General features: G+C 42.9%; 5 protein-coding genes across 12 annotated transcripts; 3 read left to right on the plus strand and 2 right to left on the minus strand.

Moving 5' to 3' along the window:
• The first annotated feature begins 9,772 nt into the window (after nt 1–9,772).
• LOC113421183 (ly6/PLAUR domain-containing protein 3-like) lies at nt 9,773–21,304 on the plus strand. The gene is made up of 5 exons (XM_087971052.1): nt 9,773–10,141; nt 16,691–16,822; nt 18,240–18,410; nt 19,677–19,817; nt 20,509–21,304. The coding sequence occupies exons 1-5, from the start codon at nt 10,069–10,071 to the stop codon at nt 21,027–21,029; spliced, it is 1,038 nt and encodes a 345-aa protein (XP_087827178.1). The 5' UTR covers nt 9,773–10,068; the 3' UTR covers nt 21,030–21,304.
• A 5,863-nt stretch (nt 21,305–27,167) lies between these two features.
• LOC113421173 (chemerin-like receptor 1) lies at nt 27,168–32,876 on the plus strand. Of its 2 annotated transcripts, XM_087971060.1 has the most exons (3): nt 27,168–27,778; nt 29,853–30,013; nt 31,109–32,876. In XM_087971060.1, exon 3 carries the CDS (start codon nt 31,176–31,178, stop codon nt 32,244–32,246), a length of 1,071 nt encoding a protein of 356 aa, XP_087827186.1. In that variant the 5' UTR covers nt 27,168–27,778; nt 29,853–30,013; nt 31,109–31,175; the 3' UTR covers nt 32,247–32,876. The 2 variants fall into 2 exon arrangements, with proteins under 2 accessions (XP_087827186.1, XP_026537215.2); XM_026681430.2 differs by lacking the exon at nt 29,853–30,013.
• A 6,927-nt stretch (nt 32,877–39,803) lies between these two features.
• Nucleotides 39,804–46,329, plus strand: LOC113421175 (formyl peptide receptor 2-like). 2 transcript variants are annotated; one of them, XM_087971067.1, is made up of 2 exons: nt 39,804–40,021; nt 43,640–46,329. In XM_087971067.1, the coding sequence occupies exon 2, from the start codon at nt 43,690–43,692 to the stop codon at nt 44,761–44,763; it is 1,074 nt and encodes a 357-aa protein (XP_087827193.1). In that variant the 5' UTR covers nt 39,804–40,021; nt 43,640–43,689; the 3' UTR covers nt 44,764–46,329. The 2 variants fall into 2 exon arrangements, with proteins under 2 accessions (XP_087827193.1, XP_087827195.1); XM_087971069.1 differs by having other exon boundaries at nt 43,678–46,329.
• Nucleotides 46,330–48,168: 1,839 nt separating this feature from the next.
• Nucleotides 48,169–97,306, minus strand: PHLDB3 (pleckstrin homology like domain family B member 3). 6 transcript variants are annotated; one of them, XM_087971061.1, is made up of 16 exons: nt 97,156–97,303; nt 77,921–78,193; nt 75,608–75,730; nt 75,073–75,210; nt 69,900–70,028; nt 68,221–68,376; nt 65,969–66,079; nt 63,290–63,373; nt 61,419–61,517; nt 58,757–58,850; nt 57,678–57,846; nt 56,734–56,821; nt 54,925–54,981; nt 53,550–53,769; nt 52,668–52,753; nt 48,169–49,003 (listed from the first exon to the last, which is right to left on the minus strand). In XM_087971061.1, exons 2-16 carry the CDS (start codon nt 78,149–78,151, stop codon nt 48,869–48,871), a joined length of 1,920 nt encoding a protein of 639 aa, XP_087827187.1. In that variant the 5' UTR covers nt 78,152–78,193; nt 97,156–97,303; the 3' UTR covers nt 48,169–48,868. The 6 variants fall into 6 exon arrangements, with proteins under 6 accessions (XP_087827187.1, XP_087827188.1, XP_087827190.1 ...); XM_087971062.1 differs by having other exon boundaries at nt 77,921–78,220; nt 97,156–97,293; XM_087971064.1 differs by lacking the exon at nt 65,969–66,079 and having other exon boundaries at nt 77,921–78,220; nt 97,156–97,306.
• A 13,123-nt stretch (nt 97,307–110,429) lies between these two features.
• ETHE1 (ETHE1 persulfide dioxygenase) lies at nt 110,430–119,645 on the minus strand. The gene is made up of 7 exons (XM_026681432.2): nt 119,096–119,645; nt 116,940–117,084; nt 115,677–115,825; nt 114,102–114,231; nt 113,045–113,134; nt 112,169–112,285; nt 110,430–110,879 (listed from the first exon to the last, which is right to left on the minus strand). Exons 1-7 carry the CDS (start codon nt 119,228–119,230, stop codon nt 110,827–110,829), a joined length of 819 nt encoding a protein of 272 aa, XP_026537217.2. The 5' UTR covers nt 119,231–119,645; the 3' UTR covers nt 110,430–110,826.
• Nucleotides 119,646–121,124: the final 1,479 nt, after the last annotated feature.

Raw genomic sequence — 121,124 nt, forward strand, 5'->3', positions numbered from 1 at the left:
GGACCTTGGAGGTCTTCTAGTCCAACCTCCTACTCAAGCAGCAGACCTTATTTCCATTTCCATTTATACCAGTCAAATGGCTGTGCAATCTCTTCTTCAAAACCTCCACTGATGGAGCACCCACAACTTTTGAAGGTAAACCATTCCAGCAATTAATTGTAATCCCTCTTAGGAAACTAGTTTTATTTCTAGGTGTTTTTTATTTATTTCTCCTTGATTTGTTCCCATCCATTGCTTCTTGTTTTCCATCTATTGCTTTCTGGTCTTGCCTTCAGGTGCTTGGAGAATACATCGATTTTTATGTCATTCATGTGGCTTTTATTGTTGTATTTGGAGACTTGGCCTGACCGTACATGACTCTGAGTCAGCATTGCTTCTTTTATATTGTGCATTTTATTTTATTTTTTAACCTTGGGAGTTCTTGCTGTTCTCTATGCTTGACTGAGCTCCTCTCGCTTTCTTGCTCTCTCCCTCCCCCTCTTTCTCTATTTTTCTCCCTCTGTCCCTTATCTCTCCCCCCCCCCCTTCCATTCTTGGATCTCTGTGCTATTGCATAAGGTCCCATAGTAGCTGGTGTGGGAATAATATGCAAATGAGCATAATTAAAGATAAGTGTTTCACACCTACCTTGGTTAGGACTCCACTTCCTACCTGTAATGTATGCAAAAGGAAAACAAAAAACGATATTGTTTTTACCGAGCTGTGAATCAACTTGCCACTTAGCATTTTAAACCGTCATACCTTCTCGATTGCTGACGTGGGCTCAGGGCTGAATCAAACCATCCAAGGTTTCTTTTACAGGCTTCTGCAATTCACAATACATGTTGCACAATTTCCTGGGCTCTTGGAGTTAATCTGGGACAGGAAACAATAAAAACAGGCAAGAGGCAAGGAAGCCACCCAAATTTCCTCTTTTTAAAAAAAAAAAAAAAAAAAGGTAGCATGAAATATATTATTCCTTTCCTGGTTGGTATAACAAGCTGAGCTCAACCAACAGGCCAGGGTTGGGATTATTAACAGGCATGCAAAAATCATAAGAATCCTGCTATTTCAGAAAGAGTGGCAGAGCAAGCAGAATTTCAGTTTTGCAGTGTGAATCACACCAAACCTGACCTATTTTATTTTATTTTATTTTATTTATTTTGTCAAGCGATTATAAGATAACAGGTAAAAGTATAAGCATGTTTATGACTACATGAAATGGATACATATAAGAAAAAAAAACAGTAGGACAGGGATGGGAGGCACGTTGGTGCGCTTATGCATGCCCCCTACAGACCTCTTAGGAAAGGGGTGAGGTCAATAGTAGACAGTCTAAAGTTAAAGTTTTTGGGGTTTGGGGAAGAAACCACAAAGTCAGGTAGAGTATTCCAGACATTGACCACTCTGTTGCTGAAGTCATATTTCCTGCAATCAAGTTTGGTGCGGTTTACCTTGAGTTTGTATCTATTGTTTGCTCATATTGTTATGGTTGAAGCTGAAGTACTCATTGACAGGTAGGACATTGCAATATATAATTTTATATACTATACTTAGATCGGACCGAAGGCGGCGTAGTTCTAGGTTGTCTAGGTCTAGAATTTCAAATCTGGTGGCATAAGGTATTCTGCAACGAGTAGAGGAGTGGAGAACTCTTCTTGTGAAATATTTCTGGACTTTCTCAACTGTGTTAATATCAGATACGTAATGTGGGTTCCAGACTGATGAGCTGTATTCGAGTATTGGTCTAGCAAATGTTTTGTATGCCCTAGTTAGTAGTGTGATATTACCAGAGAAAAAGCTACGTATCATTAGGTTAACAACTCTTAATGCCTTTTTGGCTATGTAGTTACAGTGGGCTCTAGCACTTAGGTCATTAGAGATGAGTACTCCAAGATCCTTGACAGAGTTTGGATCATCAACAAAGTCTTGACTATTCAGCTTGTATTTTATTTTCTGATTTTTTTTGCCAATATGTAAGACAGAGCATTTATTTGTTGAGATTTGAAGTTGCCATTTGTTTGACCATTCTGATACATAGTCGAGTAGTCGAGGTCTTTTTGAAGGGTAGCAGTATTGTCTGTGGTGTTGAATAGCTTTACATCATCAGCGAAAAGAATGCAGTTGCTCTTAATATGATCACAGAGATCATTTATGTAGAGTATGAAAAGAGTTGGCCCTAGAACATTGCCTTGTGATTCAATCCAATTTATAGCCTGATGCATTACAGCTGGTCCTCATTTAGCAACTGCAACAAACCTGGCAACTCGGTCATTAAGAGAAGCAATTGCTAAGTGTAACCGCAACCGTGCTTACAATCTTCCTTCAGCTTTCCATATGAAAAAGCAAAGATATCAACACGAAGGTTGGTCTGCAAAGGTCATAAACGCGAGGATTGGTTGCAATGTTACTTTTTCATCACCATCATAACTATGAACAGTCGCTTAAAAAGGCAGTCAAAGCCAGTCACTAAATGAGACTTCCTGTAATTTCTGTTGCTATTCCTCAGTTCATATTTATTGTGTCATCTAGCATGGATTCTCAAAGAGGATTCTCAAAAAAGACAGAAACATATACTAAAAATAAAATGAAAACATAATTACAAGAAAGGCGTGGAAGTGACAAAATCACCTTGCTTTTTTTTTAGTTATTCAGCTTTTTTATTTGAATATGTTTTGCACAAAAATACAATGAAACAGAACCAAAAAAAATGTTTATGTTTCATACAAATGTGTTTTTTTAAAGCATCCAAAAATGATAAGAATCCCCCTTTAAAAAACCTACAAAAAACAAAAACAGAAAGCAATAACAAATTAAATAAGAGGAGAGAAAACAATAACAAAAAAGGCTAACAAACTATTTAAGTAGTTCATACACCTATTAATTCAATATCAGTTCAAAACAATGTCACATCTTTAAAATGTTAAAATATCACATCTTTAAAACTGTGCAAAACAACAAATGTGTACTTGCGTGTGTGTGTGTGTGTGTATGTGTATGTGTGTGTGTGTATCCCTTCCAACTCTATTACTCTGTATTTTCTATGTTTATAGCCACCTATCTGGCCCACAGCTCAGGACCACTCTTAAGTGTTTCATATTGCCATATCTGAGTCAGCTCAGCTGCCATTTGTAGTCATACATTCCAAATAATGTGCCAGATCAACCAAACAAGTTATTTACATTTACAGAATTCTTCTTATCAGACTTTTAATTATGGTGGTTACATTTCTTTTGGGAAGGAGGCCTGGATCAGGGCATGTGGAAGAACCAGCCCAGAGCAAGCAGCTGCCACACATAATCCATGCCCATTCGCACTCCCTAATTTCCTGGGCGCCACAGAAGTCATCCAACCAGTTTCAAACCTGCTAGCTTTAATCCTCAATCTTTGACACCAGGGAAGATTGTAGCTGCTTCAGACAGAGTCAATATCAATAAGTCATTGATGTCTGGGATTGTCCTGAGGGATTTAATATTCTTGTCCAAACTGACATGTTCAAGGTAAAACCCAACACAAGAAAAACACTATAATACATCAAAACACCCTTATTAAAAACCAGAGATTAATTTTGTACAATGTGCATTACCATTTTAAAAAACTAGTCACTCCACGTGTGAAGTGGTTGACATGCAGGTAGTCCTTGACTTAACTGAGCCCAAAACTTCCGTTCTTAAGTTGTTAAGTGAGTTTTGCCCTATTTTACGACCTTTCTTGACACAGCTATTAAGTGAATCACTGCATTTGTTAAGTTAGTAACATGGCTGTTTATCAAATCTGGCTTCCCCATTTGCTTGCCAGGGGATCACAAAAGGTGATCCCACGACTCCAAAACACTGCAACCGTCATAAGTACATGCCAGTTGCCAACCATCCAAATGTTGATCACGTGACCATGGGGATACTGAAGCTGTCATTAAGTGTGAAAAACAGCCTAAAGTCACTTTTCCCCCCAGTGCTACTGTAACTTTGCACAGTCACTAAACGAATGGTTGTAAGTCAAGGCCTACCTGTATGGTTAGGCTTGTGTTTGTGTGCTCCTGTGTTAAGTGTGGCTCTGTATGAACTCAGTCCGGTAGGTCGGTTCATTGTGGAGTGTTTTGGACGAGCCCCAAAATGGTTGACTCACTAATCGAGTTAAATATGCAGTCAGGCAGTTTAGACAAGAAGATAATTTCAAAGAATTTCTTCGAAACAGCTACATATTTTGACCAGCACGGCAGGGGCAAAATCAGCTAATTTTGGAACCCCACTGGGACTAACCACGAATAATCCACGCCAACTCATAGGCCTGTCTGTTCCCTCCGTCTAAAAAGAAAGAAATGGAAAATACAATCTTCATTGTTTAAGTCAGATCAAACTCTTAGTTCCAAAATTCGTCCATTTGAAGGCCACTTCTATCCACCCTTCTAGATTTGATGAGATGGGCAGACTCTCGGTCCCATCTCTGGGGGCCAGAACTGGGTTGCAGCACCCAGGAACACAAGCCCTCCCCTAGATTTTCTTGCCTCCCCCCAACCCAAAAAGCATTTTGTGAGCCCCTGAAGAGCTGGTTTTCCCTCAGTCTTGCATGAAATCTGGATGTTCCCTCACAAATAAGAGCCCCTCAAGCATGGAGCTATATATATGATTGTTCGTTGCTTAGTTGGAGTCCCTGAAGCAGTCGGCGTGAGCTAAAATGGACTCCGTGAGATGGTAGAGGACAGGAGGAACATTGTCCATGGGGTTGCAATGGGTCAGACATGACTTCGCAACTAACAACAATAATGTGATCTTTATTATTATTATTTGTGGTTTTTCTTTTGTTACAATGGGTTTTTTAATCCCATGTTCACCTAGAGTGATAATTAGTTACAGAGGCAACTATAGATATTTAATTATATATTTAACATGTTAGATCAGAGTGGTTTATATTATGATAGATTTAATTAGCTTGGCTAATCATAGTTTTTTTAAATGTTTACTTAATGCTTTTTATCCCTTTTTGTTTGCTTGTTTTTTTAGATTTGCGCGCATGTGTATATGTTAATTTTTTTAAACTTTTGCACATTTTATATTTTTAGCATTTCAAATTGTTTGCATTTTACCCTTCTCATGCTGGTCTGTGACCATAATAAAGATTTGATTTGATGATATGTCTAATTCGTTATTAATTAATTAACCCTCCCACATGCTTTCTAAATGTTGTGTAAAAAAAAAAGTAAGAAGAAGAAAAACTAGTACCAAACTACACAACTGGAATTTTGAAAGAATATTCTCTCTATATATTCACAGGAAGTAAGCTCTAATGAGTTTAGTCAACGCTACTCTCAGGAAAATGTACCTCACTTTTATGAGTTTTCCTCCACATTTATCCATCGCACCTACACACAATTCATTCTAGAAGAACACAGTGACAAATGCCAGAAAAACCCGTTTCTCTCAAAAGGCAGGATAACAATCTAACAATGAAACAGGTAAATGTCCACCCAACTAACTAGAGAACAATATGGGACAATATGGAATAACATCACGCTATTTTTTTCTTAAAAGTATATAAGCTACATTGAGGCTTATAACCGCACCCATCCTTTCTTTCCAGGGTAAATTTCTCGTTGAACTCATCTCAGTTTTTCCCCCAAAATAGGGCCGTGTAATTGTTGGAACATGTTACCTTCTATTTTTAACTTGCTGCCCAAACTCTTAACAGTCATAGAACTGGCTGAAATTCTTCTGGAGAAAGAAGAAAGAAAGAAAAACAAAACCAAGGACTGAAAAAAAAATGCTTCCCCTTGTGGAACTGGGAATTATTTGTCACGCAACTCTTTAAATCTAAGATTTTGATCCAGATGTGGTCACCTAAAGCAAGAGTCTTCAAACTTGGCAAGTTTAAGACTTGTGGACTTCAACTCCCTGAATTCCTGAGCTAACGCAACTGGAGAAGGAATTCTGGGAATTGAAGCCCACAAGTCTTAAAGTTGTCAAGTTTGAAGGCCCCTGACCTAAAGCCACAGAGTGTAGCCACCCTTAGAAAGAGTTCCAGGTATTCTGACTTACACCGTTGTCTTCTCTTCCCCACTTTCTTCCATGACCTCATTTTAAGTTTCGATTATTGTGCCTCACACATATTTATTTAACTGTACTCATTCTATGAAGTTTCAGCCTGCATGATGAAGCATGTTCTTGTTCTGGCATGTCCAATGCAGGAGTAGTTGGAGGCCCAGTTGTTGACTCAAGCTGGGCTGCTGAGTAATAGAGATGACACCGTGTCTTCTCTAATACAACAATTAAGGTGGGAAAGAGGCCATATGTGAGTCATTCCTTTACAGGACAGAGTTGCCAACTTATCCATTGACCTGGGCAGAAGGATTTTACACACGAAACTTCATGAGATCACCCAACCCAGGCTTCAGTACAATCTCGCTCAGAGATCTCTTGCCACTGTCCTTGAAGGCAGAAGATCTAACTGGGTTTTCTATATTTTTGGTGGGAGCTGTGATCAGATGCCAAACCCAAAACAGGCTTCCGTAGGATTTTCCTTGTACCGGTACAGGTAGTCCTCGACTTACGACCACAATTGAACCCAAAATGTCTGTTGCTAAGCGAGACCTTTGTTAAGTGGATTTTGTCCATTTTATATGTGGGCTTCAAAAGTTTTAGCTGCAGGTTCTCTGCCCGGTTGCTGGGTGGGCATGGCCAGGGTGAGCATGGCCTTAGTCGGCCTCCTGCACCATGGTGTGGGGGCATTTTTGCCCTCCCCGGGCTCCGGAGGTTTTCCTCGAGCCTCCAGGAAGGCGAAAACAGCCTCCCCAGGCACTGGAGGCTCTCTGGAAGCCGGAAAAAGGTCCATTTCCGGCCTTCCCAAACTTCCGAGAGGCCCATTTTTGGCCCTCCCCGAGCCTCCGCATGTGCCCTGCACTTAACTGCATCCAAAACGGGCCACGTGGGGTCTCCTGGGAGGGGCAAGGTGGAGTGGGCAGGGCCAGCCAGGAGTGGGATTTGGGGGTTCTCTGAACTGCGCAGAAACTTAACTAGAGGTTCTCCGAAACCACTGCGAACCCCCAGCAACCCACTCCTGAACACAATCCCGATGCAGCTCTCAATAAAATCAAGTTTGACACCCCTGATCTAAAGTAAAAATTTCAGAGATTGTTTTTTTTTTCTTTTAATGATGATTTTGGTGTTATTGTTATTGTGCTGAGGTTGCCAGTCCTGCCATTGGTTAGGCTTGTGTGACTATATTAGAATTGCCAGCCGGTTTTTTAAATTTTGTTGTGTTCTGTTTGCAACGCGTTTTTCAGGTTGAACCACTATCTGGAGTTAGATACCAGTTGAATTCAGCTGGTGCAGAAGAAAAAGGATTTATTTATTTATTTGTTTGTTTGTTTGTTTATTTATCACATCTATATAGCCACCCCTCACGCGCAAAGTGAGGGAAAGAGAGAGAAGAAGAGAGAGCAATTTGTTGGGAGTCTCTACGTTTCTTTGTGAAACGTGAAGGAAAGAACTTGAGATGTAAGAAATTCAAAGGGGCAAAAAATACGACACTAACAGATTGGTCTGCCTCCCAGATTTCCCGTTGCTATTACATAACCTTGGGCAGAAATGAGGAACAGAACCTGAGCAAAAACCGATAAAAATAAAACAAAATAGCCTTCTAAAGTGGGAAGGAAGGAGAAGATAACAATAGTTACGACCAGTCTTTCCACAATTCTTACTTACCAAGTAATGGAAGGTGAGGTTGATTATGTCCAAACTCAAGAGAGGAGTTAACTACAGGTTTAACTGTATATAGATCATCCTTTATTCCCTCAAGGATCACTTAATTATCAACGCCATTCCTCTCCCACCAAGCCTATTATTTAAAACCTGACTTTATTTCTCCATCTCTTCTGCTGCTGCTTCGCTTTAGCCTTTCTGTTAAAATCATTCCAAAGTTCTTTTTAATATATCCCTATAAATTGCATATTCTTTTCCCTGGACACATGCCATACAACCACAGCCTCCTCTTTTAGAGAACTGGGAATAGTTTTCAAAGTCTGGAAGCATCTCAGGCTGCTTTACAAAGTTTAGCATCTACATGCTGGTGGGCAGAAGTGTCTGTAGGCTTTGGTCAAAGAAGATGTGCATTAAACTAAAAACAGACAGTGCTTGGATCACACTTTCATGACCAACCACCTGAGTTCTTGGATCACACGGTGTGGATACAGATAACAGATAATCAGAGTTGGAAGGGACCTTGTAGGTCATCTAGTCCAACCCCCCCCACCCACCCAAGTGGGAGATCCTACACCATTTCTGACAAATAGCAGTCCAATCTCTTCTTGAAAGTCTCCAGTGATGACGCTCCCACAACTTCTGAAGGCAACTTCTGTTCCATTGGTTGATTGTTCTCACTGTCAGAAAGTTTCTCCTTATTTCCAGGTTAAATCTCTCCTTGTTCAGTTTCCATCCATTGTTCCTTGTCTAGCCTACAGGTGCTTTAGAAAATAGCTTGACGCCCTTCCTCCCTGTGGCAGCCCCTCAAATATTCGAAGACCTCTATCCTGTCTCCCCTGGTCCTTCTCTTCACTAGACTAGCCAAACCCAATTCCTGCAACTGTTCTTCGTATGCCTTAGCCTCCAGTCCCCTAATCATCCTGGTTGCTTTTCTCTGTACTTTTTCTAGAGTCTCAACACCTTTTTTATAATGTGGTGACCAAAACTGGATGCAGTACTCTAGGTGTGGTCTTACTAAGGCTTTATAGAGTGGTATTAGTACCTCCCTTGGATACACTTAACTGTTGGGCAAACTAAGTTTCCATAAATCCCTTTTTCACCAGAAGGGCTGGTTCAGTAAGAGAAGCAGGACTAAATAGGTAATCCTTGAGGTATGACCACAATTGAACGCAAAATTTCTGTTGGTAAGTGAGGCACTTCTTAAAAGAGCTTTTACAATTTTTCTTGCCACAGTTGTTAAACCAATCACCACAATTCTTAAGTGAGGAACAAGATTGCTGAGTGGGTTCTCCATAGACTTTGCTCGTCAGAAGTTCTCACAGGGGGATGACATGGCCCTGGGATACTGCCACTGTCATAAATAGGAACCAGTAGCGGTATGCTACCCGTTCGGCTGAATGGGTAGTTTAAAAAAGCCTCCAATGATCAACTGAGTGGAGGGGTAAAGGCCTCCAATCAGCTGACAGGAGAAAGGAGACAAAAGTGCAGGATTGGCCCTCCCACCTTTGCGCTTTTCTCTTCTTCATCCTCTCAAACTCATTGGCACTGCAGGCCTCAGCTGGTGTGGGCAAAGCTGCACGTGCACTTTAAGTGCGCACGCGCGATCACTGAACCGGTAATGAAACAGGTAGGAACCCACTGCTGATAGGAACCATTTGCCAAGCATTCAAACGTTGATCACATCAACTCTGGGGATGCTGCCATGGCCGTAAGTATGAAAAAAACGGTCATGTCCCTTTTTTCCCGTACCTTCAAATGTTCTCTAAACAAATGGTTGTAATACAGGGGAAGACCTGTATTCCTTTCTGAAAAGATAGAAAAGCCTTAGGAACTCCGTATTTGGATATACATGAGGTTTACCCCCTGGCAACCAAAGCAGAGCCCTGCCATGACCTCCCAAATGGTTTCACTTGATGGAGAAAAGAAGAATTCCTTTTCCATGTCTTCCGTCGTCTTTGCCATCTCTTGCTTCTCCAAGTTCAGACTTGCCTCTAAATTGCTGATCTCTCCTGCCTCAAAGTCCTGGATGAAGAATGTAAAAAGAAACAAAACACACACACACACACACACAAACCCCTGTCAACTGGCTGTTCTAGTTCCCGGTAGGGGTGTCACCCCAGTAAGTGGCCTCCAAGTGCTGGGAAAGGGAAGTGATGGGTTAGAGAGTGGGATGGGAGGTATGGAAGAAAGCCCTCCAGGCAAGCAAGAAGCTGCTGAACAGCCAAGTCTAAGGAGGTGTGGCTGAGAAATGAGAAAGAACGCCCTGCCCGAGCCATCGACTTATATTTAATGTTTAAGCTGGATCTTTTAAGGACTTGACAGAAGCAGAACGTCCTCAAAACCGGCAAAGGGAAAGAAAAAAGAACCAAGGCAAGGTTGGGACTTGGACGACGTAATGATGGGTGCCTACCTTCAACTCGAGATGAGCCCATCTGTCCTTCTGGTGGCCTTGACGCTTTTCATGAAAGGTAGGAGATGGAAGATTGTATGGCAACTGCTACAGCTTCAGGATAAGCCATGTTGGAACCAGGAATGCTTGGGAAGGCAAGGGGTGGCATCTGGAAAAGGCTTGGATGAGGAGATGAAAACCTCTGTCTTGGTTCAGTTCTCAGGAATGGTACTTTGTGTATCTACCTGAAATCCTGTCATAAGGAAGGGATTGGGGATATAACATGAGAGGCCCCTCCTTAGACATTTCAGCTCATTGCTAAGCCTATTTATAATAAATCTAAATTCTAGCACAGAAGCTAAACAAATCCTTAAATGAAAGATTTTTCCAGGGCATTAACCATACCAGGTTCAAATAAAGAAGTTTGCTTGGCATAAATACATGGAGGTGCCAAAACGGTTTCTCTAACGATCAACGCAATATTTTTTAGGCCGTGCTGTTGCAAATTTATGTCCGCTGCAGTATATATTTACTTTATTGTACCGGCTTTTTAATTGGTTTTAATTAATGTTCTGATTGTTCACCACTACCCAGAGTTATTTGTTTGAATGGGTAGCCATACAAGTTGAATAAATAAATAAATTATCTTAGATTGCTGTATGTCATTTCTCTAAGATAGTTCTTGTGGCAAATGTTTGTCTGTCTGTCTGTCTCTATCATTTGTCTATCTATCATCTATCTATAACGTCTACTTATTATTTATCTATGTTTCTATCTCAGTCTCTATCTCTATATCTGTTGTATCTATCTATCTATCTATCTATCTATCTATCTATCTATCTATCTATCTATCATCTATCTATCTATCTATCTATCTATCTATCTATCTATCTATCTATCTATCTATCTATCATCTATCTACCATGCTTACCATCTAGGCATATCATCTGCATTCCTATCAATTGATTGAAGGATAAAAGGCATTCTTTCAGTTTTTCAAAGGGTTAGATATTAGTTTCCCAAATAATTGATTCAGGCCCTCTTAATCACAACTTTCCTTCAAAAGGAAGTCTCCTTTCTTTTTTTTCTGTCTTGTTTTCTATCATGAAATAATAGAGGCCATTGTCTACTTGTGAGCTGAGATGTGCAACTGAAAAAGCCAGGCTGATGAATTGCAAGGACAGTTATATTATTCAACTCAGCGATGTATTTTGTTTTCATGGCATATGGCATGGTTTCATTTACTCCCTTCATGTACTTTTCAGCATTCTTTGGACAATATGGCAGTTCCATGGTATAATTGTTTAAATTGTTTAAAGGGAGGATGAAAAACAACAGCTGTAACTCTATTTCAGAGTTTCTTCACCTCAGCAGTTTTAAGAAGTGTGGACTTCAACTCCCAGTATTCCCCAGCCAGCCAGTCTGCCTGGGGGATACTAGAAGTTGAAGTCCACACAACTTAAAGCTGTTGAGGGTGGGAAACTCCTACTCTATTTGACTGAGTGCACAAAATGGCAACCCGGTTTTGGTCTCTTCCCCATACAAGTTGGGAAAACCAGAAAGGCATCTGGGTTCCTCATTATCCCCAGCAATTGGAAGACTGAGAGATATGGCAACCATGAATCTCATTGAGCAAGTGATCACTTCTGTAGGTAGACCCATCAGGAAAAGGTCATCCATTGAGCCTATGAAGCTGAAGAGGATTTTACCACAGCTCTCTGAACCACACTGAAGATCTGAGGAAACAGGATCTTGGCCTCCATTCTCTTCACCTCATAAAGAGTTGATAGAACCAACCATTTCCTCAAAGGCAAGAGCGGGATGACATCACAAATGTCATGAGGTCATTGTACAAATGACAAGAATTTTGGAATGGACATAATTTGTAGAATTGACCTACATGATGTCATTGTGGCTTCTAATGCATGCCAAGGCTGGCAGTCTCAGATCAACAGGCAATGTCTTACCATCTGAGGAAAAAATGTGGCTTTTTTTATTTAGTCAAGCCCTTATTCTGTTCCAAAATTAACCCCAAAGGCCAAAAGGAAAGAAAACCATAATAAATAACAAAACAAACCATGGTTTAGGTTTTTTCCTCTTCTCCAGTAAGCCTCCAGTATGGCCAATTACAGCTAGCTATTTCACATAAGCCTGCTGTATACGTGTCTATGCAATATTTTACAAAATGGGGAGAAAGGCTAGAAGAAATATTGTTTTAGGACATTTAACCTTTGTTTCTGAAAAACTAGAAAGAGTGCTTAGAAATAAAATTAAGATAGCTTCAAAACAAGAAAATATGAGTGCTGAATAGAAGGGGATTCCAAACATATTCTAACTCATACCTGCCTCAAACAGGATACCTCTTCCATAGGAGGTTTGACCCTACCGGAATCAATGAGTCCTTTCAAATCTAAGGCCTCCTTCTCAAGACTTTTTTTTTTCTGAGGATAGATAGTTCTTTTAGGGTTACGCAACACAGAGTTCACCGGTAGCTTTGTCAGCAAAGAATCATCATTATGCCAACAACAGAAATTCCAGAGTGAACAAAGTTACACAATCATCTAACTTAGCTTCCGAGATCAGACGAGATCAGGCGTTTTCAGGGTAGAAAGCTCAACTGGGAAAATCATTTCAATAACCCACTTTAGAGTTATCTAATTCGGCTTCCTGTCCAGAACTTACTTCTAGTGTGATGTATCCGTATCCAGACCTCCAAAAGGATGATCTTTGCACTGTTATAGAATGAGCTTTCCACCTGGGTGATCTCACCACACTGTTTTGGTTTGATTCTTTCTGGCTATGTTTGTGGCTTATTGAAAACCACAGAAAACCTGGTCTTTCTTTGAACTGCTGCAGCTATGGGAAGCTTGTGGGTGACCTGCTTCCTCATTTGTAAGAGCTCTAGCTGCTCCCTGCCCCTCAGCCCCCAGATATCCTAACAGGTCTTTCAAGGAGAGAGGCAGCCGCCTGATGGATCGCTTCTTCCCAATGATGGGATTTCTTCCTCTTATTTACTCATTTGTTTATTTGCGTTTGGGCAGACAAATATAACATGAGTAAAGACATGGACGAAGGGGGCAAGCAGAATAACAGAATAACAGAGTTGAAAGGGACTTTGGAGGTCTTCTAGTTCAACCTCCTGTTCAAGTAGGACACCTTCTACAATTCCGGACAAATGGTTGTTCAATCTCATCTTGAAAACCTCCAGTGATCGAGCTCCCACAACTTCGGAAGGCAAGCCACTGGTTGATTGTTCTCACTGTCAGAAAGTTTCTTAGTGCTAGGTTGGTTCTCTCTTTGATCAATTTCCATCCATTGCTTCTTGTCCTGTCTTCAGGTGTTTTGGAAGCAGATGTTTCAGGTTGACCTTCTTTGTGGCAGCTCCTTAGACCACTGTTATCATGTCACCTCTAGTCCTTCTTTTCATTAAACTAGACATACTCAATTCCTGCAATTGTTCTTCAAAAGTTTTAGCCTCAGATCCCCTAATCATTGTTCTTCTCTGCACTCTTTCTAGAGCCTCAACAACTTTTTTACATTGTGGCGACCAAAACTGGATGTAGTATTCCAAGTGTGGTCTTACCAAGGGATGATAAAGTGGTATTACCACTTCACATGATCTTGATTCTATCCTTCTGTTTATACAGCCTAGGACTGTGTTAGCTTTTTTGGCAGCTACAGCACATGGCTGGCTCATATTCAAGTGATCGTCCACTAGGACTCCAAGATCCCTCTCTCAGTTACACCTATTGAGCCAAGTGCTGCCTCTTCTATACCTGCACATTTGGTTTTTCTTGCCTAAATATAGAACATTTTCCCCTTTGTGTGAAGGGTTAGGGTTAGGGTAGAGTGAGGAGCTTTTTTGAACTTCCAGCACTGAGGTAGGAGAGCAACATTTGTGCCTGGTTTTAGCATGTTAAGATCTGTGGATTGTCATTCAATGCGTCTTTCAAAGAATGAGGGAGTGGGAAAAAATGGGGTGCACAGAAGTGTCCTGCTAAATTAGCTTTAATTTGGATGACATGAATCAATCCATTATTCTATTAATGAAAGCTACTTCATGCTGTTTAAAAAGATTCTGAAGAAGCAGCTGTAGAAAGTTAGCACCCTCTCCTAGAAGAATGAATATTCTTTAATATTTTGAGAAATATTAAAAAGGCGATATATTATATTTCCCTGGCTGAGAAATGGAGGAACATGCCCTCAAAATGGAGGAACATGCCCTCAAAATCCAACAAAGGTAGGATTAGTCCTCAGCTACACTAGGAATTGCCCAAAGCCCCTTCATTGCATCCTCTCAATTGCACCACCCCCAGCAGTTCAAACTTCAACCAAACTTAGCTCAGACAAACGCCTAGGATTTGTACATGGCCCCATAGGAGTCTGACAACAGCCAATAGGATACATGTTCTTGCCCAGGAACAGGAAGTTCAAGTGCAAAGCCCAAGAGAAGGTATAAATACCTCCTCACACTCTCAATTCCATGTGGTCAGCTGCACCAGAGCTACAAACATGTGGTTCTCTGTTCATCAATAAATGGACCCTCTTTCCAATCAGCCTCCAGCCTCCATTTTGTCTCCAGTGCCTTTCTCCTGGCTTGGAACTGAACCAGATGGCTATCTCTTCCAACACAACAAGCAAACTGAGAATGCAGTTGGACACGCACAGTGCCGTGTTCCTCAGGTGCTCACACAGGTGGAAACATTCGTATGAGACTCCGTTTGGGCGGGGTCACCAGGATTAGTGAAATCGCCCACCCTGGATGAACAGGAGTGGAGAATGAAAGAGCTGAGAAGTGTTAGGGTTTGGGGATTAACCCCTAGCAGAGTATTGCAGCAGTAGTCAAGCCAGGCAGCCAAAGGAGAGCGGAAGGGCCCCAGAGTATGCACACACTGAACACAAACACTGTTTGTATTTTAAATAGTTTTTAATCCAGTTAGAGTTTAAGCATTGTCATTCAGTCCATTAAGTCATTCACAGTATTTCCATCCAGTAAGACTCACTAGTATAGTCCAAGTTAAGAGTCCTTGCAATATCTTTATCAGCCGATAAAGATATCTTCTCCTCCTCCGGTTTCACTCTCCAGAGAAACAAACGCTGGATATTCAGCAAACAGTAGCAAACAATAACAGTTCAGTCACAGGCACTCACAGTCAGTAATCACAGTTAGTCGCAGCAGCACACAGTTACAGTAACAGACAGTTACAGCCAGACAGTAATCTTTCCAGCTTCTAATGCTTCCTTATATTGTAACTTCTAACCGCACCCTTAATCGCTAATTGCCTGCTGCATTGTGCTTAAAGTGATAAGCACTTAAACCATGATATCTAAGTTTTATATATTTATTCACCCAAACCATATTTGGTATCAATGTTATACCTAACAAGAAGGATATGCAGGAGAAAAACAGGGCAGGAGAGGCTATAATGAAAAAGCAGAGACCTGCAGATTAAGGCAAAGAAGTAGGAGCAGGTGGAGATGCCTGGGAAGAAGAGCCAAAAGCATTCAAAACAAGATGAGCCATCAAGTGGAGGGGAGAAATAGATTATTATTTTCCAGGTTGGATTGGGGAGATGCCCAGGAGGAGGAGGGGGGGGAAACGCAGGGAGAGTCCTTTGTGGGTTAAGCATCTACTGTCAAATTACTAATATGCGAAATGTAGGTTTAGATGCTAACATCAGGGCCTGGCAGCTTGCAAATTCATTGTGCAAATTAGTCCACGAAAGAAACGGAGCCCTGAGTTTCCTTTAGGAGTAATTTCACTTGTGCAGTGTGATTAGCCTACAACCAAATCAATCAGTCATCGAAAGCATTTCTCTGCTTCCATTAGAGGCTACATTTGGATGTGATCTTGCGATCCTTATAATTTCAATCTCGGAGCTATTCAGGAGTCCTAGTGAAAACAGAATAACAGAATTGGAAGGGATCTTGGAAGTCTTCTGTTGTTGTTGTCAGTTGTGAAGTCATGTCCGACCCATCGTGACCCCATGGACAACGTTCCTCCAGGCCTTCCTGTCCTTTACCATCTTGTGGAGTCCCTTTAAGCTCACGTTGACTGCTTCAGTGACTCCATCCAGCCACCTCATTCTCTGCCGTCCCTTCCTTCTTCTATTGTCCTCAATCTTTCCCAGCGTTAGGCTCTTCTCCAGTGAGTCCTTCCTTCTCATGAGGTGGCCAAAGTTTTTGAGAAAGTCTTCTAGTCCTGCTTAAACAAGAAAGCCCATCCCATTTCAGACAAATGGTTATCTAATCTCTTCTTTAAAATCTCCAATGTTGGAGACCCACAACTTCTGAAGTCAAATATCCCTCATTTAATAAAGTTGTGATGAGCGGAGAAAGAGAATGGCCGCCCGAACGAAAGGCAATTTGGCTGTGGTCCTTACCCCACAGTTCATCTTGGCTTCATTGATGTTTCCCATGAAAGTCTACACCAGGGGTGTCCAACCTTGGCAACTTTAAGGCCTGTGGACTTCAACTCCCAGAATTCCACAGCCAGTTGGCTGTGGAATTCTGGGAGTTGAAGTCCACAGGCCTTAAAGTTGCTAAGGTTGGACACCTCTGGTCTACATCAGTATAATTTCACTCTTTTAATTGGGTTTTTCTCATTTTGGACATCTGCCCTATACAGGTGCCTTGGCTCTGGAATGCCACAGCTGTGTGGACTTGGGAGATGGTGGTTGCAGTCAGCAGCAGATGAAAAAGTTGACCTGCCCAAGCAATACCCATGTTTGTGTGGAAACCGTGGCTGCTGTGGAATGGAGTGAGTAGCCACAAATGCTTTTTCTGGCCCAAAGGGGGATGTTTTGGATTCCTTCTTTAGTTCTGCAAGTGCAAAACTTTGATTTTTTTTGGTTTCTCTGATGCTTTTCTCCCATGGCCAGGGTTGAGTCAGCAGAATAGTCTCACCAATAGTGAGAATGGGTGGCATATAAATTCAGTAAAAATAAATACTGGTAGTCCTCGATTTACTACCACAATTGAGCCCCAAATTTCTGTTGCTAAGCGAGACAGCTGTTAACTGGGTTGTGCCCCATTTTTCTACCTTTATTGCCACAGTTGTTAAGTGAATCGCTGCAACTGTTAAGTTGGTAACACGGTTGTTAAGTGGATCTGGATTCCACATTGACTTAGCTGGCCAGAAGGTCCTATGACCTAGAGGGTCCTGCAACTGTCATAAATATGAGTCAATTGCCAAGCATCCAAAATGTTGGTCAGGTGACCATGGGGATGCTGCAGCGGTCATAAGTGTGGAAAACAGTCATTAGTCACTTATTTCAGCGCTGCGGTAACTTTTGTTACTAAACGAACTGTTGTAAGTTGAGGGCTACCTATATTTTCACGTTCATTTTGAGGGTCCCTTTCCACATCCCTGATTGCCAATAAGCTGGTGATGGATATTGGAGACTCTTTGCAGCCTCCCCGGCTTGCTGAATTTCCCAACGCCTGTACGTGTCAGGGTTCCATCGATTGCCCTAATTGAATCATGAGCCTCGAGCCAAGCTTCAAAAGAATTCAAAAGATTTATTAGGAGCAACATGTCCGGCACTAACCCGTAGGAAGCCAACTCTGAGACACATAATTTACTATCACCAATGACCCTTTTTCCCACCCCACCCCCACCCCCCTGGGTGTGTCATATATCAGATTCTCCAATGAAACACTGGGCTGGGTGTCATCAATCATGCTCTCCAATGAAAGATTTTCATGGGCAGAAGATCCAGTATCCTAGGCTACAAATCTCCACAAGATAAGCGTGGAATGTGCTTCTGGCCTTCATCTGCAACACTGCTCCTTCAGGCCTCTCCCCCTCCTTCTTATGGCACCTCGGAAACAGGCATAGGAATGATTTACGAGTTGACAGTACGTTCATGGCTCTTAGCTAAGTCCAACAAATTAACTTGGGTTAGGACAGAAGGGCGGGAGGCTACAAATTCTGGAGAGAAGGTGCCACACGTGGAGAGAAGAAGCAACATTTGCACACATTCCATGACCAACTTGTAACAGCTGGTACCCAGACTTCCTTCCCCACACACACACACACCTGCCCCACATCAGACAGCAAATGCTTTTTGTGGCTGGCTGGGGAATTCTGGGAGTTGAAGTCCACAAGGCCTTAAAGGCGCCATCTTTGGTTCTAAGCCATCTTATCTTCCTCTGTAACCTCTTTGCTCTTTCAGGTCACGGGAAGTTCTCTGTTAGCGAAAAGGGTTGCGGACTGGGCATGCCAGGAACCAACGACAAGGCGGTGGAAGTGCACGGCATCCTGGCCTTCTCTCAGCTGCATCAGTGCAACACAAGCCACTGCAACATTAAACTGGACATGAAAGAACTGCAGCTACAACCCATGGGTAAACCCCAGCCCACATAAGAATGATGTTTTTTCTTTTCTTTAAAGAAGATTGTTAGTTTTATCCACTGCTATGTCTCTGGGGAATAGTGGAATATTTTCACAGCATCCTTAATAAGCTGGGAGGATTGGTGCAGTGGCCTAGAGGTGAAGCTCTCGCCTCACAATCAGAAGGCTGTGAGTTCAATCTTAGGTAGAGACAGATATCTCTCTCTGGGCACATGAGCATCTCTTTGCTTGGGGGGAAAAACTCCGCATTGATGACAGGAAAGGCATCTGGCCAGTAAACAATTCAGCTCCATTCAGTTGCCCCGATTCTATCCCGCAAGGGATTGTGGCATCATTAAAAGAGGATAGTCCTTAATAAACTGGGACTTTCCAAATATGGATTATCCCCAGCTTGTAAATTAAGTAAATTGTAAATAAAATACATTCTAAGTCTCCCATAGGCATGAAAACCGGCTGGGTGATTTTGGGCCAGTCTATCTCAGTTCAACTCTGTGAGCTGCTGTGGGGAAATAGAAGGCAGAAGTCTTAGATATGTTCACTGTCTTAAGTTATATATAAAAGGGTAGAATAAAAATATAATCATGATAATAATAACAACAACACAACAATAATAGCAATAATGGGGAATACTGTGAGGGGAAAAAATACAGGAATGGAAAAAAAAAAATACAGGCTGGCTGGAGAATTCTGGGAGTTGAAGTCCATGCATCTTAAAGTTGTCAAAGTTGAGAAACACTCATCTAGATAGCCACAGAAAATTACATTGATGTGTTGCCATAGAAATGAGCTCACCTTCAGGGAATATTTGTCTTTTGTCATCCTGAGGCCTGCAAACAATGGTTACAATGCTTTGTGTAAAACTTACAATAACCACAAAGCCAGTTAACCTAGAACAAAAGGGCCAAGATGTTTCTTCAGCCATGCCTTTGTGTTCTCAGGCTAAGAGCTTTTTTTGCCTAGTGTGCAATGCTTGTAATGGTTTTGTTTACTTAGGTCTCTTTCTGGGGAAGGAAAGGTGGGGTACAGCTGAATCAATAACTAACAGAGGCAGTCTATTTAAATTTAGGACTGGTTTCAAAAGCCTCTTTTGGCTAATCTTGGTGCTAGGTTTAAGAAAAAAATATAAATACGCCTGGCCCAACGCAGTTCAAGTGCTTCTTCTGGAATTCATCCAATGTAAAGTTCGTATCTTTTCCATCCTTGATAATGCTATTTCCCCCACACATACACACCTTTTTTTTAATGGCTCTATCTCCAGATAACGTGAGTGCGCAGATTCCCAACGGAGTGGAATGCTACAGCTGTGATGGAGACAACTGCACAACAGAAAATTCTGCCATTGTCAAGTGTTATGATAATTTCCGGGGTTGTTTCCATGGCAATGTCACCATGAAAGCAGGTGAGACCTCTGAAGGTCATTAAAAAAAATGTGACTAATTTGGCTGTCTTGGGATTCCGGAGACCGACTGTAGGCCCTTAAATATGTTGGATTTCTTCCTGTCCTAGGAAAGGAGTGGGGAGATGGATTAATGGAGCTAAGAGGATGAATCAGTGCCTCTGAGTGAAGGCCATCATAGCCCAGCTGAAATAAAAATTGTTTTCTAATTGTGTAGGAAATCACGTTCTCCAATATATAGTAAAAAGGGATAGAAGCAGAAGTTAAAAGAGGGCATTCAGTCATGCTCGGAAAATGGCAAACTTTTAAGAACTATAATTATGCCATTTTTTAAAAAAAACTTTCTACTTATTTGTTTTTTTAAAAACAACAACACAGCATTTATATTTCTCTGCCAGAGATACATCCCTCCTTTGAATTTTCTTGTTTTTCAAAAAGTTACAAAATTGCTCCAGAGCTGTTGGGAAGAGAGATTTGACCAACTATTTGCATTCTTGACTTTTTAACAAAGATTAAACACAATGCATTGTTTTGTTGACCTCGACCTCAAAAAAAGCCCTTGGGTCTGGACACAAAGCGTACTTGATTTGGAATGGGGCTGGAGGGGAGGGAGGAGAAATAACCCTTTGGACCAAAACTGTAATCCTTGAAGGAGGACATCTGCCTCAAAGTTGCTTCTTCTCCTCTTTTCCAGGGAATTTTTCACTGACCAAACCCATCAAAGGATGTGTTCAAGATGGCGACTGTACCAAGGTCAGGAAAGGGAGTCCTGCCATCACCCTCTCGGGCTCCTGTTGCTCGGGGAATCTCTGCAACACGAACCTCTCCAACAAAACACACTTCTCCACCTCCATCCCAAGGCTGGCCTTCCTGCCTGCTCAAGAGACCAAGAACGCAACCGTCACTACCCCTTCAACGTACGTCCGGATCAACGCAGCCACAGCGGCGGCTTCCACTTCCGGCAAGCTCACCCGTTCTCTTGGTGTGAGCCCATCGGTGGGTGGCCCTCAGAAGGACCACAGCCACGACCACGGCCACGACCACAGCCACGACCACAGTCATGAAGAGGATGAGAACAACACCGTTGTTCAAAATAGGAAGGTGGTCCCTTCCGTGAACGTTGAAGAAAGACATGTTGGTGGGCCGAAGGGAGGTGTGGCAGGCTTGCAGGGCTCAGCCCTGGTGACTTTTCTGCTCCTTGGCTTGTGTCTGTGAAGGTGAACCAAGGAGTGAGTTGACATTCAACCCTCTCCCCCTCTCCTTTTTTTTTTTCTTCACTAGATCAAAGCCTATCGCGTACAGCTTTGCCTCATTTGGTACGATCTCTCACGCTCCAAACCGGAGGTTGGACTCTATCGTCCTGTTATTCTGTTTTACCTGCCTGTCCTAGGCCTCTTCTCGAGAAGCTGGCATTTTGGACGTAATAATGTCCTATTTATGACGTTTGAGTAATCGGAAATAAATTTTCCTTTGGTGCGCCTTCTCTATAACAGGTAGTCCTTGACTTACAGCCCTTCTTTGGGTGATCGTTCAAAGTTAACCTTCAAGTGTCCTTCAACTATTCCTTGCACTTATGACCGTCACAGCATCCAAAAAGTCATGTGGTCCAAATTCAGGTGCTTGGCAACGGGCAAATATTTGCAATAGTTGCAGCATTCCAGGGTGAGGTGGATCATCATTTGTGACACTCCCAGATGGTTCCTGACAAGCATAAGTCCAGGAGAGAAGCCAGATTCACTTAATGACTAGACAGCTCATTTAACATTTGCAATGATTTAACATGTGCACTTAACAACCATGGCCAAAAGAGTAAAATTGGGCATAAGGCACTTAACAAGCCCTTACTTAACAGTTAAAAAAAAAATCGGGTCTCAATTGTGATCTTAAATCCAGAACTACCTGTAACTTTATTTTTCACTGCTCTGATATATGATTCATCTCATGTTTATGAGCAGGGAAACCTGGTTTTGCTCTCCCCCAAAACAAACTCAAATTTCTTTTGCATGGGGTTATTTTCCTGCCCTCCTCTTCTAATGTGATTTTGTGCTGATCAGACTTCCAGGGTTTTGGTGGTTGGCATAAATTTTGATTTGACAGAGGTCAGAAAGAAGGTGCATGCAGTTGGACTTAAGCTGTTACTTAACGATGTGGAACCGACAACAGTGAATAAATCAGCTTTTTGCGTGGGCCCTAATGACTTAACCCTATCAAAGTGTTCTAGAAATCATGAATGCCAAAATGTGCCTGAGACCCAGGAGGTTTAGTTTAGTTTAGTTTAGTTTATTGTCATTGCACCTCGTACAACGAAATCAAACACCATCTCCAATGCACATCATGACCATGACCATGAAAATAAACGCAAACACACGTCCTTCACTCTCCACACATCGAACCGAAAACCCCTGACACCAGACCAACACTGCACTATACAGCAGAATTCAAAAGAGATACTGCCCTGGGATAGAAGCTGTTTTTCAGCCTATTTGTCCTTGTTTTTATTATCCTGTACCGTCTGCCAGATGGTAATAGTTCAAAAAAAGGGTTCCCAGGATGAGATGGATCTTTGAGAATGTTTTGAACTTTCTTAAGGCAGCGGGAGCTATAAGGCTCTTCCAAAGAGGGGAGAGGGCAACCAATGATCCTCTGGGTAATGACGTTAGCCTCTGGAGCACTGTCCTATCTGCCCTGGTGCAATTGGCAAACTCTACACAGGTGCAATAAGTTAAGATACTCTCTATGGTGCAGCAGTAGAAGGTCACCAGCAGTTTTTCATTCAGTTGTTGTTCCCTGAGAAGTCTCAGGTAGTATAATCTCTGCTCGGCCCTTTTGACCAGGGCTGCAATAGGTCAGGTCCTCTTTTATGGTAACATCCAGAAACTTAAAACTGGCCACTTGCTCCACTTGGTCTCCATTGATAAGCAAGGGCTGGATGTCTGATCTGTTCCTTCTATAGTCCACTATAAGCTCCTTGGTTTTATTGGTGTTAAGGACCAAGTTATTGTCTCCAAACCACGAAAGCAACTGGTCCACCTCATTTTGGTAGGTGATGGAAGTGTTTTGGTTGAGACCTTACACAAGGAAGAGAGTGTAGAGTTAGGTGGACTGTTGCCACTTGAATTTTAACTTGCATTTAACTTGGATTTTAAAATTTAACATTTGGATTTTAATCCTGAAATGCTGGAGTACAGCTATGAACGTCGAAAATCAATATATGTAGCTCTTTACTTTTTCAAGAGGATCTAACCTGACTTCAGTGAGTGAATAAAATGAATCAAACTATAACCCTCACAAGACAAATTATGCAAAATAGGAAACCAAACCTTTTAAGACGGCAATTTTAAGTACATACCATAATTTGCACACACAAGACATGTTTGTTTTCAACATTTGCAGGGGAGATGGATTTCGGGTTTTACCTTCTCTTACTGAATTGAACCTGGAGCCAAACAGCAAACATCTGCTCCATAAACTGAGATCAAAGCAATAGAACACCAAATCAAGGGATAAGACAAAGGTTGAAGTTTTGGCTAAGTTCACACAACACCCTAGACTAAACTCAAATGAGGGTTGTTTGTGAGTTTCTTTCCATCCATTGTCTTAGAATGTTATAATGAACCAGGTCATTGTATTAAGCCATAATACAGTTTATTCATTTGGTTATAGCATGTTACATGAACCTAGAAATTGTATTTAGTTCACTTGGGTGAAGGATGTGTTGTATGAACCCAACTACTGAATCTCAGCGGAAATCCCACCGATCCACCCCCCTCCCTTGTTGTTTCGAAGCAGGAACAAATCAAATCCCAAAAGTTTAAACACATCTGGTGCTGTTATTATTCATTCAGTTTATTTTGTTCCTGTTTGTAAAGAGTTGTAATTGTGACTCTTGCCAAAGTAATAATTTTCAAGGAAAACTGGACTTGGAAAGATATTAACAAATAAAGAGATTGCAACATGGCTGAACAAAGTGCCTTGCTTAGGAGATTTGCAGGGGTGTGTGTGTGTGTGTGTGTGTATGTGTTTGTGTTGCTTCTTGTTGCTCACCACTGTTATTATTTGCCATTTTCATGCTACGAAACAAAACAAGGAGAGAGATCTATATAATACCGTAGTATTTTTTCTTGTTTTGCACAACAAGAAAACAAGGAAGGAAGGAGGGTAAACCTGAGATTGAAATACCGTATGTGAGGTTTGAAAGAAGAGTTCAGGGTTCCTGTCCAGCAGTGTTCTAGAAGGAACCCTAGTGGAGATCAAAGGGAATGAGGTGCTACCTTCTAAAACCATCAATCTTTGATGAGCTAGGACAGTTTTTCTCAACCATGGCCACTTGAAGAGGTGTGGACTTCAATTCTCAGAATTTCACAGCTAGTATGGCTGGCTGGGGAATTCTGGGAGTTGAAGTCCACACCTCTTCAAGTGGTCAAGGCTGAGGAACACTGAGCCAGAAGACAAAGACCTGGTAGCTTAATGAAGGAATTTCTGGCTTTGTTCATTGCAGCATCACCAAGTCTAGGACTGTCCTACAAGTTTCTTTCAAGTGTAAATTCACCTTGTTCCTCCACAGTTAGATGGTGGGAGGTCCTTCTGAAATATTGCTCAAAGAAAGAGAATTTCAAGGGATTTCTGGACATGTCAGATTTTACCACATACAGAGCAGTCATTAGGTGGCAAAAACCTAGCTTTCTTAAAGCTTGCTTTGGCTTAGTGAGCCAAGATTAGCAAATACAAATAAAAATCTGGTTCCAAATTTCTTAATGGCCACTCAACTACTGACTACAATTTGGAGCCCAATTCAGTGAAATGATTAAACTGAGGGAAAAATAACAGAGGTAGGGGTTGTTTTTTTAAGGAGAAAATGTCTTTCAATAACTACAGATTTTCTTACATAACATAAGACCATGTTTTGTCTGAGGTTGACCAAGACCTACAGTGTAGAAAAGGGAATTGGAGAAGAGGAAGGAAAGAAGAATGGAGGCGTGGGATAGAGGATACAGGCTACTCTTGCACAAAAGAAACACTACACAACCTTGTTAAGCCCGTGTGGGAGGTTACTGTTAGTCATTCTCAGATTGTGCATGACTATCATATGCGGTTCTTCAGTTGTGTGTCTTTCTTCTATCTTCCTTGCTTAGTTGAAGAACGTATCATAGTTATTTTCTTGAAAGAAAGAGTTAAAATCTTTCATTTTTTCCATCCACTTGACCTGCACCCAGCAGACAGAGCTGGGTTGGCTGCCTGTAGTATAAAAATAAATAATAAGATATATTGGGCATAAATTAGATCAAGTTAACAACGTGGGTGGTTTGGTCTTGGTGTCAAGGGAATAAAGCTAAACTTTAAATGTTATCTTTCCCCAGATGAGTAGATCAGAAATTGTCTAGTAATTTCTTAGTAGACATTTCCCTAAGTTTTCCTAAGGGAAAACTCTTGACTACCAAAATTACTTAAGAACAAACTTTTTTAACACATAGACAAGCATCCACTTTCATTAACACAAAAATCCTAAACAACATAGGGAATGGCTCTTTCTGAGATTTGTCAAGATTAGTATTTTTCCACTTTGGCAGCTTGAAGATGTATGGACTTCAACTCCCAGAATTCCTCAGATAGCAAGGCTGATATAAGAGAACATTTGTATATTAAACAGTCCCATTCAAGTCAAAAATTGATTTCCCCCACAACTGAAAAACCAGTAGGCCAGGGATGGTGAACTTTTTATGGCTCACTCAGGAATTCTGGGAGTTGAAGTCCATAAGTGATAAAAGAGCCAAGTTCCTCCCCCCTCTAGATAAAAGCAATACACATTACTCTTAGGACTTGAAGAGGGCTGTTGTCACTTATCCGATCCATTTTCATGGAACGAAGCAGCAAATACATTTTATTTCATTTGGACAATTTGTACAATAAATGTTTGCTTTTCTGCATTCTGCTTCTTTTTGGTCAACAGCTGTACCAAGTAAATGTCAGGGTTCCAAATAATAAATCCACCGCATTGGTGAAAAAATTTATAGCATGTCATATATGAGCATTTACACGTAAGACTCTAAAACCATGTCTCACTCTTTGAGATTATGTTTACTTTTTACTTTTCAAGATAGCTTACCCATGGAAATCAAATAAAATCTGTCCAAGAACAGTTTCTCTATGGAAGTGTAGTAGATGTATTCTGAGAAAAATTAGGAGCCCTGAGGAGGAAGGAAGGAAGGAAGAAAAAGAAAGAATGAAAGAGACAGAAGGAAGGAAGGAAGGAAAAGAATGAATGAAAGAGAAGGAAGGAAGGAAAGGAAGGAAGGAAGGAAGGAAGGAAGGAAGGAAGGAAGGAAGGAAGGAAGGAAGGAAGGAAAAGAATAAATGAAAGAGACAGAAGGAAGGAAGGAAGGAAGGAAGGAAGGAAGGAAGGAAGGAAGGAACGAAGGAAGGAAGGAAGGAAGGAAGGAAAAGAAAGTATGAAAGAGACAGAAGGAAGGAAGGAAGGAAAAGAATGAATGAAAGAGATAGAAGGAAAGAGACAGAAGGAAGGAAAGAAGGAAGGAAGGAAAAGAAAGTATGAAAGAGACAGAAGGAAGGAAGGAAGGAAGAAAAAGAATGAATGAAAGAGACGGAAGGAAGGAAGGAAGGAAGGAAGGAAGGAAGGAAGGAAGGAAGGAAGGAAGGAAGGAAGGAAATTTCTTGCATGGAACACTGCTGAGGTGGGATCTGGGTGATTAGAAAGCTAGAGGAGGGGCTGATATACAGGTAGTCCTCAACTTATGACTTTTCACTTAATGACAGTGGAAAAAATGACTTAAAACCCATTCTTGAAGTTACGACTACCCCACCCTCCCATGGTCACCCAATTCAGGCACTTGGCAATTGAAGATGGCGTCAAGATGCAGAGAGACTGGTCTAAATTCATTCTTGTGGCTGAGGGCGAGCTAGAACCAGGAACATTTGGATCTAAAGCACCTCCCTTCAACCCAAACAGTCAAATTAATGGAGGCACTCCTGTACGTGTGAACCCCGCCAATAAGTTGCTTTGAGTTGAGAGATCAGGAGAACTTGTTCGCCCAACCCTTGACTCTCCAGCAACAAGATGCAACTCGTTTAGATGGCTGAAGAGCAGCCTGAGGAGCATCAACCAGTCATTCCCAATTCCAAGCCACATCAGCAGATTGCAAGGACTTCCCCGGTGGTTCTTTTTCAGAGGAGGTGACAGAGTCTGAAGACTCAGCAAGTCTTGAAGCGTTTGGGCAGGTGAGACCATCTCCAACCATTCCTGAAGCTTCCAAGATAAGGGCAACGGGTCCTATATGCTCTGCATGGCTTGCCAGAGGTTGTGAGTGACACACTTGTTTTGGAAAGTGTAGCCCGGAATATGTGAAAGGGCTCTCTTGAATCACGGGCGTTCGGTAAATCATGTTGTTCTTCAGAAATAAATCAGAAGGAACCCAACAAAGACACTTGAGCAGAGGCTTCACTTTTTTGTGGTGGCTGCAGGGTGGCTTTTCACACCCCAACCACCCTGCTCGATCCATGCACATGACGTATGTCGAGTGAATTCCATTTAAGCCACCACAAGAGCAGCCCTCCCTTATTAAAAGGCACTCCTCTCAAAGACTTCCATCCGACAACATTTTTCGACTCTTCGTCCCCTTGGTTCTGGGGGAATTATTTCAGGAGCATTCTTGGTTCTGCAGAATTGGCAGTTGCGATGAGGCTGCCCATCATTTTTCCCAGCCTGGCATAGACGCAATTGTTCCAGTCAGGGGACGAAACTTCAACAGTGAAGAGATTCTGCATGATCGCATCCAGCAGGAAGAGGTTTTCTTCAAGTTCCTCTTTTCGGCAGGAGTTAATCTTGACTTTGGATGAGGTCCAAAATCACAGCCAGGCGGAGAAACTAAGCGGCAGCCAAGAAATCTGCATTTTCTTGAAAAGGGAGCCCAGAGAAATACAAAAGACGTAATTCCTGCAGCCTAAAACAGGTAATTTCAGGGTTTAATCCAGGACACCCCACCTTTTCGGGGGAACCGTGAGAATTCCAGAACAACAACAGTTTTGTCCTTGTCTACATTGTTTCTAGACTGTCAAAATTTGGGGTGGGTGTGTTTTGATTTGCTTTGTCTCAAGAGATGGGTTCTGCTCTTGTCATGTTTCACCAGTTTTATAGCCACCCAAGAATGAAGTTTGTCGTCTTGTGGTTGTGCATTACAAAGTACGTGATTGTGATAACCAGACAAGTTGTAGTCCAGTGTGATTTGCTGACTTGACTTTAGCAGCTGGACTGGATTGGAAAACAGTTTGATTAGAGCTAGGTGTACACTTTCTAATATCAGCGTACTTGTGGGAATGCTGGAGCTTGGTGGCACCGCCCCCATTGTGCAATGTACACAAAAATATGGGACATTTCTCTTCACAAGGTGTTCAAGTAGTTTAATTGGAAGAGATTTTACCAAAGAACTAGAAATTCCAAAGTCAATTAAAGTTAATTAACTTAACTTTCCCTACCTGACCCAAAGGTGCCTTTTTCCAGGAAGCAATTGGACTTTCTTGTTTTTACTTTTGAAGACGTTTCGCTTCTCATCCAAAAAGCATCTTCAGCTCTGATAGGATAGTGGGGAATGGAAGGATTGTAATTCCTTTCAGACGGCTGGTCATTTGCATCCTTTTAGAGGGTCGTTGAAGCACTTGGAGGTTTATCTGTGCCCTCACCCAAGTGGTGGTCCTGGTTCCCGTAGCCTGCAATTTTTCCTCTGGAAATCCATTTCTCCTCCCATACCATTCAAAGGGGTGTTCATCCCAAATTGTATAGCTAAAAGTCAGTCAAAGACTTGACCTGGATGACTGAAAAATTCTACAGATTTTTCTCTACCTGAGTTCACTTCCCACCCTTAAAAAAAAAAGAATGGAAGATCTTTGATCATTAAAAGTACTCAAGTATAGGAGCAGACCCTGGATCTATGAAGACACTTGTCTAACATTATGTTTAACACCTGACATTGGCCTAACGTATGTCCAGTGGTGGGATTCAAATAATTTAACAACTGGTTCTCTGCCCTGATTATTTCTTTCAACAACCAGTTCACCAAACTGCTCAGAAAGTTAACAACCGGTTCTCTCAAAGTGGTGTGAACTGGCTGAATGAATCCCACCACTGCATATGTCTGTCCATTAGATCTGAGGTGCAGGTCCTTTTTGTTAGGAAATTATATCTGGGGGTCCCAGGGGATGGTCCTTTTTTGCCATGGCGCCTGCCTTATGAGACATTCTCTTCCTTAAAGTGAAGTGAGCTCCATCCCTGTTAATATACCAGAAGACCTTCAAGATCTGGCTAAATCTGAGAATTTCAGAGAACTGGTATGATCTTGAGGTAGCTCCAGTGCCAAAGTTCACATTCTTCTCTCTTGGGCTTTCTAGTTTTTAAATATATTTTTTTTTAATAATGAGTGTTTTAATATATTTATTGTTTTAATTTATTATTGTACGTAGCCCTGAAACACTTTGTGAGATGGGCAGCCATATTAAAATGGTAGATAAATATTATAGAAGTGTTTAGAAGCATTAGGTGCTACAGCTGGACATTCAACAATGTAAGTCATCTGCTCCCCAAGAATTCCTAATGACCCTCTGACCTTTGAATTGAAATTTCTGACTTTGGAGAAGCTGCCACTATCCGAAACCATCTGCTCGCACCGTCAGCAGTTTCATTCTTTGAACCCCTGGGAAATGCAGAAGTACCCTATATTTCTATAGGGTAGATACAGAGGAGGATAGCACCCCCTTCTTCCTTCCTCTTTTTGACCATGTCTGGTGATTCCCCTGAGCTTGGCAAAAGTTCCTTTGTCACTAGTTCACCCAGTTGTTGGATTAGAGATGCTGAAATCCTACCATCTAGTGATGAATTTGGGGAGCACCACATGCATGGCCTATATATATCTTGGCTTGCTGTTGTCGAAATTGTAAATCAAATAACATTGATTCTCATTTGTGTCAATATGATTATCATAAAATTCTATTGCCTTATCTATCGAGTCCAGTCTGTATCTTTTATCATTCCAGTCAACTAAAATTCCCTCTGGGATAGCCACAGTGACACAACTGAGGGAAAAGAAACAAGAGGAGAATTGGAATATAAAGGACAGGAGGAATCAACAGTAGAAGAGAGAAATATACGACCAGAAGAAGGAGAAACAGAAAAGGCAGATCAAGAAGGAGCAAAGGTAAAAGAACAGAGACAGACAAGAACAACTAGGAGAATAAAACCTATACATAAATAAAGGAGAAGGAGGGATAAAATGAAATATTGTCAATAAATATAAATGGACTGAATTTCCCCATAAAAGGGGATTTTTTTTTACACAATTACAAAAGTTAAAAAGAGATATAATTCACCTGCAAGAAACTCATATAAAAAAAAAGACAGCACTGTAAATTAATGGAATGTCCCAAAATTGGGAAATTATATTTTTCATCAGCATAGCAAAAGAAAAGAGGGGTATCTCTATATATTAAGGAAACAATAAACTCCAAACAAATATATGCAGATGAAGAAGGAAGGATTTTAATGGTGGAAATAGCAATAATGTCAGCGTTTCCAATTCAACTCTCCATTCGATACAGGGCTGCCACAGCTGGGTAGCCCTGAATCTGAATCAAGATTGATCAAGGCTTTGGCTGACAGATGAATCAAAAACAGATACTTTTGATAGCAATATGTCAGGATTCCAGCAGTTACCCCAATTAAATCATGAGTCTCGAGCCAAACTTCCAAAACTTCAAAAGGATTTATTGGGAGTTAACATGTCCGGCATTGCCTGGGTGTAGCCAACTCTGAGACACATAATTCATTGTCACCCTTGATCCTGGTTTTCCCCCGCACACCCTTGATCCTCCAATGAGACACATCCATAGCCAAGAGTCATCAATCATGTTCTCCAGTTAGAATTTTGCATGGCAGAAACTTCAGTCACCTAGTTACTATCTTTGAAAACTATTTATGAAATGCACTTTCGCTTTCCAAGCTGCCGCACTGATCTTTCAAAAACCCCTTTCCCCCTCTCTTTCTGTTGGCAACTCTAAAAAGACCATAGAAATAGTTTATGAGTTGACATAATATATGCACTGAATAATAAGCAAGAATAATTTTTTTACCAAAAGTTACATAAGTAGATATTAGAAACGGAATATCAAAATATTTGTGTTGTAGGAGACTTTAATGTATTGGAAGACGCAAAACTAGACTATAAGAGTAGTAAGACAGGAAAAAAAGATTTTAAAAAAGGACACTTCCTAAAACATTGATTCTCCTTTTCCAGGTTTTGTTGACCGGAGAAGGACCACCTGATTTCTTAATCCTCCCATTCTGTAAAGTCCTGTTGCATCATGAATGTTAATTTCACCGCTCTGTACATTTCCAATGCATCCTTGCCATCATCTTCGGATGCCAAGTTGGATGTGAGCCGGCTCATGGACATGCTTCAGATCTTCTTCTACGCCGTTCTTTTTCTGCTTGGTTCCCTGGGCAATGGAGCTGTGCTTTGGATCACAGCCCATCAGACCTCACGGACCATCAGCTGTGTCTGGTTCTTCAACCTAGCCCTGGCTGACTTTCTCTTCTCAATCACCCGAATTGTGCCCCTCTTGAAGAATGCTTTTGATAATGGGTGGCCCTTTGGAAGCTTCCTATGCAAAGCCAACAGCTTCATCAAGTATCTCAACATGTTTGGCAGCGTCTTCCTCTTATCTGCCATCAGCATAGACCGGGCAACTTGCGTAGCCTACCCAATATGGACCAAAAGACACCGGGACAGCCGCTTGGCATGGGTCGCTGCCATCGGAGCTTGGTTCTTGGCCATTGCCACAAGTAGTCCTTTCTACCACTACCGTGGCGTAAAAACTGACAAGTCTAACAAGACCAAGTGCTCCTTTGCCCTGGAGGGAAATGAAACTGCCAAGCTGGCTATCTATATGTTGAGACTGATTTGTGGGTTCTTGGCCCCTTTTGCCATCATTGTGGTCTGCTACGGCATCATCGTCGTGGTGCTGAGGAGACGGCGGGCTTCCATCCGTTCCAAGAAACCCTTCCGGGTCATCCTGGTTCTTGTGGTCACGTTCTTCCTCTGCTGGGCACCATACCACATCTTCCTCCTCCTCAAGTTGGCCGACGTGAAAGGCCTAGGACTTTCTATCGGCCTCCCACTCTCTTCCTTCCTGGCCTACCTCAACAGCTGTGCGAACCCTATCCTTTACTTTTTCATGGGCATCGACTTCCACCGAAAGCTGACTCTTTACAACATAAGGGCTGCATTCAGGAGAACCCTATTTGACGACAGCGGCACCTCATTTAGGAGCAAATACAGAAAGGAGATGGCTTCTTCCACGGAGGAGCTACCTCAGTCTTCGGTAGTCCCTCAGATGCATTTCAAAACTTTAACACTTCCAAGTTCAGTTTAGAAAACTCATGTGGATTAGGAATTCATAGGTGACAGGTGAGGAACACAGAACATGGATTCATAGGGCTGGAAGGCGCCTTGGAAGTCTACTAGACTAGTCCAACCTTCTGCTCAAGGCAGGATCCCAGTCAAATGGTTGTCCAATCTACTTCTGAAAACCTCCTGTGTTGGAGCACCCACAACTTCTGAAGGGGAGTTATTCCACTGATTAATTGTTCTCACTATCAGAAAATGTCTCCTTACTTCTAGTTTGGACCTCTCTTTAACAAGATTCCTCCCCACCCACCACCCACCCACCCCACCCCCAGTTGCTTCTTCTCCTGCCCTGTGGTGCTTTGGAGAATAAGAGGCATCGTAGTCCAATACATGAGGAAGACAGCAGACTGATGGATCCATCACACCCATTACTAGAGAAATACAAGATTTTTTTCTGCTTTTATTCCACTCACCCGTCTTCACTGTTGATATTTTCTGGACATTATAAAACTACAAATACTTCTGTGTGAAAAGGGCCCTTTTTCTTCCATTATGGACTGCAAACGATGGGTTGTTTTGCTTTATATATTCCTCGTGCATGTTATTTTTCTTTGACGTTGATGTACACAGTATGTATAAACTCTTAGCTATATTTGCACATTTGTGTCTTTGGAAAGCTTATTCGATCAACTCTGCTATTAGCAGCCCCCTCTGGGGGGCTTCTAATTTTAACCAAAATATAAGCCATCAACATTGATTCTAAAATCAATGTTAAGAAAGCATAAAAATTTTAAAAAAATATATAAAGGGAATGTATCCTTTCGGCCAGCATGTTGTGACTTGCTTGGCTGGCTGGGGAATTCTGGGAATTGAAGTCTACGTGTTTTAAAAGGGCCAAGGTTGAGAAACACAGATCCAGATTTTCCGCCTTGATGAAAGTGCTTGGAAATGCTGAATACATCTGGAAGAAGCCACCAGCTTCAGAAAACCTTTCAACTCCTATTTATACTGCCATTATTGCTTTCTCTGTGTGTTTGCTTTTAGTTAAATTGGATATTCTTGTGACATCATGATGTCATTATGTTTATTGATTCATGCTCTGGGCCTCCGCAAGGGATAGCTTTAAATAAATATATTTCCATTATTTATAGCAAGCCAACAATTATAATCATGTGGCATAAAGGAGGAAACTCCCCCTCCATGTCTCTCTCTAGTTTAGCCAGGCGGTGGAATTTTATATCACCCAGGCTGTCCTTCCTTCCATGATCACAACTTGACACATATGAATTGATAACCGATTTTATCTTTGGAACAACCTTGCAAAGGAGATGAAGGGGAAAAGGTTATAAGTGCCACAGATCAACTCTTGAATTTCATGCAATTAACGTACAGGTAGTCGGTTTAGTGACCATATGAAGTTACAATGGCACTGAAAAAAGTGACTTATGACCATTTTTTGAGAGCCATGGTGGCACAGTGGTTAGAGGGCAATATTGCTCTTAACATCTTTTCTGTGAAGTGGTGACCAACAACCAGATAAGGTTCCAAGGAACTTAGCAGGATTCAGGCTTATGCCTCTTGTGCACTACAGAAAAATGCAAGGCTGGTTCCCTGCTTAATCTGTCCTTCCTGCCTGGCAGGGATTTTCCCAACAGTTGAGGAGGCTATGTGCATATGAGCCTGGGAAGAGTGCATGGTCAAGTCTCAGTCTGCATGCAGGTAACATGAGGGTACATGAAGGCACATAGAGGAGGTGGCCTGAAATTATTGTATTATGTGTGGTTGAAGTTTGTAATTCCAATTGGTTCCGCCACTGTCTTGTGGGAACACTGTCTCCTATCTGGTCACTGGGTCTTCTCCAGAGGTGGTATTCAGCAGGTTCTGACCAGTTCTGGTAGTGGAAATTTTGAGTAGTTTGGAGAACTTGCAAATACCACCTCTGACTAGCCCTGCCCCCATCTATTCTCCACCTCCCGAGTCCCAGCTGATTGGCTGGCTCTTCTTTGGTTGCCCTGCACAGGAGAACAGAGCTGGAAAGCAGGTTAGTGGGGTGGGGAGGGAATTGGGTTTTGCAGTAACCTTCCCCCAGGAATGGGGAGGGAATGGAGGTTTTACACTATCCTTCCCCTGCCACGCCCACAAAGCCATGCCATACCTACCAAGCCACGCCCACAAAGCCATGCCCACAGAACCAGTAGTAACATTTTTTTGAATCCCACCACTGGTCTTCTCCCACCCCTTAGCCCTCCTTTGGTTGTGATCCCTATTTTTCTTTTTCTATTAATGAACAGAAAAGCTGACACAGCGACTAGTCTACTTAAAGATGCTGAATAGCTTAGACTTATACGAGAAACTATAAATAAAAGAAAATAGAAGTGCATTGCAAGAACTCAGCTCATGCGCTTCCTCTATCAGTCTCTCTCTCTCTCTCTCTCTCTCTCTCTCTCTCACTCTCTCACTCACTCACTTTATCTTCCTCTCCCTGTTATTATTATTTTTTAAATGTTCTTGTAAACCTTTTCTTCTCATGCCACTGATCTAAGAAGCAGTGGACACACCAGCCCCTGGATTGGGCTGGACCATTACTGGTGGTCTTACTCTTATCCCTAAGCTCAATTTTTTTTTCTTCATTTGAGGGATTGCATTTATCTTCGGTTTTTGGAGGGTTTCAGGAACAAATGTCAGGGATGGAAGAATCAAGTCCACACATTAAGTACCAGTTAAGATGATTTATTGATCCTGCCTATACAGAGCAATCTAGTCAACCAACAGTCAGCACTACATTGGCACCAGACAAGAGTCAACAGGATTCAAAAGGGCCTGGATTTAGATCCTTTGTGGGAATGTTAAGGAGCCCAGACTGGTTCCTTTCTTGACTCTGTCCCAGGCTGAACCTCTTCTTGGGGGGACGGTGCAACCAATGGTGGGATTCAGCCAGTTTGTACCACTTCGGGAGAACCAGTTGTTAACTTTCTGAGCAGTTTGGTGAATTGGTTGTTGGAAGAAACCATTAGGGCAGAGAACCAGTTGTTAAATTATTTGACTCCCACCACTGAGAGCCACCCACTATTTTCAGTTATGTTTTAGCTACTTCGTGGCTGAGTCACCCCTTTCAATAGTGTGTTCAGGACCATCACAAATGGTCAGACATTTGATGTTGCTATTTCTCCTTGTTGTTTTGGAGGACCACCAAGCAGTTACAGAGGTCCAGTGGTCTATAGTAATAGGGAGGAAAAAAAGAACCACATGACCTGCAGCAATGATATTGGGGGTTTGGGGTAGAAACCAGCAGCTAGTCACGGATCTTGGATTTGTAACAAGATAAGACTAAGTAGCACATAGCAGGTCCATTCTGAAATCAAGGCTTCCCAACCGCAACAGAATGGGACAAAGGCAGAGTTACACCCCATTTTTCATTTTTATTTTTTTAAAAAAAAAATTAAAGAAGAGATTGGACAACGATTCATTTAAAATGCTATAGGGTTTCCTGCTGGTGGGGGGTTAGACTGAAAGACCTCCAAGGTCCCTTCCAATTCTGTTATTAAGTTATTTTGTTAGGTGTATTACTTCAGCCTTTCTCACGTGTATTCAACTGGCTGTTTTTGCTGCTAAAACTCACTACCCCCCCCCCCCCCCGTGTTGTGCTTTAAAAAAAAAAATACACAGGACATAATCTCCATGGAAGGAAAAGTTAAAAACTCTCCTTTTCTTGACGTTTATCCATCCTGCAGAGCTGGGAGGGCTGCCTTAAGTTTAAAAGAAGTCAGTAAAAATCAATTGGCATGATCTTCTACATGCAATTAACACCCTAGGTATGTGATGGCGAAGAGCCATTTCTGGCAAAGAGCCATTTCTGCTGGCATGCAAGCCACAGGCAAACTTATCTCACTGCGCATGCATGTGCCTCACAGCTGATTTTTGGCTGGCTTGAGGCCTTTTTGGGCCTCCCAGAGGTTTGAAAAAAAAGGCTCTGCAGGCTTTGGAAGTGACAAAATGGGCCTATTATTCATCCTGCAAAGCCCGCAGAGGCTTTTTTCAAGCCTCTGGGAGGCCAAAAAAGGCCTCAAACCAGCCGACATATCAGCTGTGAGGCACAGTACAGGTAAGGGGAGGGATTGCGCGTGCATGCACAGGGGGTATGGGGGGACACGTGCATTGCCTTCTGGGTGCTGGCACGTGAGCGTGCGCACAATTTTTGGTACAGGAGCTCAGAAAGGTTAGCCACCACTGCCCTAGGTAGTCTGGACTCAGAGGGTCTGGAGGAATTGCTGTATTTTCAAAATATTTTGCCAGAGAAGCCCTTTGGAAGTAATTCTTCGGAAGACTTCCTGGTGACCAGTGGAGCTATTACAGGAACTTTCTCATCTGATTTTGTCCATCCACTTAGAAACTGCTGGCACCTTTGTAAAAAAAATATTATTATTAATGGGAAGAGCTTAAACAACATTGCTATTTTCAGAACTGGCATGTGCCAAAGATTTTGTCTAAAGGGACAAAAAAAAACAACCATTATTCCTGGGAACCGAAAAGAGGAAGTGGTCGCCTTCTAGCCTGCCTCACATGAGGAAATGCAGGTCAAGATGAGGCAACCAAGAATTTTTTACAGAACAGGCAGAAAACCTCAATTCTTTGAAATGATAGAGGGTTTCCTGCTTGAGTAGGTGGTTGGGCCAGGAGACCTGCAAGGTCCCTTCCAACTCTGTTATTAGGTGAATTGCTCAGAAGGGGCAGCAGCTTCTTCCTAAGAGTTGTGCCAAAGCAATGCCTGATTGGTCAGCATGATATTCAGGTAATTCTTCCTGTCAATCATCTCCTCAGTTATTCTTTTAAGCATTAGTTAAAATGGAAATGTGGAAATGTCTGAATTATAAAAAATATATAGACATAACAATAGGAATATAGAAATTATAGAAACAGCCGTACCATGGCCTAGAGGTGGAGTTCTTGCCTCACAATCAGGAGGCTGTGAGTTCGATCCTAGGTACAGGCAGATATTTCTCCTGGGGCGGGAAGCAAATATTATTACTACCGGTTCTGTGGGCGTGGCTAGGTGAGAGTAACTAGGTAGGTGTGGGTGTTTTTTTTTTTGCAGCACCCACCCACCTCTGCGCTCCTCAGGAAAGCCCCCTGGGAATCCATTTTTGCTCCCGGGAGGCTTCCCTGTGGCCCAGGAGGCAAAAAACAGAGTGCAGGGCGGGGAGGCGCAGCACCACCACCCTCCGTGCACCCCTTTTTGCCTTCTAGGCCTCAGGGAAGCCTCCTGGGCGAAGCAGTAAGACAGTGAGGGGGATCCCAGCACAGCTGATCATCAGAACAGCTGATCGTTGGGAGGAAAATAAATAAATACTGGTTCAGCCGAACTGGTAGCTGTTCTTTTACTACAGGTTCAGCCGAACGGTAGCATTTTTACTACCAGTTCACCCGAACCAGGAGAATACCACCAGTTTCTCTCTCTGCATACAATGAGAGTATATCTGCTGAACAAAACTCTGCATTGGCGACAGGGAATCTTATCTCCAGGGGGGATGAGCCTGCCTACTGAGATGAGGTGGACCGGTTGCTTTCGTGGTGTGGAGACAATAACTTAGTCCTCAACACCAATAAGACCAAGGAGTTTATAGTGGACTATAGAAGGAACAGATCAGACATCCAGCCCTTGCTTATCATTGGACAGTGGAGCAAGTTGCTAGTTTTAAGTTTCTGGGTGTTACCATAAAAGAGGACCTGACCTGGGGTGCCCACATTGCAGCCCTGGTCAAAAGGGCCGAGCAGAGATTATACCACCTGAGACTTCTCAGGAAACAATAGCTGAATGAAAAACTGCTGGTGACCTTCTACTGCTGCACCATAGAGAGCATTTTAACTTACTGCACCTCTGTAAGGTTTGCCAATTGCACAGTGACAGATAGGAAAGCACTCCAGAGGGTTAATTTCATTGCCTAGAAGATCATTGGTTGCCCTCTCCCCTCTTTGGAAGAGCTTTAAAGCTCCCGCTGCCTTAAGAAAATTCAAAATAGTCTCAAAGATCCATCTCATCCTGGACCCCCCCCCTTTTTTTTTTTTGAACTATTACCATCTGGCAGACGGTACAGAATAATAAAAACAAGGACAAATAGGCTGAAAATCAGCTTCTATTCCAGGGCAATAGCTCTTCTGAATTCTGCTGTATAGTGCAGTGTTGGTGTGGTGTCGAGGGTTTCCGGATCAATGTGTGGAGGGTGAAGGATGTATGTGTTTATTTTCATGGTCATGATGTGCACTGAAGATGGTGTTTGATTTCATTGTACGAGGTGCAATGACAATAAACTAAACTAAACTAAACTAAACTAAACTAAACTAAACTAAACTAAACTAAACTAAACTAAACTAAACTAAACTAAACTAAAGGGAGGGCATCCGGCCAATAAACACTCCACCCCGCAAGGGATTGTGGAGTCGTTAAAAAAAGATGAATAGTAATATAGAAATTATGTGCGTAAATGAAATTGAAGACAGGTGAATAAGGTGGATAATAGGAGGAGTTTTCTGGAAAAAAAATCTATCACTTGATGACCAATGTTGGGGAAAAAAATAATTCAGTTGACAAAAAAGGTGCCTCTTGCCTTAAGGTAAAAGTAAATTTCCCCTGTCCAGTTGTGTGCCACTCTAAGGGGCTCACCTTAATCCCAGAAGAACATGAATCTGAGAAACTTCCACACATGGATTTGGATCTGACCTGAAAGCAACTTGAGACTTCTGTGATTCCATGCCATTGGCTGCAATGAACAAGTTAATTTATTTCTGGCTCAGTTGCACATAACTGAAACCATAGTAAAGCTATTTTCTCTTTAAGCGTGTGATGCTGGCTCTGAGGGATCTATGATCAATCCAGGTTCTGGATTTGCAGTAACTTCTTTGGCTCTGGCCAATGAGTTTCTCCGGCGTTCTCTGCAAAATGAGTGCGTGTGTGTTTCGGTGTGGGTGCAAATATTTCCCCCCACACACACACACACACTTCTCTTTCATTCCTAACCGAGCATAAAGAACCCAATTTAACACTTAACGGAGAAAAATCTGAGTTCAAATTCAACACCACCCAAAAATCCAATACATCCAGATTCAGTCCTGCTAATTGATGTGACTTATTTTCATAAAATACCATAAAATGGAGGCAGTTGACATTTGACTTTAAAAGACACCCCTTGCCCCAATTATTCAGATAGTCTTCCACTTGCAACAGTTCATTCAGGGACCGTTTGAAGTTACGATGACACTGAAAAAAGGGGACATGACCATTTTTCACACTTATGACCATTGCAACTTCCCCACGGTGGTGGGATCGAAATGCAGGCGCTTGGCCACAGATTCATACTTATGATGGCTACAGTGTCTCTTTTGCTACCTTCTGACAAAGAAAGTCAATGGGGAAGCCAGATTCACTTAACAACCATGTTACTAACTAAACAGTTATGAAATCTCCTGCTGGTTTATGCAACTAGACAGTTGGCTGTGACACAATTACCACGGACAACGTGCTGCGGTGTTCGCTAAATCAAGTCGATCTTTGGAAATATATCACAAGAAGATAAGCAGAGTTTCTGAAAGCCAGCAAATTTCGGTGGCTTTTGCAGAATGTCAGCAACTTCTCAGAAAAAAACCAACCACATGGACTGTCCTTTATTTATGTTCCTTATAAAGCCACTTTGTTGATTCAAGGGAGAGTAGCACAGAGAAGACGAACTGCAACTGAATAATTCCTAGTCCCCCGTAAGAAGAAGCTCAACGAAAGAAAAGAGACGTGATTCCTGAGGCTTCAAACAGGTATTTCTGGAGTCCGACCTAGGATGCTGCATCTTCTTGTGGGGTTGGGTTTACCGTATTTCCTCAAAAATAAGACCCTGACTTATATATATTTTTTGCCACTAAAAAAGGCACCAGGTCTTATTTTCAGGGGATGTCATCCACTGACTAACCTCACTTGTGCGTGTGCCCCCCCTCCTTTTCACTGTCAGAGGCCTTCAGGAATTTCTTCTGTGACCTGCAAGGCTTTCCTGAAGGCCTCTGCAGCCGATAACAGAGCTCTGGATCGATCCGGAGCTTTCTTATCAGCCATAGAGGCCTTCAGAAAAGCCTTGCCAGCCTTGGTGGCTGCAGAAGAAATGGGCCGGCAAGGCAGGTATCGGGGTGTGTGAGGCCTGGCTACACCTGTCCAAAAAGGTTAGTAGTAGGGCTGCTCCATCCTCCCATCCTCACCCTAGCTTAATTTTTAGCTGTGCACTCTGGAGTGGGAGGGATCTTAATTAGGGCTTATTTTGGGGGTAGGGTTTATATTGGGTGCATGTAAAAAAATCAACCTAGGACTTACTTTCAGGGTAGGCCATATTTTTGGGAAAACAGATTATTATAACACCAAAATAGCCATGTCATGTCTGGATATCCATTTCTGGATACTTTAGAGCAGGGGTTTCCAACCGGGGTGGCGAGACGATATTCCAGGGGGTGCAAAAACTTGCATATAATTATTTACTTTTGTAAGGGGTGCGACAATATATCAGAAGCGTTCTAGGGGTGCAGGGTATAGAAAAGGTTGGGAACCCCTGCTTTAGACGGTCAAACAGTCTTTAAGAGATGGATTCTCCCTAGAAACCTCATTCTAGTTTTATCTCTGGTGGTTTCTAGGATTCTTGCATCCAGCTTAGACATGTTTTGTCTTGGATTTGAGCATAGCTTGATTATTCCTAGGATACTTATTCCTAAGAACCTGGACAGTCACTTGTCTGAAATGGTATAACTTCGATCTCCTACTTGAGCAGGTGGCTGGACTAGAAGACCTCCAAGGTCCCTTCCAGCTCTATTCTGATTCTGCTGCATTTTGTGAAAAGGAGCTTGATGGTACCACATCAGCACCATTAGCAAAATCCCTGTGATTTCTTGTGGGCCATTTCCATTCAAGAAGGACTTGAAGCAGCAGAATTGGTTAACAGAGAAATTGGAGAAACTGCAGAAGTTGGGGAACTTAGATAAATCAAAATATTTTTCCATCCCTCCATATCTTGGGCCAGACTATTTTTTAAAAGAAAGTTTTGATGGGTCAAAGCATCAGAGCAAAGGCTGGATGATTGGCCAATGGTGGGAAAGTATAGGAACAAATGTCCAAAATCATATACATCAGTGGTGGGATTCAAAATTTTCACTACCGGTTCTGTGAGCGTGGCTTGGTGGGCGTGGCAGGGGAAGGATACTGCAAAATCCCCATTCCCTCCTCACCCCACTAACCTGCTTTCCAGCTCCGTTCTCCTGTGCAAGGCAACTAAAGAAGACCCAGCCAATCAGCAGAGAATAGATGGGGGCGGGGCCAGTCAGAGGTGGTATTTGCCGGTTCTCTGAACTACTCAAAATTTCCGCTACCGGTTCTCCAGAACTGGTCAGAACCTGCTGAATCCCACCTCTGATGTATATCACTGGATGTTTTAGTTGGGCTCAATGATCATTTAATCCAACCATATACAGGAAATTTCCTATTCCAGAATTCCTAATGACCACCCAATCTCGGATTTGAAAGCTTTGATTTAGAAGAACTGGTGGTTATTCCAAGCAGCCAGTTCCGCCATCAGCAAAAATATTGCCGTCTCCTTTTGTGCCCCCTGTGTAAAATGCAAAAGTATTTTGAGTGATTTAAAGAGGAGTGACACCACATTCTTCATTTCTACTTTTAGCAAAGTTTGGTTATTTGCCCCCCAGTTAATATGGGGAGAGGAGGAGGGGTGATTTGTGGTAGAGAAGACCAAGACAACTTGGACGCTTCTAAGAATGAGAAATGATCTTCCATTTAAAACTGTTTCCGTTCATAAACAAACTGAGATGTTTCTAAATGTATTAAAGTAGATTGGTTTGTTTCCAAGTAAATGCAACACGAATTGGTTGAAGTTGACTCGTCATAGAAGGGGTAGAAATGAGTTGGAATTCCACCCTCTAGTGATGGACCATGGGAATTGAAATCCAGCCAGTTTGGGAACATCACATCAGGAAATCTTGGAGAAAAGAGCATGCATGCATGTTTATATTACAGATAGTCCTCGACTTACGATGACAATTGAGTCCAACATTTCTGTTGCTAAGTGAAACATTTGCTAGGCGAATTTTGCCCCATTGTATGTCCTTTCTTGCCACAGCTGTTAAGTGAATCACTCCAGTTGTTAAGTTAATATCCTGGTTGTTAAGTGAATCTAGTTACCCCGTTGACTTTGCTTATCAGAAGGTCGCAAAAGGGGATCATGTGACCCTGGGACCCTGCGACCGTCGTAAATATGAATCAGTTGCCAAGCATCCAAATTTTGATCACGTGATCCTGGGGAATGCTGCAATGGTTGTAAGTGTGAAAAATGGCCATAAGATATGTTTTCCCCAGTGCCGTTGTAACTTTAAACAGTCACTAAACGAACTGTTGTAAATCAATGACTCACAAGCTTTTTAGGGTCTATCAAAGTTGGTGGCAGGAAAGCAGATAATCCTAAGGCATCCAAGGGCAGATAAAAAGAGGATAATTTAGCTAGAGAATTTGGAAAATTTTGGAACAAACCCAGGGCTGTAAAGGTAAAACATTTCCAATTTGCCTAGACTAATGTCAAACTTTTAGCAATGTTGATAAAGAAAAGGTATTGGATTACAGAAGTTTCACCTACTCAATACAATTACTGTATTTTTTGGAGTATAAGATGCACTTTTTCCAGCCCTAAAAGTGGGTGGAAATGTCTGTGCGTCTTATACAGTGAATATTGCCAAAGCCCCACCCACCCACCCACCCACCAGGCCCCCACCCTTCGGCCTCTTGCAAACAGCAAACTGCCTTGTCCGCTTCAGCACAGCCTGATTTAGTACAAGCAGCTGATTGTCGGTTGGATTGGCCTCCTGATGATCAGCTGTTTCAGGCTGCAGGGATCGCCATCGCCTATTGCCGCCTCCTCACGCCCCATTTTCGGCCTCCACGTCCCATTTTTTTTGCCTCCGTGCGCCCCATTTTCACCCTCCGCACACCCCATTTTCCACCTGTTTTGATCCCCACTGCCCAGAACAGGCTGAAAATGGGGCACGCGGAGGCGGCAATAGACGATGGCAATCCCTGCAGCCTGAAACAGCTGATCATCAGGAGGCCAATCCAACCGACAATCAGCTGCTTGTACTAAATCAGGCTGTGCTGAAGCTGACCAGGCGGTTTGCTGTTTGCTGCAAGGAGGCAAATGGCTGGGAGGCAGAGGCAGATTTTTTTTTCTCTCTCTTGTTTTCCTCCATGAACACTAGGCACATCTTATACTTCAGAGCGTCTTATACTCCAAAAAATATGGTATTTTAGCACCTTTAACATGTTATTCTTCCTAGTTTTGAAGATTTCCAGAGCAGGTGGATCAAATAACATGAATTCTTTGATTCTCTCTTTTCCAGATTGTTTTCATTAGAGAAGATCATCTTAATTTTTTTAGGTGCTAGTCATCATGAATGCTAGTTCCACTGCTTTGTGGCTTCCCAATGTACCCTTGCCACCCCCCTTGGAAACTGACTCTGACCTAAACAGGTTCAGAGACATCCTTAAGATCGTCTTCTACACGGTTATTTTTCTCCTGGGTTCCCTCGGCAATGGAGTTGTGATCTGGATCACCGCCCGCCAGGTTTCACAGACCATCAGCTGCGTCTGGTTCTTCAACCTAGCTGTGGCTGACTTTCTTTTCTCTGTGAGCCGTATAGCACCTCTTGTTGCGGTGAAGGAAGGTTGGATCTTCGGGAGTTTTGCATGCAAAGCCAACGGCTTCATCAAGTACCTCAACATGTTCTGCAGCGAATTTCTCTTAGCCGCAATCAGCATGGACCGGGCTGCTTGTATCGCTTACCCATTATGGGCCAGAAAACACCGGAACATCCGCTTGGCATGGCTCGCCGCCATCGGAGCTTGGGTCATGGCCATCATCACAAGCATTCCTTTCTACCTTTACCGGAAGCTGGACACGAAGAACAACCGAACCAAATGCTTGGTGATGCTAAAGGGAGAAGAACTGGGAGTAGAAGTGTCTATCTCCATGTTGAGACTGATATGTGGGTTCTTGGTCCCCTTCACCATCATCGTGCTATGCTACGGCATCATCATCGTGGTCCTCAGGAGACGTCAGACCTCCCACCCCTCAAAGAAGTCCTTCAAGGTCATATTGGCCCTGGTGGTGACCTTCTTCCTCTGTTGGTTGCCCTATCACATCACCCAGCTCCTTAAATGGCCAGGATTGAGTGGCCCAACCTTCTCGTTTGTTACTCTTTTTACGGCCTTCTTGGCCTACCTCAACAGTTGTGCAAATCCATTCCTTTACTTCTTCATGGGCATGGACTACCACAAAAAGTTGACCCTCTATAATATCATCAGGGCACTCAAGAGAACCTTGCTGGAAGAGGGCAGCTCTCGAAGTACAAAATCCACTAGTAGCCACAAAGGATCAATTTCTATGAATGAACAGGCAATATCCTCAGAAATCTCTCAGTTGCACTGTGAAAACTCAACCGGGGATAGGATTCAAATTTCTTAACTACCAGTTCTGTGGACATGGCCTAATTTGTGGGTGTGGCTTGGTGGTCATATGACTGGGTGGGCATGGCTTACTGACTAGGCATGGCTTGGTGGTCGTGTGACTGGCTGGGTGTGGCTTGTAAATATTGACCTTTTTTATAAAAAAAAAGAGCAACTTTTACCCAAAATCAGGCAAAGCAGGCAGGCAGATTGAGTTGCTTGCAGAATCACAGATTCACTCCTAGATCTATGATTCTGCAATCTGCTACCTGAGTCTGTACTGAAAAATAGAAGCTTCAATCCTAAGGAAGGTTCAGCTCTGCTTTTAGATTAGCTAGAAAGCAAGAAATCCAATGATTTCCTGCTTTCTAGCTAATCTAAATCTCCTGGCACAGCAGAACAGTTGATGGTCGAGGGGGGAAAAAGGAAAAATAGAAACATACCAAACGCAGGCAAGTTTGATGGCATGCATGCCAGGTAAAGAGTGAGTGGGGGGGGAGAGGAAAGGAGGGGCGGGCCAGCCAGTGGCGTGATTTGCCGGTTCTCTGAACTGCAAAGAATTGTAACAACCGGTTCTATAGAACTGGTCCGACCAGGTAGAATCCCACCCCTGAACTCAACCACTCAAATGTGAAGCATCCCCAGGAGCAGTGAAAATTTTAATTTGTGTACTTCCATTGTTGTCCCATCCTCAAGCCATACTTTTGGACATGCTGAATTTTTAAATATTTGTAGGTGGAAAGGGCTGACAGAAAGCAGCCTTTTCCCTCGTAAGAGCCAAGGTGGCGCAGTGGTTAGAGTGCAGTACTGCAGGCTACTTCTGCTAACTGCCGGCTGCCTGCAATTTGGCAGTTCAAATCTCATCAGGCTCAAGGTTGATTTGGCGTTCCATCCTTCTGAGGTGGGTCAAATGAGGACCCAGACTGTTGGGGGGGGCAAGAGGCTGACTCTGTACACCTCTTAGAGAGGGCTGTATAAAGCACTGTGAAGCGGTATATAAGTCTAAATGTTATTGCTATGGTATAACGAGCTGTGAAATTGCTTTAATTGTTTTGCATTGGTTACATAACATCTGTGCATCCATGTCAGTCATATCTGAATGTTGATTTCTTTCAGGCCCTTATTCATCAGGAACCTTATCATGGTTTATCTCTAATTTTAGTCAAATCATAAGCCATCATGGAACCATCTTAAAATGATAGCTAAGATAGCCTCTGGTTCTGCTTTTCTTGTTTTGAAAAGAACACGGGCACCGAACTTTGGCGACTTTAAGACTTGCGGACTTCAACTCCCAGAATTCCCCATTCCCAGCATGGCTGGGAATGGGGAATTCTGGGAGTTGAAGTCCGCTAGTCTTAAAGATGACACGGCTGGACACCCCTGCTTTTGGCCTGCAATTTTATGGATGCAAGATTATACTCAACTGTGCTATTTATTGTTTATACTTGTTAGAAAATAGGAAATTGCTCCTGCAAGAACCTGGTGAGAAGCTTGGGCGTGCAGAAGCGATTTCTGATGTTATGTGTGCTGGAATTATTGGGATGGGTAGAAGCTTCCTTGTTCTGCAATAAATCTGTCGTTTTTTCCCCCCCCTTTCTGGTGACTCTTAAGTGCATGTTGCAAAAGAGAGAGTTAACCAACTGTTGTCAAATCTGGTGGTTAGGTAACTCAATTTCTGTCTCGGATTACTATCAGAGTTCCTCTGAAGCTGTCTGAAAGGATTCTGCAATGAACTTCCTCAACTTTCCTCTGTTCAAAAGAAGGCTCTTCAACGTTGATCCAACTTTTCCAAGAACGGTCACACTAGGTATTAACTGTTTCACTTAGCAACAAAAATGTTGGGCTCACTTGTGGTCATACGATGAGGACTGTATGTATCTGGAGGGAGCCGTCAGCTTTAGAAGGACAATACAACACCCCCCCCCAATTCTACCAGCCTTTGCTCTGTGTTTGCTTTCGTTTTAATGTGAATGTTTTCAACTGTTACGTTGTGGTTTACATTTTTAGTACTACTTCTTTGTGTTACTAAAGTACTACTAATTAAAGTACTTTAGTGCTACTTTGGGCTCTGGGAAGGTTTACAGGCTTGTTACTATTACAACTAGACAACGTGTGATCAGTTGCTTCATCATTTCAAAGGTATTTCCTTACCTAAAGAGAGAAATAGAATGATCACATTACAGGCAAAAAAAGCAGGGAGAACAGGAGTGACTTTTGGCTTCCTGCTGGTTTCCCCAGTGACTTTCCTTGCAGGAAGCTGACAGGGAGCATTGGAAATTATGGGATGGGCTCAGGGATGGGATTCTACAGGTTCGCACCTATTTGCTAGAACCGGTTGTTAACATTCTAAGCAGTTCGGAGAACCAGTTGTTAGAAGAAATTACTGGCCTAATCCTGTAAAGAAGGCAGGAAGGAAACATTCTGATGTTGCTTACAGAAACTGCCTCTCCATTAACCCTTATTACTTTGTTGGCAGGACTAGACTTCCTGTCTCAGGAACTTCTCTGGAGTTTTTTTTCCTCTTTTGATGGTACTTTGCTTTTATGGAGTGAGCATTCAAAGTTACAATGGCACTGAAAAAAGTGACTTATGACCATTTTTCACACTTACGACTGTTGCAGCATCCTCACAGTCACGAGAGGCCCTGGCGAGGAGATGCGTGCCTCGATGTGAGTGATGTTGAGTTGGCCACGCCCAGCCAGTCACATGACCACCAAGCCATGCCCACCAACTAAGCCACGCCCACAGAACCAATTGTTTAAAAAATGGAATCCCACCCCTGGATGGGCTGCTGGGGGTTTGCAGGGGTTTGGGAGAGCCCCTAGCTAAGATTCTGTGCAGTTTGGAGATCCCCCAAATCCCACCCCTGGCTGGCCTCGCCCACCCTCCCCACCCTATCCCAGGAGTCCGTTTTGGATGCAGATAAGTGCAGGGTGTGCACGGAGATACGGGAATGGTGAAAAACGGGCCTCCTGGAATTTTGGGAATGCCAGAACTGGGGCCATTTCCAGCTTCCAGATCCCGGCGAAGCTGTTTTCGCCCTTCTGGAGGCTCGAGAGCCCAGGGATGGCAAAAATGCCTCCAGAGCCCAGGGATGGCAAAAATGCCTCCCCCCAGTGCAGGAGGCTGACTAGGCCACGCCCACCATGGCCCCACCCACCCACCCAGCAACCAGGCAGAGAACCCCTGGCTACAATGTTTGAAGGCCACCCCTGGTTACGGCTCTGCAACCATTTTTATCCTTGTATAAATGAGCACTCAAGAACAATGCACGCTCCTTAAAATCTTGTCTTCTAGACCAGAGATCTTCAACCTTGGCCACTTTAAGCCTGGAGGACTTCAACTCCCAGGTTTGCTGGGTGGGGAATTCTGGGAGTTGAAGTCCGCCAGACCCCTCTTCTAGGCAGGTATAAACCGAGTTCTGTTTTCACTGGAAGGATTTTATACAATAAATATTCCATACATGATTTTGTACACGGCTTCCCCTTTCAACAGTGTTCCCAGGTTTTTAAAGAAAAGAACCCCAAACACATAATAAATATAGAGATCTATACAGCATTGGGGAGGAGGGGGAGAAGTTCTCCCTTCTGATCAAGGAAAAAGGCACTTCCGCTCAAAGTGTCCTACAGAAATCTCAAGAACGTTTTCCATCTGCCAACTGACTTATGCCCTTGCAAAAACATCTCCTCTGATTTCCAGAGAAGCGTCATTTTTTTTTTTTTTTTTGGAGTTAAGGGCATCTTCCAGAGAAATTGTTCTGAATTCTCTGGAATAAGTTTGCTATCTTTTATGCCACGGGCTGAAATCCATACCAACAGCCTGGTCTTCCAAAAGGCCTTTTCAAAGTTTTCTCCAGCAGACTTTGTGTGATCGGAAATGTCTTCTGAGCTAGTCCATGAAACATCCAACCTATCCATCATCTTCAAGCATCAACAGCTGCAACTCTGGGTACCGAACAAGCCCTATATGGTAGTTAAGACTCCAACCAACATTAAAGCATCCAAGTTCAGCCACTGGATGTCTTGTTGATCGGTTTTCCCTTAGAAGGAGATACCCCAGTAAAACCTTGGGAAGAAGTGCTAAACCGAAGAGTTTTAAGAGTCCATTTCCTAGGAAAAACCTAGTCAGTATCGAGTGTTCTCCTCTGCTGCTGTGACAATGGCATCCATCCAGATCCTCATAGCCTCTGGACTTGGGGCCACCATGCAAAAGAGACGGTCGTAGGTTTTGACACAGAAAGTCAGTTTCGGGTTGGGACTCTGCCAAAAACAAAAAGAGGAATGAATGGATGAATGAAAATAATGGGCTGTATTCACACAGAACCTCTTAACCCTCGTACTGAATTGACCCATACACCTGAATTAGAGTCATCTTTTTTTTTTCCTTTCTAGTGTTTTTGCAAAGGGAAGGCTCCACTTTTTCTCCTACATCAATCAAGTGTTGGTCCATTAGTTTCCATAGAAATTGACCAATTGATTTGTTACCCGAGCCTGACGTAGTGGACTGAGAGAGAGAGTGACTGGTCCAAAATTCCCCAGTTGGCTTTCATAACTAAGGCAAGACTAAAACTCACTGACTCCTGGTGAGTGTCCCAAACTCACCCAGCCGGCTTTCATGCTTAAGGCAGGACTAGAACTCACCATCTCCTAGTGATTGGCCCAAACTCACCCAGCCTGCTTTCATACCTAAGGTGAGACTAGAACTCACTGTCACCTAGTTTCTAGCCTGGTGCCTTCACCATTGTACCAAAATAATGTCAGGGTTCATATGCTGAAGCCCAAGTTAACTCAATGTGCTGACTCATTGCTATAAGCAATGCACATAAGCAACAACAGAAAACCTAATTAAGATTTGGATAGCTAATTGAATATGGTGTATCGATGCAATTGTAAGATTTATAACTGATGTTTATAACACATGTTGAGTGAAGATCATTGTGCAAAAACATAAATACTGTATTATTTTAAAGACTGGTTTGTTCGTTTCTTTTGTATGTTTGCATACAGCTGCCTCAAGGCAGTTCGCAGCAAGCCCATGAAAAACTCTTAGAAATAAATAAAAAAAATAAACTAAACTAGAAAAAGACCGCAAAGCATTACAGCATTAAAATGTCAAGATAAAGGCCCATCACAGAAGGCAGAAGCAAACGCAGCACTGTTAGCAATTGAAAACTGGCAGTAATTAAAACGGGGCTGTAAAAGGCAAAAAGCTAAATGTATAAAAACACTTCACAGGAAGGGTTAATACCACTTTATAATGCCTTGGTAAGGCCACACTTAGAATACTGCATCAAGTTTTGGTTGCCACGATGTAAAAAAGAAGTTGAGACTCTAGAAAGAGTGCAGAGAAGAGCAACAAAGATGATTAGGGGACTGGAGGCTAAAACAGATGAAGAACAGTTGCAGGAACTGGGTATGTCTAGTCTAATGAAAAGAAGGACTAGGGGAGACATGAGAGCAGTCTTCCAATATCTCAGGGGCTGCCCCAAAGAAGAGGGAGTCAAGCTATTCTCCAAAACACCTGAAGGCAGGACAAGAAGCAATGGATGGAAACTCATCAAGGAGAGAAGCAACTTAGAACTAAGGAGACATTTCCTGACAGTTAGAACAATTAATCAGTGGAACAACTTGCCTCCAGAAGTTGTGAATGATCCAACACTGGGAGTTTTTAAAAAGATGTTGGATAACCATTTGTGTCATGCCCCTGGTGGAGACTGACTCTGAGGGAGAGGAGGAACAGCCAACAGGGAGTGGGAGTGTGGCTCCAGAGGTAGTAGAGGAGGCTGGGGAAGGACAGAGGCTGGCTGAGCAGTCAGAGGAGGATCCAGGCCCATCCCCTATCCATCCTAGGTCACGCAGGGAGGAGAGGATCAGGGAAAAGCGAGGTCTACTCAAGAGGAGATTACCATGATCCTCCTCATGGCTTGCAGGTGGGAGCTATGTATATAAGTTTGCAACTGCGCAGTTAGAATTTGCAGGAGTCAATTTAGTGTTCACCTTGAAAGAGGTTTATCTTTGCTAGCGTTCTTCCCATGGACTTTTCTCGGTTATTTTCCTGGGGTTTATGATTAGTTATCTTGGTTTGCTTCGGAACTCTCATCAATGCGGTTTGTTTTGGTTTTCTGTTTGCCTCATTATTTACTTTTGTGACTTTAAACTATGCCCAATAAAACAGTGAAGTTAAGTTGAAGGCCTTACCGGACTTCAATATATGTTTTGGGTTTGGGGTTATTTTGAGAGACTACGGGTCATCACAATTTGTCTGAAGTGGTGTGGGGCTTCCTGCCTAGGCAGGGGGTTGGACTAGAAGATCTCCAAGGTCCCTTCCAATTCTGCTATTCTATTGTATTCCATTCCATTCCTATTTCTATTTCTATTCTAAAATATGTCTCAGGGGTTTTCTCAAGTGATGGCTGTGAAAAAGCCAAGATAATTGGTTTTGGGAAGGGAAAGAAGTATGCAAAACGTGACAACTTTTCTAAGGAATTCAGGGCAATTTGATCTTGAACCAGTTTCATTATTCAGTCACTTGAATTATGATGAGAGTATTTGGAGGTGGTGAGAAACTTTGCAGAGAGGGCAATTTGCTTATGGAAAGTACGACACATGGTTCCTGCCTTCTGCAATTAAAATTCCCAGGTCAAATTTAAGGGGCAAAAAGCTTCTGTTGAATAAATAGTTCTGGATAAAATTTATTACGTGTCAGATGATTCTCAAAAACAGCAAAGGACACTGTTTTGACTAAGTCAGTTCAAACTTCACGTCTCTATTCCCGGACATTATTCGGTTTATAGTTATACTCATAAACTATATCAGATGTTGTTTGCTTAGGATTATGACTTTGTGGGGGAAGTGGGGGAGTTGAAATATTTGAAAGGAAGGGACTTGCACACACAAAGTTGGATTGTTGTTCCAACTCAGCCTGGAGAAGCCTGCATTAAATAAAGATGGTGTGAACTTCTGGCTAGAAAGAACAAGCAGCAAAGCAAAATGAATGTGGGATGGAAATTAAAATGTCTCGGACTTTAGGAATTATGCAAAATAGAGCAAACTGACCTTTCCCATTCCAAAAAAAAGAGAGATTCAATTGGATGGTTTTATTGTTTATTTCTAGTGAAGAAATTTATTTGGTAAAGTTGCAAGGTTTACCTGACACAGAATTGGTTAAAATGTGAGTATTTAAGGGCAGTGGTATGCCCATTCTTGCTCAAGTCCAGTGAAATGATCAATGGCGAGAGAACAGTGTCAAATATAGCTAAGTTATCATTTTAGAGTGATAAGTAATATAGAAAGCTTAAGAACTCCTGCAATATTTAATTGATTGGCAAATGATATTGATAACATCCTTCTTTCTTATAAAACCAGCCTAGAATAGCTACTAATAAAAATCTAACATCATAGATAAAGCCATTAGTTCATGAAAATACACTAATTTCTCAAACTGGACAACTTTTAAGACATATGGACTTCAACTCCCAGAATTTCCCAGCCCACTGGGGGAATTCTGGAGATCGAAGTCCACATGACCTAAAGTCCCCAAGTTTGAGAAACAATGCACTAAAACTTCATACTATAATATATAATCCCATTCATCAACCGAGAGAGACAGAATTGAAATTCACAGCCTAAGCAAGCAGTTGTTAAAATCAGACGAGAGCAGAATTTTTAAATTTGAAGCATGCAGCCCAAGGTTGTGGGAATTTATTGCAAGATTTCTGGGGGGAAATCATTTTGGATGCTTCCACAGAATAATAAAACAAAAGCAAATTTTGTGGAGCAATTCTGGGAAAGGAAGCTTGGTCACTCACTCACTCACTCAGCCCAAAATGCTAACGGCCTGAATCAGTTTGGATCCCACACAGCCCCTCCCCCAGGTCTGCGTGGATTAAAAATGAGACTTTCAGCAAATCTCTACTCTTGGTACCTTGAAAGCACTGCGGAGATGATCACAATAAACCTCTTCAATGGCCTGGAAATAGATCACACCCTTAAGTTTGGTCTCTTCTTTGTCTGGAGGGGGATTTAAAAATAAAATCACAGGTCCATGTTAGCAAGTTGGAAAAGACAGAAAATGAAGGCCCAATGGATTCAATGAGAAATGGCTGAATTCATTGCTCTAATCTTGCCTTCAATTCAGGGGCTATATTCACCCAATAAGTTTAAACAGGTCAACTGAAGACCTACCAGCCACATTCGCACGATCTTTAGGTGTTTTATAGCATGTTTGCCTTTCTGCGGCTTAGCATCTGGTATAAATCCAAAGTATATCTTTTACTTTATGATTCGGTACATTATGCAAAACTAGAAAATGGAATGGAATAGAACAGAACAGAATATAATAGAAGCTGGAAGGGACCTTGGAGGTCTTCTAGTCAACCTCCCCGCCTAGGCAGGAAACCCTACACCACTTCAGACAAATGGATACCCAACCTCTTCTTAAAAACTGCCAGTGTTGGAGCATTTACAACCTCTGGAGGCAAGATGTTCCACTGATTAATTATTCTCACTGTCAGGAAATTTCTCCTTAGAGAAAGGAGTACCTTTCTAAACTGTAGGGTTTCCTGCCTGAGCAGGTGGTTGGACTAGAGGACCTCCAAGATCCTTTCCAACTCTTTTGTTATTCTAAATGTTAATGCATCCTTTCTCCTGATCCCTTAGATAAGCAGTGCATGCCAATGGAATGCACTGATGCTAAAACCGAATCTTCTTCTATCAGCAGCAGAGAGCACAACCTGGTGAAGAAGTAGCTACCTGTCTCGATTCCCTCCTCCCTCCCTCCCTGCCTCCCCCTCTCTCTCTCTCTCACCTGTGTAATACGCCAAGACGCGCTTCTGGCGATCAAAAGTGAACCAACGCTTCTTCCAAGTCTTGATCCTCCCGCCCATTTTGACTAGGTAACCTTTGCAAGATTTGCCAGTCACCCTCACGTGCTGGCAAGTCTCGATGCTATGCCCCGACGCCTCCAGATGTTTCCGCAGGTCAAAGGCAGCCGGCTTAGGTTCCCGGATCTCCATGGGGTTGTGGATCTGTAGGGCAACGAGAAGGCAAGGCTTAAAACCAGACCAATGTCGGTCCCAAGGAAGCCCTGCCTGAGCTGTGGTTTGTTTTTCCTCATTTGGAGGAAAGAGATTTTGTGCAATCTCAGCATTCTTCCTACAGGCCCAGGGAAGACAGGATAGCGGTGTTCCAATATTTGAGGGGCTGCCCCAGAGAGGAGGGGTGGGTGAGGGTGAGCCAAGCTATTTTTCAAAGCACCTGAAGGCCAGAGAAGAAATTATGGATGGGAACTGATGAAGGAGAGATTCAAACTAGAAATAAAGAGAAATTTCTGACGGTGAGAACAATCAACCCATGAAACAGAAGTTGCCTTTGGAAGTTGTGGGAGCTTCATCATCACTGGAGGCCTGCCCTTTGTCAGAAATGGGGTAGGGTCTCCTGTTTGGACGGGAGGGGTTGGACTAGATGACCTACCAGGTCCCTTCCAACCGTGTTAATCTAATCAGTGCCACATCGGAACAGATAGTTCCCTTCCTGTAACCTAAGCAAGTGTTCTAAAGATGAGTCTTCCATGGTCCTCACAGTATATCTTAGCAGGAGACCAGAGAATAAGCTTCTAAGCTTTCTAACTTCTTCTAACCTGTATCTTCACAATTTTAGATCAGGGGTCTCTAACCTTGGCAACTTTAAGACCTGTGGACCTCAACTCCCAGAATCCCCCAGCCAGCCATGGCTGGCTGGGGAATTCTGGGAGTTGAGGTCCACAGGTCTTAAAGTTGGCCGCCCCTGTTTTAGATCATTAAATCAACGTCCTTCAGATGCAAGGTGGGAATATGAGGATGAACAATCACCTCTAATGAAAACACTGAGATGAAAATGAAATCTGGAGGACACGCTCACCAGCATGCTAGGCCTGAACAAATAACGACATTACAGCCCAACCTGATTCACCCAGCACGCCAAGACAATGTCTGGGATTCCTCTCTAACCAGACAAACTTCCCAACCTCATTTTAACCTAGCCTAGCCTGCTAAGGAAATCCTCCCAGTGCAAAACCTGGGCATTTCCTAAAGGTTTCCCTTTCCAAATCAGCTCAAACTCCGATCTCCCGAAGGCTGACCAAATGATCGGCAAAGCCTATTGTACTCTTGGGTTCTTCTAGAGAAAGACGCCGATCTCCTTACCATGTTCGACGAGGACAACTCAATGCGCTTCACTTCTTCCGCTACTTTCTTCGCTTCCTGAAAGGAAAGACGGTTGAAGGCGGTTTGCGTGTGGTAAGAACAGGGGACAGGCAGTACCATCCCAGCTACTGCAGACATATCACCCCTCACCCCTCAAAAAAAAAACAAAAAACCAAGCATACACAAGAAAGACCACAAGGACTTTCTCTTCCTCCTAGACCAACTCTGGGATATTTTTACCCAGCATGCAGGAAGAGCCTTCAAAAAAGCCGACAGGGTGAAATTTGCAACTTCCTCATTCTCAAAAACATGTGAGAAGCAGATGAGAAGCCGGGTTACTCCGGTTTAGAGCAAAAGTTACAGGAGTGAGTCAGGAAGGCTTTGATGTGTTTATTCCCCATTTGAAACTTTGGGGCGATTAGAATGATCCTAACCCCGTTAGCCTCTCCTAAGGCCCTAAAAAACTGGCTACGTTCTCATGCTTGGGGTGCTAAATGTGTTTATAGCAATAGCAATAGCACTTAGACTTATACACCACTTTATAGTGCTTTACAGCCCTCTCTAAGCGGTTTACAGAGTCAGCCTATTGCCCTCCAAAATTTGGGTCCGCATTTGACCCACCTCAGAAGGATGGAAGGCTGAGTCAACCTTGAGCCAGGTGGGATTTGAACTGCCAAATTGCAGGCAGCCAGCAGTCAGCAGAAGTACCTTGCAGTACTGCACTCTAACCACTGCACCACCGAGGCTCAGTTAAGAGCCCCGTTTCTTGCCTGTATTGCTAACCGGTCAAGTATCTTGATCCTATGTATATTTATTTAATCCGGATGTTTTTAGTGTTTTTAATTGTAATGCATTGTCTGGATTGTAAATTGCCTGGAGTCATGGATTGAGATGGACAGCTATAGAAATTGATTGATTGAGTGATTGATTAATTGAATGAATGAATGAATGAATGAATGAATGAATTGAATTGAATGTCTGAAAGGTGCTTTTCAAAGGCAATTAGACTTTCTTGGTTTTGACCTGGATGATTGAGAATCTTCATGGATGGATGGATGGATGGATGGATGGATGGATGGATGGATGGATGAATGAATGAATGAATGAATGAATGAATGAATGTCTAAAAGATGCTTTTCAAAGGCAATTAGACTTTCTTGGTTTTGACCTGGATGATTGAGAATCTTCATGGATGGATGGATGGATGGGTGGCCGAAAGGTGCTTTTCAAAGGCAATTAGACTTTCTTGGTTTTGACCTGAATGATTGAGAATCTCCATAGATCGGTAATGGCGAACCTATGGCACATGTGCCACAGGTGGCACGCAGAGCCATTTGTGCCGGCATGCGAGCCACAGGCAAACTTACCTCACTGCACATGCATGCACCTCACAGCTGATTTTCGGCTGGTTTGAGGCCTTTTTCAGCCTCCCAGAGGCTGTAATACCGGAAGTAACGAAACGGGCCTATTATTCATCCTGCAAAGCCTGCAGAGGCTTTTTTCAAGCCTCTGGGAGGCCGAAAAAGGCATCAAACCGGCCGAAAATCAGCTGTGAGGCACAGTGCAGGTCAGGGGGCAGTGGGGGGAGCAGCAGGGGGGGGTATTGCACATGTATGCGCAGGGGGCATGGGGGTCACATGCATTGCCTTCTGGGTGCTGGCATGTGAGTGCGCACATGCAAGCTTGCACACAATTTTGGGCACAGGAGCCTAAAAAGTTTAGCCACCACTGCCATAGATAGATGGATGAATGTATGACAAAAACTCGACTATGGTCCAGGAGCTGAGTCTGCTCCTTTCAACCTCTTACCCTTTCTTGCAGCAATCGTTCTCGTTCAGCCATGGCTTCCCGCACCCGGCGTTCCATCTCTGCCAGTTTGGTGACACAGTTTTCAAGGCTGTTGGGAGAAATACCCAGTGAATGCCAATCAATCCACATGTACGTCTATGCCATATGGAAAGGAAACAGGCCCACTTATAGTCTTTGATTCATCAAACCATATCATTTTAAGATAGGAAGTGATCTTGGGAATTTAATCCATCAGGTCACTCGGTGGAAGAATTATGCACCTGCAGCATCCCTGAGAACTGTCTGAAAGTTGAGTCACGACAACTGGACTTACCTTCTTGTTGGTTTGAGATGCTTTGCTGGCCATCCAAGCAGCTTCTTCAGACTGAACAAGTTGGTTAGAGGAATCTGAGTAGGCAGAGAGTCATTGGAATGTGCCAAATCCTAAAATTCTAGGGTTTCCTGTACCAGCTGCTTGGATGGCCAGCAAAACATCTCAAACCAGCAAGAAAAATAAGTCGAGCTGTCGTGGCTCAACTTCCAGCCATTTCAGCCTGGATGATGGAGAATCTTCATTGACATCCCTACAGAGTTGATGATCTGGATTCTGCCTAAATACCTCTAGTCCTAGACTAGAACTAAAGCGAGCTAGTTAAAAGTTGAACAAATAGCATTTGGGGTGAGGGGTGAGAGGAAAGGCAATGTTTCTTTTTTCCAATAGGGCTTGCTGCTCTAGTCTTATCAGTCTGACATCCTGAGCTTATCTCAACATACACAGCCGCATGGATTCCTTCCAAGGAACATGGATTCCTTGGAAGCTGTGGATAGATTGACCTTTGGGGAGAGCCAGTTTAGTTTGACTGGAGAAGGCTGCAAAGGACGAACTGAACCAGGTCTTTGGTGTAAGTAGGCTGAAATTAAAGAAGGAAGACATCCATGGGATGAGAATGGGATCATGTGCTCACCTGTAAGCTCCTTGAGGGGTTGTTCCCACCTGCCTGGTAGTTGCCTGGCCACCCAGCAGCTGGTAAAGGGGTTTGTTGTAACGTGAGAATTGAAGGTTTGGACTTCCCAGATAATGGCCCTTGCTTCCACTGGAGAGTTGAGCCACCAGAAGACTGGGATCCAGAGCACCTGGAAGACATAAGTCAAGAGAGCATCAGCACCCTCAGAAGGCATCTTAAAATCAACTTCATTTTGGTCCAGTTGCTACTTTAAGCTTATGATTTCATGACTGTCCTCCTGACCTTGTTAGGTTTGTATTTGAGTAGTCAAACACATTTGCCTGCCAAAACTCTCATTCAATATTGACAATCAGTGAAGGAAGAATATTCAACACTACAAAGAATTTTGTGGCATCTCTCTTAACATCCGATGCTTGTATGGAACCAATAACATAACGCATCCTTCTTTTCCTAGTCTTTTTCTTTCTTCTTTCTTTCTTTCTTTCTTTCTTTCTTTCTTTCTTTCTTTCTTTCTTTCTTTCTTTCTTTCTTTCTTTCTTTCTTTCTTTCTTTCTTTCTTTCTTTCTTTCTCTTTCCTTTCTTTCTCTTTCTCTCTTTCCTTTCTTTCTTTCTCTTTCTTTTCTTTTATATACACTGAGAACATTTGAACCAAGACAAATTCCTTGGGTGCCCAATCACGCTTGGCTAATAAAGAATTCTATTCTATTCTATTTCTTTCTTTTTCTTTCCTTTCTTTCTTTTTCTTTCCTTTCTTTCTTTTTTCATTTCTTTTTATTTATTTTCTTTCTTTCTTTCTCTCTCTCCCCTTCCCTTCCTCCTTCCCTCCCCCTTGGAATTCCTGACTTTAAAAAAAAATCAAATTTAACAACTGAAAAAATCCTTGCGTTAAAAACTAAAGACATCTTGAGAAACTTGGCTACTCTGTGAGTTTTCAACCACCCTTCTTTGTAAAAAAAAAATTGTCGTATTTTTCATTTTGGTGGTCATCAGTGGTCAGCATAGAGGAAGTGTTCCAGGAATGGTAGTGGCAGTAGCTCCCACATGGTCCACCCACCCCAGTCCACGTGCTGAACCCATACCATGCATTGAAATGGGACGTTGAGGAGGGCGGGGTGGGACGCGATCCCTGCTCCTGCGAGGTAGACTGGCGGTCCGTTGCAGTCCAATCGAACCCTGAGAAGGGGAAGCACAGAATATAAAGGGAGTCTCCTTTAGCAGCAGTTTGGATGAGTAACCAGGCCTTCCCAGGATGCAATTTGTTTCTCCATCTTTTGTGGGTCTTTGATCTTGTCTTAATCTGTTCCTGAACTCGCTGATTAATTGAATTCTGGATGCCTCTCATGGAAACAGAATCCTGATCTGCTTCAAAATGCTAGCTTGGATCACACATCTACTTCACCCAGATCAGCTAATTATGAACAGTTGCAATGCTATACTGGGTTGCTGGCTGGGGAATTCTGGGAGTTGAAGTCCATATATCTTAAAGTGGCCAAGGTTAAGAAACACTATTCTATAGAAACTATTACTCTGTTCCTTTAAGACCCCTTTTTCCTTATGCAGAGTTAAGCAATGCAACTTTAGTATTAAGTCATGCTAAAACTTTTGGGGATTTCTCTGTTAAGCCTATTCTTCCTGTTTAGCATCTTTGGTCTGGGAGCAGTAATCATTTTTAAGATCATTAATCATTTTTAAGATCGTTGCGCTAAGTTTACATGTTATTTTTTCAGCTGTTTACAGTAATTGTTTTTAAACATTTGGGGAGGACAGAGGCAGAAAGTTCATGGAAGAACATTCACATCCCTTAAACATTATTTTTAATGGTAACCCAAATCAATGTAAGGATGGTTTCCATTGTTTTTGGTAGCAGAAGCCAGCAGCTGGAATGGAAACCTCAAAATTCAAAATTCTTCTTTATATTCTATTATTAGATATTGCAAATATTCCCTTTTGAAATATTCCCAGCAAATGTTGGTAATCTAGGGTCAATTCAAGCTTTTCCAAAAGCTTAAGTATTGTTCAAATATTGCCATAATATATATGTTTCTTTTTATTTTATCTTTTTTTAAATTTCCTGAATAGCAAACATCCATTAAAAGTTACCAGGGATAACAACAAATCTATTTTAACCTTGGTCAAATAAGCCAACCTTATATTCTTTTACCTTTAACAAAGATCAAGATTGTTAAAAAGTAAAAGGAAAGAATACTGTTGTCGTATGTTTACTGTATTTCCTTGGGTACAGGATAATTGGTCCAGGGGTGGGACCCTACCAGCATAACAACTGGTTCAGGGAGAGCACGCATGCACGCTACCAGCTCCGGCAAGCATTCATCAGCTGACGAGCGGCACTCAGCAGTGCCACGCAAAGCAGCCGAGGAGGTAAAAGCATAGGATAAAAGACAGCCTAAAGCTCAAGTGGGCAGGTGGGCCAAACAGACGACCAAATGGTCATTGCAGCGAACCGATTTGGTGCCAGCTGCTCTTCGGAGCTATCAGTTCTATAGAACCGGGCCAAACCAGTAGCATCCCACCCCTGAATTGGTCCCATTACTCACAGGCACCAAAAAGACTCTGTCTGTCAGGGCTCCGGCAGTTACTCCAATTAAATCATGAGCCTCGAGCCACGCTCCCAAAACTAAAGAGGATTTATTCGAAGGTACCATTCTACGTCCGGCACTAACCTGGCTGTAGCCAACTCTGAGATATATAATTCACTGTCACCCTTGATCCTGCTTTACCCCCCACCCCTTTGGGTGTATCATCCAATGAAAAACGTCCATAGCCACGAGTCATCAATCATGCTCTCCAGTTAGATTTTTTTCGTGGCAGAAGCTTCAGCCATCTAATCAGTCTTTGAAGAAAATTTGAATGGAATGTACTTTCGATTCCACACTGTTGCCTGCTCTTTGAAACTCCCCCCCCTTCTTTCTGTTGTCAACTATAAAAAGTGTATACAAAACGTTTTATGAGTTGACACTGACACAGCTACTTTTGATATAAATTCTTTAACCATAAGTTTTGTAATACAGGTAGTCCTTGGCTTACAATAGTTCATTTAGTGACTGTTTGAAGTTACAACGGCACTGAAAAAAAGCGACTTACGGGCGCTTTTCACACTTTCAAACCGTTGCAGCATCCCCATGGTCATGTGAACAAAATTCAGCCATTTGGCAACTGACTCATATTTATGACGGTTGCAGTGTCCAGGGTCACGTGATCAACTTTTGCAACTTTCTGACAATAGGGAAGCCAAACTCACTTAACAACCATGTTGCTAACTTAACAACTACGGTGATTCACTTAACAACTGTGGCAAGAAAGGTCGTAAAAGGGGGCAAAACAAGTGTCTCATTCATTTGGGATTCAATTGTGGTTGTAAGTTGAGGACTAGCTGTATTGCAGCTTATGGAAGCTTTTTTGAGAGGAAAAGCCAACATATGTCTATGCAGATTCTCAGTCTTCCAGATCATGGTTGTTCCAAAGGTGCTTTTTCAAGAGGCAACTGGACTTTTTGGTCCAATTGTCTCTTGAAAAAAACACCTTTGGGAAAAACCAACATAGAAATCCGCAATAAAACGGATCAATAAATGTTGATTAGGCACTTTCTCTCAAAAGCAACAGATATAATGGGAGAAAAAAAAATACCACACACAATACAAATCTTAATTTTCTGGAAAAATTTCAGCACATGTGAAAGGACAGCACTGAAAATTAACCCAAGCCAAAGAGGCAAGGACATACCTTGACAGAACTGCAGACGGAAAAGACACAGGAGGACGAATCCGACTGGTCGGAGCCCAAGACAATGACCTTCCGATCCGTTTTTTGGGTAAAAGTCAGCTGCAAGGAAACAGACACTTATCAATGTGAGCATCACTGCTTGGAAGAAGGGTGGGTATAGAACAGGGGGCCCCAAACTTGGCAACTTTAAGACTTGTGGACTTCAACTAGCTGGCTGGAGAATTCTGGAGAATTCTGGGAGTTGAAGTCCACAAGTCTTAAAGTTGCCAAGTTTGGAGACCTCGGGTTTTCCAAGTATGAAATGCCAAATCCAAGAAAGCCCTTCAGATGTTGCTGAACTTCAACCCTGGGACATCTGGAAGTCCCCGCCATCCCCATTCTCGGGTCTAGAGCCAAACGAGCATGAGAAGGGACTTAAAGACTGAATTTGCTTAACTGTGTTAATCGAGGCTAAAAAGGCGGCTGGATTCCTCCTATTGTGGGATTCCAGTTCTTGTATTGGCACCGGGTCATAAACTTAGAAAGTGTATGCTATGAGAACATTGGGTTTTTACTAGTCCAGGTATAAAAATTCAGGCCTATCCTAGCAGGGTTTTCCCCTTTCATAGGACCTGACTGCCTCTTCTACATCTTCACATGCTCTTCCCACAACCTGTGAAGCAGCTCAGCTAAAACCCCTCGCGAGCTTCGTGGCTTTTTGACATCCATGCAAACCAATTCTACTACTTTCCTAGTAGTAAGGTTGGGAGAAAAGGATCAAAGGGGGAAGAAATGTCGATAGCCAGGAATGTTGCTGCTTTAACCCACTTCTCAACATTGCAAAATCCCACCCCCTTTTTTTCTTCCAATTACAATACCAGAACAGACTATTCTGTCGTATATTTCTGTGTTTTTCAGCTCAGCTAATTCGGCAGCACAGCAGATTGCCGCCCCTCCGCTGTCAGGGATCTGACAAATCCACCCCCGTTCAAATCATAAGTTTCTAGCCGCATCTCTCAGAGTAAACAAAAAAGATTTATTAGGAGTGAACAATGCCGGCATTGCCTGGGTGCAGCCGACACTAAGGCACATCATTCATTTCCCCCTTGACCCTAGTCTTTCCCCCAACCTCCTGGATGTATATTCTCCAATGGGACACATCCATAGCCAAGAGTCATCAATCACGCTCTCCAGTAATAATCTTGCGCGCCAACAGCTTCGGGATGCCTAGCAATTATCTGAAGCATTTCAGGAATGCACTCCTTTCCCCCACTCCCTGTTATTATTATTATTAAAAAATAAAACTCATCTACAGTGAAGTCACTTGACTGAGCTTTCTCCAACTTCAGTGTTTCAATGCCCCCCACAAAAGTTGTGCCTGTTAAAATTTCTACTTGCTTTGATTCATTAAAACCATGAAAAAAGGGAACGGGGTATTATTTTTTTTCATCCAGACATGCCCTAATGGGCAGAGTCTACAATGTCCTTCTGAATCTGGAATGCAACCTTGGATGCCCTCAAGAACAGGGAGATAGTATGTATATATAACATACACGTATTAACTGCAGCTAGAATTGTATTTGCACAAAATGTGGAAAGCGGTGAGATTACCATACTTAATATAATATTATATATTTTCATTAGAAGGTATGTTAAGAGGGAGAAATGAATAGAGTTATAATGCTGATTATTAATATTGTAAGATTAGAGAATTATTATCAATATAATGAATATTGTAAATTCTGATTGTAATAGCACAGAAACATTTGTACCCAGATGATGCACTGTTTAATGGAAGATGATATGTTCAAGTTAAAAAAAAGCTACAAACTTAAAAAAAAAAAAAGGAACAGGGAGATAGAAAAGCATTGCCAAGTCCTAGAGAGGCTTACCTGGGTCACACCCTCCTTATTTTCTGACAGGTCCTCCCCATTCGCTGAATACTCCTGGCTCCTATCCATGAGGCGGCTTTTCTCCTAAATGCAGACAAGCAAGGAGTCAGTCATTCTTCGAGAGAGGGAAGTTATTTCACAATGTTTGGAGAAGTTTCTGTTGAAGCACATCTCAGCCTGCTCTATCAGCTACGCTGTGCTGCCTCCTAATGTCAGGACTTGGACCAGTTTTTTTCAAACTTGGCAACTTGAAAGTAGGGAGATGTGTGGACTTCAACTCCCAGAATTCCAGTGGGTGTGTGGACTTTCAACTCCCAGTTCTCAGCTGGCTGGGGAATTCTGGGAGTTGAAGTCCACACACCTCCAGGTTGCCAAGTTTGAAAAACACCAACTTAGACTACGGAGGATAAAATTCCATCCCAAAACTCAAATTCTCCTACACTCTAGGTACAAAAAATTAAAATAAAGCAAGGGTGGATTTGATTTAAATCACGTCGATTTAAATCACGATTTAAATCACTAGTAAAAAAGGCTTGATTTAAATTCACTTGATTTAAATCATAATTTTTAAAGAGCAACTGTCACCTCTGTCCCACAGCAGCTACTCCTCTGACTCACTGTTGACTCACCGACAGTCCCAATATTGCAGAATATAGAGCCTCATATGCTACAGAATTAAGCTCCCTTTCATGCGGAATAAACTAAAGGATTAATGTATCTTAAATAGAAAATTATAGATTTTTACTCCAAAAGCATTTTATTAAAATAAATTTGATCAACATTTTTAAAAAATCTGATTTAAATTTTTTTTAAAAATCTGATTTAAATTTTAAAAAATCCAATTTTCTTTATTATTTTTTAAAAAATATCCACGCTGGCTTCAATACATTAGAACAGGGGTGTCCAACCTTGGCAACTTTAAGACTTGTGGACTTCAACTCCCAGAATTCCTCAGCCAGCAAAGCTTAAAGTTGCCAAGGTTGGACACCCCTGCATTAGAAGTTTCCAGCTTCTGCAGAGTCCTCTGAATGGGCAGAGGGAAACTCGGTGAACTAAAATTCTAGGATTTCACAAAGTGAAATAGACAGTCTTTGGAGAGATCGGAAGTTCCAGGTTGGGTGTCTTAATAGTAATTTTATTTCTTATGTTGAAAACACCTGAGACTTACAGTAGTAAGGAATATCTGCATAGCCAGAGCGTGCTGCAACCAAAGAGTTTCAGACATAATCCTGCACCTGCAGATTCTGTTCATGTAGGATTCATTTTCATTAACTTCAGCTGAAAATATCCCACTGTCTCCATGCTTGTTCCCTTCGTTCATGGAATGTATAAGTGCTCGACTTAAAACCACAACTGGGGCCAGAATTTCTGGTTGCCAAACACCCACATTTTGTTCACATTTTGTCAGTGTGGATGCTGTGACTGTTGTAAGCGCAATAGGTAGTCCTTGACTTACAACACTTCATTTAGTGTCTGTTCAGAGTTACAATGGCACTGAAAAAAGTGACTGATGAGGGTTTTACGCTTATGACCATTGCACTATGTCGATGGTCATGGGATCAAAATTCAGATGCTTGGCAACTGGTTCGTATTTATACGGTTGCTGTGTCCTAGGGTCAAGAGATCCCCTTTTGCGATCTTCTGACAAGCAAAGATTCACTTAACAACAAGGTCACTAACTTATCAATGTCAAGCTTTGAATCAACTGCAGTGATTCACTTAATAACTGGGGCAAGAAAGGGCAAAACTCACTTAACAAATGTCTCACTTAACTACAGAAATTTTGGGCTCAATTGTGATTGTAAATCAGAGGTGGCATTCAGCAGGTTCTGGCCAGTTCTGGAGAACCGGTAGTGGAAATTTTGGGTGGTTCGGAGAACTGGCAAATATCACCTCTGACTGGCCCCACCCCCATCTCTTCTCTGCCTCCCATTGAGTCCCAGCTGATCGGCTGGATCTTCTTTGGTTGCCCTGCATAGGAGAACGGAGCTGGAAAGCAGGTTAGTGGGTTGGGGAGGGAATGGGGATTTTGCAGTAACCTTCCCCAGCCACCCCTACCAAGCCACGCCCACAGAACTAGTAGTAATTTTTTTTGAATCCCACCATTGTTGTAAATCAAGGACTACTTATAGTTGTAGTTGTGTTTTCCCAGTGCTACTGTGACTTTGAACAGTGGCTACATGAGAATGGCTGTAAGTCAAGGACTATCTGTATTTCAGATGTCCAGTTGGGGAAAAACCAAGAGTGGTCCATTCCTTCAGCTCTTGGATCCATGACTAGACCAGCCAACATTTGGAAGAATCAAAACGTTCTTCTAAAACATTTGTCCTGCTCAAAGCCAGGAAAGCTGAGCTGGCAGCTTCTAAAGTCACTAGCGCTGTCTGATCTCGAATTCTAATTTGATCTTCCAAGAAGCCTACAAAGCGTACAAATCTAATCCACAGCTCAAGAGGGACATTTCTCCCCAAACAAACCACATCCAGGAACCCAGGGAAACATCCCCCTTGCGATCTCCCCACAGATTAGAAGGAGAAGAAAGTACTTGGTTGAGGGTTTCAAGAACTGGCAAATGTTGAAAGCGTGGGAAAGTGGGGTAGGCAAAAAACAAAGCAAAAAAAAAACTGAGCATGGAAACGGGGATACTCAAAGCTTCTTGGCAGAGGAAAAGGGATTCCGTACCGCATTGAGATGGCTGACAGCCTCTCCCTCTTCTTGTGCAAATCTCTGGCACACACCCATCATTTGTTCTTGTGTTAAAAGGGCTTGGCCTTCCAACTTCTGGACTCTCTTCTGCATGGGTGGAGAGAAACTTGGTGAATTAAAAAATCTAGGATTTCAAGAGAGATAGTAATTCTCCCTGCAGACAGCGCCTGTTCAAAAGTGACAGGTGCCGTTAAAAAAGAAAGAAAGAAGAAGAAGAAAAGAAATACAACTGTGGAATCGCCAACCCATTGCAAAATGTTTTGCGGGTGATTCGTCTACTTTTTACAGGGTCTTTGTGGTTAAGTGTGTATTGTCTAAAAAAACACAGTTACAGTACACTACAAAAACCAAAGGATCTCAAGGCAAAAGCAATTTCGCCAACAGCTTAAGATTCTTATAAGATAAAAGAAAATCCATTGTTTTCAAATGTCTTTCTTTTTGAATACTACAAAATTCCAGAATCTCTTTCAAAGCAAACTGGCAAGAATTTAAGACTTGAACCCACTAATTATCTTGTTGCTTAGTTTAGAGCCAGGTTTCTCTAATGACCAAGTTACCGTTCAACCAGATCTAAGTTTGAAGTTAAAATAAAACATTTCCGGAATTATTTGCTATTATTTTGGTGCACAATCTGGGATGTTCGTTTATCAATAACGTCTATCACAAATGAAGCTGAATATACGTGTCCCAGGATAATGTTTCAGGATCCAATCTGGGTTGGTCACCAGGACCAAAGGTTTTGTCTTCTGAGCTTTTGGACTCATGCTAGAGCCCATCTTCAGGGAACTTCTCCCTAGTTAGAACTTCTTTCTTTTGGACTCTTGGTGGAGTCCATCTTCAGGGAATTCTCCCTAGCTAGAACTTCTCTCTTTTAGGACTCTTGGTGGAGTCCATCTTCAGGAACTTCTCTCTAGCTAGAACTTCTCTCTTTGGACTCTTCATGGAGTCCATCTTCAGGAACTTCTCTCTAGCTAGAACTTCTCTCTTTTGGACTCTTGGTGGAGTCCATCTTCAGGGAACTTCTCCCTAGCTAGAACTTCTCTCTTTTGGACTCTTCATGGAGTCCATCTTCAGGGAACTTCTCTCTAGCTAGAACTTCTCTCTTTTGGACTCTTGGTGGAGTCCATCTTCAGGGAACTTCTCTCTAGCTAGAACTTCTCTCTTTCGGACTCTTGGTGGAGTCCATCTTCAGGGAACTTCTCCTTAGCTAGAACTTCTCTCTTTTGGACTCTTCATAGAGTCCATCTTCAGGGAACTTCTCCCTAGCTAGAACTTCTCTCTTTTGGACTCTTCATAGAGTCCATCTTCAGGGAACTTCTCCCTAGCTAGAACTTCTCTCTTTCGGACTCTTGGTGGAGTCCATCTTCAGGGAACTTCTCTCTGGTTTGGGCTGTTCTATGTGTGGTATTGTGCCCATTGTGTGTGGCTTTTTAGATGCTGATTGGAGTGTTGAAGGCTGGCTATTAAGTCGTTGATGTTGGTAACGACCCAGATTGGATCCAACAACATCTATATTTCTGCCCTTCCGATCATTTGGGCCTTATCTACTCGGTTCCCTCCAAATATATTCAACCAATTTCCATAAATACTAAACGGCGTTTCCTTTGACGATGCTGGCTCAGCATCATTGGTACTGAGGCAGTGGTGGGATTCAAACATTTTTACTACTGGTCCTGTGGGTGTGGCTTGGTGGGCGGGGCAGGGGAAGGATACTGTAAAATCTCCAGGCAGAGGCGGTATTTGCTACTCAATGTTTCCACTATCGGTTCTCCAGAACTGGTCAGAACCTGCTGAATTCCACTTCTGTACTGAGGTCCAACCAGAGGTGGTATTCAGCAGGTTCTGAATAGTTCTGGAGAACCGGTAGAGGAAATTTTGAGTAGTTTGGAGAACTGGCCAATGCGACCTCTGACTGGCCCCGCCCCCATCTATTCTCTGCCTCCTGAGTCCCAGCTGATTGGCTGGGTCTTCTTTGGTTGCTCTGCACAGGAGAATGGAGCTGGAAAGCAGGTTAGTGGGGTGGGGAGGGAATGGGGATTTGGCAGTATTCTTCCCCTGCCATGTCCACCAAGCCATGCCCACAGAACCGGTAGTAAAAAAATTTGAATCCCACCACTGGGTCCAACCAGATGGAGGAGGATTTTATGGGACAATCGTGGACTGGAAACCGAGGGGAGAAAATTGAGACTAGAACTGGATCACAGGGGATTAAGCTGACCACTTCTCACCTTCCTTTGGTTAATGCTATTCTGCAACTGGGTGATCTCTTCAGTCAGAGCACGACAAACAGCTTCTTTCTCCTCTTCTAGGTGGCTTTCGCGCTCTAGTTGCTGGAACTCCAGGTCTTCATAACATCTCAGGGCTCCTTCTAGCATCTCAGAGGTCTAGGAAAGAATTCATGGAATAGAATTCTTTATTGGCCAAGTGTGATTGGGCACACAAGGAATTTGTCTTCCTTGTGCATAAGCTCTCATAAAAAATACATTCATCCCAGAATCATAAGATACAAGACTTAGTGATAGTCATAGGATACTAAATAAGCAGTCAAAATCATGCTAGAAAACTAAATAAAACAATATAATCGTAAAGATACAAGCAACAAGGTTATACTCATAAGTAGAAGAGCAGTTACCATCCCTGGATTTCATCTTCTCAAAGAGCATCTTCCAATACGTTAAAAAAAAAGGGTGCATCTGATTCAAAACTCTGAAAAATCCAAGCAGGCAGTGCCATCTCCACTCCGATGATGGAGACCCTAACCACATCTGAAGTCCTTCCACCAAAAATCAGACCTCTCTATATATTCCAAAACCGAGCACATCGCTCAATCTAGGTGGGATCATTTTTGTCAATTTCGACGGATCTCAACAAGCTAAGTCAGGTCAGGCCTGTTTGAACTCACCGCGAAATTCCAAGATCAGAGACCAGACTAGGAAGTCAAAGCAACAGGCCAGAAGAAGGCAAGCGCCAACCACCTTCTGAATCAAGGAAAGCGTTCCCGTGTTCTGTCTTACTTATTGGCAAAAAAAAATCAGAAAATAAATACAGGCTGAATAGTCAAGACCTTGTTGATGATCCAAACTCTGTCAAGGATCTTGGAATACTCATCTCTAATGATCTAAGTGCTAGAGCCCACTGTAACTACATAGCCAAAAAGGCATTAAGAGTTGTTAACTTAATCTTATGTAGCTTTTTCTCTGGCAATATTACACTAATAACTAGAGCATACAAAACATTTGCTAGACCAATACTGGAATACAGCTCATCACTCTGGAACCCACATTACGTATCTGATATTAACACTGTTGAGAAAGTCCAGACATATTTCACAAGAAGAGTTCTCCACTCCTCTACTCGTTGCAGAATATCTTACGCCACCAGACTTGAAATTCTAGACCTAGACAACCTAGAACTACGCCGCCTTCGGTCCGATCTAAGTATAGTATATAAAAATATATATTGCAATGTCCTATCTATCAATGAGTACTTCAGCTTCAACCATAACAATATGAGCAAACAATAGATACAAACTCAAGGTTAATCGCACCAAACTTGATTGCAGGAAATACGACTTCAGCAACAGAGTGGTCAATGTCTGGAATACTCTACCTGACTCTGTGGTTTCTTCCCCAAACCCCCAAAACTTTAACCTTAGACTTTCTACTATTCACCTCACCCCTTCCCTAGGAGGTCAGTAGGGGGCGTGCATAAGCGCACCAATGTGCCTACCGTCCTTGTCCTATTGTTTCTTTTATTTTTCTTATATGTATCCATGTATTCATAACTATGTTTTTACTTATACCTATTATCTCGTAAGCAATTGACAAACCAAATAAAATAAAAAATGTGATTTAGTGGACATGGACTATCTCCTGCCGAACACTGAATTGAACTGACACGCACTTACCTCCTGTAGTTGTTTTTGCATTCGTTCACGCATCAATTCCGGCTGGTTGTTTAGGTGGCTCTGAGACTCAGCATGCTGCCTCTGGAGTTCCTCTACCCTCTGACGTTCTCGTTGTAGACGTGCCTTCTCCTGCCAAAAAGAGAAGCAGGGCGGGGCAGCGTCACTACCTGTCCATGGGCGATGTAAATATATCCAGCCGCTCCTGCTGGTAGGGATAGATACACCTTCCTCACCCAGAAATGATCAGGGCACTGATAAGACTGCCTGGGAGGCCTTCTTCTCACCGATGGGGTAACCTTGGAGTTGCATGGAACAACTCCCTTACTTGCTACAGGCAATCAGGAATTCCAGCAGGTAAATGAGCAGACTGGAATAGGAGGCATGGATTACGAGGTTCACGGAGTGTGGGGAATCCTGGACTAATGACCATAATTGGAAACTGTGTTGTAAGACAAAACGGCCGTAAGTCGATTTCTGCCCTTTCTCATGGCAGTCATTAAGCGAACACTGTAGACATTTAAGCAAACTCATGTATTTGAATGTGTCAGAATATTCATGAACTGGAAGAGGCATGGTAACAAGGTCAGCCAATGAATTGGCATAGCCACTAAGTCAGCCAATGAGGGCTTTTTGGAAACTGAAACTGGAAGGAGCCTGGGCGTGGCTCTGTATTAAGCTCTGAGTCTTGTCTGCCACTGCTGAATTGAAACTGAAACTGTTCTCTGCTGTTCTCTCATCTGTTTGTGTTTTTGCCTGTAACTCTCTGCCACATTGGAAGAACCTACATTGGTATTGGCTTGAAATTTTGGGCTTGGACAACCTTGAACTATGCCACCTACAGTAAGACTTAAACGTAGTACACAAAATTATCTGCTACAATGTCCTATGACTACTTCAGCTTCAACCGCAACAATACAAGAGCACACAACAGATACAAACTCAATGTAAAACTATCAATGTAAAACAATTAAACTATCCACTATTGACTTCACCCCGTTCCTAAGAGGTCTGTAGGGGGCGTGCATAAGTGCACCATCGTTCCTACTGTCTCTGTCCCACTGTTCCCATTTATTTGTACCTATTTCCTGTATTCTTACTCATGTTTATACTTATACCTATTATCTTGTAAGCGATTGACAAATCTAATAAATAAATTAAAAATTAAAAAAAATAAAAGTATTGTACATTTACTTATGTGTTATATGTATATAAAGAAGTGAATGAATCCTGCTGAATCAGTCATCTGTGTGTACTTTCTGGATTTGAATCTCTGCAACAAACTCTAACTGAATGGACATTTTGGCCAGAAACCAGCAAAAAGGTCAGAAACAAGCATCAAACTTCATGAATGGCAGGTAGTCCTTGACTTACAACAATTTGTTTCGCGACTGATCAACAGCACTGAAAAAAGTGTGTTGGAAGTTAAAACCCACCCCTCTCCTAGAAAATTCTAGGAAATATTAAAAAAGGCCGAATAATTTCCCAAAGCCCTTTTCATTACATCATCATCCAGCAAGGCTCAACCAAGCCTGGGACTCAGGACAGCCTACAGAGTTGCCCTTGCCTGGCCCCATGGGAGTGTGACAACCAATCAGAATACAAGCTCAAATTCAAATCCCAACAGAGGGTATAAAACCCAGGCACTTTCAGCATCTCAGCCCTTCCTTCTTTGGAGCTCCAAGCCAGGTCGTCCTGTCCACCATTAAACCATCTTTCCAAACAGCCTCCATATTTCCAGTGTCTTTTTCCCCACTTGGAACTGGACCCAGAAGGATAATAAGCATAGATTTTCAGGAGGGCAGGCAAATGTTTTTTATATCCTCTAATCTATTCCTTCCTTCCTTCTTTCTTTCTTTCCCTCCCTCCCTTTCTCTCTCTCTCTCTTCTTCCTTCCTTCCTTCCCTCCATCCTCCCTCCCTCCCTTTTCTCTCTTTCTTTCTCTTCTCTTCCCTTTCCTTTTCTTTCTTCCCCCTGTGGAGGTGGCCATAGGGCAAACGCATAGTTTTCCATGACTCATGAGATCAGGGATGCTATGGAAAATAACACTAGCAACTGATAAATATGTAGTAGAAGAAAGCAGCAGAATAGAATTGGTTTCTTCCTTGTATGGATAGTATCATTCCATGGTTTGGTCACTAGGTGGCACTGGACTTGATAGACTCTTGGTGTAGTCTGGCATTGTCAGGCCTAAGCCCAAAGACAACACAATGAGGGCAGTTCAAGTGCAGTACCTTATCTGCTTACACCTAATAGACAGATTCTTGCCGGACTAAAGTTGTAACCCACTAACCTAATAGATATACCCTGGGAGATTCTATGGTGTGCTACCTTGATTCTTTTCTTCCCACCCCCATAAATTTCAGGACTGTACAGTCTCTTGTTGTTGAACTCTCTCTGGTCGGTAAAATGCGCTGGCTCCCTCTGCGAAGCCGCAGTGCTATTGCTGACATTTCTCCCCAACCACCACTCCCTCCCACTCCTTCTCCAGGTGCACATACCATCGCACTTGTTCTTGCTGGAGAAGGACATTAGAATTTCTAACTAACTTCACGGCATTCATGCCCTCTCATTTTATTCACCTCTCTACTTCACCAAGCTAGTTTGCATATTTATAACATGCAAAATGACAGAAAGGAAACGTAAACAGGGGAGGTGGATGAATAACTGGATGGGTGAGTTGGGAGGCCTTAAGAAGCCAGAATCCTCAACTGTGTTTTATATTTCCTCTTTAAAAAGCTTAGACTGTGATGGACGCTATTGCAGAGCGTAACAAAGATGGCCTTGGCAGATGTACCAAAGCAACAAAGGGAAAGACATACATTAAATTAAAAACAAACAGAAATATGCGGAAGAGGCTCCAATGGACACCTCCCTAATTTGCGTGACTATTAGAGGAAGAGATAGAGCGCAATCAGTCTTGCATGGTTGTTATTATAGCCACTCTCAATAAACGTAACCTTAGCCTTCCTAAGGAATTGAATTCTGGTCTGATCTATCTGGTGGGATTCACCACTTTCGGAGCCCTGGTGGTGCAATGGTTAGAATGGAGCACTGCAGGCAAACTCTGCCCACAGCCTGGTGTTTGATGCTGATGGGGTTCAAGGTTGACTCAGCCCTCCATCCTTCTAAGGTCAGTAAAATGAGGACCCAGATTGTTAGGGGCAATATGTAAATAACGCCTGCATTGTAAATCAGGGGTGTCAAACTCAAGGCTCACAGCATATGGGGTGCTGAAATCTGTCCTGAGGGGTGGGGGGCTGGAAATACCAAAGAACCGGACTGCGGTGCCTCTGGCAGCCAAAACAGGGCCCCGCCTCCCCCCGTGGCCCATTTTTAACCTGGGCAGCCTCCTGCACCACTCTGCTATCCAAAATGGGGCATTCAACCTCCCCCGAATTTGGCTGGCAAAGTGCTGCAGGAGGCGTCCATCCTGTCTCTTCCCCCCTTGAAGAAATCCAGTTTGACACCCCTGTTGTAAATCACCCAGAGAGTGTTGTAGAGCAAGGGTCCCCAGCCTGGGTCGCGGCCCAGCACCGGCCTGCAGCCCAATCAGAAGCGGAACGCACAAGCGGTAGGGAAGCATGTGTGCACAGCTCCACTTGTGTGAGTGGTGAGCTCCATTTGTGAGAACGGCGGGGGTGAGTGCCTGCCACTCACACAGAATCATCCACTCTGCCCTGACCCCCCCCCAGTCCCACAAAGCTGGAAAGGATGGGGACCACTATTGTAAATGTAAAGCATAAAGCATTGGGGAGTCAAACTCTAGGCCCATGGGCTGGATCCGGCGCTAAGGTCTGGCCCACGGGGGCCACCCTGGAAACAGCAAAGAACCCGGCCCCGGTGCCTCTGCCAGTGAAAATGGAGCTTGCAAGGGCCACATCCTGAGCTCCATTTTCGCTGGCGGAGGGTTGCAGGAGGCCGTCCCAGCCGAAAACAGAGCTCAAGAGCCCATTTTCACTGGCAGAGTGCTCGGGCTAGCACAGGTGCCCCCAACACGAGTGATGTCACGCTGGCCACACCCACTCCTGACCCCCCCTTGGTCAAACACAACCCTGATGTGGCCCTCAGTGAAATCAAGTTTGACTCCCCTGCTATATACTCCTTGGCGCATATATATATATATATATATATATATATATATATATATATATATATATATATATATATATATATATATATATATACACACACACACACACACACACACACACACACACACTACTCCCGTTGCTATAGAGCTGTGATGAAAAACACACTAGCATGGCATGCAACCAAGACAGTGATTTTTACAAGATCATTAAATTACAAAATTGACAGGTTTGAAAGGCTCTTGAAGGTCTTCTACTTCACTTCCTGCCCACGCAAGCATCCTCCTACCATTCCAGATGAGCAGTAGTTCAAAACTGGACATTTTCCAGCAAACTTGTGAGTAGCCCTTTGTCCAAGAAGTTATGAGGACAGAGATAAAATATCAACAGACTTTCTGATAAGAGGAAATGAAGGAAGCCAAAGGGTAGAATTGAAGAAGGGAAGAAAAACAAGCAGGCCTGGGGAAGAGATCAACGGGGATGTTAGAGCATAAAAGTCCAGCTGGACAATGACCTTCGAAAGAGGTACAGAAATCACAAAACAAACTCTTTCGCTTCCAGCAGTTTGAAGTCCTCCCGAAGAGTGGAGGCCCATTCTCCCCAGACAGCATGGGAATGTAGTAGAAATAACTTTGCTAATTTTCCAACCACCAGTCTCTTTGTTTTTAATTTACACGTCCTGAGCCTCAGAGGGAAGGCGGGATAGGAATTGTGAGACGACTTATTGTATTTCATCCACTGGTAGCTGGAGAGCTAGGAGGGACATACTACTGAAATCCAACACAAAGGACTAAATACCAGCAAGTGTAAGTTGAAGAAAGGGGAGGCAGCTGTTTTAAACAGGCCACGCTCAGGGATGGTGCTAGAGGATTGAGCTGTGGGCATTTTGCCTCCTCTTTGGGAGGCAACTCGTGCTGCAGCAAGATCCAACCACCAACTCAACTGGCCTCTGCTTAAAGAATTGGAAGAGGACAAGCTACGGTCTACTTCAGATGTCCTGATCCAGTCCAGAACTGAAGCTGCAAACTAGAGAATTTTGGAAGGAAGAACCGAAGGAAGAAAACTGCCAAAGAACAGCTGCTCACCTTCTCACGTTCTTCACCGCACCTGAGCTCTGTCTCAACGAGACGTTCTTTCAGTTCCACCAGCCGTTCCTCCTCCCGACGTAGCTCCTGCCTCTCCTCCTGCAGTTCCCCTTCTAACAAGGCACCTTCCAGGTCCATCTGCCAAGAAGAGGAGGAGACAGGTCAGGGGAATGTTGCCAAACCATCTTGACGTGCCCCGATGTGTGCTGACTGATGCAATGTCAACACAGCCACGGGGAGGTGCAGAGACACAAAGCGAAACGGGAACTGGGAACAAGCCGAGCATGCAAATGTCCACACTTCTGGCCTAGAAAATGGCTCCCTCCCGTGAGGTGAGCACCTTCGGCGTTGGGTGATGGAGATTTCCTGTCCAAGGGAGCGAACAAATCCTTCTCTCTGTCCTCCTTCTAAGGTGCCTCTGCTCTTCCTCAACTGCTTGGGTGTGGGCCGTTCAACACTGGTTTTACAGGTGCTGATTGTTGTCCAATCCACAACCTCATGATGCAGGGAGGGGACTGAATAAGCTCAGGTGTACCTCTATATTCAGCTCGTTCTTCCGATGATGCAGCTCCTTGAGCCGGTTTTCAAGAGCTGAGATTTTGCTCAGAGCCGCACGTTGGTCGCCTTTAGGATCACTTCCACTACAAAGACCCTCATGCTGGGAAGAGAGGGAGGGCAGAGTCATAAGTTAGTTGCAAGGCTTAATACTGCAGTGATACGAGGCTTCCTGAATTAGAAAAGACTTTTAGCAGCAGGGATACAGCTTACCGTAGTTTACATTTCCATGCGATAATGTAGAGGTAAAGGTAAAGATAAAGGTTTACCCTTGCATATACGTGCTTGTCGTTTCCAGCTCTAGGGGGCGATGCTCATCTCCGTTACAAAGCCGAAGAGCCAGCGCTATCCGAAGATGTCTCCGTGGTCATGTGGCCGGCATGACTGAACGCCAAAGGCGCACAGAACGCTCTTCCCTTCCTGCCACAGTGATCCCTATTTTTCTACTGGCATTTTTTTTACGTGCTTTCGAACTGCTAGGTTGGCAGAAGCTGGGACGAGTAACGGGACCTCACTCCATTATGCGGCGCTAGGGATTCGAACTGCCAAACTGCCAACCTTTCTGATCCACAAGCTCAGCGTCTTAGCCACTGAGCCACCACGCCTCAGCAGGGTTACTGACCTTTATATTCTGTTCAGAGATGAACAATGATGGTCAGTTTTTTAAAAAGATATACAGGTAATCCTCCACTTACAACCGCAATGGGGACCAGCAAGAGTGTTGTAAAGGGAATTGTGCCCAATTTTATGACCTTTTTGGCATGGTTGTTAAGCGAATCACTGCAGTGGTTAAGTGAAGTACATGGTCGTTAAATGAATCCAGCTTCCCCCATGGACTTTTCTTATTGGAAGCCAGCTGGGAAAGTTGCAAATAATGGTCACATGATCTGCGACACTACAACCATTGTAAATACATGGGGCTTTCCAAGTGTCCAAATTTTGATCATGTGAGGACACTGCAACACTGTGAAATGCGAGGAGTGGTAGTGAGTCACTCCTTTTGGTGCATTGCAATTTCAAATGGTCACTAAATGAATGATTGTAAGTCAAGGACCACCTGTAATAGAGTTATTTACAATTAACGAACGATTTACTGAAAACCTATTAATTCCAATGTTCGTAAATCTTGATATTTTTTTCATTCGTATTTAAATCTTCTATCGTCTTTTTGTGTTGTTCCTCTTCTTCCTTCTCCACTTGCATTTTTTTTTCTAAAGTATTCAGTAAAAATGCATTTTTTTAAAAAAAATCAGGGGTTACACCTACCACCAGAAAGAAAGCTTGTGTTGCATAGTGGGCCTGGTTTTCACGAAGAAAGCTGATACTATAATCTTACTACATGTCTTTGAAAGAGCACAAAGATTGCAAACTCAATTAAAAGTGCATCACAATTGCGAGTTCCAAGGCAATCTTAAACCAGAAAGGATATGTTTTTGATAAAAGAGAAAATCTGTAGCTCGGGGTTGAACTGTGGGATCCTTGGTGCTCTCAAAGCTTGGTGGCTTTTCTGCAAACATTTCATTACTCAACTAGGTAATATCATCAATGCTAAAAGGGAGTGGGGTTTGTTCTTGACAGCTTCTTGGTGCAGCCATTGGTCTGGATTTGCTTGAAAGCAAACTCCATTCCCTTCTAGTACTGATGTTACTGAGATGTCATGAAACATCTGCAAGAAATCTACCAAGCTCAAAGACCACCAAGGATCCCACAGGGTGTTTTTATTCGTTATTTAAACCACAACAAGAAGAGGAGTATTATACATTTTATAGAATTCTTTATAGGCCAAGCGTGATTGGACACACAAGGAATTTGTCTTCGGTGCATATGCTCTCAGTGTACATAAAAAATAAATTCATCAAGAATCATAAGACACATAAAAAAATACATTCATCAAGAATCATAAGATACAACACTTAGTGATAGTCATGGGATATAAATAAGCAATCAAATCATACTAGGAAACTAAATGAAACAATATAAATTGTAAAGATACAAGCAACAAGGCTATAGCCACAAGTAGAAAAGGAAATAGGTAATAGGAAGGATGAGAAGAAGAATAGTAATACAGTCTTAGTAAATAGTTTGACAGTGTTGTGGGAATTAGTTGTTTAATGATGGCATTTGGGAAAAAACTGTCCTTGTGTCTAGTTGTGCTGGTATGCAATGCTCTATAACATCATTTTGAAGGCAGAAGTTAAAATTTTAGAAATGTTATAAGTTGGGTGTTAAGAAAAAGAAGAATTCTGGACCACCAACATGTAACGCTTCTTAGCACTAGGGTGCTAATACTCACCCCATTTTGGGCACTCTCTGTGCTACTGGCCTCGTCATCTTCCGCACAGCCACTGGAATGGCTTCCTGTCGGAGAGTCATTTTCCGAAAAAACGGAGTCCCCTTCGGCACTGCTCGGAGCTGGGAAACCCTCGCAATCCGGTGACCGGCTGCATTTCTGCTCATCCAGAAGTTGTCCCTTTTCCAAGGCTGCCGGATAAGGACACAGCTCTGCTTGGTTGAACAGTCCCATAGCTTTGGGGTTGACTGTTCAACAGCACATGGTCTCTGGGCCCTGCAGTTATGAAGCATAGAGGCAGTTCTGTCATAAATACAAGAAGATTTTTACCAAATGGCAGTTAAAAAAAGAAAAATGACAAAGGCTACACCATACTATATACCGTGTTTCCCCGAAAATAAGTTCCTGTCTTATATTTTTTGCCACCAAAAAAAGGCACCGGGTCTTATTTTCGGGGGATGTCATCCACTGACTAACCTCACTTGCGTGCGTCGCCTCCAACCTCCTTTTCGCTGTCAGAGGCCTTCAGGAACTTCTTCTGCAACTGATAACAGCTCTGGATCGATCCAGAGCTTTGTTATCAGCTACAGAGGCCTTCAGGAAAGCCTTGCCAGCATTGCCGGCTGCAGAAGAAATGGGCCAGCAAAGCAGGTGTCGGGATGTGCGAGGCCCGGTAAGTAGTAGGGCAGTTCCAACCCCCATACCCACCCTAGCTTAATTTTTACCTGTGCACTCAAGTAGGCGGGATCTTGATTAGGGCTTATTTTGGGGGTAGGGCTTATATTGAGCGCACATGTAAAAATCAATCTAGGACTTACTTTCAGGGTAGGTCGTATTTTCAGGGAAACAGGGTAGGTAGTCCTTGACTGAGTCCAAAATCTCTTGTACTAAGCGACAATTAAGTGAATTTTGCCCTGTTTTACGACCTTTTGCCACAAATCGTTAAGTGAATTGTTGCATTTGTTAAGTTAGTAATTTGGTTGTTAAGTGAATCTGGATTTCCCAATGACTTTGCTGGTCAGAAGGTCCCAAAAAGACATCACATGAGACACCCCCCAGGACACTGCAACCGTCATAAATACGAGGTGGTTGGCAAGCATCTGAATTTTGGTCCTGTGACTGTGGGAATGCTAAAATGGTCATCAATGTGAAAAAGAGTCAAAAGCCACATTTTTCGGTGCCATTATAACCTCAAACATTCACTACATGTTTGTAAGTTGAGGACTGTCTGTATACTGTAGATATTATGATCATGGGTAGAAAAAAATGATGTTGCTGGAATACGTTTAATTCTAGCCATTTCTTATTTAATTATGGCGTCTCTGTGACAAGCCTTCTTGCAAAAGAAAATGCCTTCAGGCTAAGAACAAGCAGCTGGTATGTTGGTTGACTAGAATTCCCATATTGTGGGCCAGGCCAGCTGGGTTCTTGGAAATCGTACTTCAACAATATCTGGAATATAATAGATTTCCCACTATGGTCTAGTCCAGAGGTCTCCATCCGTGGCAACTTTAAGACTTGTGGACTTCAATTCCCAGAATTCCTCAGCCAGCAATTCTGGGGGTTGAAGTCCACAAGTCTTAAAGTTGCCAAGGTTGGAGACCCCTGGTCTAGTTCAATCTTTTCCACAAATCAGCTACTAGCCAATAATGCAGATAAGACCCTGGCTTACGACCACAATTGAGCCCAAGATTTCCATTACTAAGCAAGATAGTTGTTAAGTGAGTTTTGTCCCATTTTACAACCTTTCTTGCTACAGTTGTTAAGTGAGTTACGGCAGTTGTTAAGTTAGTAACACCGTTTGTTGTGGTTCACCGGCAGCCTGTGCAGACAGCAATGGAATTAGACAGTGAGGAACAACGGGGACCAGGCAGGGAGTCTGGGGAGGACTCAGACGAGGGTCCTGCGTCCAATGCAGAGGTGGGGCCAGGGCCATCTGGGAGTGGGGTGCTGACTCCAGAGCCTCCGGAGTCTGGCAGCAGCGAGGCAGAGGAATAAGGGGAGCCTGTTCCCAGTGCACACGTGTGCAAAGCTGCTAGAAGGCAAGAGCAGCTGAGACAAAAGGGGCGACTCGGGAATAATCTTGGAGGTGATTGCCCCTCCCCTAAGGTATAAAGGACAGGCAAAGGTAGAGAAACCTTTGTAGGAAGCAAAGTCGTCCATCTGTTCGGATTAAACCTTGAAGCTCTGTGTGAACTTTGTAATTCGGTTGGTTATTTACAGTTAATTTGGCACTTTAGTTGTTGGCAGCAATTCAAAGGAGATAAAGGTGGGTGCTTATCTCAGGGAATTGTTTGGGACTCATTACGGGCTGGCAATGCACATAATTCCCAGCGTTGAAATAAAACAAGAGTTGTTTTATTAAGCTTATGCTTAATTATGGTCTCAGGAAGCCTTGCTCAGAACATTGTTGTTAAATGACTCTGGCTTCTCCATGGACTCTGCACATTAGAAGGTTGCAAAAGGAAATCAAATGACCCTGGTATATGGCTACCATCATAAATAGGAGTCAAGTGTCCAAATTTTGATCACGTGACCATGGGGATGCTGCAATGGTCGTAAGTGTGAAAAATGGCCATAAGTCACTTTTTCAGCGCCCTTGTAACTTTGAACGGTCACTAAATGAAGTATTGTAAGTCAAGGTCTACTTGTGAATGTTCCCACCTAAATAGTATTCCTGATCAGCTATGCCAACGTTGTGCTAATTGCAACATTCTGGGCAGCCTACAAAATTGTGTGTAGGTTCGTGTACGTGTTTGTATGTCCTACAAGTTGAATCACGTATGTTATTCTTTTATTCCTCTTGCTTTTTGTGTTATTTTTCTTTTTAAAAAATATATTTTTATATCATTAAATTGTTATCTGTCCTGCAGCTATTTCAGCCGCGGTCCCTAAGGTGGAGTTGAAATATTCCAATTTGCAAAACAGAAAAACGAACATGTGAAAAAAAAAATGGAAACGATTGAAAGACTTCATGTGAACGGAAAGAAGGTTTGATCTGTTGAAAACTAGCTTTTATCAAGTCGGCCCCAAACCTTCAGGGGGTTTATATGTTAAAATCAGCATGCTGATATTGTGTTAATCTGTCACACTCCTGCTCTGCCAACACTTTTTTTTAAAACTCTTACATAAATAAACAGGCAAGAAACTGGTTTTGACATTCTCAGAAGTCTGGTCTCCTGAGCAAGAAACGCCCTTTGAACACAAAAACATCTCATAAAGGAAAAAAAAAACAGAACCATTAATTAGATTAATACAAATTCCAAGATAATCCTTCCAGCTGTAGGATGCAAGCTGGAGCCGGCAGCTACAAAGGAGAAGACCTCTCTTAAAACCGTGAGGTATCTGCCAAAATTGCTCCTCTGGCTTTGAACAATCACTTTTATTTCCTCCTGATGGGACAATATCTCCTAGGAGATGTTGTAGGTCCCAAACATAATCCTTTCATCATACCAAAGCCAGTTATACTTCTTCCTGTCTTTATGACTGGAGATGCTGAGACTCTAGAAAGAGTGCAGAGAAGAGCAACCAGGATGATTAGGGGACTGGAGGCTAAAACATACAACGAACGGTTGCAGGAACTGGGCCTGGCTAGTCTAGTGAAGAGAAGGACCAGGGGAGACATGATAGTCTTCCAATATTTGAGGGGCTGCCACAGAGAGGAGGGGGTCAGCTTATTCTCCAAAACACCTGAAGGTCAGACAAGGAATAACTAAACAAGGAGAGATTCAACCTGGAAATAAGGAGAAATTTTCTGACAGTGAGAACAATCAACCAATGGAACAGAGGTTGTGGGAACTTCATCACAGGAAGCTTTCAAGAAGAGACTGGACTGCCATCTGTCAGAAATGGTGTAGGGTGTCCTGCTTGGATGGGGGATTGGACTAGATAACCTACAAGGTCCCTTCCAACTCTGTTAATCTGTTAATCTGTTATGTCTATGGAGATTCTTAGTCATCCAGGTCATGGTTGTCCCAAAGGTGCTTTTTCAAAAAGGCGAATGGATTTTCTTGATTTTTCCTTGAAGACGATTCGCTTCTCATCCAGGAAGCTTCTTCAGTTCTGAACGGAAGCTTCAGAACAGAAGAATCTTCTTGGATGAGAAGCGAAACATCTTCAAAGAAAAACAAAGGAAGTCCAGTTGCCTTTTGAAAAAGCACCTACGGCCCTTTTACAACTTGGGAGCTTCAAACTCCCAGAAGTCTTGAGCCAGCAGGATTCTGGGAGTTGAAGTCCATAGATAGTAAAGGGGCCATAGTTGCCCACCCATACCTTATGACAGAGTTCCCCAAACTTTTCAGCTTTGTGGACTGGCGGGGGGGAGGAGGGGGGGAGAGGATAGTTCTTTGAGTTAGGTTCTGTAGCCCAGTTCCAAAAGGTTCAAGGCCTGGTAGTGGGCTGCAGCCCAGGGGTTGGGGACCCCTCCCTTATAATATTATTTGGTCATCTTACTTCAAGCAGCTACCCATGAGGGCAATAGTGATCCTTGATTTTTGATTTCAGGAGGAGAAAAAAAATCGCATCTTGCCCAAAACTTTCAGCAGGCTAACAATGGTAGTTATTGGCACACGGCTCAAGGCAATATGGATTTCGTCAGTCTCACCTGCTTAAGCCAGACAGCACAGTGGATGTCACGTTGGGGAGACAATTGCAGAAAAATACATTGGATGCTGCCCAGAGAATTGCAGTTACTAAGTGGTGTACATGCAGATTAAATAAATAAGAATAGTATATGCTGGTATCTAACACACAATAAAAATAAATAAAATTCTGAACCGTAGTCCACTAGAAAATTTACTTGCAGAAAGCTTATTGAAATAAAGGTTAATTTAATTTTAGGTAAACCCATCAATTATTGTCTATTTCTTCTTCTTATTGGTATATACTTTGAAACAATGATCCCAGGTTTAATCAAACGGGTTTATTTCCTGTTGCTTTTAATTGCACACACTTTTAAATCCTAAATCTGTTTGGTTCGGTTTTTGCATCACAATGTGACACATGGCTCACTTATACATCTTCAGTCAACAGGTACCTTCTCCCCCAAAATTATACAAGTCTTGGACAAAACCAAAAGGGCAACATTGGGAAATTTGAAAAAACAACAACACTTTTTCCCTCCTGGGATTCTACCGGTTTGGACTGGTTCGAGCGAACCGGATGTTAAATTTGCATCTGGTTCGCCTAGCCAATATTTGAACTGACTGGCTGGCCCTGCTCACTCCGCTCCTCCCCTCCCAGGAGTCTCCACACAGCCCATTTTCAATGCAGGTAAAGTGCAGGGTCCGCGTGGAGGCTCTGGGAGGGGGAAAAACGGGCCTTCCGGAAGTTCAGAAACAGGCCTGTTTCCGGCTTCCGATGGGCCTCCAAAGCCTGGGGGAGGCCATTTTCGCCCTCCCAGAGGCCTGAGGGAAGCCTCCGGACTCTGGGGAAGGCAAAAAATGCCCCTCCCGGAAGTTCTGGTAGGCCATGACCACCATGACCATGCCCACCCAGCAACTGGGCAGCGAACCGGTTGCTGGGATTTTTGAATCCTACCCCTGATGTTACTATCATATCGGCTTTTTCCTATGTGGGCAAAAGATTCACACCTTACAAGTGGTCCTAGATTTATGACGACAATTGGCACCAGAATTTTCACTGCCAAGCGAGAATGGTCGTTAAACAAATTGCAGCTGATTTTACAAGCTTTATGGCCATGGTTGTTAAGCAGTTGCTCAGTGAATCATGCGGTCGTTAAGCGAATCTGGCTTCCCCGTTGGCTTTGCTTGTCAGAAGCCAGCCGGGAAGGCCACGAACTGTGATCCCTTGACCCTGGGACGTTGCAACTGTCATAAATACATGCTGGTTTGCAAGCAACCAAATTTGGATCACACGACCTTGGAGATAGTCGCAAGAATCACGAACACAGGAAATCATCATAACTCACCTTTTCAGTGTTGTAACTTCCCTTGCAAAATGAATGGTTATAAATCTAGTATCACTTTACAAAACCCTAGGAAGACCACACCTGGGATACTGCAACCAATTTTAGTCACTGCAAAAAAAGATGTTCAGAGTCCAGAGAAGAGCAGCTAAGATGATCAAAGGCCTGGAGACTAAAACATAGGAAGAACGGCTGCGGGATGTGGGTTTGGCTAGTCTAAAGAAAAGAAGAATTAAGGGGTGACATGATAGGAGTATTCCAGTATTTGAGGGGCTGCCCCAAAGAAGAGGGGGTCAAATTATTCTCCAAAGCACCAGAGGGCAGGACAAGAAACAATGGTTGGAAACTAACCAAGGAAAGAAGCAACCTGGAATTAAGAAGAAACTTCCTAACAGTGAAGACTATTAACCAGTGGAACAGCTTGCCTCCAGAAATTATGGGCGCTCCATCACTGGAGGTTTCTAAGAAGAAACTAGAGTTAGGATATTTCTTTCTGCCACTTATCCAAAATAGTATAGGTTCTCCTGCTTGAGCAGGGGGCTGGACTACAAGACCTCCAAGGTCCCATCCCATTCTATTTTCTATTTTCTATTTTTTTTCTTTTCTCTATTCTCTATTCTCCCTTCCCTTCCCTTCCCTTCTCTTCTCTTCTATGTCGAGGATATCTGTACTAGGAAGTAGATGATCAGTAAAGACATTTCTCAGAGGAACTCATTTTATGTCATTAACAGGCCCCGACTCGTCTTCCTCTTCAATTTCCCCACACCTTGCTGACTCCACCTTTCTACCTGCCAAGGCAAAGTGGCCTGATCCTAGACCAGAGCCGTTGGTAGAAAGATTCAAAAAAGGGGCACAGCTTTGATCACATAGTTTTTGCCAGTCCCAAGACCCTCTGAGCCTTGAATGTGGCCCCAGAAATCTGCAGAACCAGGGAACCTGTTGTTATGATAAAAGCAGGAATTGATTGCAGGGCTATCCTATTGAACGAGGGTCTCCAAACTTGGCAACTTTAAGACTTGTGGACTTCAACTCCCAGAATTCTCCAGCCAGCTATGCTGGCTGGAGAATTCTGGGAGTTGAAGTCCACAAGTCTTAAAGTTGCCAAGTTTGGAGACCTCTGCTGTTGAATTTTGTTGAGTTTTGATTTTCATCTGGTGCTGTACAAGATTTGAAGGAATGTAGTGGTAGCATTCAAAAACCAAGGGGAAGCCATGGCCCCAATGTAGTTGGTGACCTCCGTTTCCTGGAGAAGAGGTTCATTGTTCCACAGATGGAGTGGGGTTCCCCCAAAATGAGTCGGGATAGAGCCAGATTGAGAAGATAAGTGACCAGGGGCTGAGAAGATAAGTGACCAGGGAGTGACCAGGGGTTTTAAGGGTCAACACTGATTTTATTGGCCTGATTTATATCCCACCTGTCTCCAAGGGCTCAAGCCATACATAATAGTCCTTCCTCCATTTTTTTTTCCAACGGCATCCTGGTGAACAAATTGGGCTAAGAGGGAATCTGAAGTCCTCCCCAGAAGTTTCAGTGGGTGAAGTGGGACTAGAATTTGGATCTTCTCATTCTTACTACCTTCAATACCTTCAACACCACACCACCCTGGCTATTGGACCGAGATGGAATGACTGGCTCAAAGTCTTGCCTCTGAGTTTCCATGGCTGAGGATGACCTAGATTCCTGAGTCTAATTCAGGGGTGGGCCTAAATTTTTTTAGCAAGGGGTTCTTTGCCCGGTTGCTGGGGGGGGAGTGTTTGCTCTCCCCGGGCTCCAGAGGCTCTCCTCGAGGCTCCGGGAGTGTGAAAATGGCCTCCCCAGGCTCAGGAGGCTTTCTGGAAGCCGGAAACGGGCCCGTTTCTGGCGTTCCCGAACTTCCAGGAGGCCCGTTTTTCGCCCTCCCCGAGCCTCTGCCCGTGCCCTGAACTTACCTTCATCCAAAACGGGCCGTGTGGGGTCACCGGGGAAGGGCAGGGCGGGGTGATGGGGCCAGCCAGGAGTGGGATTTGGGGGTTCTCCGAACTGCACAGGATCTTAGCTAGGGGCAGTCCACCCTGGTCTAATTGCTCCTAGTTCAACTTTTTCATCACTATACCATCCTGGCATCTCTAAGACCGAAGACACTTATTGTGGCCCTTGAACTATCCCACCAAATTCAAACGAAGCTGCAAATGTTTGAGTTGCCCCACTCAACTGTTCTTGGGGGTCACAAATTCATGTTGGTGTGGTCCCCCGGACTATACCCTTTTGGGGGGGGCTATCTTAGAACTATAACACCAGCCAGTGTACAACATGTATATTTAATTTATCATCCACTTAGTATCTGCAGACAGACACGAGGTTAGAGAGCTTAGGACATTCCACAAATTGTCTTCTAAGTATCGACTGAGGAACAATGAACCTCACTTGAAGAGTGCATGTGTTTCTCCCTTGTTATCACTCCTAGCTTGTTTCTTTCCACTTGAGATGCCTTCATATGAGACAAAAATAATAACAAGGTCAGTGTTTGTCGTAGATGCCAAGAAATAGGCTGAGAAGGGCCTGAAGAGCAGCAAAAACAGACAGCCATCTTGTGAAGAGCTAGAGAAAAAAAATCAATATAAGGGCATTTAATGGAGGCCTTCATGCTCCTTTAATTTTTATCCGGGAAACCCCTATTGCTGTGAGCCCCAATTCTAACATGAAGATTTGGAGGAACAAAATGGCGACTTTCAGTTTTAGCTTAGCAGGTTGTATGAACTACGGTAGTTACTATGGCTTGTAACCCGAGGTTTAAGGATCAGGGTCATATGTTAATTATGACAATTATGGTTGATTCAACAGAGTTCAAAACACCATAACTTGGCCCAATTAGTAGATGTAGTCTGGAATGGGTGGGCAGGCCTTCCTTCCTTCCTTCCTTCCTTCCTTCCTTTCTTCTTTCTTTCTTTTTCTTTCTTCCTTTTCTTTCTTTCTTTTTCTAAACAATACAGGTACTCCTCAACTGACAACAGTTAATTTAGTGACTATTCAAAGTTACAACGGCACTGAAAAAAAGTGACTTATGACCATTTTCACACTTATGACCATTTCAGCATCCCCTTGGCCATGGGATCAAAATTCAGACACTTAGAAGCTGACTCATATTTATGACGGTTACAGTGTCCTGGGGTCATGTGATACCCTTTTACAATCTTCTGACAAGCAACGCCAACGGGGAAGCCAGATTCATTTAACAACCATGTGACTAACTTAACGTCTGCAGTGAATCACCTAACAACTGTGGCAAGAAAAGCCATAAACTGGAGTAAAACTCACTTAACACCTGTCTCCCTTAACAACAGAAATTTTGGGCTCAACTGTGGTCATAAGTCAAGGATTACTGTACAGAGATTGTGCAAGACCCAAAAGGAATCAACAGTACTTGAAACTTGGCTCGTTTTGAATCCGTATATTATGCCTTCGTGTCTTGTGCAAAGCCAGTCTTTTCTACTAATTTATGATTGAACAATTGATGGTTGGGACAGCCAACTCTTTCCCCGGGACACATGCTTCTCTGGTGTGCCAGTAGCACAGTCATAAATGCCTGTCAAACAGGGTGCAGCCACCTTCCTAGGGACCTCAGTCACCCCAATAGTGACTCAGAGGCTGATCTTTCCTGTAATAATGTTAATACGACATTAAAAAACCAATACTACAGATATACTGCAATATCCAGATCTGATTGGGAACCCCCAGAGACAGAGATGGAAGAGAAGAGGTGCATTCTCATTTTTGAGAACTGCTTGGTGGCCGTGCACCAGTGGTGGGATTCAATTTTTTTTGCTGCCGGTTCAATGGGTGTGGCTTGGTGGGCGTGGTGGGCGGGGCAGGGGAAGGATACTGTAAAATCTCCCTTCCTTTTCTACTCCAGGGGAAGGATACTGCAAAATCCCCCTTCCTTCCCCACCCCACTAACCTGCTTTCCAGCTCCGTTCTCCTGTGCAGGGCAACCAAAGGAGAGCCAGCCGATCAGCTGGGACTCGGGAGGCAGAGAAGAGATGGGGGCGGGGCCAGTCAGAGGTGGTATTTGCCAGATCTCCGAACTACTCAACATTTCCGCTATCGGTTCTCCAGAACTGGTCAGAACCTGCTGAATACCACCTCTGCCATGCACACAAGCAACAAGCTTGTTGGGTTGATCAGATCATCTAAACCTAATTCCTGTTAATCCAATGCTTCTCAACCTTGGCAACCTTAAAATAGAATACAGAATAACAGGGATGGAAGGGACCTCAGAGGTCTTATAGACCAGCCCTCTGCTCAAGCAGGAAATTCCTATACCGTTTCAGACAGATGATTGTCCAAACTCTTCTTAAAAACCTCCCCGTGACGGAGCATCCATGATTTCTGAAGGCAAGCCATTCTACTGATTGATTGTTCTCAACGGCAGGAAATTTCTCCTTTGTTCTAAGATAGATCTCTCTTTAATGATCTTCCACCTGTTACTTTTCGTTCTGCCGTCAGGTGCTTTGCAATAATACTGCCTGGGGGATTCTGGGAGTTGAAATTCACACATCTTAAAGTTGCCAAGGCTGAGAAACACTGCTCTGCACCTGAATGCTGAACAGGAGGACTAGCCGGAATGCATAACATGCTCACCCAGCTAAACATCAGCTAAGCAAATTGTGCCAACTGGCCTAACACTGCATATTGTATATCCCAATATCCAGGTGTATATTGTACGGCGTGAATTTGTCCAGATTAATTATACATGTGACACACACACACACACACACACCCTGCCTTTTGAATTCATAGTTTGAATCCACAAAAATATCTAAGTTTCCAACACTTTTATCAACTTTATTTCATGCAAGCTCCTTTGTCTGTTCTCTTCCTCAGCCAAAAATCTATTTGTCATCCAGTCTGGGTTTGGGAAATTGGAAACAAAGGGCAATGGGATTTAGAAGCCACTATATGAAAAAGATAGAAATTACATGTCCTGCTTTGCAAATAAGATCTACTTCTAACTTGAGACATAAGAAAAGCTCCTCCTGAAATAAGCAAACAGGACATAGATTTGCATAAGATTTGCACAAGGGATGTAAATGCACAGATGGACATTTAGAAATAAAAGCTACTCACAGTGGGTGAACCTGATCTTCACCAGGTTAACTTTTCAGAACGCCCAGCCTGCTCCTTGAGTTCCAAGATGGAACAAGGCAGGTGTAAATAAATATACTGATTAAATATAGAAAGGTTTGCAGACAAATCAATGAAAGAGTTACCAAAAAGTCAATAATTGATGAAATTTTAAAAAGGGAAAGGAGAGGATGGATAGAGATGAAATACTTTTCAAAATGGTGACCGTATTAAAATTAGAAGAAAAAAAAGTAGAGAGTACAAATTGGGAAAATAGTATTACACACGATGGTATATATATAATAGAATTTACTATAATTACAATGTGCATTTATTTTTATTTATTTTGATTTGTCAATCGCTTACAAGATAATAGGTATAAGTATGTACATAGTTATGAATACATGAAATGGGTACATATAAGAAAAATAAAAAGAAAGAATAGGACAGGGACGGTAGGCACGTTGGTGCGCTTATGCACACCCCCTACAGACCTCTTAGGAAAGGGGTGAGGTCAATAGTAGACAGTCTAAGGTTAAGTTTAGAAGTTGGAAGACTATGATTATGTATATTTAATTGTACTGTTATCGTTAGTATTGTGTAAAAACTATATTGACCCAGACAATACACTGTCCACAAAATATGTTAAAGGAAAATTACAAATAAAACATACATAAAAAAAATAAATATAAAAAGGTTTGTCCAGATCCCAGATTCTTTAAGAAGACTGCTTACCAAGGAAGGAGCTGACTTCCTAAACAGATTGTGAGATGGGTTCGTCAGAATGGATCGATGTTCTGCAAACTTGGCTTCAAGTTGGACTTCAACTCCCAGAATTCCTCAGCCAGCACGCTGACTGAAGTCATGAGCAAGCCTGGAAAATTCTGGGAGTTGAAGTCCACAGGTCTTACAAGTTTGAGAAACACCGAGTTAATATGCTGCGACTCACTTTTATTTCTACCCACGGATAAAAGTGTTGTCATGAAGAACTGAGTGGCCTATGAATAATGCATACCTGCCAAAGGCCTCAGTTCCTTTGGATTAATAAACAAAAGGGAGGTGAGAGGTGAAGCTGGTGGCCTGATATTTCCAGAAAGTTATTACCATGGGGTTTTATTTTCTTCCTTTTCTCTTTATGGCCTGTTTAAAGCAATCAGGCCATCAAAGAGAGCATAAAGCCATTAAGATACACACAAACACACACACACACACACCAACCCTGCTGACAATACAAGACTGGGAGACTGTAATCGGAGTACAAGAGGACACAGCAGTGGAAAAGTTGACTGCTGTAGCCTAATTAAATTCAAGCGGGATCGGTTCCCTTATATACATGTCCCACAGACGTGTAAGCTAAGCCATTTAGAGTAGACATTTGGAAGAAAAACGACTTTAAAATATAATTAAAATGAACCAAATAAAAATGAGCAATGATCACAGAAGTCCAAAGCATACTCTGAAATATTCAAGTAACAATCAGGGGTTAAAGGGAAGAGAGAGATAGAGGAAAAAAAGAGAGAGGCTATTAGAATGCTTTTGCCTTCCTTCCTTCCTTCCTTCCTTCCTTCCCTCCCTTCCTTCCTTCTTCCCTCCCTCCTGCTCTCCCTGTCTTTTTTCTTTCTCTTTCCTTTTTTCCTACCTACCTTTCTTCCTTTTTTCTTTTTCTTTCTTTCTCTTTCTAAACAATACATGTAGTCCTCAACTTACAACAGTTCATTTAGTGACCATTCGAAGTCACAAGAGGGTTAACATCACTGCCCAGAAGATCATTGGTTGCCCTCTCGCCTCTTTGGAAGAGTTTTATAGCTCTTAAGATGCCTTAAGAAAGTCCAAAACATTCTCAAAGATCCATCTCATCCTGGGCACCTTTTTTTTTTTGAACTATTACCATCTGGCAGACGGTACAGGACAATAATTAAAAACAAGGACAAATAGGCTGAAAAACAGCTTCTATCCCAGGGCAGTAACTCTATTGAATTCTACTGTATAGGGCAATATTAATGCAGTATCAGGGGTTTTCAATTCAGTGTATAGAATGTGAAGGATGTGTGCTTGTGTTTATTTTCATAGTCATAATGTACACTGAAGATGTTTGAGGGGGTTTGTTATGCGAGGTGTTTTGAAGTGTTTTATTTCTTGACATTTCATGTATTCACAACGTAACCTTTTATTTGTAAACAATTGGCAAGTAAACTAAACTAACCTAACTAAACAAGGGCACCGAAAAAGGTGACTTACGACCGTGTTCACAGTTACGACTTTTGCAGCATCCCCATGTTCACATGATCCAAATTCAGATCTTTGGCAACAAGTTCATATTTATGACCGTTGCAGCATCCCGAGATCATGCAATCCCCGTTTGCAATGTTCTGACAAGCAAAGTCAATGGGGAAGTCAGATTCACTTAACAACCAGGTTACTAACTTTAAAACTGCAGTGATTCACTTAGCAATTGTGAAAAGAAATGTCATAAAATTGGGGCAAGGCTCACTTAACTAATGTTCTCACTTAAGGATAAAAATGCTGTGGTTCTAAATCCAGGCCTCCTGTACCTGTAGTGTTGGGTTGTTGTTGTTTTTTATAATTGTATAATTATAATTTTCACTTCAACCTTTGCTTCTGGGTGAAGCTTATTTTACATGTATTTACAGATTCCTTTCCCTTTCATTGGTGTTTGTTTTATTTCACTATTAGCTACTTGACCTTTAATTAAATATTTGTATAAACAGGAGAAAGAGATATACATTCACCCACAGCAGAGTAAATTAAAAAAAAAACAGTTGTGCCTTCAACCCCCGTTAAGTATGATAACCAACCTTAGCGGGGATAAAATGCCAGTGGTTGGTCCCTAAATTTCTGTGGCAGCTGATTAATGCAACTCTTTATTACAAGATGACCAACAACAGCATCATTTGGCTCACACACCTCAAGTTTTAGCCACTGCTAAGGAGCAGGAATTAAATATTTGGCAGCCAAGCTATCTGTTCCTTTTTCTGTATTTGCTTAATTTGGCCCAGGAAATCACCTTGCAGAACTATTAAGGCCCACCTTAACAATTAAGACATTTGTGTACTGTACCACACTAGGAATGTGGTCCATTGCTCTGAAATCTCAAACAACTTTTAACTTGTTTTAGGAAGATCAAAGCCCACAGCCCCACCTTAAAATTTATAATTCCTCGCCCAAGAATCTAATCAAGAGTGAATAAACCCATGCCTTCCTCACCAGGAATGCTACCTAATTAAATAAACCCAGAGATACTAATCATGTAGCTTTCATTGAAGGATTCCTCAGTCATGAAATCTGTGTGGCTATGTATGTACAAATAAAAGTAATTGTTCTGAGGCGGGTGTTTGTAACAGCAAATACTCTCCTGTTGAAAGAGAAGAGAAACACCTGTACACATATAAACAGTTGTCATTTATAGATCTGGAGACAGAAATGGAAGAATCTCAAACCTCTAGATCAGTGGTGGCTAACCTTTTTGGGCTCCTGTGCCAAAAATTGTGTGCGTGCTTTCACGCTCGCGCTTATGTGCCAGCACGCAGAAAGCAATGCACGCCCCCCATGCATGTGCACGCAATCTGCACCCCACCCCCACGCCTTTCTGTTTTTCTGGAAATACTGGAAGCGACGAAACAGGTCTAGTTTTCGGCCTGCAAAACCTGCAGAAGCCTTCCTCAAGCCTCTGGAAGGCCAAAAAAGGCCTCAAACCGGCTGAGAATCAGCTGTGAGGCACGCGCATGCGCAGTGAGGTAAGTTTGCCTGCAGCTTGCGTTCCGGCACAAATGGCTCAACGTGCCACCTAAGGCATAGGTTCGCCATCATGGCTCTAGATCCTGTTTTTCATTGCCTGATTTTGTAAACTGCTTTAGAGAGGGCCTCAAAACATCGTGAAGCGGTATATAAGTCTAAATGCTATTGCTACTGATAACTTTAAGAGGTGGAGACTTCATCTCCCAGAATTCCCCACACAACCTTAGTTACAATTAAGACATCCACGACTGAACTTCTAATCTCTTTGTTGGGAGACTCTTTGTCCCAGTGTTTCTCAACTTTTCCAACTTTTAAGATGTGTGGACTTCAAACCCCAGAATTCCCCAGCCTGCTATGCGGGCTGAGGAATTCTGGGACTTGAAGTTCACACATCTTAAAGTTGGAAAAGTTGGAAAAGATTGCCTTGTCCTATTTCATGTTGTTTTTTGAACTCTGAGGTTAGGCAGTCCTCTACTTATGATCACAACTGGGACCAGAATTTCTGCTATTAACAACAAGATAACCAGAGTTGGAAAGGACCTTATAGGTCATCTAGTCCAACCCCCCGCCTAAGCTGGAGAAGCAAGACAGTTGTTCAGTGAGTCACCAATTTTGCAAACTTTTTTTTTTTTAACCACGGTTGCTAAGCAAATCACTGCGGTTGTTAAATGACTCGCATGGTTGATAAGCAAATTCAGTGTCCAAATTCAGTGTCCAACTTGTCAGAAGTTGGCTGGAAATGTCGCAAAGGGCGATCACATGACCGTGGGACACTGCAACCATCGTAAATTCCTGCTGGTTGCCAAGCACCTGAATGTTGATCATGTGATAGTTGGGACACTGCGATGGTCGCAAGTGCGAGGACTAGGTTGTCAGTTGCTTTTTTCAGTGCCATTGTAATTGAATGATCACTATATGAATGATTGTAAGTTGAGGTCTGCCTGCATAGGAGAATGTGTTTTCTCCTAGTGGGGGTAGAATTTTATATATCATAGTCTAAATTGGGGTCCCCAAACTTGGCAACTTTAAGACTTGTGGACTTCAACTCCCAGAATTCTCCAGCCAGCATAGCTGGCTGGAGAATTCTGGGAGTTGAAGTCCACAAGTCTTAAAGTTGCCAAGTTTGGAGATCTCTAGTCTAAATCATTATTTTTCAACCTTGGCCACTTTAAGGTGGGTGGACTTCAGCTCCCAGAATTCCACAGCCACCATGCTTCTGGGAGTTGAAGTCACCCATCTTCAAATTGCCAAGGTCTAAAAATGTTGCTGTAGCTCAGCGTTGAACCAGACAAAAAGGCCACCCTGGGAGATAATCCTCCACCTTCTGCATAAAGACTTCTAATGAACTAGGGCACAAACCAAAGTTCCTCCCTCATTCACTGAACAAGGTGTCCAATCTTTATTCCAATTTCATTTTAAATTGTATTTTATCCAGTTCCAATTTAAATGGTTTTCATCAGATTTTAAGTAATAATTTATGTCTGGAACTCTGCACTTGGATATGGCCCAAGGGCCAATCAATAAGGTAAACTAAAGTGTCAAATCTGCTGCACAATTCAATCAGAGGCACTTTGTGTGTGTGTGTTTGTGTTTAACTGATTTATCAACCAAACCTGACCACTCTTAAGTCATCCCCCCCACGTAGAATCTCAAATAAAGCCTCCAGTTTTACCATGTTTTCCCAAAAATAAGACCCTGTCTTATTTTTTTGCCAACAAAAAAGGCACTAGGTCTTATTTTCCGGGGATGTCACCCACTGACTAACCTCACTTGTGCGCATCGCCTCCAATCTCCTTTTCGCTGTCAGAGGCCTTCAGGAACTTCTTCTTCTGCAGCCAATAACAGAGCTCCGGATTGATCTGAGCCTTGCCAGCCTTGCCGGCTGCAGAAGAAATGGGTTGGCAAGGCAGGTGTCAGGGGGTGCGAGGCCTGGCTACAACTGTCCAAAGGTTAGTAGTAGGGCAGCTCCATCCTCCCCTCTGCACCCTAGCTTAATTTTTAGCCGTGCACTCTGGAGTGGGCGGGATCTTAATTAGGGCTTATTTTGGGGTTAGGGCTTCTATTGGGCACACATGTAAAAATCAAGCTAGGACTTACTTTCAGGGTAGGTCGTATTTTTGGGGAAACAGGGTATACGTGGAGAGAAAGATCTCTCTCTTTCCATAAAGACCTTGGACAAGGTCTTGTTTGCTTAGCCTAGCTGCCTTTCGTGGGTTGCTTTAAGGATAAACAGCCTATAAATTTCCCTAAGTCTCAAGGACGGGACAGAAAGTCTGTTTTTCATGGCAAGAGCATTACCAGACTGACGTCAAAATCCCCTTTAACCAAGAGATTTGTCTCTGCTCCAGAAACTTAACATCCTGATTTAAATCCTTGTGGCACTCCGTACAGGCCGCTGGGATAAACTGCTTTGCTCAGCTATTTTCAAGCCAGTTGAGCAAGGGAGAAACCTGTACACATATCACATTAAAAAAATGATTGTAGTGTCTTGGTACAACCCACCAGGACACATTTCCTACTGGCTGGGCTCCAACACGACTTCTTCTTTTTTTAACAATTTATTTATATATTTTCCTTAACATACATAAGTATTTTATGAATAGTCTGGGTTAATTTGCTTCCACAATGGGGTATAATATAATATTAAACATAAAGCCTACCTAACATTATTTTTCCAATTTCTACTTCTATTGTTCAGCCATTGATAAAATAAACCCCATGGTTGAAAGTATTCTGCATCTTCTTTATCTTTTATCTTCAATGTCAACCTATCCATTTCTGCACAATCTGGTTATTTTTTTAAACTACATCTTCTTCTATGGACGGTTTCTCATTTTTTCCAATGCTGTGCATATATAATTCTTCCTCATGACTTCTTTTATGGTGCAATTTTCTCCTACCTACCAGAACTCTTTATCTTTTTATAAAAAAAAAAAACTTTTCAATCACCTTTCTGCCTTCACATCATATTACCAGCCTCTAGAAGATGCACATTTTCCTGGGAAAAGTCAACGTTGCTCAGAATAACCCTGACTGACAGCCATCCTTGTCACAACTTGCACATGCTTTTTTTCAAGCACGGGAGATGTTTCTCTTTTAAACCCTTCTGTGCATGAATCCCTTTTGGTTTCCTCTTTCCAGACTCCCAGAGCGACCCACAACCACTTTCATCTCTTCTACGGATGGAAAACTTTCGATTCAGCTCCACCATTTCAAACTCCAGGAAAAAAAACCACAAATGCATCTTTTGTACTGCTTGCTTCGGACCTTGAACGCTACGCATGAAGGAATCCAACTTTCTGGGAAGACAGTAACCTTATTTGGAGACCCCATTCTGCCTGTGTTCCCAGGGGACGAACCCCAGACAATTTGCCCCATTTGCCAGGAATCCATAAAGTCATTACCTCTGACCCTTCCCAAGTTCTCCATGCCTGGCCTTCAAGAAACATCCAACACCAGGTCCCCCCATTCCAGTCTGGGAGATACTGGAGTTATTTTATTTTTTCTGAGTAGAACAGAGCGTTCATTCAATCCATTCAATCCCATTTACTGCGGTCCAAGACCAGGCAAAGATCATAAATGAATAAAATCTAAGGCTGTGTTAAAATACATTGGTAAAGCAACTCGCATCTCATAGGTGAAATCCAGATTACAGCCCCTATTAAGTGATGATGTAAACCCTAAAATTATATCGAGGTCTAAAATTACAATAGAGTTGAAGGTGCCTATTAATATCAGCAAGGTAGTACTATCTAAAAGTTAAATGAATTGTAGTGACACAGAATGCTCTGCTGGATATTGGCCCACCAGAACTGGACCGACCTTCTGCACATAACCTTCTGCACCCTGTAGCACGAAATTAAATGCCATCTTCGGTGTATATCATAAAAATAAAACTATAAAAATAAAACAAAAACACACATGCTTCACATTCCATGCAATTGAAGTGAAAACCCCCTGAAATTGCATTAATATTGCACTAAATACAGTAGAATTCAACATATAATTACTGCTCTGGGATAGAAGCTGTTTTTCAGCCTGTTTGTCCCTGTTTTTAGGTACTTCTATAAGCAGCATCTGGGCATAGGCTGAATCTGGATGGCCAGGAGATGTACTTTTTAGTCTTTGGGCTACTGCGACCATCATGTGCAGCAAGCATTCATTCACTCTCAACCCAGGAGAAAGCGTTACTTTCTCTTCCTGGATCCAGTTGCTCCCTTCCAATCCAATCCGATGCTGTCCTCATCCACGAGGTGATAGGTAGTGAGGTGGGTAGGGGTCTATTTTCCAGGGCTGCCCTTCAGTCTTTCTCCTCTACTCTCCGCACCTGCGTTTCCTCTTTCCCCCTCCCCCTTACCTGCATGCCCAGCTACTCCTGGCTCCTCTCACCACCACCCTTTGTCATGGGAGGGGGGGGGATTTCCTTATCCCAAGGTGATAGGCAGCTGTCACTCACCTGGTAGGGGCCCCGTTTCTTGCAATTTGCAAGCCGCCCGGGCGGCTGTCCGTCCTCTTGGGGGTGCCTGCCTTCCTCTTTCCTGCTCAGAAGTGGAACGGCTGAGTTTTCAGCCTGCAGTGTCAGCCTGAAGGAGCTGCCGCTCAGCTTCCTGGTTTTTTTTTTTTTCAAACAAGTTTTACAACCCTGCTTTGGAAAAACAAAACCCGTGACATCATAGGGCTCGCTGGAAGGGGGTTATTGGGTGGGGGGGGAGAAAGAGAAAGAACTGGCTGCCCTGGAAAAGTTTTGCTCTGAATTGAATTTGGGGCGAGGGAGGAAGAAGACTAGGAAAATCCCAGCTGTGCTTTTGGGGGTGTGTGGGGGAGCTCTGGCCTGAGAGGAAAAAAGTGGCTTCTTGAATGGCAGCTTATATCCCAAGAGGGGAATTCAGCAGCAGATGACAAGCAGGGAGAGAACTGGGTGCAAAGGTTGCTGTTTTTTTTTTTTTTTTCTTTTTGGCAGACAAGTTCAAATATTTCTGACGTCTTTATGTCAAAGAACTAGTGGAGGTTTCTGGACTGGAGGATGCCTGAACTACAACTCCCAGCATTCTGCATTCTGGGCCCTGCTGCATTGCTGGAAGTTTTAGACCAGTGTTAGGAAGAGATTGGACTACCAAACTCTTGTCTGGAATGGTAAACAGGGTTAGGGTTGGACTAGAAGACCTCCCAGGCCCCTTCCAACGCTGTCATTTGGTTAAAAGTTGCCCACTGCGGATGGATCGAAAGCCGTGTTGGTCAGAGCTTTCAGCACTTAAAAATCTCTAAAGCATTTTTCAAACTTTAGGAGGATAACAGATTAACAGAGTTGGAAAGGGACCTTGAAGGTCATCTAGTCCAATTCCCCCCCTCTCACACCCAAGCAGGAGACCCTACAACATTTCAGACAGATGGCAGTCTGATCTCTTCTTGAAAGCTGAACTGAGTCAGCTCCCAGAGTTCCCCAGCCAGCAGGATTGGAGTTGTTAAGTGGATCCTGTGGTCACTGAGTGAATTTGGCTTCCCGCACATTGACTCGGTTTAGCAGAAGCCGGCTGGGAAGGTCACAAAAGGTGATCACGTGTTATTAACAACCGTCGTGAATAGATTAAAAGAGTTGGAAGGGACCTTGTAGGTTATCTAGTCCAACCCCCTGCCCAAGCAGGAAATACATGCCCAAATTATGTGATTTGGGGGGTGGGGGAGGATGCTGGGACAGCCATAAGTGCAAGGAGCGGTCATAAGTCAGTGTTTTCAGTGCCGTTGTGACTTTGGTTGGTAAACGAAAGTTTGTGAGTTGAGAACTACCTGTAGTTACCTTTACAAGAAAAAGAGCAGGAAGAAGGAACTTTCTTGTGCCCGTTTCTCCATTCAAGTGGCTTCTGTTTCCCACAACTGGCAGCCATCATTTCTACTGAATAATTATATATTGCTTGTACCTTAATAATAGAGGAAATGGCTATTTAGGCTACCATATAATGAATACCTGTGGAGGCAGGTAAGGAGGTGGCAGGAAAACTGACTCCACCCTGCAAATCTGATTCTGTTTTTTTCCCCCTTGTGCTGTTGTCGTTGTCGACCGCACAATCGGCCAGATGTTTAGACTAGACCTGGTGTTTTTAATCCACCTGTCAAGTACTTCCCAAGGATCTGGAATCTTCTTCTTTTTCTAAACTGCCCTAATATCTCACCGTTCACATTTTCCCTTGCTCCAGTGGTTTTCAAACTCAGATGTAGGGACTTCAATTCCCAGAATTCCCCAGCCAGCATTCCCTCTGCTTCTTTTATACCACATACATCAAAGCAGGATTATGTTAGTCTTTTTTTTTCTTCACATTAGTTTTCCAAGGATTGAAATGTCATTTCTCTTTTATCTCTTAATGGAGAGTTTCTCAACTGTGGTCACTTGAAGGTGTGTGGACGTCAACTCCCGGAATTCCCCAGCCAGCATAGTAAATGTTGAAAAATGTTGTAGTAGAACAATAAAACCTTAATTCTAGCCTTCCTCTAGAGCAGGGGTCCCCAAACTTGGCAACTTTAAGACTTGTGGACTTCAACTCCCAGAATTCTCCAGCCAGTGCTTCAATCCACACAACCACTGTTATGTTACAAAAAGCCCCATTAAACGAGTTAATCTACTTACCAGATACATCCTCAAAGACTTACAAAATTCAGGATCCAACCAATTGGGGAGAGGTTTTTTTTTTATGTTCCTGGGGGCATATTATTTTATGTTAGACTAACCAATAACCCAGTGTTGCCCAGGTATTTATTTATCCTAATCCTGTATTACACAGAAAAAGCCCTGATTTCGGCAACCCGGGACAAACATAATTTGTAATGTTGGATTTTCCCCGTTACCAGAGAGAGCCCCCGTGTGGAGTACTGTGAAGCCGTTACCATGGCAACTCCACAGTGCTGTACAGTAGAAGCCATTTGAAGGCAATACGGTAGAAACCATTTGAAGGCACAACTGGCTGTATCTTAAGAACACACGCCCCGAAGGGTGTTAGGGGTATCTTACCCCCACAGTATTTCTTTCCAGAGAGTAAGTAATCTGTGTACCAAGTTTGGTTCAAATTGCTTGAGGTGTTCCAGAGTTATGCTGGAACACACACACACACACACACATCCACACACATCCATATATATATTTGTTCGGGTATTTTCCCACGTCATTATAGTTGTGCTTTTAAAGTTGTAGAAACGTTTCGGCAGAATCTCATCTGCCATCATCAGGCTTCTGTATTGTATTCGTTCGACAAACACAATATAGAAGCCCGATGATAGCAGATGAGATTCTGCTGAAACGTTGCTACAACTTTAAAAGCACAACTATAATGACGTGGAAAATACCTGAACAAAGCTGAATAGCGCAGCATAGCTCACACACACACACACACACACACACACACACACACACACACATATATATATATATATATATATATATATATATATATATATATATATATATATATATATATATATATATATATTATCTTTTGGAAACACACACCCATGTGATCATGTTGGGAAAAGCTGAATAAATTTAATTGATGGTATCTGTGTGTGTCTGTTTGTGCAACTCATGATTTGGCTGTTCCGAAAGAAAGGGAAACCTATCTGTTAAACCTCAAATCATAACTATGTTTATCCGTTTCCTGTTACCTGCCTTTCTGCGTGATGCAACTTTTTTTTTTTTTGCCAAGAGGTAAATGGACTGAAATAATATTTGCTCTTAGGTTTGGCACTAGAGAAAACCAGCTGTAAATGAGATTATACAGCGGAGGGAAGAAACGAGTATTTCGCTAACAATTATGAGGAGGAGAGAAGGATAGTACAGGTAATCCTTGATTTACGACCAGCACTGTCACTAGGTGAGAACAGTTATTAAGTGAAGTTTGTCCCATTTTACCACTTTTATTGCCACCGTTGTTATGTGAATCACTGCAGTTATTAAGTTAGTAACACGGTGGTTAAGTAAATGTGGCTTCCCCATTGACTTTGCTTGTCAGAAGGTCCCAAATGACCCCAGGACACTGCAATGGTCATAAATATGAGTCAATTGCCATCCATATTTATATCACATGACCATGGAGATGCTGCAACGGTTCGCAAGTGTGAAAAACAGTCATAAGTCACTTTTTCAGTGCCGCTGTAACTTTGCACAGTCGCTAAGTGAACTGTTGTAAGTCAAGGACTATCTGTATTAAGGATAGGAAGCAGGGAGGGAGGGAGAGAGGCAGCAGCATCTAGGGAAGAAAAGGTTAAAAAAATTCACGATCTCAATCTTGTCATGAAAGCCTATAATGGGATGTGGGAATGGCCTTGGGAGACAGGAGGCAGTTTAGACTAGGGGTCTCCAACCTTGGCAACTTTGTGACTTGTGGACTTCAACTCCCAGAAGTCATAAAGTTGCCAAGGTTGGAGACCCCTGGTTTAGACAACTGTCATGCAAAAAAGAACAAAAAACTAACACAAATGCTGGTAGAGAAACAGAAGCTGGTCTGGATGCCGGCTTCTAACAGTGCATTCACTGGGCAAACTGTTTGTTTTATATCCGTATCCTTGTCTGGTCTGTTTGCCTGGCTAATTATCTTCAGTCAATAAGGCCAAAGGCTGCACTATGAAACTATAAAGTGAATTCAAGAGACTTTCTTTCTTTCCTTTTCCTTCCTTCCCATTCCCTTGATTCCTTTCCTCCCCCCTCCCCTCTTCCTCCTTTCTTTCCTTTCTTCTTTCTTTTCTTTCTTTCCTTCTTTCTTCTCTCTTCCTCCTTTCCTTCTTTATTTCCTTCCTTCTTTCTTTCCCTTACTTTTTCTATCTTTCCTTTCCCTTTATTCCTTTCCTCTTCCCTCCCCTCCTCCTCCTCCTCCTTTCCTTCCTTCCTTCCTTCCTTCCTTCCTTCCTTCCTTCCTTCCCTTCCTTTCTTCCCTTCCCTTTCTTTCTTCCCTTTCTTTCTTTCCTTCCTTCTTTCCTTTCCTTTTTCTTTCTTTCTTTCTCTTTCCTTCCACCTTTCCTTTCCTTTCCTTTCCTTTCCTTTCCTTTCCTTCCTTCCTTCCTTCCTTCCTTCCTTCCCTTTCTTTCTTTCCTTCCTTCCTTCTTTCCTTTCCTTTTTCTTTCTTTCTTTCTTCTTTCCTGTCACCTTTCCTTTCCTTTCCTTTCCTTTCCTTTCCTTTCCTTTCCTTTCCTTCCTTCCTTCCTTCCTTCCTTCCTTCCTTCCTTTCTTTCTTTCTTTCTTTATTTCTTTCTTTCTTTCTTTTCTTTCTTTCTTTCTTTCTTTCTTTCTTTCTTTCTTTCTTTCTTTCTTTCTTTCTTTCTTTCTTTCTTTCTTTCTTCTCTATTCATTTGTTGAATATCTTCCTGTGCTGCAGACAGATGCCCTGTGGGAGACTGATAAGAATAAAATGCAGAGCTGCCTGTCTGGTTCCAACTGGAAGAGCAGCCACTCCCTCCTGTCACAACGATGCATTCTATCACTTCCAGATCGGGGTGCAACCCTGCCCCCATTATGAATACTCCTAGAACCGAGACAGAAAATTCCCACATATCAGAGAAATTGCACCCACCTTTGTGTACAGTTGCCCTCTGGGACTGTTGCTTTTCACAGGTTGTCCTTGACTTACGATCATTTGTTTAGTGACTGTTCAAAGTTTCAACGGCACTGAAAAAAATGTGCCTTACAACTGGTCCTCACACTTATGACGATTGTAGCAAAATTCAGGCAATGGGCATGTAGTTACAATGGTTGCGGCTTGCTGAGGTTGTGTGATTGCTATTTGACACTTTCCCAGCAAGTTTCCGACAAGCGAAGTCGATAAGGGAAGCCGAATTCGCTTAATGACTGCATCATTCACTTAACAACCATGGCAAAAACACCTGTAAAATCAGGTGCAGTTGAGGACTATCTGGACTCATTAGTTTGAGATGGTTTAGAACAGCATTTTTCAAACTTGGCAACTTTAAGATGCATAAACTTCAACTCCCAGAGCAAATCAATAAATCCCTATAAAACAAATATTATTAAAAAAAACTATACAAAGTATTAAAAAAACGCACAAAACAAGAGGCAATGATATTAATCACAGTCAGGGAGGCATATTATGTTAAAACCTAACTTACAATATCAACAATCAAAATAATTTCATTTCATATTAAAAGATTAGACTATATCTAGGAATTTGCAATCGGGGACTGATCTTTGCTGCTGGGTATCGCCACCGCAAATCTTTCAACCCCTCCCACCATAGACCATCCTGGATTAGTCATTGCTTTAAGTTAGACTCGCACAACGTGTTGTTTGAGAACTGCCTAAAGTCCTTTGAAGCAATCTTTGCCCTCTGATCAGATCTCCATAAGTTATTATCAAACAGTTATCTTTAGTGGAATAATAGGGAAAAATTAAATTCATGGCAAGAGATTAATCAAGTGAATATTCTTTACTTTTAATTCATTGGAGGTGTCCCCTGCTTTAAGCCACAGCCAGTTCAGTTCTGCTTGTTAGCTGAGAGATGACACAATATACGAGTCATGTTAAATGTAAAGGTTCCCCTCGTACATATTGGCTAGTCGTTTCCGGCTCTAGGGGGCGGTGCTCATCTCCGTTACAAAGCCAAAGAGCCAGCGCTGTCCGAAAACGTCTCCGTGGTCATGTGGCCGGCATGATTAAACACCGAAGGTGCATGAAAGGCTGTTCCCTTCCCACCAAAGTGGTCCCTATTTTTCTACTTGCATTTTTTACATGCTTTCAAACTGCTAGGTTGCCAGAAGTTGGGACAAGTAACGGGAGCTCACCCCATTACGCGGCGCTAGGGATTCGAACCGCTGAACTGCCGACCTTTCTGGTTGACAAGGTCAGCATCTTAGCCACTGAGCCACTGCGTCCCTCGTGTTACTCAACTTTTAACGCTACAGGTTGTATGGACTACAACTCACCAGAATTCCCCAGTCAGTTATCCTGGCTAGGAAATTCTGGGAGTTGAAGTCCACACAACATAGACTCGCTCAGGTTGAAAAACATTTGAATGTGCTAATCTCCAACCATGGTTTACAAAGGCCGGTGGCTGATTTTAGGTGTCATGCTAACCCAGAACCAGACAAAATGTGCCTTAGCGTAATTTCAGATCAGTATTTTTCCTAGTTTGCCCTTCTGGTGGTCAGCTTAAAATAAATCCCAAAACAACATGGGTGGGAAAAGGACACAGGTGGCCACAGGAAGGGCGTTCATGTCCTGTTTTATCCGTGGCACTCCAAATCCGATGTTTTCTGCTTTGATGATGTTTTCACACCTTTTCCTGGGATTTCCCTCCAAAGCTGCTCCATGATAATTGATAATAGTCATCCAAATAGGTCACACACCCAGTAGATGACAGCTGTACCTTCTCCTTTCAAAACTTACGATAAGTGTTTCTCAATGGGATCATTTCCTGCCTGATCTTTTATTAATCTACATCTTTGGCCTCCAGCAAACTGGATCTAAAGTCCTTGTGGACATGACCTGTTCTTCTGTTCTAAGATCCCAGATGAAATCTGACTCACAGTCTGGCAGATATTAAAGTTGTGTTTCCCAATCTTATCTATCTATCTATCTATCTATCTATCTATCTATCTATCTATCTATCTATCTATCTATCTATCATTTATCATCTATATCTATCATCTATTTATCTATCATCTTATATCATCTATCAATATCTATTATTTATAAACTATCTATATCATCTATCTATCTATCTCTATTTATCTATATCTATATCTATTTATCATCTATCTGTATCATCTATCTATCAATATTATTTATCATCTATTTCTATCTCAATTTATCTCTATCTATTTATCATTTATCATCTATCTATATCATCTATCTATTAATATCTATTATTGATATATTGATATCTATCTATATATTGATATCTATCTAGCAGCTATCCATATATATATCTATTATTTATTATCTATATCTATCAACTATCACCTGTCTGTCTGTCTTTCTATCAGATTATCTATCTATCTATCTATCTATCTATCTATCTATCTATCATCTATCTATCTATCTATCTATCTATCTATCTATCTATCTATCTATCTATCTATCTATCTAATATATTCATCAAATTTATTGGCTACCCATCTTACCACTGAGTGACTCTGCTTTAAAATGTTAAAAAGATAAAACTGTATAAATAAAAGACTATAAGAATATAAAAACACAAAGTGCAATAGCTGAAAGTGGGGAAGGGAGTGAGTGAGTAGGATGAGTAGGGGAGCAGGTGGGATCTGATATTAATCTATCAACTGCCCCCCCACAGGAAGCCTCTCCTTCGGAGCCCCAAGCCAACTGGTAGAGCCAAGTGCTTTGGCTCTTGTAAAGGGCTGGAGAAGACCTCAACTGCCGGAATTCTTATCAATGCCTCTGCTGGCAATGGAATTATGGGAGTTGCAGTCCTCACACCCAGAAATGGCCAACATTAGGAAACACTACACGTATTTGAATATTTATGAAGCTCTTGCTAATGAAACCCCCCAAAGAGCTGGAACACGCTCTCACCCTACCCTAGGAGGCCCCAAGTATCTTCTGCTGCATTCTCCAAGGAGCGGACATTGGCCATGGAGGTTCACCCCTGCTTATTTTCCTCAACTAATGGTCATAGTTGCCCAGGATGCCAGAGGAGCGGAAGCGGTGCTGAAGGACCAGATCTGGATGTAGGACAGCACTAACCAACTTTGGCCAACCTAGAAAAATATTTGATGGGACTTAGATGGGGAATCACCAAGAATCCCAACAAAAAACACCCTATTCTTCCTCATTTCTAAGGAAGCTCCCTAAATAAGTATGTAAAGTCCCTAGAAGTCAAACTCGGTTCAAAAGACTTCTCCTTTTACACTTTCCTTCCCCCGTATCAGTTTCTGAGATGAATCACTTTCAGTTTTATGTCTCTGGAGAGTTTCCATCATCCAGGGTCATGGTTTGTCCCCAAAATGTTTTTTTTTTTTCAAAAGGGAACTGGACTTTCTTGGGTTTTTTTTTCCACCTTGAAAACATTTTGCTTCGCTTCCAAGAAGCTTCTTTAGTTCTGACTTGAATGGTGGGGAATAGAAGTGTGTGTCCTTTCTTCGGCAGTCCCGAGAAAGTTCCACACCCATTTGCACGCTGATTCAGAGGACCCTGAAGGTACAGATAAATCCCCAAGTGGCCTCAATGACTGTCAGAGAGTTAAGGACCAACCCTCAAAGTGAGAATAGGATAGGATAGAATTTTAGAATTAGAATTGAATTAGAATTATAAGTAATAGAATAGAATAGAACAGAATAGAATAGAGAATAAAATTAGAATAAGAATTAGAATTAGAATAATAAGAAAGAATAGGATAGAATAGAATAGAATAGAATAGAATAGAATAGAATAGAATAGAATAGAATAGAATAGAATAGAATAGAATAGAATTAGGAATAGGAATAGGAATAGGAATAGGAATAGAATAAGGAATAGGAATAGGAATAGGAATAGGAATAGGAATAGGAATAGGAATAGGAATAGAATAGAATAGAATAGAATAGAATAGAATAGAATAGAATTCTTTATGGGCCAAGTGTGATTGGACACACAAAGAATTTGTCTCCGGTGCCTAAGCTCTCATTGTACATAAAGCTACAATGACCAGATGACTGCAAAGAATATACATCCTTCTATTCCCCACTCTTCAGTCAGAACTGAAGAAGCTTCTTGTGTGGGAAGTGAAACATTTTCATTAAACCCTGAGCTACAAACACTTTCTTCTGTTAATATTCCTCTTTGTTGTAGTCTGAGGTTGTTGTGGGCCCGTAGCCCATATTTCTGGGGTGCCTCTCCTCTTTAGAAGGTTTAGAAGGAGCGATCCCCTGTGGAACTTCCAGGCCCGTGATAAGAATAAAATAGTGGGAAAGCCTCGTCCCGGCTTCGGCATGGAACGACCACCCTTGGCAAGTTGCACAAACACAGCACAATCTCACTGTCTGTGGCCTGTGGGGAAAAGCAGTTTCTCTCACCTGTGTCGGGCAGGGCTGCCAATCAAAACATGTCTGATCCTGTCCGACTCTCCTGTGTTTACCTGTCTTTTCCCTTGGGAAACTTCAGTTTTAGCTGGGAAGACGAGATGGGAGTACAGAATGTTTCACCCCCCTTCTACATCTGAAAAGATTTTTAAGCACAGGTAAATCCTCAACTTACAACCGTTCATTTAGTGACAATTTGAAGTTACAACCGCACCGGGGGAAAAAGTGACTTAGGACTATTTTTCACACTTACGACCGTGGCAGTGTCCCCCGTGGTCACATGATCAAAATTCGCCCGCTTGGCCATTGGTTCATATTTATGACGGTTGCAGAGTCCTGGGTTTGTGTGATCCGTTTTTGCGACCTTCCAACAAACCCCACAGAAAAAGGGAACATGTTTCCCATAAACACCTCAGGGACACAATCAAGGGACAAAGTGTAAAACTGGCGATAACAGAAACTTTAGCCCAGCAATGTTCTTAAAAAAAAATGGGGGGAAAAGTCAAAGTATTTGTGGAAAACAAAGATTATATCTAGGCAGACAAAGCCCTGTGTTTATAAAGATGACGAGAAGGACCAGGGTATTCAGCAGGTTCTGACCAGTTCCGGAGAACCAGTAGCGAAAATTTTGCATAGTTTGGAGAAACAGCAAACGCCACCTCTGACTGGCCCCGCCCCCATCTATACTCCGCCTCCTGAGTCCCAGCTGATTGGCTGGGTCTTCTTTGGTTGCCCTGAACAGGAGAATGGAGCTGGAAAGCAGGTTAGTGGAGTGGGGACAGAATGGGGATTTTATAGTAACCTCCTTCCAGGAGTGAGGAGGGAATGGAGATTTTACAATATCCTTCCCATGGAGTGGGCTGGCAATGGGGATTTTGCAGTAACCTTTCCCTGCCACGCCCACCAAGCCACGCTCACAGAACCAGTAGTAAAAATGTTTGAATCCCACCACTGATCCTCAGCCATCGAAGAGAATGAAGCTTTGTTGAAATTCACATAACAACTTTGTTATGTAGTGCATATAGGAGATGGTGACCCTTTGAGAGCTGTAGGGAACGAAATTTCACTTTAATGCATGCCGATTTGTGTACGTTCAAAGTGACAATAAAGTTATTATTCTATATTCTATTCGTTGAATTTCTAGTGGGCAAATCCTGCCCTCTGGAGGTTAACGCTTGAAACTACAGCTCTTTTAGCAGGCACCACTGTCCTCATTCTAAGTGATTCGCACACTTAACACTAACAAAGGAAGGTTTCTTACTTTAGAGCAAGGATCTTCAAACTTGGCAAGTTTAAGACTTGTGGACTTTAACTCCCAGAATTCCTGAGCTAACATGACCTGAGGAGGAATTCTGGGAGTTGAAGTCCACAAGTCTTAAAGCTGTCAAGTTTGAAGGCCCCTGCCTTAGAGGGATCGTATTCACAATTTCCATGAAAGTGTAACTGACTTAGCAAAACCCAGGTACAGATGGATTTACGACTGCTTGCTTAGTGACTTTTCAGTTATGAGATTCTTCTCCCAGAACTACTTATGACCCAGCTTTGAATTTGAATAGGAAGGGAGCGCATGTTACTTAGGAGTATTTGCAATGTAAAGAAAAAAATAAATAAATTCAGAATCAGAAGAATAAATAAAAAGTAGGAAACATGCCAGCGACCCCTTGATCTACCTCTGGAGTTGTGACCCTCTTCCCAAACTTTATACTTAATCATGAAATTGCTAGACCAATTCCCAAATACTGTCTAGAATCTGCACTGCATATTGAACATTAATATAATTGAGAGAGTCCAGAAATATTTCACGAGAACAGTCCTCCACTCCTCTACTCCCAACAGAATAACCTATGCCTCCAGATTTGAAATTTTAGGCTTAGATAACTCAGAACTACGCCGCCTTTGGTCCAGTGGTGGGATTCAAATTTTTTAACTACTGCTTCTTGTGGGCGTGAGTTGGTGGGTGTGGCATGGCTTGGTGGGCGTGACAGGCGAAGGATACTGCAAAATTTCCATTCCCACCCCACTCCAGGGGGAAGGTTACTTCCGGTTCTCCGAACTACTCAAAATTTCTGCTACCAGTTCTCCAGAACTTGTCAGAACCTGCTGAATACCACCTCTGTTTCGGTCCAACCTAAGCATAGTACATAAAACTATCCATTACAATGTCCTACCTGTCAATGAGTACTTCAGCTTCAACCTCAACATGAGCACACAATAAAAACAAACTTAGGGTAAACTGCATCAAACTCAACTGCAGGAAATACGACTTCAACAACAGAGTGGTCAATGCCTGGAACTCACTTCCTGACTCTGTGGTCTCTTTCCCAACCCCACCATAACTTTAACCTTAGACTGTCTACTGTTGACCTCACCCCATTCCTGAGAGGTCTGTAAGGGGGCGTGCATAAGCGCACCAACACGCCTACTGTCCCTGTCTTAAAATTCCCTTTTATTCATATCTATTTCTTGTGTTAATAATCATGTTTATACATTATATATATTATCAAATGCATGCTTGACAAAATAAAAATAAATAAAATCCTGTTCCATCCGCTTCCCTCCTTCACGAAAGCTTTTATTTGGATCGGACTGCCACTGCTTGACGCATGCCTATGTTGCAAAGAGGTTGATAAAAGCATAGGTCGCACGGGGGTTGTAGACCTACCAAATCTCAACTATGCATTGTGTGGAGATGCGCGACCTGCATGCTGATCGGTTGATCCGACTTCCTGTCGGAAAATGTATTAGTGCTTTGTTGTTGGTAACTACTAAAATAGGCATAGGAATGCTTTATGAGTTGACATTCCAACTCTTTATCTTTAAAAGATTGTAACTAAAATACCAGAGCTTTTGCCCGGGAATATATTTAATTGGGGAACTTGAATGATGACACCCAGCCTGTGAACGTGCTCAATTGGAGAATGTGATTTATGACACACCCAGAGGGGAGGGGGGAAACAGGGTCACAGGGACTGTAAATAACATATGCCAGAATTGGCTTCATACAGGGCAGTGCCAGTATGTCGCCTCTAATTAATCCTTTGAAGTTTTTTGAAGTTTGGGTCGAGAATCATGATTTAATTAGAACAATTGCTGGAATCCTGACAGTCATTTTGAGCAACCCCCTAGCCCAGGGGTCTGCACCTTAAACACTCAAAGAGCCATTTGGACCCATTTACCCACAGAAAACACCGGGAGCCAATAATTTAACCACCGGTGTGACTGGGTAGGCATGGCCAGGTCACTCACTCCCAACCAGTCACTTCCTGCTCTGGAATATGGAGCGAGTCTCCATCCCGCGCCATCACCCTTAGCTTCTCAGGCCAGGCGAGGAATGATGGGGAGGGGAGGGGCCAGCCAGTGGTGGGATCAGCTGACAGGGAGCCACAGCAGAGGGCCAAAAGAGCCGCATGTGGCTCCAGAGCTGCAAGTTGGCAGATCCCTGCCCTAGCCAAAACATTAAACTTGGAAGTACCCTCAAAGGAAGAGACACCTGTGTATCAAAATAAAGGAGAATATTTGTAGCTCAGGGTTAAAATGAGGGGGGGGTTGGGTGCTCTCTGAGCTCGCTTTCTTGCAGACGTCTCATTACCAAGCTAGGTAACATCATCGGTGCTAGAGACACATACGTTCCCTGACGTGCAGTGCTCAAGTCTAACCCAGGCATTAACCATTATGGTCCCTCCTCCCAGCCTCCCTGCCCCAAGGTTGAATCCCAAAAGGTTAAGAAACGAAGAGTTTTATTTTGTTTAACACAGAAGGCCAGTCTGTTGAGTTTCAGTCATTCACAGCCCAAGAACGCCCGTCAGATGTTGGAGGAAAGAGAGCCTCAAATCTCAAAAGAGAACAGCCTTGAGAGCCATGCAGTGCAGATCTAAGGTGAGGCCAGGAGTGCCCGCCACTCCATTTGCTAATAAAGATATCACTAGATTAAAGCAAGGAAACTGGAGTTATAAGGTGGGTCTATCTTCGTTTTGGAATCAGTTCAAGAATTCGAAGCGAACAAGTTGCATTTGACTGTTGTTGGCTTCGCTTGTGTTTTGCACAAGAGTGTAGAAGTGACACGGGGGACTTTCTAGAGGCCCAGAATATTGTTGATCTTGAGAAAGGAGACACTGCCTTAAACAGGAACATCCTGGATTCCGCATTTGAGGTTTGCAGGAACTGCAAAATCTGCCCAAAAGAAGAAAACGGAAGCATTAGAACGAGGCACGGTGGCACAGTGGTTGGAGTGAAGTACTGGAGGCTATTTCTGCTGACTGCCGGTTGCCTGCAATTTGGGCAGTTCGAATCTCACCAGGCTCCAGGTTGACTCAGCCTTCCTTCCTTCTGAGGTGGGTAAAATGAAGACACAAGATTGTTGGGGGCAATAAGCTGACTCTGTAAATCGCTTAGAGTGGGCCGTAAAACACTGTGAAGTGATATATGTCTGCTATTGCTATTTAGGAAGGAAGGAAGGAAGGAAGGAAGGAAGGAAGGAAGGAGGTGTGGTGGCACAGTGCTTAGAATGCAGTACATATTCATTGTCCAGAGTGAGACCCTTGCCTTAAAACTAAAGATTAGGAAGGGAAGAGGATTATGCTGCAGCCAGCTGCCTACAATTTGTCAGTTCAAACCCCACCAGGCTCAAGGTTGACTCAGTCTTCCATCCTTCCAAGGTCAGTCAAATGAGGATCCAGATTTGGGGGCAATAGGCTGACTCTGTAAACCGCTTAGAGAGGGCTGTAAAGCACTACGAAGTGGTATATAAGTAAGTGCTATTGCTCTTCCCCTCCCTCCCTCCCTCTCATCCTTCCATGATACACAGTGGTTAGTATACAGTATTGCAGGCTAACTCTGTCAACTGCCAGCAGTTCGATTTTCACCGACTCAAGATTGACTTCCATCTTTCCGAAGTCAGTCAAATGAGGACCCAGATTGTTGGGGGCAAGATGCTGACTCTGTAAACCGCTTAGAGAGCAGTGGTAAAGCACTGTGAAGCGGTATATAAGTCTAAGTGCTAGTGCTAGTGCTAGTGCTAATGCTATTAGATCCTGTGAAGGAGACAGAGATTCGCAGACCAGAAATATGGGAGGAGATGTTTTATCTTCTGGCTATGGGGAAGAACCAGCTTATGTGTCTTTATTCTGATGTAAGACCCCCTGTGTTTTTAGGGGTCTAGCAAGCTAGGAGCAGCATGCTTGTAAACTCCTTAAGTGGATCAGTTACAAGCAAACAGCTACTTTTTGGGGGTAGGTAAAGTGGGTTAATATTTATTGGAGATGCGGGTATGGACTTTGCTGGCTGAGGAACTTTGGGAGTTAAAGTCCACAAGTCTTAAAGTTGCCAAGGTTGGAGACCCCTGCTATAGAGGTTCTTCCAGAAGAGCCATTAACATGGAGCAGACAATAGTCCAGAAGAGAGAGACACACACACACCCCTTCTGCTCCTCTCTCCCTCAGAGCAACAGAAGCCAGACTCACCAATCTTTTTGGGTTTGGGTAGGTTCAGGTTGTTCATAAGCTCAACGAAACCCTCCTTAGACAAGATCAGACGGGGATTAAGAGTCCGTTCTTCCTCCACTGTAGACACCGTCTGGCCTGGACCGGAGGAAGAAGAAAGAGAATGGATGTTATTGCCAGGGGTGGCCTTCCAAAAAATTTAGCAACTGGTTCTGTGCCCGGGTTCCTGGGTGGGCGTGGCCTAACCAGCCTCATGCACCATGGCAGCGGCAGGGGCGGGTTGTTTTGACCTCCTTGGGCTCCGGAGGCTTTTCTTGAGCCTCCAGGAGGGCGAAAATGGCCTCCCTAGGCTTCGTAGGCCCTCAGGAGGCCAGAAATGAGCCTACCGGAACTTCTGGGAGGCCCATTTTTCGCCCTCCCTGGGCTCCAGAGGCTTTTTTTCGAGCCTCTGGGAGGGCAAAAATGGCCTCCCCAAGCTTCGAAGGCTCTCCAGAGGCTGAAAACGGGCCCATTTTCCAGGCTTCCAGAGCTTCCGGGAGGCCCGTTTTTCGCCCTCTACGTGGGCCCTGCACTTATCTGGGATCCAAAGGGCGGCATGGAGACTCCTGGGAGGGGAGGGGTAGGCAGGTCCAGCCAGTTGTTGCAACTACCGGTTTGGCGAACGAGATGTAAAATTAACATCCGGTTCGCTTGAACCGGTGCAAACCGGTAGCAGCCCACACCCCGGTTATTGTGCATATAATATGCACTAATTTTAAGTTTTTAGTTCATGAAGCCACAAGCCATAATAAATCTGGTGTCTCTATATTCACCTCAGAATGTTGATTGTTAAGGGTAAAATCTAATGCAAACTAAACTTAAAGATAAAAAAAGAATAAAGAGCTCTCACCAACTCACCTGTGTAATCATGGGCAGGATAGATCAGGCAATCCCCTGGAAGGGTGAATATTTTCTTGTGGACTGAGTTGTACAGGGTTTCTGCAGAACCTGGGGACGAGAATGGAGCTATAACCATCAAGCAGATTCTTTTTCCCCCCTCCCTAATATAGAAGTTGGAGCAGGATGCCCAGAGGGGTTTATCCCCCAACTCCTACCCTGACAAATATTAGGCCGAAAACCATCTCTTGTAACATATGTGTAAGTCTCCTTCACGCAACCAGAATCTCTAGAGCAGGGGTGTCCAACCTTGGCAATTTTAAGACTTGTGGACTTCAACTCCCAGAGTTCCTCAGCCAGCAAAGCCGTTGTAACTTTGAATGGACACTAAGAGAACTGTTGTAAGTCGAGGACTACCTGTATAAAAACCTCCATTCTCTCCCGAGCTGCAAAGCTCATAACCAGATCCTAAAGTCTTCCATACTGTTCTGACCCAAACCTTGTTCCAAGGAAACGAACTCGAAATGGAGGTAACAGCAAAACCTTTCAGTGATTTCTTATTAATTCTGTTCCTTCACGGTTAAAAGGCTGTTTCAAACTAATTGTCTCTGATAAGAACGAGCCTTGCCAAGGTGGTGCAAGGCTGCCAAGAACACTAGATAAAGTTGTGAAGAAATATTTCAAACACAAAGAGTGTCCAAACACCAACCAAGATAGTCCGAACATCCACAAGGCTTGAGTGCAAAAACTTCTTTGCTTCCTGCAAAGAACTCCGGTTTCTCAGCTGGCTTTTATCTCTTAAGGGAGGGGCCATCACCTTGCAGCCTTACTCCCGAGTCACCCGTCCTGCTGCAGCTGCTCTTTCCTTCAAGCAGCCCTGCACACACACGCACTGGGCCCAGGCTCCTCGGGGACCTCTTCATCACTGCTGCCAGCCTCCACAATCTCTAAAGGCAGCGTTCCACTCCCTGATGGTCCTGGCCCCATCCCTGCAATCACACGCAGGCCCCTCATCTGAGTCCTCGCTCTCCGAGACCTCAGCCATCCACACCTGCTGCTGGAGAACCACAACACATACCTTGTTGGAAGTCAGTCCTGCCACATCCTCTGATCAACAAGGCATCTCCTGTAAAAGCCATAGTGTTGTCATTCAGCACATAGGTCAGGCAGCCATCCGTGTGGCCAGGGGTGGCACGAGCTTGTAATGCCTGAAACCATAACAACACGTCACTAATGTTCCTAGAGCCTGTCTCCCGTTTTATATTAGCATTCTGTTCTTATTCCTCTGCCTACAGAAATGGAACTACAACCCCCAGAATTCATAGCAGCAAGGACAGAGGTGGCATTCCGTAGGTTCTGACCAGTTCTGGAGAACCGGTAGCGGAAATTCTGAGTAGTTCAGAGAACTGGCAAATCCCACCACTGACTGGCCCCGCCCCCACCTGATCCCAACTGATCAGCTCGGTCTTCTTTTGTTGCCCTGCACAGGAGAACGGAGCTGGAAAGCAGGTTAGTGGGATGGGGAGGGAATGGGGATTTTGCAGTATCCTTCCCCCAAGAGTGGGGTGTCAGGATTCCAGCAGTTACCCCAATTAAATCATGAGTCTCAAGATAAACTTCCAAAACTTCAAAATGATTTATTGGGAGTTAAAAGGTCCAGCATTGCCTGGGTATAGCCGACTCTGAGACACATCATTCACTGTCACCCTTGACCCTGGTTTTTCCCCACCCCCTGGTGTATCATAATTCATATCCTCCAATGGGACACATCCATAGCCAAGAGTCATCAATCATGCTCTCCAGTTAGAATTTTGCATGGCAGAAACTTCAGTCACCTAGTTATTATCTTTGAAAACTATTTATGGAATGCACTTTTGATTTCCAAGCTGCCGCACTGCTCCCCCTCCCTTTCTGTTGGCAACTCTAAAAAGACCATAGAAATATTTTATGAATTGACATGGGGAGGGAATGGGGATTTTGCAATATCCTTCCCCTGCCAGGCCCACCAAGCTACGCCCACCAAGCCACATCCACAGAACCAGTAGTAAAAAAAATTTGAACCCCACCACTGAACAAGGGGGATAGCAAGGTGTTTGGGGAATGCTACAGACAACACAGTCCTGATGCCCTTCGATTATGCATCACCTTGACAAGCTTCCCTGTTGAGTAGCAATAGTAACAGCCCTCAGACTTATATACTGAGAGAATTAAGCAAGCCTGTTGGTAAATTGTTGGGAAATAAATGAGGAGGCAGGGTGGAGTGCAGGAAGTGATAAATGCATTATTTCTAAATGAGAGGAACTAGCAGCTTCACTCCGTTGTGTGCTGGGCAGGCTCCCTCTCCCATATTATGTCTACAATTTACGAAGGACTCAGAAAAACTGGAGCAAATTCAGAGAAAGGGAACAAGCACGAAGAAAGAACCAGTTCGCTTAACAGTTGTGGCATTTGCTTAACAACACAACAATAAAGGTCGTGAAATCGGGGCTGGACATGTGGCTGACCTGTTTTACAATTGTCCCAATTTAGGACCGCGATGGACAGCCCATTACAGGCGTAAGTCAAGAGCTACCAGCAGCCAAGGCGAAGGGGTCTGAAGAGCCCAGTTCCTGTTTATGCTACTTATTCTCCAGGAAACTGTTGTCAGACTTACGAAAGCTCCAAATTGGAGGCGATAGCCTTCCTGGATCAGGAGATCAGCGACAGCCCCACTGTCCTTGCAGATGACACTACGACAACCCGGAAGGAGTTGCTTCAGGAGTCCCGTACCGGAGATATGATCAGCGTGGCAATGGGTGTTGACTAACAAGGAGGAGGAGAAACATATGGTTGTTTTCTTAAAGAGACAAGATCGAGAATCTAACTCAGGTTTTCACAACCTGGCCACCTTTCCAATGAGCGTATTTCAAGACAGGCAACCCTTAACTTACAACCGTTTGTTTAGCGTTACAATAGCACTGGAAAAAAAGTGACTTATGGCCAGTCCTCCTCATGCTGGACTTACGACCATCATAGCACCCCAAGGTTTAGGGCACACCGGCATTTATTTACAATGGTTTCAGAGTTCCTCAATCGAGTGATCTCCCTCTGCAATCTTCCCAGCTGGCTTCTGATAAAGCCAAGTCAATGGGGGAATCTGGGTTCACTTAACTTATGATTCACTTTAAGAACTTTCTGGGAATTGCTTAATAACTGTGGCAGCAAAGGACATAAAAACAGGCGCAACTCCAGTGCTTAAGCAACCACCTTGCTTAGCAACGGAAATTCTGGCCCCAACTGTGGTCGTAAGTTGAGGATTATCTGTACCCCTGCTCCAAACTCAGCATGGTTGGTACTGAGCACCCTCAGAATTGAGTCTCCCACCCATCTGGAGGGCAGTCCTTAAACTAACCCATCCTCTCTCTCTCTTCTCTCACCCAGGAAGCATATAATCCCATCCACCTGAGACCGGGTGAAAAATAGACAGAAAACTGTTCCCCTTAGATATCCCAAAGGTGCTTTTTTCAAGAGGTAACTGGACTTTCTTGTTGTTTTTTTCTTTGAAGACGTTTCACTTCTCATCCAGGAAGCTTCTTCAGCTCTGGCTGGATGGTGGGGAATGGAAGGATTTATACTCCTTGCAGACAGCTGGTCATTTGCATCCTTTTAGCTATTGTTCCCCCTAGTATTTATTTTCAGTCTCAAATCTTGTTTTCTTAAAAAAAGGGAAAGACATTACTTTAAAAGGAGATCAATCTTCCTTCAGCTGATAACATCCAGAGAGGTTGAACACCAATTCTTAGGTTACCAAGCACCGCTGACACCTCCGTTCTGTTATCCATCTCCAATTATATCATGGCTACTTTCTGAAGATCCTGACAGACCATGGTTGCTGTGTGGTTTTCCTTTCGTTTTTTTTCAAGAAGAAACAACTCACCTGCGTAAAGCAAATTGAGTCCAAGTTGCTTCACCAATGTTGAATCGCGTTTGGCAGTTTCCAAAACGGGGTCTATTAGAACGGCTTCCTTTGTCTTCACATCCGCCAGCAGGTAAGTGTAAGTATAACTTTCTGACTCAAAGAGCTGGTAGGTGAAGTGGGGAAAAAAACCAACAAAAACTTAGTCCATGGAAGAGCAAGTCAAACAGTCCATGTCAGCCTTCAAGATTTCTTTCCTTTGCTTTGCATCTTTCAGCTGTCATGTGTAATGGGGGGAGGAGGGGTGAAATAGTTATGGGAAGCAAGCTGGAGGTTTCAGAGAATAAACTAAATAAAATAAAAGTGGGGGGGGGGGAGTTTCTTGTTTATGTTTCTTTCTTATGCTATGCACAAGCGCACCTCTTTATCAAAATATGTCAAGGTCAACAGACAGATGCCACATCACTACCTGAAGATGCCCACATGTTACATACAACTTTTAATTGGATGAAGACATTGAACTATTGTGGGTGGGAACGTTGCCATCACTTTGTATATGTGATTTACACGCTCATTTTCTCAGATTCAGAATTCCTTTGATGCTACCACTTGATTTCTAGTAAAAGATATCTTTTCTCTAATTAATGGAGTCTAAGTATTTCTTTCTTGGATTTTGAATGGAGCACCAGCTGACATTCCAATTGTATCTAGTCATGCTGGCTGGGGAATTCTGGGAATCAAAATCCAAAAGTTGCCAAGTTTGGAGAGCTCTGCTCTAAGAGCCCCAGGATCATTTCAATTAAAAGGATTGTTATTGTTCATGCTGTTATTATTAAATTAAAGCAAATGACTAAATTTCCATTGTATCCAACACCTTACATGAATTGCTATCCATATTAAATCTGCACCCTGAATTTTAATTAATTACAATTAACTGATTTTTTTATTGCCTGCATCTATCTCTCAGAGAAACTGTCATACTGCAACTCCCCTGTCTAAAAAGAGATTATTTCAGATTTTATTCCTCAAGAAATTATAGGTACATGGACTAATCCCCTAAATTTAACACATTGTTGGAGCAATATGCGGACTCTGTAAATAGGATAGAATAGAATTCTTTATTGGCCAAGTGCGATTGGAAACACAAGGAATTTTTCTTTGGTGCATATGCTCTCAGTGTACGTAAGCATATGCTGTGTACGTATGTACAGTGTTGTCAGCGTTCCAGAAAAACCTCTGGTGCTAATATGGCTTCCAAAGCTGACGCGGTGTACATAAAGCAGTATATAAGTCTAAGTGCTATTGCTCATAAGTAAAACTTGTAATATCCCTCCCTGCACTGGAAAGAGGAAACAATTTTAAAAGTAAATTCCGTGACAAGTTTTGGGAGGATAGAAATATTCATTTTAATGCTTGGATACCCATCTTTAAAACAAGACAATCAGCATGTGAAGCTCCACTTCCACACAATACCTCCCAAAATCCTAAATCCTTGAACTTCCTGTTAAGAGCCCCGGGGGTCTTTTTCAGGGAGGAAAACGTTTGACTACCAAGAGCCTGGCTCAAACCAGGCAATTATCTCCAAACTCCCATCCTACCTCTTTCCCAACAAGCTCACACTTTATTTTTATTTATTTATTGGTCAAGCATGTATTAGAGTACAGATACAAGTATGAACACAATTATTAATACATGAAATAGATAAGAATAAAAGGGAACATTAGGACAGGGACGGCAGGCACATTGGTGCGCTTTTGCATGCCCCTTAAAGACCCCTTAGGAATGGGGTGAGGTAGACAGTCTAAAGTTAAAGGTTTTGGGGTTTGAGGATGTAACAACAGAGTCAGGTAGTGCATTCCAGGCATTGACCACTCTGTTGCTGAAGTCGTATTTCCTGCAATCAAGTTTGGAGCGGCTGGGTGCCTTTTCTCCACCTGCCTTGGATTACAACACCCATCCTCCCCTTCCTCCCGGTCGGCCAAGCTCGAAGAAAGCAGCAGCCCAAAGCGAAAGCAAGAGCAGCCAAGGCGAAATCCCTCCTCGAAAAGAGTCCCTGAAGTCCGGCCAAAGTGGGTGGGGGGAGGGCAGCAGCGCCTGGCCGCTGGGGGGGGGGCTGCGAAGCCCCTTGGAGGTGCAGCAGCAGCCCACCTGTCTGGAGGGGCGTGGGAGGAGCTCACCTGTCGAAAGAGCAGCCCCCGCCGCTGGGCAGAGGCGGCGCAGTAGCATCGCTGCGGGAGGCTGGTGCGGGGAAGCGGCTGGTTCAGGAGCCGCCTAGCAGCGGCAGGGCATCCCCGGAGCAGCAGCCGCTTCATGGTCAGGTGTTGCCTCTTGATCCCGCGCCAGCTTTCCAGGAACCGGAGCGAAGGGCGAAGCGACGCCCCTTTAATATTGGCTGGGCTGGGCTGGGCTGGGCTGGGCTGGCGGGGAGGGGAGGGGAAGAGACGCGCCTCCTTTAAAAGGTCCAGAGGCGCCGCAAACGCAAGGCAAGTTTGAGCCTCGTGGACTTCAACTCCCAGAATTCCTGAGCTAACATGACTGGAGGAGGAATTCTGGGAGTTGAAGTCCACATGTCTTCAAGCTGTTTAGTTTGAAGACCCCTGGAAAAGTTAGAGAGGTAGAATAGAGAGAGAGAGAGAAAAGAGTGAGAGAGAGGAGAGAGGTAGAATAGAGATAGGATAGATAAGATAGATAGAGCAAAGGTCTTCTGCTTGGCCTGTGTGTGTGTGTGTGTGTACTAGATAATCTACAAGGTTTCTTCCTACTCTGTTAATCTTGGGAGGTGCCAATGGAAAGCAAACAAAACAAGGCCCTTTCCTGAAGAATCAAGGTCAATTCAGTAGTTATTATTGTCCCATCTTTCCTTAACAATTGGAAAATCTTTTTTTTTTTTTTGGCGTGGTTGTAAGAGCAAGGGTTAATGTGTGACTTTCTTAAGGCAGTGATGCCACCATAAATTATACTGACAGCCTTGATTTAACCAACTGCCATAGAACTCTTGCCTAGAGTCACGTAAACACCTTCTTTGAATAAAGATATAAATTCTTTTTTTTTAACTGTCTTCTTTTGAATAAACATATGAGTTCACACAGACTCACCCGATTGCATAAAGTCTTAAAAGACTTTGAATTCTTTCTAGTTTAAAGTCTTAAAGACTTTGAATTCTTCCTAGTTTAAAGTCTTTTTTTTTTTGTAAAAAGGTTTTTTTATTGATTTTAACAACAAACAAAAACACAAACAACATAAGACATGACATAAAAACATCATTATTTTTCTTCATATATTTACAGACAGTGCATCGGTTGGTTTATCACTCCTTTTTGTGCATCTATTTCATAACCTTCATAATAGTTATTTTACATAGTAACTCATATTATCAATCAACAATTGTATATCCTAATATTGTTATTAAACAATCATTTAACTGATTTTAATCATTTAACTGATTTTGGTTTAAAGTCTTAAAGACTTTGAATTCTTCCTAATTTACCGGTTGACTCATATGACCCTCTGAACTGAACTGAATTGAACTGAGCTTTATCTGTTATGAATTCAAGATAGCATATGTGATTAGAAGTGTTCTTCTGTTGACCTTAGAAGTCACATGACGCCTGAAAATTCAAATTGCTGGAGTAAAATCCTGGATAATAAACATGGGTGTAACTTTTACAAGTTCATAAATTATTTATTCACCCATATACTCCAACTCTCTTCAATTATTATTTTTTCAATGGGCTGTTCTCCAAAGTATGTTTGAAAAGCAGGGCAAAGCATACAAAAAATAGAAATCTGTATGGTACAATTTTTTAGCTACACTTCTTCAAGTCGTGGCTTTTTCTGTAAGACTATGGAATTTTCTGTTCTTTCTAGAGATTTTTGATGACAGGGATCTTTCAGTAGGAAAGATACATAAACTGATACAAAGAATATGCCAGAAGGGAGCGTAACTCAATCGGAATAGAGCTGGGAGGGACCTTGGAGGTCTTCTAGTCCAACCCCCTGCTAAAGCAGACCCTATACCATTTCAGACAGGTGACTGTCCAGTCTTTTCTTAAAAACCCCCAGTGGTGAAGCACCCACAACTTCTCAAGGCAAGTTGTTTCACTGGTTAATTGTCCTCACTGTTAAGAAGTTTCTCCTTATTCCCAGGTTGCTTCTCTCCTTGATGAGTTTCCATCCATGGCTTCTTATCTTGTCTTCTGGTGCTTT

This window comes from Notechis scutatus, chromosome 8, assembly GCF_049901735.1.
Source record: "Notechis scutatus isolate UNSWTSFEM ecotype Mainland chromosome 8, rNotScu1.2, whole genome shotgun sequence".
Taxonomy (NCBI): domain Eukaryota; kingdom Metazoa; phylum Chordata; class Lepidosauria; order Squamata; family Elapidae; genus Notechis; species Notechis scutatus.

Excerpts from the sequence above, each read along its gene's own strand:
- PHLDB3 (XM_087971061.1), bottom strand. The coding sequence starts at position 78,151 with ATGGGACTGTTCAACCAAGCAGAGCTGTGTCCTTATCCGGCAGCCTTG. Across the intron at positions 66,080-68,220 it reads ATAGCATTAACCAAAGGAAG|AAGAGAGTCCAGAAGTTGGA; the intron begins GTGAGAAGTGGT and ends CCACCCATGCAG. Across the intron at positions 63,374-65,968 it reads CTGTCAGCCATCTCAATGCG|GAGAAAAGCCGCCTCATGGA; the intron begins GTACGGAATCCC and ends GTCTGCATTTAG.
- LOC113421173 (XM_087971060.1), top strand. The coding sequence starts at position 31,176 with ATGAATGTTAATTTCACCGCTCTGTACATTTCCAATGCATCCTTGCCA.
- LOC113421183 (XM_087971052.1), top strand. The coding sequence starts at position 10,069 with ATGATGGGTGCCTACCTTCAACTCGAGATGAGCCCATCTGTCCTTCTG. Across the intron at positions 16,823-18,239 it reads CGTGGCTGCTGTGGAATGGA|GTCACGGGAAGTTCTCTGTT; the intron begins GTGAGTAGCCAC and ends TTGCTCTTTCAG. Across the intron at positions 19,818-20,508 it reads CAATGTCACCATGAAAGCAG|GGAATTTTTCACTGACCAAA; the intron begins GTGAGACCTCTG and ends CCTCTTTTCCAG.
- ETHE1 (XM_026681432.2), bottom strand. The coding sequence starts at position 119,230 with ATGAAGCGGCTGCTGCTCCGGGGATGCCCTGCCGCTGCTAGGCGGCTC. Across the intron at positions 115,826-116,939 it reads ACTCAATTTGCTTTACGCAG|TCAACACCCATTGCCACGCT; the intron begins GTGAGTTGTTTC and ends CCTCCTTGTTAG. Across the intron at positions 110,880-112,168 it reads ACCCAAACCCAAAAAGATTG|ATTTTGCAGTTCCTGCAAAC; the intron begins GTGAGTCTGGCT and ends TCTTTTGGGCAG.
- LOC113421175 (XM_087971067.1), top strand. The coding sequence starts at position 43,690 with ATGAATGCTAGTTCCACTGCTTTGTGGCTTCCCAATGTACCCTTGCCA.